Source organism: Cinclus cinclus, chromosome 24 (assembly GCF_963662255.1).
Source record: "Cinclus cinclus chromosome 24, bCinCin1.1, whole genome shotgun sequence".
Taxonomy (NCBI): domain Eukaryota; kingdom Metazoa; phylum Chordata; class Aves; order Passeriformes; family Cinclidae; genus Cinclus; species Cinclus cinclus.
The window spans coordinates 1681272-1817057 of NC_085069.1; the positions used below are offsets into that span (position 1 = coordinate 1681272).

Here is a 135786-nt window from a genome sequence, read left to right on the forward strand (position 1 = left end):
CTTCAGAGGGGGCATTTGTGGCTCCAACATTGTCCCCAGGCCCCAGGTGGCCCCATGAGCTGGTGACCCCTGAGTAACACAGCAGTGCCACTGTGACGGGAGGGACACGCTCAGGCCGCATGGAGCCACTGGGACCCTCGGGCACACGCGCCCGTCACCCCTGCCGCGGCACGGGCGGGACATGGTCCAATTAGAGGTGACAGCGGGTGCCCGGGGCCAGCGGCCGCCTCCGGAGTGGCTGTGGTGGGATCAGAGGACGGGAGCCCTGAGGACACGGAGTAGCCCTGGGGACAGGACGGGGCTGGGTCTCCTCCTGGCTGTATGTGTGTGTCCTAGGGGTGTATGTGTGTCCCCAGGAATGAGTGTTCACGTCCCCAGGTGTGCGTATGTGTGTGTGTGTGCGTATGTGTGTGTGTGTGCGTGTGTGACGGGAGTGTGTGTGTTCAAGATGTGTGTGTTCGAGGTGTGTGTGTTTGTTCCAGGTGCGTGTGTTTGTTCCAGGTGTGTGTGTGTTTCAGGTGTGCTTCCTCTCCCAGCTCTGTTTGCGTCCCAAGCCTCGGCGGGTCCCGGCGTTGTTCCCCAGCACCGATCCCAGCTGGAGGAGCCTGTGGGGCCGGGCTGGATCGCAGCCCCAACCAGAAGGTCCTCGAGAACGGTGTGGTCGAAGCCCATCCCTGATCCCTCGGGACCCCCCAGGACCCGCCGGGACCTTCCAAACCGCACCGCCCGCCGGGGCTCTGAGCTGCTGCTGCTGTCCCGGGAGTCGCCGGCAGGGGGCGCAGGCGGCAGCGAGACTGCAGCTCCCGTGGCGCATCGCGCGCGGCTCGGGACTACAACCCCCATGAGGCATCATGAGAGACGCAGCCAATGGGAGTCGGAAGGCGGCACGGGGCCAATCAGGGAGCAGGGCGGGGCCTCGCGGGCAATCTAAAAGCGGCATGGAGGCGACAACCTGGGAGCGAGCGGGGCCCGGGGCCTTAAGGCCCAAGATAAGTGCAAGCGCAGTGAGGAGGCCGTGGCTTAAGAGAGCGTCGGGTCGTGACGGGCCGAGCAGGCACAAAGTGGGTGGTGTTATCGCTATGGCGTAAATAGTTCCAGGAGCAGTTTGGAGCCGAGGTGCTCTCCCTGCGGACCGCCCCCGATCCCCATCCCGCGGACGCTCCGTGAGCCCAACCAGCATTCCCGAGGGAGCAGCTCCTTCCCGGGGTTTGTGTTCAGCAGTGCGGCCCGGCCAGACACACGGGCAGAGGAGAGATCTGCTGCGGAAGCGCCTCAGAAAGGAATCACTGCTCAGTAAACGCAGTGTCCAGCACACCGTACAGCTCAGCATTGTAAACAGTTTCCCACTGCATCCTGGACTCTGGGCTCGCTCTGTTCCCGCCGTGCCCGGCTCAGACCCTGCTCCCCTGGACCCGCAGCAGGTGCAGGCACAGCCCAGCCCCGTACTAGATCCACTGCGACAACTGCACCAAAATGCTGAACAACGGAGAGACTCAAACCCACTCCTAGAACTGATGTGGAATCTTCTCAGAACATTTTAACCCTCTCCCTTTGTTTCCTCCCTGCTGTGAGGATCCCAGGTGAACTCATCCAGCATCAGCTGTTGGATGTTTGGAGAAGGAAGGTGGGCTGAGGTCCCATATGGGTCAGCAATTGTTCAGGAAAGTTGCTTTCATCCATCCCAGCTCTCCTCTGGCAGTGACATTCCTACTCCTCCAGACTGGCACTGCTGGGACTGAAGTCCTTTTCACAGCACCAGCTCCAGAGTTTCCTCAACAGGAATGCCTCTCTTGATTTTAATGGGGCATTCCTGCTAATATGCTCAAAGGAAAAAGTTTCAAGGGATTCAACACTGCCCTGACACACACTAATATTGCAGGTACCAAACAGATCAAAATTAAGGTCGACAGAGTTGCCATAGGCCAGAAAGAATTATCATTATAAAATCACATAAAAGAGTTAATTGTTCCCTACCTATTGACATACTGGGTCAGTCACCTGGTGCTGGCAGTTGGATGTTTGGAAAAGGAAGGTGGCCCGAGGTCCCATCTGGGTCAGAAACTGATTAGGAAACTTGCTTTTGTCCATCCTGGAGCTGCCCTGGCAGCACCCAAGACTGGCACTGGTGGGGCCAAGATTGTCAGCAGTGCCATGGGGGGCCCCTGTTGGCTCCCCCACACCCCATCCCACAGTTGCTCCTGGTTTTCTTTCCAGCTCAGACCCAGGACTCTCAGAGTGCAGTCCCAGACTCTGGTTCCTTTAAGGAATTTTATCTTGCTGCAGCAGCTCAACAACAGCTTGATCCCTCTGGGGGGGGTCCCCAGCAAACCTCCCAGGCTTCCTTCCCCTCCCGGTCTGTGCACCTGACTGGGGTTTTCCTGCTAAGCCATCATCTCCTGCTGTGTCCGAGTCCAGTTACCTGCTCAGTGCAGCAGGGCCCCAGACCCTTTGGGTCAGTGCCAGGTCCTGGCCACTTGCCAGGGATTCTGGCCATTTTACTCACAGAGCTCACCGTGCAGCTCCCAGGACAGCTGCCCCCCCAAGCTCTCTGCACTGAATGTGGTCCTCAACACGAGGGACCCTCATTACACACCCAAACTGTGACAGAGCAACATCCCCAGACACCCAAATCCACAGCTGCACCCACAGGCTGGAGCTTCCTTCGTTGCCTTTAAGAATGGAGTACACCAGACATGGTCCCACAGGACGTCCTCATCCCTGAACTGGAGGGACACAGGTGTGAGGAGTGGGCTGCTGGGTGGGTGAGGAACTGGCTGGCTGGATGCCAGAGGGTTGTGGGCAGTGGCCCCCATGTCCTGGGGGAGGCCGGTGGCCAGGGGTGTCCCTGAGGGCTCTGCAGTGGCCCTGGGGCTCTGTGAGCCCTTCCTCACTGGCATGGACAGTGCCTCGAGCCCACCCTCAGCATGTTCACAAAGGTGACACAAAGCTGCGGTGCAGGTGACATCCAGGGGAACCTGGACAAGCTCGAGAAGTGGGACCAAGAGAATAGATGAAATTCAATAAAGCCAAGGGCAAGGAGCTGCTTGGGACCATCCCAGGCACCAGCACAGAGTGGGAGAAGAGCTGAGAGCCGCCCTGCAGAGGACTTGGGATTCCACTGGAGGAAAAGCTGCACCTGAGCCAACAGCAAGCACTGGCAGCACCAAACACATCCTGGACTGCAGCAAAAGAGGAGTGGCCAGAGGGGTTGTGAGAGAGGGGATGCTGCCCCTCCGCTCCGGGGTGCTGTAACAAAATCACCTTTTAGGGTCCCGTCCAACCCAAACCCGTCAGTGACCCTGTGGCTGCACGGTAATGAATCCTCGGGGGCTCCGTTGGTCCCAGCACAGCTCCAGCGGCACGAGCGACACCGCTCCGGGGCTGCCGGGCACCGGCGGATCCCTGGGCGCGAGTGCCGAGGGCCGGGCCGGGCTGTGCCGCTCCCGCAGGTCCCGGCTCCGCTCGAGAATGGTCGGAGCCCATTCTCGGTGACTGAGGCTGTGCCCCGTCCCTTGCACGGCGCCGGCACTGCCGACCCCACGCGTGGGTGCTGCTGTCCTCGCTGGGTCAGTTCTGCTGTGCCGGGCTGTGGGAGGGGGCTCTGAGTGGACCAAAGGAGAGGTAAGGTCATGAGAGGGGCAATGGGGGCCAAAAGGCAGGGAGGCTGAGTGGGCTCGAAGCTGTGGGAAGAAGCTGTCTCAAAGGGATTCAGGGTTTTTTGGGGAGGCTGTGGGGGTCCAGGGGAGCAGTAGAAGCATGAAGGAGGTTTTAGGGCCATTTGGGATCCAAGGAGACCCAAAGGGGAGGCCAGGATTTTGGGAGAGGCTGTGGGAGCCTGAAGGGGGACTCACAGGGGGCTCCGAAGGGACGCCAGGTGGGATTGGCGCAGAGAGAGGGGCTCTGAGACCTCGCCCAGCCTGGGGATTTCTCTCCCCCACTGCGCCCTCCAGGTGAACCAACTTCCCCCCAGACCACGTGAGGACCCAGGTCATTGGATCGGGAGCCATGTCCCCCAGCAGCCCCAGGTGCCCTTTGGGGTGCAGAACCCCTCACCCCACGGGAGCTCCGTGACTTTGGTGCTTCGTGTGAGGCCCCCCCCCCCCCCCCTCCCCCAGCCCCCGGGAGCGAGCTGCACCCCCTGTCCTGCACATCCTGAACCAGCACGGGGTGCTGATCAGCCCCAAGAAGCCCGGATGCACTGGTAGCCCCACGCTGCCCGCTTGCAGCCCCACACAAACCTCAAATTTGTGTTCGACCACATTTTTGACAAAGGGGCCACACAGGAGGAGGTGTTCCAGCACACCACACTCCCTCTTCTGGAACCGCTCCTCGCTGGCTACAGCTGCTCTGGTAAGTCCTGGCACACACGTCTGATCCTTGCAGGAGCTCCTGCCCAATCCGCTCCCAGGCTGGGTGGGCTCAGCAGAGCCCTGGATTTAATTTGGAAGCCCCCGTGCATCTTTGGGAACGGAGTAACACGACAGCAACCCACAAACACACAGCCTGAAGCTTATTGGTTCCAGCAGTCCTCGGCACTCTGGGAGACGGGGTGGAGAGGATGGATGTGGGCTTTGGGGTAGAGACGAGGCTGGGCAGGAGCTGTCCAGGCATTTTGAGGAGCAAGGATCAATTGAGCTTGTCTGTCCTGGGTCAGGAAGGATGGAAAGGAGTGTTGTGGATGCATGGGGAAAGAGTCCCTTGGCTCTGCCATCCCTTCCTAGGCTGAATGGCTCTTTAGAGCTGGGTCTGACCGTCCGGGACAGCTCCCACAGCCCCTCGCTTCTGCTGCAGCCCCCGAGCCATTCCCAGCTCTTGGCAGCCATTGGATGTCACGGGCACTCTCCAGGCTCACCCTGCACCCTGCTCGGATCAGGGGATGCTGTTTCAGCTCTCGGTGATTCCTGGCAGCCACTGAAGGGCTGCCCCTATCCCCAGGGCCGAGCACTGAGTGCTGCCCTCGGGAGGAGTGCTGCGGCTCCAGATCAGTGCATTCCAGCCTGATGAGGAGGCTTTAAAGGAGGTGCTGGAAGATGGGGATAAAAGAGGAAGCAGAAATGCCTCATGGGGAGAGGATCGGAGCTGACCTGAGCATGGGAGCGATGCTCATCTGGAGACTCCTTCTGTCCCTGCTGCATTAGAGAGGCTGAAACCAGAGAGAAAAATTGCCATGAGGAGCAGTGGGGAAAGTTATGAGTTTTACCTCCTGTCTTATCTGTGTGGGAAGCTCCTCTGCTCTGCTCTTCTCTCCAGCCAGGACCCAACCTTCTGCTGCACCAGGTGAGTAATGATAGATCATTTCAGCACGCACCCCTCTCCTTCCACTGTTTGACTCCAGTGGCTCGGTAGTCAGGAAAACCCACACCATAGTTGGCTGCAAGGCCAGTCCTGGCATTGTGCACCTGGCCATGGTGGAGCTGTGCAAGAGGCTCAAAGCCATGAAGGACAAGAGCTGTGAGGTCCTCGTCTCCTACCAGAAGGTTTGCTATGGCCCAGCGTGTCCCCTCCTGCCTCAGGGTCCCCAGGGCAGATATTTGAGGTTGATCCAAAACCTGTAGTGCCACACTCAGAGGGTCTGCAGTGCCTGGGGTTTGCAGGGCAGCCTGGCTGGAAGCAGGATCACCCACTCGGTGGAGTGAACTGGAGCTGCTGGTTTCTTCCAGCTGAAGCAGAGGGCTTTTCTCTCCCTTGCTGTGCTCCACAGTGCGGTGAGGGCTTCCTGGCTGGAAGGGCTGGAGAGGAGTGGGGTTGGGGGAACTGCCCAGCAAAGCTCTGGGAGCTGTTCCTGCCTTCTGAGCCCCCACAGCTGCTCCTGGTGGAATGAGGTCCCAGAGGGGGGATCAGGGGGAACCCCCAGCTGTGACAGATCCTGCAGGGGTACCCAGCTCTTCTCCCAGCTCCCTCCCAGAGAATCCAGCTTCAGCCTGACCTCGATTTCCTGCTCCAGGTGTACAAAGAGCATGTCTATGACCTGCTGGAGCCCTGGGGCCCGGTGAACATCTGGGCACAGGGTGTCTCCTTCCACCAGGTCTGGACACAAGAAGGGCACAAGGCTGGGACAGAGCTGCCGGGTGTCTCAGCCTCGGGGTGTCCGGCTGCTGCGTCCAGGTGCTGACCCAGCCCCTGCCCTTTCTCCCCCAGCCCACATCACCAGAGCAGCTCCTGGACATGTTGGCCAAGGGTAACAAAAAGCAGGCACAGTGTCACACCAAGGCCAGTGCCACCTCCTCCGCTCCCACACCATCCTCCAGGTGAGGGCTGCTGGCTCTGGGATTGTTCCCATTGCTGCTGGAAACAGACCTGGAAACCTGTGCCAGGACCAACGTCCCAGGGCTGTCCCCCTGAGCACTGAGCTGGGAATTTTGCTCCCCCTGGGCTCTGTCCATGGGCTCTCGGGTGTCTGGGTGCAAAGCTGCCAGTGGATTTCAATTCCAGCCAGGCCCTCGGCCGAATTCGCAGGGCTGTCATGGCTGCCTGGGCAGACGGAGGCTCTGGCTGTCACTTCAGCCTGAGCCTTGTGCCTCGCCCCTTGCTGCTTGCAGGGGAACAGCCCAGGTGTCTGGATGCTTTTCCAGTCCCTCTGAGGACCTGACCCGCCATACCACTCTCTATCATTGAGTGTGGGAGATGCTGATTGTTCCCATAGCTGTCCCTTCCTGCCAGATCCCTTCCCTGGCTCTGCTCCTTGTGTCATCACCAGGTGTTTGGCTCGTCCTTCTGGTGTGCCAGGTTCCTCTGCTCCTCCTGCCTCATCTCCTCGCAGGGTTCACTGGCTCTTCCCCTGAGAACACAGAGCCCTGTCCCCCAGAGCACCTGTGTGGAGCCACAGTCTCAGCCCCCTCTGTCCTTGCAGATCCAGGAGAATGAGTGAGACCCCGCTGGCAGCCTCGTCGGGGACCTGCGTGTGGTCAAGCTGAGCTTGGGAGCGAGCTTGGGACACCCCGGGCCGGGGAGAGGGGCTGTGGGAGGGCACCAGCATCACCCGCTCGCTGCTGGCCCTCAAAGGCATCGTCCGTGTGCTGGCCAGAGCCAAGGTGAGGCCGTTCCCGGCCAGTCCGCCCGCAGTCGGCTCTCCGCGATGGGTCTGGCCGGGTGCCCCCAGGGCCCGGAGCTGAGCGGAGCCTCCGTGTCTTGGGACAGGGTGGGCAGAGCCGCGTGCTTTTCCAGGACAGCAAACTGCTGAAGGACCCGCTGGGCAGCAGCTGCTGCAGCACCGTGATCGCGGCCGTGAGCCCCGCGGCGCCCGCCGGTCCCGACACTTGAAGCACGCTCCGGTTCGCCAGCTGGGCCAGGCACGTCCTGCTGCCGGTGAGCACCGGGCGGGTCCTGCCGGGACTCGGGAGCTGCTAGCTGGGGGCAGGAGGGTGCGTGGTGGGCTGCATTAGTGGGTGCGTCCCGTACGCTGTAGGAATCTCCCAGCCCGGGGCTGCCGCCGCGGGCCGGAGCTGCCGATGGAACTTCAGCAGCGTCTGCCCGCTGTGCTGCTAAAGCTGCTCAGCCCAGACCCCGCAGAGTTTTTGCCCACGGCAGCAGGTTTCTGAGCACAGATCCACTGCAGCCACTTGGGGACTATGGAGCCTGGAGGAGGCTGAGGAGCTGCCCTGCTCCAGCCCTGGAGATGCGTCCATGCTGCTCCATTGTTTTAACCACTGCCTCATCCCAGTCCCTGCAGCACACCGGGATGTCTCCCTGCAGCCCCAGAGCAGCCTCCCTGTGTGATTTGCAGGTCCAAGCCAGGACACCAAGTCCTATTCTGCAAGACCTGTCTGGGCACCAGGAACAGAAGTGAGTGTCCTCGTGTCCTTCCAATGTCCCACTGCGTCTTCTTGGCCTGGGCAGACTGGGTTGTCCATGGTCTGGATGGATGTGGGACCAGGGCTGTGTTTGGAGATGCTGGCCTGTCCCTGGGTCCCTTGTCACCCACAGGTGCGCACACCTTGCAGCTTAGGCTCCCCAGGAAGGGATTTACAGCTTGGGAATGTCCCATCTTCCATGTTTGACTCTCTTACCCCAAAACTCCACTCACAACCTCTGCCCTGATGAAATAACTGCGAAGACAAAGGAAGTGGAGGTCCTGGCACTGGAGGAAGCTGTAGGGCTGGAGGAAGCTGCACCTCCCTGTAGCCCCACAGAACCCAGTGAGGCTGCCCCAGCCCCAGGAATGCAGTTGAGCTGTGCAGGTGAGGATTTGGGATGGGGACAGGGAGGATTGGCCCCTCTTCTGTGTCTCGATGCTGGAAGAGCCTGCGGTGGGACACAGTTCCCGGCCGCGGTGGGCACGGGGCAGAGGAACGAGTGTGTCACCAGATGTCGCCAAGCGGGTCGTGCCTGATGTGGCTTCGGCCTCACTGTGCAGAGAGAGCAACCCGAGCTCGGCAGCACCTCGGGCAGGAGCTGGCAGCAGCCCTGGGCTCCGGGGGAGCTCAGCTCGTGTGTGTGAGGCAGCTCCCACGGGAGGGATCTCCCTGCCCCAGGATCCCAAAGCAACGGCTCTGAGCTGCGTTTCTCCCGTCCCTGTTACTCCTCCCTGGTTGCCTTGTCCGAGCCAGCCGAGATGGAGCCTTCCAGCCGGCAGCGGGCTCCGAGCAGGGCTGAGCTCTTCCTCCTCATCCTCCGTGCCACGGCACGATCCGGGGAGCGGAGCTGTGATTCTGCAGACCCCGTTTGGCGGCACAGCGCAGACATTGCCCCGGGGCAGTGGCTGTGGTACCAGCCCGGCGCCTGTGCCGGCTCTTTTCCTCGGGGTTGGATGCGCTTTGATGGAACAGCCGCTGGCAAAGGGCTGCTGCGGGGCTGGGAGGGCAGGTCTGCACTGAGCTGGGGGGCACAGGGGGTGCTCCGGGAGTTGGGGGTGCTCCTGAGCTGCAGACAGGAAGGTGACTCTGTTTCTTCTCTGCTCTTTTAGCCGAAGCGCCTGTCACCATGCCAGACCCCGCTGTGCCCAGTACCGACTCGGAATGCTCCCAGGAGCTCTCTCCGTGCTCCATTCCCAGGCCGACATCTCCAGGTTAAGAAGCCTCAGAGACCAATTACCATGTGACATGGGGGTGTTACAAGGGTGGGGTTAGGGCAAAGGGCCAACAGGGAAACAGGGTGGGAGTGACCGAAAGGCTGACGGACAGGGAGAGGGCGCAGGGCTGGCTTTAATTGGGAATGCCTTTCTGGGTCTCCACACGTGTCCACGTTTGTGCCCCTCTGTTGGCTCAGACCCGTTCGTGTGTTTGCAGGTTATGGGTGGGTTTAGGAAGTAAGTTATTGTGTTTTTAATAAATTGCTCTGTTCCAAATCCAAGGGCCAACAAGTGGCTGTTCTCTCCTGCCTCTCCCTCGTGTGGGGGAGCCTGGAAAAGGCTCTTGCTCTGAGGTTGGGCTCCAACCTCCTTCTCCATCATCCCAGGGCCTGTGGGTGCCTCTGCACCCTTTGCTGAGGGGGGCTGGGCCCTCTGCTGTGTACCCCAGAGTGCAGGTGAGGGGTGGGGGGCAGGCACAAGGCCATGGCCTTCCATGACAGCATCCCACTCAGGTGAGCTGTTCCATTGTGCCTCTATCATTGCAGTGGGATCATGGCCCTGCCACTGCACATTTCTAGCTCTTGTTTGTTCCCTATGCTGTGACTGTGTCTAGACATTTGAGAGAGGGGATCAAGAAACTGTGTGGGGTGTGAGAAGTTTCACCACAGCCACAGCACTGATGGGATTTGCCCTGTGATTCTCATCTTGAGCCAAGGAACATAAGGCTCCACGGGCTGGCCTGGTCTCCTCCCCAGGAGGAAGCAATGGCACAAGTATTGCCACTTTGGAACTCACCCCCAAGCTGTTCCATTTAAAGCCCCTCAGACTGGCCAGCCCACAGCTGAAGGTTCTCTTGCCCTCTCTAACAGGTACCAGTAATTAAAGCATGAAAGCCAATACCTTCTCACTGGCACCAGCCAGTGATTTGCACTAGACATCCTCTCTAAGTTCTCACCCAACTAAAACACGATGAGACATTGGGAGTTCCACTGGTCCCAGCACAGCTCCATTGTTGCCAGGCACATAGATGACAACACTCCAGAGATGCAGGCGACAGGCAAGTTCCAGAGTGGGTGACAGAGGCTGGGCTGTTTCAACGCAGGATGCTCCCAGCAGATCCCTGGCTGGGCTGTGTGAGTTCTGTTGGGCCAGAGAGCACCTGGAGTGATGGGGATGAGGTTGCTGGGAGCCACCATACTCCTCTCCCTGGTAGATGTTCTCCATGCCTTTGCCATTGAGAAGAAAGGGGACTTGTTCAAGAAGATGGCGTGCCCTGCCTTCCTGATATTTGAGAACGTCGTGTACATGGCAGAAATGACCTTTGAGCTGCCCTGCAAGTGCAAGCCTGAGGAGGTCTCCTCTGTTGTCTGGTACTTCCAGAAGAACCTGCACAGCCACGAAACCACGGTGCTGACAGACTTCAATGGCACCGTGATTGTGGACTCGAGCCACGTCCGCACGGGCAGTGACCTCCTGAAGCGCTTCAGCATCCGCATGTTCAGCCTGATCGTGTTCCGAGCCCAGGTGAGGGACTCGGGGCATTACCTGTGTGGCACCAAGGAAGGGCTCTTCTTCTATGGCTACGATGTGGACGTGCAGCCTACCAGGCAGATCACTGTGGCTTTCCTGGATAATGACCAGCATGTCCAAGAGGACTACACAGGGAAGGAGTTCACCCTCTTCACCACCTTCTGGGACTGGACCAGCTGTGACCGCTGCGGGGTGCGGGGTGAGCAGCGGCGGATTGGGCTCTGTTACGTGCAGAGTGCCCAGCTGAAGCCCCGGTACCGCACAGCACTGCCCAACGTCACCTCCTGCGGCTCCAGGGCTGTGCCCGCACACTTCCCGCACCTCATCCACCTCCGGAGCCCCGAGGTGGCCATCCGGAGCTGCCTGGCCCCTTGCCCAGAGAAGGAAGTCCCCGAGGAGGGCGTGCAGTCCATCTCCAACATCATTTACAAGCTGGGCAAGAAGCCCCAGCTGCCCCGTGTCCCCATTCAGTACCACAGGCAGCCCCCCAAAAGTGACCTGGTCATCGCATGTCCGGGAGCGCGGCCGGAGCACGCCGTGGCCTGGGACATGGGCTCCGTCCGGCTCTACCGCTCCCGCTACCTCGTGGGGCTCAGGAAGCACATGAGGATCTTCATTGACCACGGGAACCACCTGCACATCCAGCGGGTGCGCAGGAGGGACAAAGCCACCTACTTCTGCTGGCGGGAGGGTGAGCTGGTGGCCGGCTTCCAGCTCAGTGTCACCTACCAGTCCCGGCGCCAGCGGAGCCCCACGGACCCCGAGTCAGTCTTTGTCATGAGGGCTGTGGGCATCAGCTTTGCCATCATCATTGGCATCTTCTTCCTCATCCACATGTCCCAGTACAGGTATCTGCTGTTCAGGGAACCGGCCAAGTTATAGCAGCACCCCCACAGGACACTCAGATCACCCTCACATAGGGAATTTATAATGTGAGGACCATTTTCGTATATTTTGGTTTCAACTTTTTTTTTTTTATATTAGGGAAAATATTTCTTTCAAATTAATCTAGTAATTTTCTTCAGAACTGTCTCTGCTTTTGAGTTGGTTTTAACTCACCCAGCTCAGCACAGAATTAGGGGTCAATATTTGTGCCTGACAGAGTTATCTCACACATCCCCCAAAGGCGGTGGCTTCTCTGCAGGGTTTCAGCAGGGAGCAGGATGTGCCCTCCAGGCTCATCTCCTGTTTGATGATGTGACTTGAGGATTTCAGCATTCCCAAGAGAAATCCTCCTGTGCAGGAGGGCACTGTGGGTCCAAACAATGCTCTGGCACTTGAACCATGTTGATGATGGTGAGCCAAACACCTGGTGATGGCATGAAAAGCAAAGTCAGGGAGGGAGGCAGGAAGGGAGAGAGCTATGGAAAACAATCTGCATCTCCTACACTCAGGGATGGAGCAGGGTACAGCTGGTTGGGTCCTTGAAGGGCAACAAACCCACCCAAAGCCCCAGCATGAGCTGGGGTGGGCTCACACACAGAGGCAGCTCCAGGTCTGACTCTCTCTGGAGACTTTGACACCAAACTCAACCCCCAGACAGAGCCTGACAGTGGAGTGCCAGGGAGGCACCAGCCAGGGCTGTGGGTGCCAAGCCCAGCACTGGTGCAGGACAGGGGGAACACATCTACCAAGACTCACCTGGCAGCACTGCTCTGTTCCTTTCCTTCTGAAACCCTAAAAATCTCCCAGTAGAACACGATGTGCTTCCCCTACTGTCCTGTAAGCTCACCCCCCCCAGGTGCAACTGCTGCAGAAGAAGAGGTGCTAGAAGCTGAGGACTGCTGCTGTATCCTCACCAACCCGTGGTTTGCTTGTTGGGAGGCAGAGATGGCAGCAGGAAGGGCAGATTTCCAGCACAGCTCAGGGATTTGTGCAGGCAGGAATCCAGTACCTACCAACGAGCCCAGCTGGGAGCTGGCTGGAAAAGCATCCAGACACCTGGGCTGTTCCCCTGCAAGCAGCAAGGGGCGAGGCACAAGGCTCAGGCTGAAGTGACAGCCAGAGCCTCTGTCTGCCCAGGCAGCCATGACAGCCCTGCGAATTCGGCCGAGGGCCTGGCTGGAATTGAAATCCACTGGCAGCTTTGCACCCAGACACCCGAGAGCCCATGGACAGAGCCCAGGGGGAGCAAAATTCCCAGCTCAGTGCTCAGGGGGACAGCCCTGGGAAGTTGGTCCTGGCACAGGTTTCCAGGTCTGTTTCCAGCAGCAATGGGAACAATCCCAGAGCCAGCAGCCCTCACCTGGAGGATGGTGTGGGAGCGGAGGAGGTGGCACTGGCCTTGGTGTGACACTGTGCCTGCTTTTTGTTACCCTTGGCCAACATGTCCAGGAGCTGCTCTGGTGATGTGGGCTGGGGGAGAAAGGGCAGGGGCTGGGTCAGCACCTGGATGCAGCAGCCGGACACCCCGAGGCTGAGACACCTGGCAGCTCTGCGGGCTGTGGCAGCTTGAGGCCACGACTGCTCCCAGCCAGGAGGCACTGGGACCTCCACACCCCCGTGTCCCCAGGACTCCCAGCTGCTCTCAGCACCAGTGCAGGCACAGAACACTTTCAGGCTGTGTGTTTTGGGTTTGCTGTTGTGTCTCCCCATTCCTGCAGCTGCTTGGGATAGGGTCACAGAGCTGCTGGAGGACATGGCCCCAGTTCCAGTGGTCTCGGTCCTCATGCCCTCCTTGAGATGGGTGGTTGGTTCAGCTGGAGGGTGCATCAGGGGAGAGAGATCCCCAGGCTGAGAGAGCCTCCCCACCTCAGACACTCCCCTTGGGTTCTGCTTCCTACTCCCTCCCTGTGCCAACCCAGGCCAGTGCCCTCTTAGAGCCCCCTGGAAGCCTGAACCACCTTCAGGCTCCCACAGCCTCCCCTACAACACAACCTGACAGCCCCTAAAACCACAGCTTTGTCAATTATTCTGCACCCCCTTTTGGTTCCTGAAGCCCCTCTCACAGTTCCCCTTTGGGCTCCCACAGGACTCCCCATGCAGGGAGCCGGGGTTCAGGAGCTGGCCTGAAAAAGGTACTCACTCTGGGGTTGGGCTTCATTGTGGCTTCTCTCCATCTCCATCTCCATCTCCATCATCCCAGGGTCCTATGGGTGTCTCTGCACCCTCTTCTAGACCTGGGGATGTCTGGGCACCCTGCTCAGTGTCCCAGAGTGCAGGTGACAGGTGGGGGAGCCACCTGCTCTCCTGGGACCTGACACTGTAGAGTGATAAAGAAAAGGTTTTGTTCTGCATTTCCCCCCTGCTCCAATCCCATCGCTGCCACCTGTGTGACACTCCCACTCCGGCACCCAGGCACCCAGCCCAGGGACTGGTGTTCCCACCATCCCTGTGATCCACTTCCCTGCCGTGCCAGGGCACCTCTGGCACTGAGACATCTGGTTCCCTGCACAGCTCCTCGGTGTGACCGCGTGTGGCAGGAGCAGGGCCGGGATCGGGACGGCTCCGCGTGTGCTGCTGTCCCACGGGGCCGGGGTCACCGGCTCCTCCTGGCTCCTTCCCTGCCCGGCAGCAGCTGATCTCACCTTTGTTTCCTTGAGCCTGGAAGCTTCCAATTAAAGCTCCCAGCCCGCTCCCAGTTCGTTTGTCTCATTAAGGGGGACCAGGGAAGAGGAGGGGGAGCCCAGCTCTGCCTCCCGCCGCTGCCGGCAGTGGCCGCTTCCCATGCTTTGATCCCGCTGCGTGGGAACCGGGAGAGAATCAATCCCTGGGGAGCAGCGGGTGCCCGCACAGGACCCCAAAGCTCCCCAGCCCCCGCTCTGTCCCCCCTCCACCCCTCTGTGCACCCCAGGGAGGGAGGCTCGCTGTCACTAGAGCTGTCACAAAGCAGCATTGTCACACACAGTGTCTTCAGGGGTGCCGTTGTTGTCTGGGGACACAAGAGTCACTGGGGAATGTGTAGATGCCCCAAACCTGGAGTTTCTGTGGGCACAACCCTGGGTGACACCAGCACAGGACAGCCGGGGGAGCAACACAGGGTTGGCTGGAGACAGGGAGCTGCTGGGGATTAAAGAAGGATGTGGGAGCTGTCCCAGTCCCACCAGTCTCACCAGTATGGTCCCTGGTGCCTCTGGGTCTCCCCAGACTGTACCCACAGGGACACAGCCGTTGCCACAGCCCTCCCCACTGCCACTTTTGGTGGGCCAGTGATGGTGGCCGTGGTCCAGCGGGATGTCCCCGTCCCACGGCAGGCAGGAGCCTTTCCCGGCCATCGGCTGCCATCTGCTGCCAGCGGTGGGACCAGTCCCCATTCCCGTCCCCGTCCCCGTCCCCGTCCCCGTCCCTGTCCCTGTCCCTGTCCCCGTCCCCGTCCCCGTCCCTGTCTCTGTCCCTGTCCCTGTCCCTGTCCCTGTCCCCGTCCCCGTCCCCGTCCCTGTCCCTGTCCCTGTCTCTGTCCCTGTCCCTGTCCCTGTCCCTGTGCCCGTCCCCGTCCCCGTCCCCGTCCCTGCAGCAGAGTCCCAGGGACACCCCCGTCCCCCAGTTTCACCCCGGCTGCCTCTCGGGGCACCCACTCTGGTGCACCACGTGTCGCTCATCTTCCCCATGTCCCCAAAACACTCCCATCCTCTCCCCGGGCTGTGCCAAAGACCCATCCATGCCCCAGTTTGTGCCATTATGCTATGACTGGAAGGGACGGGGCTGGCGGCGGCCCCGCGCCCGCCCCTGGATCCAATCCCCCGCATTTCCCGGCAGTGCCGTGCCCTGGCACCAAGGTCCCTCCCGGCTGTGCCACGGCTCTGGCTCCGCACAAAGCCCCTTTCAGCCGCTGCGGAAAGCCCCTGGCAGCCAGTCCTGGCCCCCACCACCCCACGCCATGTGCCACCAGGGGCAAAAGGCCCCCCAAGCTCAGTGCATGTGTGGCCATGCACGCTCAGCTGTGTGGGATAAACACCTGCCCGGGTTTGGGACGGGGACCGAGGGCCACCAGCCGGTGCTTTCACAGACCCGTCGGGATGGGAAGGACTTCGGAGGCTCCAGCCGCTTAACAGCAGATCTTCCTTAGCAGCATCCCATGGCATCGCACCCAGCCCCCACCCACGGGGTGCCCGTGCCCACCGCTCTGCCCCCACCCTGTCGCGTCCCCCAAACCCCGCAGTGCCCTCTGGGGGTGCCGGCGATGGGCAAGGGCTGTGCCGCGGTGCCAGGGCTGGGTGCCAGGGCACAGCCGCCCCGCCGGGCGCCGCAGGCTGGCTCCGTGCCGGCCCGCTGGCTCCTGGCCGGGGCTCCCGGGCTCCATAAAAACCCTCGGCCGGGCACATCGCGCCCACCGCCCGCCATGGAGAGCCGGCGTCTGTCCTACGGCCGCCGCTTCGGCCCCTCTGTGCCCGTGTACCGGGTGCTCCCCGCCAGCCCCCCGGGCCGGCTCCGGGTGTCCCGCAGCCCCCAGCTGAGTCCCCCCGTGGGTCCCCGCCTGGGCTCGGGCAGGGTGGATTTCTCGCTGGCCACGGCGCTCAACTCGGAGTTCAGGCAGACGCGAACCAACGAGAAGGTGGAGATGATGGAGCTCAACGACCGCTTCGCCAGCTACATCGAGAAGGTGCGGCTGCTGGAGCAGCAGAACAAGGTGCTGGTGCTGGAGCTGAACCAGGCGCGGGACCAGGAGCCCTCGCGCACGGCTGACATCTACCAGGAGGAGCTGCGGGACCTGCGGCGCCGCGTGGAGCACTTGGCCAACACCAAGGCCCGCCTGGAGATGGAGAGGGACAATCTGGCCGAGGACCTTGGAAGCCTTCAGCAGAAGTAAGGCACTGTCCAGCTTGGGGTGGCCCTGGGGACCAGGGACACTTGGAATGGGTGTCAGGGTGACTACCAGGTGGCCACTGGAAACACAAGTGTCAGCAGGGACCAGCATGGACACCAGGATGGTGACCAGGATCTTTCTGGTTATAGGAACCATGGTGGTGACAAGGACCAGGTGACCCCTAGAACAAGAATGGAGTCCAGGGTGTACCCAGGGGTCAGAGATAGGAGCAGGAGCTCCTATACCTGGGAAAGGAGCAGGGTAGCCCTGGGGACCAGGGACTGGTGTGCACCAGGATTGTGATGGGATATGTGACCCCTGGGAACAGTGTGGGACAGTGAGGGGATGTGTATGGTGGATGCAAGAGCTGACCTGGGTTTGGGGGGGCTGGTGCTGTGGGGCTGTGTTGGCAGGGAGGTCTGTCCATGGTCTGAGAGTTGCCAGCAATGGTGTTGGACATGTAACTGTGCCTTTGCTCTGGCACAGGCTGCAGGACGAGGTGACCCTGAGACTGGAGGCTGAGAGCAACCTAGCTGCCTACAGGCAGGTGAGGGCACGGGCCAGATCCCAGCTGGGTCTCCCTTGGGAATGGGCAGGGATGGGGTAGGGATGGACAAGGATGCAACAGGGACAGGAAGGGATGCACAGGGAGGTAGCAGGGATGGGCAGGAGCAGGAACTGACGGACTGGTATGTGTTACAATGGGCAGGTAGGGAACAGTAATGGAGCAGGGATGCAAGGGAAGGGCAAGGATGGACAGATACGGAACATGGATGGGAAGGAATGGCAGGAGCAGGCAGTGAGGGACTGGGAAATGCTATGATGGGCAGAGAGAGGCAGGGCTGGGTGGGAGCAGGGGGGAATGGACATGACCAGGCAGCTCAGGACAGAGGAGACCTGGGCGGCCAGTTGGGACAGTCCCTCCTGTGCCCCCATGGTGACAGGACGTGGACAATGCTGCCTTGGCTCGCCTGGACCTGGAGCGGCGCGTGGGGACCCTGCAGGACGAGATTGCCTTCCTCCACAAGGTCCACGAGGAGGTAACCCTGCTCTGGGTCTGGGGTCCTGGGGTTCAGGGGGTTGCTCTGACCCCCCTGTCCCCACAGGAGCTGCGGGAGCTGCAGGAGCAGCTGGCCCGGCAGCGGGTGCACGTCGAGGTGGACGCGAGCAAGCCGGACCTGACGGCCGCCCTGCGTGATATCCGCAGCCAGTACGAGGCCGTGGCCGCCAGCAACGTCCAGGAGACCGAGGAGTGGTACAAGTCCAAGGTGCAGTGGGAGCTGGTTGCCCCACAGAGGGATGAGTGGCTGTCCCCTCCCGGGGTGTCACCATCTCAGGGCTGGGGTTGACCACCCGGGGTTGGGTGGCTCTCAGTGATGTGCGGGGTTCGGGATTTCTGCTATGCCCACTTGTGCCAGGGATGTTTCTCCTTGCCATGTGTTCCTGGGGCCATGTCCCTGCTGTGGAGCAGAGCAGGGTTGTGTTCACAACACTGTGTGCCACCAGAACACATCCCCGCCCTGTGGGCCCATCCCATGGCACACATCTCCCGTCCCAGTTTGCAGATCTGACGGACGCGGCCACCCGACATGCCGAGGCCTTGAGGGTGGCCAAGCAGGAGGCTAACGAGTACCGGCACCAGCTCCAGGCCCTCACCTGTGACCTGGAGGCTTTGCGGGGATCGGTAGGTGACAGCCATGGGGTGCAAGAGGGACACAGCCTCAGGGAGCTGCCACCATCAGGGGGCTCCCTGGCAGGACCGCCACCCAATGCCAGAGGAATGGCTGGTCCCCAAGGGTGGGAGATGGATGGGCACTGGGGCTGCCCCTAGCTCCTGGGAGAAAGTGGCCATGGAGGATGTCACAGCCCCCTGTGGCCCCCCAGAATGAGTCCCTGGAGAGGCAGCTGCGGGAGCTGGAGCAGCGCTATGCCCTGGAGACAGCCAGCTATCAGGACACTGTGGTGCAGCTGGAGGAGAACATCCACAGCCTTAAGGAGCAGATGGCCCAGCACCTGCAGGACTACCAGGACCTGCTCAATGTCAAGCTGGCCCTTGACATCGAGATCGCCACGTACCGCAAGCTGCTGGAGGGCGAGGAGAGCAGGTGACAGCTCCATCCTGTCCATCACCCCACCCCAGCCATGCCCCTAACCAAGCCCAAGTCCTCGTGGTCCCTCTGGGGTGTCCAGATGGACTGGGGACCATCCTCCAGCCCTGCTGCCACAGCCCCAGGCAGGTGGAGCTGGGGGCCAGTAGGACCTCATGCTCTTCCCTGCAGGATCACCATCCCTGTGCAGAGCTTCTCCAACCTGCAAATCCGAGGTGAGGCTGTGCCCCACCTGTGGGAAGGGGGAGTGGGATGGTGGCACGAACAGGGTGGCTTATGGGGGCTCTGTGGCAGGAGAAGCCCCCTTTGCCATCCCTGTTCCATTCAGAGGAATCAGGAGGTTTTTCTCTGAATCTCAGGGAACCAGGACTCCTGGGTGCTCCCATAGTGGGGGGAGGAGGGTGCCATGGCCATATCCCCAAGGCTGAACATGTCCCCAAGGCCGATGATGTCTCCAACACTGATCACATCATCATATCCTCCTCAATGACAATCACATCCCTAAGACCAACTGTGCTCCTCAGTGACAACTGTGTCCTCAAGGACAGCCCTGTCCCCAAGTTCAATCACATCCCAAAGCCACCCATGTCCCTATGGTAAACAACATCTCCAAGGCCAGAAGTGTCCCCAGCTGTCCCCGCAGCCCAACTATGTCCCCAGGATGCATCAGATCCCACAGCCTGCCATATCCCTAAGGCCAACCATATCCCTGAGGCTGGTTGTCCCCCCAGGGGTGCTGTCTCTCATGGTTCAGGGGTTTCCAGCCCAATCAATTTTCTTTGGACTTCTCCTCTTGAGTGTGGCTGGAAGGGCCATACCCTGGGTAGGGTGTCATGCCTTGTCTTTCCCATGTCCCCCAGAGACCAGCCTGGACACCAAATCTGTGTCAGAAGCCCATGTGAAGAGGAGCATCGTAGTCAAAACTGTGGAGACCCGAGATGGAGAGGTGAGAAATCCTCATTTGTGTCAGCCACACTCCATCCCCACCTCCCCACGCAAGTCCCCAAGGGACTTGCACATGGGGCCACCATCCCTGAGCCCCACAAGCAGCCCAGGCAGGAAGCTGGTGATCCCTGAGAGTATGGCATGATCTGCTCTGGGTCATGGTGGAGCTGAGGCTGGCAGCTCATAGACCCTGTCCCTGTCCTTGTCCTCAAGCTCGTTCAGGCCCCAGGCAGGCTCAGCTGGTGGCAGAACCCGATCCCGGGCTGACGGCCCCTCTGCCTCCACCTCCAGGTGCTGAAGGAGTCCAAGCAGGAGCACAAGGAGGTGCCGTAAGGCGGGGGAGCCGCAGCAGCCGCAGGTCCCGCCCGGGACCCCGGGCCGGGCACGGGGCACGGGAGGGACCGGGGGCGCTTCGGTGGGGGCATCTCCGTCCCGTGCACCCTCGGCTCTCCCCCGTGCCCCCGTGCCCAGGGTCCGGTGGCATCCCGTCAGGGGCTGGCAGCCAGCAGAGCACCCGTCGGACCGGGCAGCAGCCGGGGGAGTCCAGCGGATCCCGGCGAGGCCGAGCTCCCCGCCGGGATGCTGCCACATTCCTGCAGCACGGAGTGCCGGGGGTTTGGGGGCCCTTCCTGCCTTATCCTGGGTCTCCAGGGAGAGTCTGTCCTGTTTCGATCTCCGTGCACTGTCAGACAACACGATGGTGCCAAGAGCATCTCCCTGAATCCAATCTCTGGTCTGGGAGACCTTCCCTGGATCTCCCCAGTGCACCCAGACCCTGAGCACCCTTGGGTGAGGGGATGCAGGGTGCGAGGTACCGGCTGGAGAGGGACATTTCCATTTCAAAAAACAGATGAGAGAGGCTCATGGTGAGGGGTGATCTATGGCAGGGGAATCTCATGCAGGTGAAAATGGAGGAGAAGGGTGCAGAGGAGGAGAAGGAAGGTGTCGGGGCACCTGTGAGGGTCTCACAGCACAAGGTGCCACCTGAAACCTTCGCTGCAGCCACTGACCTGAGCAGGACCTGCCTGATGCCACCTGACATAGGAACAATGACCCAGCAGCACTTCCCACGCCCTGTCAGCCTTCAGGATGAGCATACAGCTGCCCTTGGGTGCCATCACCTCGTCCCCTTCGTGGTGGTGTCCAGGGGGGAATGCAGGGGGATGGTGCAGGAACACCACGAGCAGCCTCCCTTGCTACCGAATTAATGCACTAATTACCACCGCTGCAGCTCGGGGTTAGAATAAAGCTAATGAACACACTGAGCTCCCATGGTTGTGCCCGCATCCACCTCTCTGCAGCCAGCGCTGTGGGATTTTGGGATTATCTGGGGTAGTGGGGACCTCTGGGAGCCCAAATCAATCCTAATGTTGCAGGAGGACATGCTCAAGGCTGAGCCCCAGGGCACGGATACACTCCACAAGGGACTGAACAGAGGGGAGGGGTGCAGGGATAACACCCACAGCCAGCAGTGGGGTGGGAGAGATCCCCTTCCCAGGATGGGAATCAGGGATCTGCTGGGGGTTCTTCACCCTTGAACCCAGCTCTTTCCCCACACAGTCCCAGGCTGCAGCTCCTGGGAAGCGCCCAGCTGTCAGCTGTTGGGACTGAGGGTGGATTGGAGATCCTGCACATCATCGACATGGTTCAAGGGCCAGAGCATTGCTGGGACCCTCAGTGCCCTCCTGGACACAGGGATTTTTTTTTTGAATCCTCAAGTCATGTCCTCAGAAAAAGGATATGAGCCTGGATGGCACATCCTGCTCAATGCTGAGGATTAAGTGTCCAACAAAACCTTGCAGAGATGTCACAACCTCTGTGGGATGTTTGAGACAACTTTGTCAGGCACAAACATTGACTCCCAACTGTGCTGAGCTAAAAACACCCCAAAAGCAGCCATTTCTGAAGAAAATCACCAGGTCAGTTTGAAAAATATTTTTCCCTTCACAATTAAAAAAACCAAACCAAAACAAAAATTAAAAAGGTGTGGCTTTGCTCCAGCAGAGGAGCTCAAAAGGAACACTGAAGGGTTTGGGACACACAGTACTCACCATGGAAAACAAGGCAAACAAGGGTGAGAAAAGCAAGTATTAATTGGATTAAAATAGTTTGGTGGATGTTTTTAGCAGCCTCTTAAAGAAACAGCTGTAATAAATCACTGGTGCAGATCAAGAACTCTACAGAGTTTGGCCAGAACATCTTGCACCAGCTCCAAGTATTCTTTTGAAAAGGACTTTACCGAGCTTTAACCCCCACTGCCAACCAGTGGCAGAGCCAGGAACAAATCCCAGCAGTGTGAAATCCCACCAGGAGCAAACCCTGGCACTGTCAAATCCTGCTGGTCCCTACTGAGCTGTGCCAAAACAGGGAGGTTCCCACATCAGTCCTTGCTGTCCCACTCTTGCCCTGAGGGGAGGAGGAATGGGGACTTGGCAGTGTTTGACTGCTGATGGCCAGAACATTGGGAATTTCCAATGGGAGATTGGTCCAGGTGTCCAAGTGCCCCGTGGGGATGATGTTCCAGCCTGGATGCCCTCTTGAGTGCCTGCCAGCAGTGACCCATGTGGGCAAGGATGACGATGACGACACCCATGTTTGCTCCCTATGGACCCTGTCTGGATGCCCAGGTGGGTGAGTATGAAGATGATAATGATGAAGTTCATGTTTACTCCCCACAGACCCCACCTGGCCCCTCAGCTCAGCTCTTGGCAGCTCAGGTCACACCATGAACTGGCTGATCTGGAAAGGCTCCCCGTGGGTTTCACAGCCCCACCCTCTGTCACCACTCACACAATCTCTGCTCCACTGCATTTTTCCTGAGTCTTCCCACTGAACCCCAGGGATTTTGCCTTTCCCAAGAGGTGGGGATGCAGCTTCCAGCCTTGACATCTTCACCCAAGCAGTGTGCCTGTTCCCACCAGAGCTGTGACTGTTGTGCCAGGGCTGTTCTGACATCAAAATCCTCCATCCTGATCTTGAGTAACTCCAGGATCTTCTTTTGTTGAAGTCTCAGCTATCCTCAGGTGTGCAAAGGCAGGAGGAATGGCACCACAGCAGAGTGCAGGGACACACATGTCCCCTCAGGCTGTGCCACAAAGCCCAGTATTCCCATGCCAGGCCTCGGGGATGAACCTGGACCCTGCCATCAGGTGGGGTGGTTTCTCCAGGGCAGGTGGGAATAGGTGGCTCCAGTCTGCTGGGATGATTGCCATTTGCTGCACTGGGTTTGGGAAAAAAATGGATCTGACAGTTGTCATTGTCATCGATTACATCTCCTAAAATCCCTCAGTGACCATGGACAGGAGTGGAAGAGGAGAGAGACTATTGGCATTTAGGTTTCTCCTTAAAAACTACCACCTAATATTTTCTTTCCCTCAGTTTTTATCCTTATCCAAGAGACTCTCCCATATCCATCTGTGAGGACACCCTGCTCAGAGATCATAGCACCACAGCTTGGGAGCTAAACTTTATTCATGCCCTGGGTGATGGCAAAGTCAAGCTTTGAGGTTTTTCTGAGCCTCTTTTACCCTGTTTCTGCTCAATCCTGGTGCTCCTGCTCCCTCAGCTGACCTGGTAACACTTCATCAGCTCCACCACTGTCCTCTCCTCCTCAGTTTCCTTTTCCAAGTGGGTCTCCATGGGATGGGCTTCCCTCCCTGCCTCACAGCTGGCTGGGCTGCTGGGCTGGCCAGCAGCCTGACAATCCCTGCTCTGCAGCTTCTTGAACAAATCCTGGCTGCTCTCCTTCTCTGCCTGGCTCAGGAGAGCCACGTTCAGCCCAAAGCGCTTGGTGCCCGCCAGGCTCTGTAGGATCTGAAGGATGGCAGCTCTGTCTCCAGGACAGATGTTCTCTGCCAGCACTGTCAGGAATTCCCCCAGGAGGCCAAAGCCCACATCAGCCTGGAAGATCCTGCCCAAGGCCTCCCCTCCGAGCTCCAGCAAAAACTGGTATTTCTCTGTCCCACTTTTGAAGCATCTGCGCCAATCTCTGTGAAAGTCTGCAGCGGTCCTGGGCAGCTGATCCAGTTCCTGAAGGAGAAAGGAGACACTCAGTTCCCTTTGTTTTGTTCCCACTTGAAGACTTTGACCCCTCGCTCCGATCAGCCCATGGACCACCAAGATGTTTTTACTAGGGACTTTGTCAGCACAAGGAGCTGCTGAGGGGGAAAAGCAGAAGACAAGGAAATGCCAGGCACCTTTAACCCTGAAAAACCAGGGAACTGTAGGGGCAAAAGGGAAGTGTGGATGAGACGACACCCAGTGTGAACACAGATGGCTGTGGAGAGACCCCAACCACAGTCAGACTCTCTGCTCAGCCTGGATCCACCAGCACTGCCTGGCAAAGGATCTCACAGAGATCAGGGCAGGGCAGGGAACACTCTCAGCACTGAAAGGAAAAACCAGGGAGTGGCAGAGAAAAGGTGGGAGAAGCAAACCCCAGAAAACGTGCTGGTACCAGCCAGCATTGGTGGGTCCATGGCAGAGCAGAGGCTGAAAGCCGAGCTCCAAGTGGCATTCCCAAGTAAAGGAAATTCCATTTCACACCAGCTCTACTTAACTGCTGAGCCCATCCCCGCTGGGTCACCGACACACAGGCAGGAGGAGGCAAATGTGCAGCTTTTCTGCAGCCAGGGAACAAAGCAAAGAGACATCAGCTGGGGCTGAGCACAGAGGGAAAAGCTCTGGAGACCTCAGCCTGGTGCTGATGGGACTGGGAGAAGAATTTGCTTAGGGAGATCATTGCTCAGTCCAAAGAAACACAATTTTTGCTACTCAGGGGAGTTGCAAAAGCTCTTCTAATAAATACAGGTCAATGACATCCAGCATCATAAACAATCCTTGGGATTGTTTATAAGGCAATCCATGAAACTGCCTTATCATGGGAAATATCCATGGTTAACATCCGGTGACCAGAACACTCCAGGGTGGACAGAGCCTGTGGCAGGGGCAGGACTAAGGTGACTCCAATCACAAATGACCTGGACAGAAAATGTCCTGTCCCTGTTTCCCACCACTGTTTCCCACCACTCAGTTTAACCCAATCCAGCCCTTTCCTCTGATCATTAAACCATGGGCAAAGCACCGGCTGTGCTCAGGGAACCTCTGCAGCCAGAGGCTGTTCCAGGGAGGATCCTGGTGCACAGCTCTGGCTCTGGGTCCCGGTGCACAGCCCTGGCTCTGGGTCCCAGGCTGCAGCTGCTGGGAGCTGGGAGCTACTCCCTGCCAGGAGGGACAGCTGCCACAGACTGCTCCTGGCTACCATGGGGGACACTGGGAGCTCTGGGTACAGGGTGGGCAGCCAGGCCTCCATTCCCACAGGGATGGAGCAGACTGCTCCTGTAGGGGCCCAGCCTGACCCCGAGCTGATCCAAACCCCAATATTCCAGGGGCCTGGGAGGGTTGTCTTGCACCCAGGGCGAGTCCTGAGCAACTCTTGCATTCCATTTAACACCCAGGTGAGTCCTGAGTGATTTCCATTTGTGGATGAAGCCCCAGCAGCCCCTCTCTCACCTGTGGGATCTCCACAGTGTGGGCAGGTGCTGCCTGGGCCAGGGCTGCACAGGGATTCCACAGCACATTCCTCCTTTGGCCCAGCCTGTCCTTCTTCTCCAGAGGCTTCAGGTGTGAGGCCAGCACAATCTCCCTAAAGGGAACAGGGACATGAGGGACACGTGGCAAGAGGAAACACTTTGAGGCTTCAAGCTGCTTCTCTGAGCCTATTTCTGACTTTGAACAGTACAGATCACCCAGAGGGGCTGGACAGGCTGGAGGAGTAGGGCCTTACCAATACAAGGATAAACCAAGCTTAAAATTCCTCAGGAATCCCATCATAGGGACTGGCAAGATATTTGGGGGAGAAGCCACTTGAAAGTGTTTTTCTGCCCCTCAGAGATCAGGTGGCATAGGGGAATGAGACAGCTATGAATCCATGAATGGAATTTGATCTAGTCCCAGAATGCCTCCCAAGCGTTGTCAAAGTCTTGCATCTACCTATGGATCCTCGATGTCAATGGACAGGGAGCCCCCAGATGAATCCATAGGGAATCCAGGTGTTTGGAGGGCATTGGGAGTGTCTAACACTGCCCTGTGGAGCAGCCCTGCCACCCCAACCTGCTCACACATCCTGGACAAAGCAATGAGAGGACAGGGAGTAGGAACAGGGGGACACGGTCACCCTCTGCTTCTGCATTCCCAGCATGGCCTGGGGGTGTTGGGAGAGACAGGGGGCTGGGTGTGGGAATGGGAAGAAGTGACAGAAGATGTCCCCTTCTGGGGAAGAGACAGTATTCTGGGGAGGGGACAGTGCCATTCCACTGTTGGCCACAGTCCAGCCACCACAGGGACGAGCCACGGAGCAGGGACAGATCTCAGCCCACACGGGGCCACCTGAGGAGTTTTGGGACAAGCGTCCACGCCTGTGGGCTCTGTCCTCGGGGCTGTTCTGGGTATCCCGAGGCTGCTGCCCCTCGGGTCTCCCACGAGCAGTGCTCGGGCCATCAGCTTCGAGCTCAGACCCCGAGGGGTCCCGGAGCACCCAAAGGAGTTCCCGGCTCCTCCCGGGCCCTGGTGGCCCCGCCGGGCCCCTCGGCTCGGTCCCCGAGTCCCGGACCTGAACTGGCCGTAGTCGGGGACGCCCTGGCGCAGCGCCCGCAGCTTGGCCTCGCCCTCCCGCTGCCGCCGCTCGTCCTCCGCCAGCGCCGCCCGCAGCTCCCGCTCCAGCGCAGGGAGGGCTCCGGCCGGATCCATCCCCGGGGCCGGCCTGGGGGCACAGGGACCTCTCCTGTCGAAACAACCCTGCCTGCGATGGCTTGGAGGACCGAATTCTGTCACAACAGTGCTGCCAGGACTGGCCCAACAACCCCGATCTTATCGTGACAGTCCTGCCTCGCGGTCCCCCACTGTGACAGTCTTAAAGGCCGCGCACGTGGATGGCAACTGGCAACCTCTCCCCCATCGCGAAACCCGGCAGGCCCTGACACACCGCCGGCCCCAGGGCCCCTCGCTCTGTCGTGACAGCCCCGCGGTGTGACGAACACCTCGGCCCCACGGCCGCTCTCTCTATCGCGACACTCCCTCTCCCGCCGCTAGAGCGCCGGGCCGCGCAAGGTCCTCGGGGCTGCCCCGGGCGCGCCTGACAGAACCCGCCCCGCCGCCCCGCTCTGCCCCGCTCGGCCCGCGGCCCCCGAGACGCTCCGGAACCGGCCCCGACCCGGCCCCGGACCCAGCCGGCGCTTCTCCAGTGGGCGCAGCGCTGGCGGCAGGCGCGGGACGCTCTGTCGCGACAGGCGGTGAGGGCAGCCCGGGGGCCTTCGGTAGCGGCGGCGCCGGCGAGAGCAGCGGCGGGAGTGGAGCCGGGGCAGGTGAGGGAGAGGGGGCCGGGGCCTGGGGCTTCGGACAGGGCCGGGCTTGAGGCTGGGTCGAGGCCGGGCCGGGACCCCGGTGCCACGGGCCCTGAGCGGGGTCGCTCAGGTCAGCGGCCCCCGGCCTCTGCGCCCCCACTGACCCTCTTCCCGCTTCCCAGCATGGACACCGATCTGTACGACGAGTTTGGGAACTACATCGGGCCTGAGTTGGACTCGGACGATGACGACGACGAGCTGGGCCGAGAGTCCAAAGACCTGGACGAGGTGAGTGGGGAGGAGGGGCAGCGTCCCCCGAGGCCGGCGGGACTCGTCCTGCCCCAGCCCGTGCAAGGGGACGAGCCCGCGGCTGCTGCTGCCCCGTGCGGGGTCTGAATCCCGAGGGTCGGAGTGGGCCTGGTGTTTAAAGAATTTACAAAATCTGTTCCTGGGGTAAAGAGAAAGAGTTCTTGTTGAGATCGCGGTGGGAGCTGAAAGCTCCTGCGGCTCGGGCTGTGTTTGGCTGGTTTTGGTGTCAGTCCCGTGGAGGGTCCGTGTCTCTTCGGGAGCTGCTCAGGAGGGAGCTGAGGCTGCCGCAGGAGCTGGATCCTCGCCGGGGGAGGCAGAGCAAGACCCCACGGACACGGGGGGAGCAGAGGGGCTGCCCCACGGGGGAAACGAGGGAGCCCCTTCCCATCTCCTGCCCGTCTGTGTGGGCTGGGGGTTGTGTTACCCGGGTGTGGTTCTTGCGTTGTGCTGTGTGTGAGTCGCTGTCTGTGCCGGTGGCCCTGCAAGTCCGGGGCCTGTTCCTGGTCCAGGTGCTGTGGGAAGAGCCATACTGCTCCTCCAGGAGCTGCTCCCTGTGGGTGCTAGGGCTGCGCTGGGAGTGCCTTGCTCGGGGGTGACCCCAGGCTTGTCTCCTCGTGGGGCTCCACAGCAGCTGAGGGTGAGCCTTGGTTGCAGCTGGAGGATGATGATGATGATGATGACATGGGGGAGCACGATGAGGATCACCCCGGGATGGAGGTGGTGCTGCACGAGGACAAGAAATACTACCCCACAGCAGAGGAGGTCTATGGGCCTGAGGTGGAGACCATCGTGCAGGAGGAGGACACACAGCCACTCACTGGTGAGTGGGGAGGGAGCTGTGGGAGTGGGTGGAGGGAGGAGTAGGATCTTAATGGATCCTTGAAAAGGGGAAATATTCCCTTCTGCTCTGCCCCTTTGGAGTCCCCTTATAGCCTCAGGAACTCTGCCTGGTGTGTGCAGATTTGGGAACTTGTGATTTTTGCAAATCCAAACAAAGATAGCTTTGGAAGAACAGGAATCAGCAGAGATGGGAAAGCTATTTAAGGGAAACATAAATGCATTTAAGTGATCTCCTTTGATCCCTATATGCTGGATTGGCTGGAATGGCCCTGCATTGATCATCTCCTGCAGCTTTGACAAACAGCTGAGAGAATCTGTCAGCCTGAAAATGGAGAACTTGTCAGCAAAACTCCCCATTCCTGGAAGCCATTCCTGACCCTGCTGGTTCAGGGGCTCTGGGAGCAGTGTTTTGTTCTTTCTCTTGTTTCAGAGCCCATTATTAAACCTGTGAAAACCAAGAAGTTCTCCCTGATGGAGCAGACACTGCCAGTCACTGTCTACGAGATGGAGTGAGTGTGGGGCTGAGGGAGGCAGATTTGGGGGCTCTGGCTTGATGGCTTACCATGGGGTCTTGTCATGAGCCCAGCACAGACCTGGGAGCAGCCAATTCCCAGGTTCTGAACCCAAAACAAGTGGAAGTACAGGACAAACCATTTCAGACATTCTCCCTCCCTACCAGCAGCGCAGGGTAGGGTTGAACACAAAAGGGGAATCTCACCTCAAGGACTGAGATCAAGTTCCACAGCAACAGCTTGTGGCTCAGGAAACATTCTGGGAATGGTTTGGGTTGCAAGAGGCCTTAAAACCCATCCAGTCCCATACCTGCCATGAGCAGGGACACCTTCCACTATCCCAGGGTGCTCCAAGCCCCAGTGTCCAACCTGACCTTGGACACTTCCAGGGATGGAGCAGCCAGAGCTTCTGTGGCCAACCTGTTAAATATCCACATGGTCACTGTGTTGCATATATCATATTGGGACATTTTGCGTTGATCCCAGTCTCAGATTATGTTCCATCTATTCCTTTGGGAATTTTTATGCTGCTGAGTGCTGCAGGACACTGCAGCTGTGCTGGCTAGGTCTATTGGTTGTGTTCCAAAGCAGCTTCTTGGACACCAGGGCTGGGAGAAAAACTCCTGGAAAAAAAATCCAAATGCATTTATAATTTAAGATGTAATATCTCAAATGAGTTTTCCATGGAATAAGAACCATCGTTTGCTTTTTCTGGTAAAAGTCTGATGTTGGAGCAGTGTCTGCATTGTGGTGGGCAGAGGGTGCATGTCCCTCTGTGCAGTGTGTGTGTGTTGTCCCTCTTTGGGATGAGCAGATGGAGCTGTGGGAGTCTCCTTGGGCTCATCTCTCCACTCACCACTTTGTGGCCTGACAGGGCTTTTCCCAGTTTTAAATGTTCATCTCCAGGTGTAGGTGCCAGAACTGCTGTGCCTGAGCAGCAGCTCCCTGGTGGTGGGCAGTGCCTCTGTCTGGCACCCAGCACCTTGTGTTTTCCAGAGGTGACAGGGTGTTTGTTCCTGGAGCTCCTGTTCACTCAGGGGTCCCTCAGCTGCTCAGGGCTGTGCTTGGCACCTGGGGGAGGGGGGGGGGGGGGCGGTGTTCAGCAGAGCTGGAGCACAGCCCAAGAGCTGCTGGGGCTGGTTTTTCTCAGCCCTTGTTTTGGCTCAGTCCCTGACCTGGGCTCTGCAATATCCACCACTTCCCTGGTCCCTGTATGCTCTGCTCATTCCATTAGTAATTAATTCATTTTACTCCTGTTTGTTGATATAAATGGTTAGGATGGGTCAATTCCTTGTGGGATGTAGCCAGAAACCTGCAAGCATGCTATTGATTTCCCATTTAGCCTTATTTTCAGACCAATTAGGAAGGTTTTAATCGGGGTTAGTATTGATTGCTGTATTTTTTAGCTCTTAATCAAAACGTTTTACATTTTCACTATTGCATCAGTGAAAATTTAATCTGTTTAAAAAGGAAATTATTTGATAGCACTTATTCTCTGCAGGCCTCTGGCAATGACTCCATGTTTTATAGTCTCCCATTATTTTTTAGGGGTGGTAATTATCTTTTGGTCAGCATCCATCCAGAAGTGACCAGCTCATCATTACCCAGCTCAGCTGCTGATTTGAAAAAGATTTAATTCCTTGAGTCCCTGGAATGTCTCGAAAATCAGAATTAATTGTCTGTGGAGCCCCTGGCTGCTTTCAAAACTCCATGGGGTGCTTGTTATCCAGCACCACTATTTACCTGACTGCCTGCCATGGTTTGAGTGCAAGTGCTTTATCATCTGAGTACATGGATGTGATTTTTGCTCCAGTACTGACTAGAAGAGAAGAAAAATATTCAATAATATTCCATTGCTGGCAGCTTTACCAGCTCCGTATCCTCCCACCCACTGCCATCTGTCTGGGACTCCAACTCTCTTGTCCTCCCCATCTGGAAAGTGGGATTCTTCCTCCGCAGGGCATTGGCAGAATAAAAGTTTGGCGAGGATTCAGAGGGCACCTTGGATAGAAAGTGTAGCTAAAAAGCAGCACCTGCTTTTCTTAGACACAGCAGAAGCCTCCAACAGCCTTTTGTGTTTCATTCCTGCAGTTTCCTGGCAGATCTGATGGACAACTCGGAGCTGATCCGGAATGTGACTCTGTGTGGGCACCTGCACCATGGCAAGGTACTGTGAATATCCACAATAATCCCAGGAGTAGTGATGGTGATCTGTCTGGTTGCTTTGCCAGCCCTCCTAGTCCCTGGTTCTCTGCAGCAGCACCTTCTGCTCATGCACTTATTTATAGAATTCCAGAATGGGTTGGGTTGGAAGGACCTCAAAGCCCATCCAGTGCCCCCTGTCACAGGCAGGGACACCTTCTGCTATCCCAGGGTGCTCCAAGTCCAGTCTGGCTTTGGACACTTCCAGGGATCCAGGGGCAGCCACAGGTGCTCTGGGCACCCTGTGCCAGGGCCTCACCACCCTCACAGGGAGGGATTTCTTCCCAATATCCCATCTAACTCTGCCCTCCTCCAGCTTAAGGACCTTGTCCATTCCCCCTTGTTCTGGCACTATATTTCCCTGTGAAATTTGTAGATTTTTCTGTAGGTTGAATTTGTAGGTTTTACAATAACCTGCTCAGCGTGCTCTGTGCTGCTGCTGGAAGGATGGGGTTGTGTTTGTGTCTGTCTGAAGGGAGGCACCTCCTATCTCTGCTCTTTTCCAGACGTGTTTTGTTGACTGCCTGATAGAACAGACACACCCAGAAATCCGGAAGCGCTACGATCAGGATGTGAGTGAGCTGCTGGGGAATTCTTGCCCTGGAGAACACGGGGCTGCTTTTACGCCCTCAAGGAGGGTGACAGTGCATGGGGACAAGGTGTTTCAGTGACTGGAATGTAGGATTGGGACCCCAGAGCTCAGTCCTAATTCTCCTTCTGTCCCTTACTTGTCACCTTAGCGATGTGTCAGAGTTACTGTGTCCTGCGTCAAATTGAATATATGATACCAAAATGTGAGACTCTGATTTTTGTTTTGCCTTTGCAGCTCTGCTACACAGATATATTGTTCACAGAGCAGGAGGTGAGTAGTCTTGTAGTGATTTTATTCAGTCGTCTCATGCTTTATTCACAGTTGTAGGCAGTTTCCTCATCCATTTTAGTGCCTTTCTGTGCCTTCCACATTTTGGTTATTTTCTTTATCAATAAAACAGTCTGCTCCTCTTGTTTGCCTCAGGAAGATTCCTGATCTAACTTCCTTCTCTCATCTCCATGTATGTTTTTATAATCTGTAATGTTAAATCTACAGCAGAGTCACCCCAGTCTGAGGGTAATTCTCACTTTCTTTAAGAAAATAAGGAGGAAGGGGTTTGCAGCAGTGGTAAAAACTTATTTCAAAATAAATACATTTTTCCTTGTTTTCCTTAGCTCTGACTCCATGTGGTCACACATGAGTGGGATTGTTATTTTATCTCATGACCAGAACAGTCCTTTGAAGCATTTTTGTTTTCTCAATGTTCTACTTTGTACTCTATCTGATCAAATCTTGTGCTTTGAAGTATAACTTGGTGGCAGCAGAGGGTAAAAGCACAAACAAACACCCACATTCTGTCTCAGGTATTGCCTGTAGTACCTTCTCAGCTGAAATCAGGTGTGGAGGGTGCAGTGGTGGCTCACCAGTCTGACCAGTACAGATGGGAGAGCTAGGCTGGGTGCTTTGAGATTATTCTCTTCCTGGATGAATGTTTACTTCTTTCCATCTCTCCTATTTTTCCTTGATCTTCTACATGTGTAGATGGTGATCCTTTTGTTTTTTTTTTTTTCTTTACCTGTAATCCTGGTTTCCTGTGTTTCAGAGGGGGGTGGGGATCAAGAGCACCCCAGTGACGATTGTTCTGCCGGACACCAAAGGAAAATCTTTCCTCTTCAACATCATTGACACCCCAGGTGATTCTGCAGTTCTGAAAATCCTGCTGTGGGAAGTACTTAGCTTTGTTTTATACTTTTTGTAGCTGATTCCAGCCTAGTCCTGAGCTTTCAGCTGAGTTCATTCCTGTGAAGTCAGTCCAGCAGTATTGACCCATAATCACCCAGAATGGTTGGGGTGAAGGGGCCTTAAAGTCAATCTAGTTCCAACCCCCTGCCATGTGCAGGGACAAGTCAGGCTCATGTTGTGATTAACTGGCCTGATTGAGGGCTGGTGAGGCTGAAAAGATGTTTCACTCAAGTAGCACAGGTAGAATTTCCCAGGTATTGCATGTGCAGGGGGATCCTGCTTTATTCAAATGCTGTTGCCCCACAGTGAGACTCAGCAAATTCTTTAGGCCTCTGACAGGCTCCTGTAGAGGGAACATAATCACAGATTAACTTGTAAGAAACTGTAGGGAAGAAGGTCTTGGGACACATCTGCTGAGCTACAGCTCAGGATGAGGGAGGTTAGAGTGCAGGAGGAGGCTGGGGGGAGAGGCACCTGTTGTCTTTAAGAAGAAATCTTCCTCCTTTTCCAAAGTACTTGCACAGAGCTGTGAGAAAAACAGTCACAAGTGTGAGGAAAATGCCTGTTAAACAAGTTGTGTGCATTCTTAAAAGACAGCATTAGAGCTGAGGGTAAATCCCCACGGGGAGCTCTGGCAGCCGCTCCTGGGTCCCTGTCTGAGGAGGAACCATCTCTGTTCTGCCTCTCCGGGTACCAGCAACAGAGGAATCTGCGGAGCTCCACGGCTTCCCAGCCTGTGTGCTGCTGCTGCACCAGGGCTCACTGTGATTCTCACTGCCCACCTTTGTGTGGTTTTGAAGGTCATGTGAATTTTTCTGACGAGGTGACAGCCGGCCTTCGCATCTCGGATGGCGTCGTGCTCTTCATCGACGCGGCCGAGGGGGTGAGTGCCACGTTCTCCTGGGGCTTACATCCCTCCCTCTGGAGTCTATGCTCCTGCCTTAGCATGAAGGCCTGGGATTGCTTCAGCTTTCTGGGGTGAAGGGTTTTTAGAGGACAGTTCGGGAAGTGAGGGTGTTTTCCATCTGAACAGGCAGCCAGGCCTCTGGCTGCTGTGTCCAGGATGATGTGATGCTGTGGCCTGTAGGCTGATTGTCTGACTTGTGTGCATCTCTATCCCCATGATACCTAAAACTGAGCAGGTTATTTATATTAGAGATGTACACAGGGTTGGATTCAAGGAATTTGGTTGGGTTAGCACCTATTTCTGAATTTCAGGAGGATTAGCTGATGGCTGGTTGCTGAGCTTGGGCTTTTCTCGAGCCTGGCAGCAGAGTAAGGGTCACTGGTTGTCTCTCATGCCCCAGATAGCATTTTGTGGAGGCTTTCCTGGGGCTCTGAGCTCGCTGCTCCCCACAGGTCATGCTGAACACAGAGAGGCTGATCAAGCACGCGGTGCAGGAGAGGCTGGCAGTGACTGTGTGCATCAACAAGATCGACAGACTCATCCTGGAGCTGAAACTGCCCCCAACAGATGCCTATTACAAACTCAGACACATCGTAGATGAAGTTAATGGTCTGATCAGGTGAGGGTGTTTGGGGTGATGTGTTGTTAGTGTTTGCTGTCCCTGTCCCATGGCTCTCTGTGAGCCTCACGTGTGCCTGAAAACTCAACGGTTTGTCTCTTGATGTGTTGAGGCATAGAAAATGGGCCAGGAAGAACCACTGGAAGTTCATTGCAGCTAATACATTGAATTAAGCAGGATTGGCTCTTCCTGGCAAACTCCAGGGGATTTCATCTTCCCTTCCCCATTCAATTTTTCCTCCATTAAAAAGAAGAGAAAGTGGACATTTGACCAGATCAGGGACTTTGTGCTCCCAAATGTCTCAAATAAACTAAAATGATCCAGGATGTATCCCAAATTGGAGGTTGATGCATCTCAAAGCTTCTAAATACTTGCTACAAAACTAAAAGAGTATTTGCTGTCCCAACTCCTAAGCAAGGATTATGGTACTGACAATCCAATCTCCTTGCCAGCCCTGCTCAGGGAAGGGAGGGACATCTCAGTAGCCATGCATCATTTCTGAGTGTTCTTCTGCATCCAGGGATTTTTTAACAGCATTCTGCCCTTCAAGTGTGTGTGTATTTGCACACAAGTTCTTTTCAGTGTGTGCTGGCATCAGGCAGCTGAGAGCAGGGTAATTCACCCTGCCTAGCACAGCTGTGAACTCATTAAACGTGTTTGGATTAAATTATATCCCTATGTTATCTTTTCCCTTACTTGGTTGACCAACTTGGCTGGTTTTTTAGGGGAAATAAAATTATCCCAGATAAGAAATCTGAAGAATTTATGCTGGTAACTTTTTAGTTCTAGGATCTTTAAATCTTTGCATCAATGCTTTAAAGCTTTGAAGTTTATAGGCAGAAAATCTTCCTGACCCTGAGATTCTGATGGCAAGCAAGCTGGAGCCTGTTTAAAGATGCTTTTTGGCAATGCAGGCTCCTTGCCTGTCATTACTGTAGGGTGTGGGAAGTGGGTTGAAGTGTCTTCTTTGGTTCATAACATTGATTTGGTTTTATTTTTCTCCTCTCAGCATGTATTCCACCGACGAGAACCTCGTGCTGTCTCCCCTTCTGGGGAACGTGTGCTTCTCCAGCTCTCAGTACAGCATCTGCTTCACACTGGGGTCTTTTGCAAAGATTTATGCAGACACATATGGTGAGGATTAGCCAGAAACCTGGTGCACTTCAACATCTCATTTCCCAACCTTTCTTGTGGAGGTTTTCTAAGTTGTTCAGCTTCCCCTGCACATGGCCAGCATTTGTGTTCTGGATGCTGAGAGTTAAGTTATGCTGCAGAGCTGAGCCTTGGGGGTTAAAAAGCAGAAACACAGTTTTAGCAAGATATTTTCTCCTGATAAATGTTTCTTGAGTCAGAAGCCAAGATTTTTTTCATACCCTAAGCAGAAATAACAAGCAGTTGAAGGCAGGTGTGTGTGTGTTGTGCTTTGTCTCCTTGTCAGCAGCTCAGGAGCGAAGCAGTTAAGCTCTTCCTGCCTTTTCCCAAAAGTCCAAGACGCAGCTGCAGCTGGGCACAGGCTTCGCCCACAAGGTTTTGCACTCTTGCCCTCTTTCTTTTTTAAGAAACTGTCTTTTTCTGGCTTGGATTTAATTTTCTGCTCCCCAGGTGCCCACTCAAGGCAGTCTGCCGTGTGTAGCAGTGGGCTCCATGCTGGCATTAGCAGCTGCACAGCCCAGGTTTTTGAAGTCCCCCACTGGGGAATTTGGGGATCTGTAGGAGCCAAGAGCAGGGGAAGAAGGAAACTGTAAAGCAGCTGGGCCAGCTTATGTAGAGAGCTTGGCCTGAGGGAGGATGAAGTTGTAGAGGTCAGGGACTGATGGTGTCAGGACTGTCACGTGTCCTGAGAGTTTGGAGCAATAAATGAGCTCCCTGAGTGTCACAGCATTAACTCAGAGCCTGCTGGGGTGAGACCCCTCCTTGGGGGGTGAGGACAGCACAGTTGGCAGGAGATGCCAACCAGGTGGAGAAGGCGGGAGCTGAATAGGTGCTTTGAGTTGGGAATAGTGGATTCTGGTCACCAGGAATTGTATGTGCAGCCACCACATGTCAGCTAAGAGGAGTTAGAGCAGCATCAGTGTCCAGACTGCAGCCACCAAGAAGTTTCTTGTGCTTACACATCTGCCCACAGCAAACGCTTGCTTGGAACCTGCTGTAGGTTCTCACCCTGTTTTGGATTTGTAAATTCACCATGATAGCTACTGGACCTTCAGCACTGGGTGTTTGGCTGTGTGCTCCCAGAGAAAGAGAAAGGAGCCTGGTGATGTTCAGCAGGGGAGAAAATGCTGGTGCAGAGCCTGCAGGGCTGAGGGGTGGAGGCCCCATTCCAGCGCTTTGGCACTGCAGCAGCAGTCACAGCATTCCTGTTTGGAAGTGCAGCAGATGTGGTTGGGCTCCTGCAGCACTCCTGAGCTCTGACCCTGTGGGTAGCAGAGAGCTGGAGTGTTCCTGGGAAGCCAGTCTGTGAACTGCAGTGTCCCTGGGCTGCTGGGGACATCCCCAGTGGACTCTTCCTGCTCATCACTGCCTGGTCTCCCCAGGACAGTGCTTAGTCTTTCACTCAGAATTGGGATGAGGCATTCATTCATCAGCATCAGTTCATTAAATTGAATCCTCAGGCTTGTTTTAAAATTCAAAAAAAAAAACCAAAAAAAAAATTCTAAGCTACGAGAGAAGCAATGACATCTGAGGGACTTCTTAATTTGCTTTTTCCTTTAGGAGACATAAATTACCAGGAATTTGCGAAGCGACTTTGGGGTGACATCTACTTCAATCCGAAGACGTAAGAACCCTGTTTAAATGTTTCAGTGTTCCCTTATTCCTGGGTTTTTCCCTCCTTTCCCTGTAAAATGTGGACTAGCTGACCACCCTAGGTCACTGCTGATCCTGTGATCCTGTGGTGGAGCAGTATCTGGGAAGGGTTGAGTCAGGCCTCCTGCCTAATGCAAATCCACATGGTCCTCCTGAATCCCGCAAGCAGGAGCAGAGCGGCTCCTCCGGCCTTCATTTGGAGTAAACTTCACCCATGTGTCTCTGACTGCTTCCCAGGGGATTGGGAGGGAGAAGAGGAGAAGCTGGGAGGAGCAGAGGCTGTGTAGGGGTGCTGGCAGGCTGCAGTTCTTGCTCCTCACCTCTCTGGTCTCCAACAGCCGCAAGTTCACCAAGAAGGCCCCGACAAGCAGCTCCCAGCGCAGCTTCGTGGAGTTCATTCTGGAGCCCCTGTACAAGATCTTGGCTCAGGTTTGTGATGGGTCATTCTCCCTCCCACAGCTCCAGGCAGGAGCAGCTGGATCTGGGCACTGGGTGGTGGCTGGTGGGTCTGGTCCTGTTCCACTCTGCAGTGGATCTGCACAGGGTGGGATTGGGGGTGCAGAGCAATCGTTATTTCTTGCAAATGCAGCACTGCATTTGCAGTGAATAGAACAGTCCTTACTCTTGAGTACATTCCTTGTGTGCTCTGATAGCAGCTAAGTGACAGTGCTTGGACTTGGAGCAAAGACTTGGAGTACAAGTCAGATGAGGAGTTGAGGGGGCTCAACCTGGAGAAAAGGAGGCTCAGGGGGACCTTCTTGCTTTCTACAACTACCTGATAGGAGGGGGCATCTGGAGGGGGTCAGGCTCTGCTCCCAGGGAACAGTGACAAGACAAGAGGAAATGGCCTCAGGTTGTGCAGGGTGAGGTTTAGATGGGAGATCAGGGAAAATATCATCCCCCACAGGGAATTGCCCAGGGCAGTTGTGCAGTCACCATGCCTGGATGGACTTAAAAGCCATGTAAATGTGGCACTTGGAGACTAACATGATTTAGTGGTAGCTTTGGCAGTGCTGGGGGAATGATTGGACTCAATGATCTTAGAGAGCCTTTCCAGCCTTAACAGTTCCACAGTTCTGTGATTTGACCCATCTCGTGTGAGCTCTAAAGCAGTGCAGGTCCAGAGCCCTGTAGGTGGTGGCTGATGTGTGGTGCTGCACTGGGGAGTTACTGACTGGGACCCCCACAATGAACCTGAGAGTGGAACTTGTCTTGCAGGTGGTGGGGGATGTGGACACGACCCTGCCCAGGACTCTGGATGAACTTGGCATCCACCTGACCAAAGAGGAATTGAAACTGAACATCCGGCCCCTCCTGCGGCTCGTCTGCAAGAAGTTCTTTGGGGAGTTCACAGGTACAAGCTGTTTTGTCTTCCCCTCCACAATCCTCCCTCTATCCCCAGTACCTCACACCAAGAGTTGAGGGTTATATTTTGGCCAAGGAGTGCTAGCCTGCACAGATCCAACTCAATTTCCCAATTCTAAACTGTGACACCACTTGCCCACAGGACAGCCTAAGACACTGCTCGCCTCTGCTGCTGCTGTGGGTGCTGCAGTCACTGTGGCTTTACCTTGTGTTTATGGAGTCCATTTCTTTCTTCCACACTGGTTAACCCTGTCCTCACCAAGTGTTCCTGTTCCAGGCTTTGTGGACATGTGTGTGCAGCACATTCCCTCCCCGAAAGTGGGGGCCAAGACAAAAATTGAGCACACCTACACTGGCGGCGTCGACTCTGACCTGGGGGAGGCCATGAGCGAGTGCGACCCTGACGTAAGGAAACTCCTGTGTTTGCTCTGAGTGTGCAAAACCATGGCCAGCAGGCTCTGCTGCCCCTGCCTTGCCAGGGCAGCTGCCTCCCAGCCAGCTATCTGCACAGATTTGACTTGCAGCACTCTGAAACCTCTCATCCGACACTGGAACAAATCTCTTCACTCCAAGGAGCTTCAGCTGCCTGCCAGGGCAGCCCTGGAGAGAAGAAATTGTTTCACAGTGTTCAGAGAAGAACAGGACTAGGTCAGGACTCCAGAGCATGTGGGAGCTGCAGGGTGGTTTTGTGTCCTTTTACAGTCTTTTTGTCTCTTTTCCTTGAAGTTTGATTCTCTCTCCAAACTCTAAAACTGCATGGTGCTGATAAAAATAAGCCTGTGTTAGTTAGTCAGCACCTTTCCTCTCCCAGCCCTGTAAACCCTTCCTCCTCCAACAGCTTGCACTGAGCTGTCATTTGGAGTTGTCTGGAGCCACCAACGCCAGCAGCTGAGTGAGAAATTTGCCTGTGACTTTTGATCTGATGTCTGCAGAGAAAAATAATCTCTCTTTTTAATGAGTTGTGATCATCTACATAAAACTCCACAGTGGTGACTGTTATCACATCACCAGTTTGGGGTGACCTTGTGGCACTGGAAGCTGTGATCTTGGGGGGCTCAGGTGCTCTGCCCTGAGCAGGTTTGCAGGCCAGCAGGTGGACATTTTTCCTCATGGCTTTGTCCCAGCCACCATTTGCTGCTCTACAAGAGTAAGGACAGAAGCTCCAGAACAGCCAACAGTAATTCCAGGGCTTTCCATACCGGGCAGGGAGATGCAGGGCACAGAGTGGCAGGAGCTGAAGGACTTGGCAAATCAAAACAATTATTTCTAAATTCCAGCCCATTAATCCCTTTTATCCACAAGTCATAGAATATGCTGAGTTGGAAGAGATCCACAGGGATCATCAAAGTCCAGTCCTGGCAGGTCTGTGTCTATTTCTTGACTGTGCTTTGAAAGAAGCTCATTTCTTTCTCTCTGTGTCACGGGAAGGGTCCCTTGATGTGTCACACAACCAAAATGTACAGCACTGATGATGGTGTCCAGTTCCACGCCTTTGGCAGGGTGCTCAGTGGCACCATCCATGCTGGGCAGCCCGTGAAGGTCCTTGGGGAGAACTACACCCTGGAAGATGAGGAGGATTCCCAGATCTGCACCGTTGGACGCCTCTGGATCTCAGTTGCAAGGTACAGAAAGCTCTGGCCATGTGCTCATTGGGAGAGGAGTCACCTGGAGTCAGGTGAGGGTGTGGGAAGGAGGGAGAGCTGCCAGAGAGAGGGAGGAGGAAGGTGCTGGAAGGTCTGAGGCTGCAGTGGTGCTCTTCTGCCTTTCAGGTATCACATTGAGGTGAACAGGGTTCCTGCTGGCAACTGGGTGCTGATCGAGGGCGTGGACCAGCCCATAGTGAAGACAGCGACTGTGACAGAGCCTCGGGGCAATGAGGAGGTACCGAGCCTGGCTGGCATTGCTCAGCCTTCCAGGGAGGCAAGGTGATGGGCTACAGCCCAAAAGCTCCCCTGGTGGGGTTAAAAAATTGCTGTCTGCTCCCATGGTGAGGCTAAAGAATCTGACATGGTGCCAGGGAACAAGAGCCACTGAGGGAAAGAGCAGAGTTTTCCCTGCTGTGTCTTACCCTGAGGACATGTAGGGATGCAGTTTCAGCTCTTTGTCCTCTCTGTTTCCAGGCTCAGATCTTCCGTCCCTTGAAGTTCAACACCACGTCTGTTATCAAAATAGCTGTGGAGCCAGTCAACCCCTCAGAGCTCCCCAAAATGTTGGATGGTCTCCGCAAAGTCAACAAGAGCTACCCCTCACTTACAACTAAGGTACTGCTGGGGGCATTTGGATTAGATGATTTCCAGAGGTCCCTTCCAGCCTTAACTATTCTGTGTGTGTGGCTGTTTCCAACCAGTGCTAAGGGCAGCCTCTGGGCTAATCTTCAAAACAGTCAGGTTTTTTACCATAGGTTGTTATGTTTGTGGTGGCTTTTTTTCATACTGTTTCAGTCAATCTCATAAATTATGTAGAAATAGCAGAAAAGTGTAAATCCAGCAGAAAAATACACACCCTGCTATGCCAGGGAAGCAGCTTTCTGCAGAGCCCAGCAGCACTTCCTCCTGGAAAAGGCTGTGGGAGCTTTCCTTGGGGTGTTCTGACTCTAACACGTGTATTTAAGGCTGATCCTTCCTCAGGCTTGAGTAGGAGCCTAGAAGGCAGGAGCTGTGAGCAGGGGGGCTGCCAGCTGAATCCTTCTGTTCTCTTCCAGGTGGAAGAGTCTGGGGAGCACGTGATCCTGGGAACAGGAGAGCTGTACCTGGACTGTGTGATGCACGATCTGCGGAAGATGTATTCCGAGATTGACATCAAGGTGAGGGAATGAGGGAGGGATTTTCCAACTGGGAACTCTGGACAGGGTTTTGGTCCCCTGTGTCAGTAGGATGAGAAAAAGAACCTACCTGAACATACAGCATGGATTTTGTCACATTCCTGTAAAAGTTAAAAGAAGTACAAAAAATGGCTGTTAGGATGTAAAAGGGCCTCTTGGGCCTGACTGTCACACCAATGGGACTGAAAGACTGCACATTGGCTTCGAGAGGGATTTTCCATATTCCATCCTTCCCCTGTGCTTCAGCCATTGCCTGGCTAGCATCAAATAAATAAATTGAGCAGAATTTTTCATACCTGGGATTGGATTTAAATTTTCCCTGTGTCATTTGAATGCCTTTGTGCTTCATACACGGCCCTGATTAAAACACTGCCAGTTGAACCTGTTTTTCCTTGTAGGTGTTCAGAGGTTTCAAACAGACTTTTCACAAACAAAAAAGTACTGGAAACCTTACAAACGTTTTGTTCTTTTAGGTGGCTGATCCAGTGGTGACATTCTGTGAGACAGTTGTGGAAACATCCTCCCTGAAGTGCTTTGCTGAGACACCCAACAAGAAGTAAGAGGCCTGGGCAAGCTGGGCATGGGAGGGGGCAGAGAGAGGGTCCATCCCATCCAAGGGGGCTGTTCCCACTGCCTGTTGTCCACCAAATGACACATGCCTGATTGAGCAATGTCCCATTGACCTGAACTCCTCAGGAACACACCAGAGTCCCAGGGATGTTCTGTGCTGTGTAGGAGCTCTGAGAATGGAGGAAATAAAGACATCCACATCCTCCTTTTTCCCTAAGTGTTGCACCTTCTCAGCAGTTCTGAGAAGTGTTCTAGGATCTTGGAACAGGAGCCAAGGAGCCCAGTGCTACCTTCAGTAATTACCCCAATAATTTCATGAGCAAGAGTTAGGTCTGCTATCATCCGTATGTAATCTTGGATTTGTTCTTCCTGGTGATGCCCTGGAGCCTTGCAGCTGCTCTCATCTCCTTCCTCCAGCACCTCACAGTGCATGTGATTGGAAGAGGGAGGCCTGGGACAGAACATGGGGGAGATCTCTGTGTGCAGGATGTTCTCATACCTGAATTTTCAGAGAAATTGTGATCTGCTGAAGTTAGCTCTCCTGAATTCCCCTGTGGTTTTTGGTTCTCCTTGCCTTTCTTTATTCTGAGACAGTTTTGCCATGTTTGGCAGCCTTATTTCGGGGAACAGAGAGGTTTCAGTCTTCATGGAATCACAGGATGGTTTGGGTTGGAAGCAACCTTAAAGACCATCCAGTTCCAAGTCCTCCTGTGGGCAGGGGTGGTTTGCACCAGACCAGGTTGGTCCCAGTCTTAGGTCAGGCTTTGACCTTCTGGGCACATGGGATGACCTGTGCTGGGGGTAGGTTTCAGGCTTTGGGGCGTTCTCTGAGGCAGCATCTGGTGTGTCAGACACAGCTCCCAGAGGCACTTTGCCCAGCCCATGGGCTCCCTCCTGCAGCCTTGGACAGGGCCTGGACGTGGGACAGGAGGGCTGGAGCCACGCTGTCCCTCAGCTGTTTCCTTCTGGGGCTGAACAGGCTTTGGGGAGCAGTAGCTGAGCACTTGGGCTACATTCACAAGGACGCAGGAACAGTAGTGGATGCAGGTGGCATCGTCAACCCAACTGCATCCAAGCTGGGTGCAGTCAGAGAATCACAGAATCATGGATTTATTAAGGTTGGAAAAGACCCTAAATGAAGTCCAGCTGTCAACCCCATACCACCATCATTTTCACCACTAAACCATGTCTACAAGTGCCACATCCACGTGTTTTTTGAACGGTTCCAGGGATGGTGACTTCACCACTGCCCTGGGCAGCTGTACCAGACCTTTACAACTTTTTCTGTGTAGAAATTTTCCCTAATATCTCACCTAAACCTTCTCTGGCTCAATTTGAGGCCGCTTCCTCTCATCCTGTCTTTTGTTCCCTAGGAGCAGAGTCTGACCCCCACCCTGGCTGCACCCTCCTGTCAGGGAGTTATGGGGAGGCACAAGGTCTCCCTTGAGCCTCCTTTTCTCCAGGCTGATTCCCCCAGCTCCCTCAGCTGCTCCTGGTGCTCCAGACCCTTCTCTATCTCTTTTCCCTGCCCTAGACACACCCCAGCCCCTCCATGTCTTTTTTGCAGTGCAGGGCTGCCAGTCCCTGTGGTCTTTACTCCCATTTCCATCACTGTGGCTGATGGTGACTGTCTCTCCTCAGGAACAAGATCACAATGATTGCTGAGCCCCTGGAGAAGGGTCTGGCAGAGGACATTGAAAACGAAGTGGTGCAGATAACATGGAACAGGTATGAGTGATCTGGGAGTGCAGGAATCCAGCTGAAAGGAAGTAACTGGGGCAGAAGGGAATGCTGGAATCTGCAGGGTGCACAGTATCAGGCAGCAGTCTCTAGGCAAGGATCCTGGTTTGGTTTTCCTGCCAGCCAGTCTGTGAGCATCTCTGGCTGAGACTGTTTTGTGCCTGAAGGGAACGGGGTTGTAAATACATCGTGAGTGCAGGTGAGATTGTTGTTTCATAAAGCTTCTTCCCTTTCTCTCTATTAGAAAGAAGCTGGGTGAATTCTTCCAGACCAAATATGACTGGGATTTGCTGGCTGCCCGTTCCATCTGGGCCTTTGGGCCAGATGCCACTGGCCCAAACATCCTGGTAGATGACACACTGCCCTCTGAGGTGAGGAGTGGGGGGCCACTCTTCAGTGAGATCTTTGTCCCATGGTGCCAGGAGGTGCCCACTCCTCCCAGGATTTTCAGCAAGGCCCTGGTGCCTTTGAGGTGCTCATTGTTTGCCACAGTTCAGACCTGCTGCACTTTCCCTACCATGATCCTACACTGGTTATCAGGGCACCTGTTATTTTTCAGGTTTTGCTGTTTGGGCCAATGTCCTCAACTGCCAAAATTTGGAACTAAGGGCCTTGCCTTTCAGGATCACCAAAACATGGACTCTCAGTTTGTAGTGCTCTGGAAATTATATAGTGCTGATGCTCTTCAGCTGTGAGAGGGACGGGTGGACATTGGGGGCAAAGGGGGACAATACTGCTCTTTTGGAAACTGGCTTTTTAACACTGGGTGTTACTGGCTGTGTGATGAGGTATGGTCTCTGAAGCTGTCTTGTCTGTCTGTCTGTCTCTAGGTGGACAAGTCTCTGCTGGGCTCAGTGAAAGACAGTATCGTGCAGGGCTTCCAGTGGGGGACCAGGGAAGGGCCCCTCTGTGATGAATGTAAGTGGGACCCATGGAGAAATTGAGATGATGAGATTGGTTAAATTCTCTAAGCATTCAGGTGTTGCAGGCTAGGCAGATCTTGGAGCAGCCTGGTCTAGTGGAAGGTGTCCCTACCCATGGCAAGGAGTTGGACTAGATCAGCTTTAAGGTTCCTTCCAGCCCGAATCACTCTATGATTCTGTGATCTGCAGGGTTATGACGTGGTCATGCATTCCCTGCTGGAATTAAATTTAGTAGGAGAACTGCTGGTGGCTCTGGGCGTTTGGGCATTTGGGGACATGGTTGATACTGGCAGAGAACATCCCCTGGGGTCACTGGCTGTCATTTCTCCCTTCGCAGTGATCCGCAATGTGAAGTTCAAGATCCTGGATGCGGTGATTGCTCAGGAGCCCTTGCACCGGGGTGGAGGGCAGATCATCCCCACAGCCCGCAGGGTCGTGTACTCTGCCTTCCTCATGGTGAGGGTTTGCCCCGGGGTGTGGGTGTGCACTGACTCATTCTTCACCCAGCAATGTCTGCAGCGTCCTTGTGGGCTGGCACACGTGTCCTACAGGCCTGTGTTCCAGCCTGGGTGGAAACTGCTCGGCATCTGCTCACTCTCCCCTTCTTGCTCCTGCTGGGTTTGCTGGGAAGGGTGGGTATAGGGGAAAGGGAGGCATGTGACTCATGCCCACAGGGAGAAAAAGTCCTTTCAGTGTTCGTGGTGTTGGTTTGGGCAGCCATGGGGCAGCAGGAACCCTGTCATCTCCTCATGTGCTGGGTTTGACCAGAGAACTTGAGCTGTGCTGGTGCTGTGGGAGGCTCAGTGGCTCATGTCCCTGTCCCCTCACAGGCCACCCCTCGCCTGATGGAGCCCTACTACTTCGTGGAGGTCCAGGCTCCTGCCGACTGCGTGTCTGCCGTGTACACAGTGCTGGCCCGGCGCAGGTGAGCTGCTCCCACTGCCAGCAGTGAGGGTTGGCAAAGCAGCAGTGTTGGGATCTGGGCTGTTGGAGAACTCCCCACTCCTGGCACTGGTGCAGAGTGTGAACTCTGCATAAAGTGACAGTTGGAAGCTTCCTGACTGGTCCCCAGGTAGTGTGGGGAGGTATGTTCAGGATCACACAGAGCCTTTGGGTTCTGCCTGGTTCTTCCTCAGTGTCAGAGAGGAGAATGTACAAAGCACTGTGCTCGGCCCTGGGGTCCCAGCACAGGAAGGACTTGGACCTCCTTCAGTGGCTCCAGACAAGGCCGGGAAGATGCTCAGGGGGCTGCAGCCACATCCCTGTTAAAACAGGTTGGGAGATCTGGGTTGGTTCAACCTGGAGAAGGCTTCAGGGAAGCCTTAGAGCCTCTTCTAGTGCCTGAAGGGTCTCCAAGAGAGCTAGACAAGGGCCTGGAGTACCAGGACAAGGGGGAATGGCTTCCCGCTGCCAAGAACAGGGACACAGTAAGGCTGATCCTTTGACACATTTGCAGAGGCCACGTGACACAGGATGCTCCAATCCCAGGCTCTCCCCTCTACACCATCAAAGCCTTCATCCCAGCCATTGATTCCTTTGGGTTTGAGACAGACTTGAGGACCCACACGCAGGGACAAGCCTTCTCACTCTCTGTCTTCCACCACTGGCAGGTGAGTCCATGCCCTGGGGAGATGGGGAAGAGGGACAGGTAGGATCAAGCACCAGGTAGGCGCTCTCAGTGCCACAGCTCCAACAGAGCAGGAAAGCTCTGGAGAACGTGCTCGGAGGATCTTGGGAAGGCTTTGTGCGCCAGCTGTTCCATGTCTGCCAGGGCTTTGTTCCAAGTACCATCACTCTCAGTCCTAGTGAGGGAGCCCTGAAAGCTGCTGCTGCCTGAGTGTCAGGGTCCTGCAGTGCCTGGGAGAGGCCATCCCCCTTGGGAGGAGGGAAACTGTTTGTTTGGGTCCACTTCATGCTCTGCAGCCTGGGCAGCAGAAGTGTTGGAGTGGGGCTTGGACTGATTTGCCACTCACACTGATCTGCCATAGAAGTTGGATCCGTGCCACACTTCTGATTTGCCTCTCAAAGGTGGTGTTTTAAACCTGTTGGAAACAAAGTTTGGTACAAAACACTGTTCTCTGGCCACTTCTGTTTCTGGGGCAGATCAGGTCCTGTGGGAGCCACAGCTATGAGGTGCACAGTGGTCTGGGGTACAGCTCCATGAGAGCAGCAGCTGCAGTCTGAGCCCTGGCCTCTAAAGGTTGATGTATCAAAGCCCAAGGCTCAGCTCTGAAATAATTGGCATACCTGGTGTGTAAAGGGGGTTGTGCTGACTAGAATTTGCAGGGGTTGCTCTGTTAGGAGGTGTTTAGGGATCTTGCAGTACTCCCTGGGGAAGAGACATGTCCTTGGCTCAAGTTTCCAGCACTGTATTATTAATTTCTCACAGGCATTATCACCAGCAGTGACATGAGTTTGTGCACCAGGAGAGCAGATGGGGTGTTGGGGTGTCTGTGGGACCCAGGGATGTTTCCTGTTGCAGTTGGGGTCTCCAGGAGGTTGCACCTGCTCCAACATCACACTCACATCCTGGTTCTGTGTTTCAGATTGTGCCTGGTGACCCCTTGGACAAGAGCATCGTCATCCGGCCGCTGGAGCCACAGCCAGCCCCACACCTGGCCAGGGAGTTCATGATAAAGACCAGGCGTAGGAAGGTACATCTGGGACAAATCCTTGTAGTGTCCCTCTGTCCCAGCAGCTGGGCTGTTGCAGTGCTGTCCCTTGGGTGTGCCACATCCCCTCTGTGTTCCTAGAGTGATCTGATGTCCTTTGTGCCCCAGAACTTCCTCTGTGCTGCCTGTCAGAGCCTGTCAGTCCCATCAGTGACTCCAGCCAAAAACAGGATCCTGTGGCCTCTGCTGGGCCCCACTCTCTCCCCTGCCCCTCTGACCCCTCAGTGGCCTGGTGTAGCCCCTTTGTCCAGCAGAAACAGCAGGAACTGGTTTCTGTGCTGGTTTAGTGAGCTGAGCTGAGGGACTGCAGAGGGAGCAGAGAGAATCAAGCTCCCCTGTGGGGGGCAGTGAGCTGGTAGATGTGCTCAGCAGCAGGAACGGTGTGTGCAGGTTCCTGAGGGGTGTTAGATGCCTTCAGGCATATGAAATTTATCTTACTGTGGGACACAAGGTCTCTTCAGTGGGCTCCCTGGGCAGTAGCTGTAGGGGGAATAACCCTGGCTTTGTGTTACCCTGCAGGGCCTGAGTGAGGATGTGAGTATCAGCAAGTTCTTCGACGACCCCATGTTGCTGGAACTGGCCAAGCAAGACGTCGTTCTCAACTACCCCATGTGAATCTGCTGCCCTGGCATGGGGGCTGACCTGAGCCCTGGCCAGCACCTGCTGGTCCTTCTCCATCCCTGCTTGACCAGCCCTGGCTCCTGGAGGCTCAGGGCAGGCAGGGAGCTGCTCCTCAGGTCACTTGGAAGTCTCTATGGACCAATTGTGGGCATTCTCCATACGGGGAGAAACCCAGACCCAGAACCCTGATCCATTTTGTATTGTTAGTCTCCAGCTGCTGTTGCCTTCAGCAAGGTTTTCCCTTTGGATAGGCTCCTCCAGCACATGGAGCTGAGGAGTGTCAATATGGATTCCTGAGGACGGGTTCAACAATGTGTCAAGGATTTCAGGCAGCTGAGAAAGGGGGGGTGCTGGGGGTGGGCAGTGCTTTACCAGCCTCCCCAAGTGGAGAGATGAGTGTGGCTTTGACCTTTTTTGTATCCCTTTTTTGAGCCCTTGTAAACGTTTAGTACAAATTTCCAGCCTGGGCTTAGTCTGATTGTACCCAGGCACGGCAGTGCTGGGGGAGGCTCTGCTTTCCCAGTGATTTCAGGATTTCTCCCATCCTCAGCCCCTGGCCTCAGCACTGTACCACTCACTCCCAAGGACTCCCTGTCTCCCAGCTATCCCACTCCTGCCTGTGGAAGTGAATGGACCAGCCAGCCCAGGCCTATTTTTATCTTTTCTCTCAATCTTGCCAAGTTTTCAGGGATTTTGTCAGCTGCTCATCCTCTGATAGGTTTTTGGTTCTCCACTCCCCTGCTCTCTCTCTATCTTTCATTCTGAACTCTGCTCCAGTTCTGTCCCAGAGCTGATTTACATCTCCTGGGGACATTCCTGCCCTCCCTGTCCCCTGGCTGCTCCCACCCTGAGCTGGCCAGCCCTGCCCTGATGCTGCCCTGCCTTTGGCCCTGGGAGCCTTGTTCATCCCAGTGGCACCCATGGGAACCTGTCCCAGAGCATCCCTGTGCTTGGAGGGGCTTGAGATGGCCCTGGGGCACCAGCACAGGGGGAGCAGAGGGCAAAGCTGAGGACAACCTCCCCCCGTGCTCCCTAAACTTCCGAGCCGCTTGTGGAAACTGGGAAGCACTGGGCTGTCATAAGCATGGGGTAGGAAGCATCCATGGGAAAGCACATCCAGCCATCCCACCAGGTGCTGGGTCTCTGTGGAAACTGGATGTTGTGGGGGATAATTCAGGGCAGTGGAGCCTCAAAAACGAGGGTGGGGAAGGATTTCCTGTCAGCCGGTTCCCCCACCCCATCACCCAGCAGGAAGGGAGGTGCACCATGCCGGGCTCCGACCCTATCACCAGGCCAGCTTTTCCAGGGATGCAGTCCTGGGGCTCCAGCCCTATCACCAGGCTCAGCCTTTCCTGCCGGCAGTGCCAGCAGGGTCTTCCTCACCTCCCACACCTGCCCTGGCACTGTGGCCTCACTGATGGCATGTTCCCCCTCTGTCCTGGGGGACAGTGGGGCTTAATCCTGGCTTGATGCAAGCAGAATACAACCCTAGCACACCCCTGGCACCACTGGGGGTGCTTGTCACCTCCCAGTAAAGCCCAGCACCAAACCGGGCCCCCAGGGACCAGGCTAGGCGTCTCCTGGAGCAAACCCCGGGACGCTCCTGCCAGGGCTGCAGCAGCATCAGTGTCCGGGGCTTGGCGGTGCTCGGTGCTGCATTGCACGTCCCAGGGCCGGGGGATGGCCCCGGAGCCGGGTGCTCAGCTGCTCTGGGCTGGTTTGTCGTAGGGAGAAGACATCCATCATCCCAACCTCGTGCTCTCCAGGATAACGGGGCCAGACGGGGCCCTGGGCACACCCCTGGGTGGGCATCGGTGCCGCTTGCACCTGCCTTCAGAGGGCAGAAGCCGAGGCGGCAATGCCCAGTGGATCCCTGCGGATGCGGGCGGCGGGACGCGGCCGGGCAGGCGTGGGAAGGAGCCGGTTCTCACGCAGGCTCTTCCCAGCCGCTGGAAAACGCTGACCCGCTGCGGGGCCGCTGCTGCAAACCTGGCCCTGCGCACGTGAGCTGGGGATTTTCCGAGGAAACTGCTTTGCCCTGGGAGTGGGGGCTTTGCGACTGGACCCTGACCCCAGCCCCTGCCACGTGGCTGGAATTTCCCCACACAAAGGATCTATGCGGATGCAGGACGCCCCAAGGGATGTGCCTTGCCGGCCGTGGCGCAGGTAAACTGAGGCACGTGGAACCACGCACTGGGGAAACCAACTCGTGTCATCTGTGACACGAGTTGGTCAGGGCTCAGCTCTGGGACATACCCCGGGGATGTGTCCCCACCCATAGCAGGACCAACAGCAATTAGTGACCCTGTGTTGACCATCTCCCAGTTGTCCCCATCCCTGGGAACTTGGGAGGTCCCCACAGGACATGGTACCTTGAGCAGCCATCTCCTTGTGGGATGAGCCGTGTCCCGGTCTCCACCCTGCTCCCAGGGACCCTGACTGGAGTCCTGCTTCTACTGTCCTCATGCCTGTCTTGCTCCCAGTGCCTCCACCCTGGTCCTGGTGTCCAGCCCCATTCCCACTGTCCCCACCTGCTCCCTTTGCCCTTGTGCCTATCCTGCTCCTGATTTGCCATCCCACTCTGCTTTGGTCTCCCATCCTACCCCAGTCCCTGTTCTGCTTCTCGGTGTCCCTGTCCCCACCCTGTTTCTGCTCTCTCCACTTCCTTCTTGCTCTCATTGTCCCTATCACCCATTCTGCTCCCAGTGCCTCCATAATTTTCCTACATGTCCCAAGCCCTGGTCCTAGTGTCCTTGTCCCCTTCTTAGTTCCATTGCCCCCGTCCTCCTCCTGTTCATCCTGTTTCCACTGTCCTCATCACTGTCCTGCTCCCTGTATCCCTGACCTCATCCTGCTTGCAGTGCCTGTATCACTGCTTCTGATTTCCCCATCCCATCCTTCTCCTGTCCCTATACTGCTCTCAATGTCCCTGCTTTCCAACCTTCTCCTGATATCTGCATCCCCATCCTGCTCCTGGTGTACCTGTCCTGCTGCCTGTGTCCCTGTTCCCATCCTGCTCATCCTGTCCCTTCCTGATAGTGTCCTTGTCCCTGTCTCACACCTCCACCCTGCTCTTGGTGTCCCTTTTCCCCACCCTGCTCCTGTCCTGTGCTCAGTGTCCCTGTTCCCACCCTGCTCCTGATGCCCTCATTCCTATTCTGCTCCAGATGTCCCCATCCCTACACCTGTCCCAGTGTCCCCATTCTTGTCCTGCTCCCCCATGTGTCTGTACCTATCCTGCTCCCTATTCCTTGTCCCTGACATGCTTCTGATTCCCCATCTCAGCTTTCCCAACGTCTCTGGTCCCCACCATGCCCCTGATACCCTCATCTTCATCCTGGTGTCCCTGTCCACAGCCCTGCTCCCAGTGTCCCCATTCTTGTCCTGCCCTCCATGTCTCTGTCCCTATCCTTCCTGTGTCCTCATGCCCCATCTGCTCCTGATGTCCCCATCCCATCCTGCCCCAGTCCGTGTCCAGCTCCCTATGTCCCTATCCTCATCCTGCTCTCCCCATTCCCATCTTGCTCTCAGTGTCCCCATCACCCATTTTGCTCCCAGTGCCTCCATATTTGTCCTGCTATGACCCCATCCCCCTCCCAGCATCTTTGTTGCCTTCTTGCTCCCAATGCCTCCATCCTGCTCCTGGTCTCCCTCCTCAGCCCTGTTCCCACTGTCCTACTCCCTGTGTCCTCGTCCCTCCCAATGTCTGCTCCCAATGCCCCCATTCCACCCTGTTTTGGTCTCCACATCCCTACCCTGCCCCAGGCCCTGTACAGCTCCCTATGTCCCTGTCTTCATCCTACTCTTGCAATCCCCAACCCCATTCCCATCTTGCTCTCAGTGTCCCCATTCTACTCTGCTCCTGTCCCTATTCTGCTCCCAGTGTCCCTGTCCCACCCTGTTTGCAGTGTCCTTGCCCACAGCCCTGCTCCAGTATTCCTCCCTATTCTTCAGTGTTCCTCCTCCAGCTTCTCGTGTTCTGTCCTGCTCCGTGTCCTTGTCCCTATCCCCTGCGGTGTCCCCACATTGACCCTAGTCCTTGTCCCTGTGTCCCCGCCCTGACCCAGTCCCAATCCCGGTCCCGGTCCCTGTCCCGCTCCGGACGCTCCCGCCCGCCCAGGTCCCTCCGTCCCCGCCCGGCCCGGCCCGCGCGCGCTGAGGGGGCTCCGCGCATGCGCCCCGCGCCCCCCGCCCGGGCTCGGCGGCCGAGGGGCCCCGGCGCCGCCACGGGCCGGACCCGGTGAGTGGGGGCTGAGGGCGCGGCGGGACCGGGCCGGGTCGGGCGGGTGCCTGAGGGCACCGAGCGGCTCCCCCCGAGGGGCCGGAGCCACTGGAGACGGCGGGAGGCTGAGGGGACCGGGCGGCCGTTCCGGGGGCACCGGGAGGAGCCCGAGCGCAGCCACGGCCCCGAGGGGACGGAGCCGCGGCGGGCTGAGGGAGGCGGGAGCCCGGAGGGACCGAGCCGGGCTCTCCGGGGGAATCCGGAGGCGCCGGGATGAGGCGGGCGCCCTCCGCCGCTGGTGCCGAGGCGAGGGGCCGGTGTCACCCCCCGGGTCCCCGCGTCCTCGCCCTTCCCCGCTGCCTTCCGCGCTCCGGGACGGGCCTCTCCGGGCTGTTCATCCCGAGGGAAGTGATGCCTGAAGGGCTTTCCCGGGCGGAGCTCCGGGTGCCGTCCCGCGGCTGCAGCTCGGTGATGAGCAGAGCGCTCCCCGCGCTGCCGGGCGCGGGAACGGAGCGATCGCACCGGGAGACGCCACCTGTGTCACCCCGTGCCCACCTCCCCACCTGTGTCACCCCCGTGCCCACCTCCCCGCCTGTGTCACCCCCGTGCCCACCTCCCCGCCTGTGTCATCCCTGTGCTCACCTCCCCTCCGGTGTCACCCCGTGCCCCTCATGGCTCCAGCCAGGACGGGGCTCACGGATCCCCAGTGTAGGCTGCTGCAGCCCCAGAATAGTCAAGGGAAGCAGCAGTTCCTGCTCAGAATTCCTTGCCCGGATAAACCTTCATAACGCTGCTGGCAGCCGAGCCAGCCTTGCCTCGAGCTGACAGGCCACAGCCGTGCGGTTTGGCTTTGCTCGAGGAAATACTTCTCCAGCTCCAGGAGTGTTTGGACAAAGCTCTCAGGCACGTACATGGTGGGATTGTTGGGGGTGTCCTGTGTTGGGCTTGATGACCTTGTGTGTCCCTTCTCACTGAGGACATTCCGTGATTCTCTTTGCTTGACTTAAATGCAGAGCACGATGTAAAGAATCCTGTTCTTGTAGCAGATGAGAGTTTTGTCCTCCGTTGGGCCTAACTTTCACCCAGCATCATAAAATTTCACAAGAATGACATTTGTGCAGCTATTTTTACTGGCCTTTTAAAGCCAATTCTCATTGCTGTTAGTAGGAATTACTCCTGACACTTTCTGGTCAGTGTGACCTTGCTTCCCAGTGAAGTGCTGATTTTGTTCCACAGTCAAATTATTTGTAAATAAGAGATAGTTCATAGGGATTAATTAGGGCATGGATGTACCGTATGGATTCTGAAGCAACAGTTGGTACCAATGGGTTCTGATTTTTCATTGGGTGTTTGGTTGGTATGTAGAAATGAGAGGGAGAACAGAACCCTTCTATCTGACAGACCGTTGATTGTTGTTATTATTTCCATGTCTCCTGCCTGCTCTAAGTCAAGGATAATTGGTTAAGAAAAACCCCAAACTGTCCATTCCTGTTAGAAATCTATGTCCCGGGGATGTTCAATGAACGAACTGTCAGTGCAGTTACCAAACCCTCTGTTCTTCAGGTCATTTAAGGGAAAAAGTTGTTTTCTGTCAAGGCTCGTGTTTAGGAAAATGCAGGGTGCCCTCCTCTGTATTTTTGGTGCTTTCCAAGTCTGTTCCAAAGTTGTGCTTGTGCTTTCCTGAGGGAACAGGTCAGCTCAGTGCTGCGAAGTGGGGTGGGTAGGGAGTTTAAAAGGGAATATGAGCCTTGCTGTGCCGTTTGACTCCGAGGGAAAGTCCTGGATTTGCAGCAGTGCTTGCGTTAACTCCGGCACTTGCGCAGCTCTGGGGAGCAGCAGGGACGGAGCTCTGTGGTCACTGCTGGCCCGGCGGGGCTCAGTGGGAGTGGGCTGGGCTGTCACTCGTTTTGGTGTCTGGCGAATGCACCGAGAGCTGCAGCGAGGGGCTGGTCCTCAGCGACACCGAGGTGCAGCAGTCGGAGCGCTGGGCTCTCCCCGTGGCAGCCGGGGCTGGCCGCGGCTCTGACCATGACTGAGGGCGTGGAGGCAGCCAGGTAAGAGCTGAGGGGCTGGGCTGAGTGCGGGGTCTGCCTTTTGAGCCTTTCTCTGGCTCCTTCGATGAGAAGAGCCCTTTACAGGGTATTTCTCCAGAATCAGAAACTTGTCTGACATTTCCAAATTGAAATGCCGGCGCATGGGACAATGCAGGAGCACGCTGACACTTCCCTTTGGAGGTTTCACATCACATGAAACTTGTTTTGCAAGAGTGTCTCTGTTTTTTGAACTGGGTTGGAAACATGACCAGCTGCTCCTTGGGTTTGTCACCCAGCACCTCTTGTCCTTTTGAAGTGGGTTTTTCAAGGTTTAGTTTAGTTTGAGTGATGAAAAGTTATTAAAAATATTTTGCTGACTGCCTTTAGTGCTTTTAGACTAGATTTTTTTTGTCCTTCCATTGATGGAGGTGACTATTGAGTTATTGCTAATAAAAGCATTTCCTTTTACAAATCTAAGTGTTTTCTTAATTTATACAATATTAAAATATTGTTTTGTTTTAAATTTTTTTTTAAAGCAACTCACAGGTTTGAGTACAGGATTCTAGACAAGGAATTGTCATGAGATACCTCTTTTCTAGATGTGCTCCATCCTTAGCCCTTTGTTAGGGACTATTTTTTGCCCCTCACTTCAAAGCAAACAGCCAACTCATCACAGATAATGTGCGAGTGATGCAAATACTGCTTAATAACTGGAAAATTTGTGTCAAGGACTGAGAGCACAGTGCTTGCTTTGAACAAGGCAGAGAGGAGCCCCAAGACATTTGGGAATGTATGGGAGGTGAGGAATTCCAGGGGTCCCAGCCCTCAGTAGGGGGAAAATTATAACCCAGATGGTGAGCAAATTGAGATCATTTTTAAGAATTTAGCAAAGATTTTGGTACACCCCAGAGAGTTTTAATTACAGGCACAGGCTTTCTAAAGAATTCTGTGGTTCTAAAGGTAGTTGGTGTGGAAATTATATTGCTTAGGTGAAACTTCATCTTAAAAAGTCTTTTCTGGGTTTGGATGGTTCTAGAGTTTACAAGAACAAATTTTTTATAAGCTGTGAAATCTAATCACTGATTGAGAGTTTGTGATAAATTTTAATACCTAAATTTGTTGATTTAGTAATTTTCTGACTGCCAGCAACTTCTGTGAGTCAAAAAAATCCCCAAACTTTCCTCATCCACCACTTTTGTCAAGGAAAGGATGAGATCCAGTGCCTGAGGTGTACCTAGGTGTGATCCAGCTACTTAGGACCAACAGAACAGCCTAGGAACACCCAGTTAGGAGTTGGATAACCCAGAAGGTGCCTGCCTTGGATGTGTTATGGGTTGGGTCACTGAAAATCCAGTGCCTTGGTGCTTCTCTGGGTACCTGAAACTGGGGAATCTGGAGCCACAAGAGCTCGTTCCTGACTTGGCTGCGGTGCTGGAGAGCCAGCAGTCCTTATGGAGTAGTGAGCTTCCCATGGAGAGCTGCTGGAACACCACAGGTCGTGTGAGCCCAGGCAGACCCTGCTTGCTGGGGAGAATTTTGGTGATTTGTGCTCTCTGGCACCTCCAAGGGGTCGCTGGCTGAGGAAAGAAGTGATGGAATCAGGAGTGTGACTTGGGTGATCCTTGTGGGTCTTTCCCAGCTCAGGATATTCTGTGATTCTCAGAAATCAGGCTGCAGTCTCACCACCAGCCTGGAGCTGGGAAGAGGGACTGATCTTGTGGCTCTTTCCTTACACCACTTCAGATATTCAGCACTTTTTTTTAAAACATGGAAATCACAAGGAGCATTGCCTTGTACAAGGTACCTCTTTCGTGCCTCACCCTTCCTGCTCGGACGGGATTCTCTGAACCCCAGCAGGAGCTCGGACAAGGGTAGCGATCATTAAACATTTGGAGTTAAACCCTGTGGATAATGGACCCCTTTGTTGTCAGTCCCGGGGGATGGGCGCTGCTGCCTCATTAGGGGGAAGGTGATCCTTTGCTCCCACCCTGCTTCCAGCCTTTGTGTTCTTGTGCTGCCACTCCAGAGTTGACTTGTGCTCCACATTTATGTATTTTTAATCTGCTTAATAGGAAGCAAATTATTGCCATTGAAAAAGTTCCATTATTATTCCCTGATTTTTATGGTGGCTCTGCTTTATCCCCTGCTGACCTGTGCAGGGAAGCACGTTCCTTCCCAGCAGGATGGGAGACTCCTTGAGTTACAGATGGTCCCTGGAGCCCGCTGCCAGCCCCTCACGGGTGGCTGCACGGCCACCTCTGTGTGCCCTGCTGTGGAAGGGAGTGAAGGTTTTATTGCAGAAGCCCCTGGCATTTATCAGTGTTTCCAGCTGGTTTCGGCACTTCCCGCGAGCAGCAGGAGAGCAATTCCACTGTCCCGTGCTTGTGCCATGGAATAACAGGCTGTGCTTTTTATTGGCTCAAGTTATGGTTAATAATGGTCAAATTGTTTTAAATCACATTTCATTTGCTGAGTTCAGTATTGCTCAATATGTAAATCCCGCTCTTGAAAGACTCCATGTTTTTAAAATGTTGAAGTCACCAAATCTCCCATTCACTGCCCATTCTTGGTCTTGGTTTTGGGAGGTTCGTTGCTTCCATTAGAAGCTACAAAAAGGAATTTATCTTCAAAATGCTTCTTGGAGGGAAAAGGGCAATGTTAGCATTTCCTTTTCTGACCTCCTCATACCATAAATAGGAATTTTTATCACTGGTCAGGTAGTGACACACAGCTCTCCCCAAATTCAGGACTGCTGGAAGATATGGTTTGGGTTTTTAAAAACTTGACTTTGTTTTGGTGTAAAATGCAGATTTAAGGTGAAAGTTCCCAGATATGGTGTGGGATAATTGACATACACAATGTGTGGCTGGACAGTTGTGATCTTACTGCTGATTCCTGGTGAAGGAAATACTGAGAATGCCAAATACTGGAGCAAAAGGAAATTCCTTTTACTTCTGCAAACACAAAACTTGGTTTCATACCTCAGTACTGGGCAGTAATTCCTCAATGATTCTGGTTCAGGGAATAATATTGTTCTGTTTCAAAGCAGAACCCAGGGCTTTAAGCAATAACACAAGTTACAGGGTTTTCTGACTATAAATAAAAATCTATATTTGGAAAAAACAAATAGTGTATTTATGGACAAAACTGTATTAAAGGAAATGTGATGGAAAAATTGAGTCAGATGAGCTGATGTATGAGGCATTTCCCTCTGGAGTCACTGGGCTGAAAAATGTTTTATATGCCTAAACTTGAACAGATGCTTCAGCACACACACACACAGTCCTCCCCCGGTTCATATTAGCAGTTCTGCTCATACCACTGTGATTAATTCCCAGACCAGCCTAGTTTAGGCTCTTTTCTGGGGGTATTTCCAGATCATCCAGGTACTTAAGCCATGCCTAGCTGTAAATAAGCAAGCAGCCTGGATTATTAGCAGGATTTGTTTCAAGCTTTGCATTAGGCATGTGCTTAAATGACTCACTGAGCTGGGATTTACATTTTTACATGAGAGTGAAGGATTTTTCTCTATTACCTTGCCTAGATGGAAATTGGTGGAGTCAGCCAGCATTTTTGCCTAAATAAATCCATGAAACCAGCCTTGGGCTCTCACAGTTATTAGTTCCAGCTTTTTAGTTACAAATTTGTCAGAAAACGAGTCTTGAATGTGCATGCCTGACTTCGATTGAGATATTGAGGAGGATTGAAGGAGGGAGGGAGCCATCCATATGGATGACCAGCAGACTGTGCCTCACGTCCTTTCCAGTCCAAATGTCGCAGTCGGTGGCGCTGGAGGAGGCTGACAAGTGCATTTGATTATTTTCCATTGAGCCCCTGCTCTGGTATCCCATTAATCTGCTGTCCTGGGGTGCAGTGTTTGCCTTGTAGGTGGCTGTGCACAGCATTCACTCTCCTCTGAACATGCCCAAAGTCTTCCCAAAAAGTGCCACATCTTGGGGGTGCTTCTGTTCACTCTGCTTTTCTGATGAAGGAATGTAGAAAAATGACTTCTGGGTCTGAACATGGGTCCGGCTGTGATGTGCCTCGGGAATGCAGCTCCTACAGGATGAGGGATGATGCTGGTGGTGGCAGCATGGGATGGAACTCCTGCCCGTGGTGACATCCCAGCATGAGTGGTGCAGCCCTGCCAGACGAACCCATCGCCTGGGAAGTTCTGTATCTCTCTCTTGCTTAAAATAGTCAAGAGCCTGGAAGGGTAATTGTATGTCTTGTGTGTGCCCATGTTCCCCCGAGGGGGAGTTTTGACTCCTTGTTAACTCCTGGAAGCCTGGCTCTGCTGTGGATTCAGGGACAGAGATGACACCCGGTGCTGCACAGTCCTGAGGTTAGAGCTGGGTCTGTAGGCAGGCAAGGGGCTGGGTGTAGGTTGTGCTCATGAGGCTGGCTTGGGTGTCAGTACATTTTTTAATGGCATAAAATTAAAATAGTTAAAGTTCCTAATGTGTCTTGCAGGTGTGCTGCCCTGCATGCAGCATGTCATCCTAAAAATCTAAAAATCTCCTTATTCTCGTGGTAAACATTGAAGTAGTTGAGAAATGAGTGAATTTTACTTGCAGCAGATTTATTCACAGCAGTAACTCAGCTGCTGCTCAGATACGGAGTTAAACTATTTTGAAATGAGAAGAATTTTCATGGTGGAAACTGTGATTCCTGAGATATTATGAAGCAAAATAAAATTAAAGTGTTTGGGAGGAAGCACACGGCGGTCTTCCACGGAGCCATATGGAAATTATCTTTATTCCTTGGTTCGTGTGAAGTCTCTGCTCCTTCTGGAGCTGCCTTGGAGCCTTCTCCTCAGTGCCATCCCCAGCTTGGTTTGTATTCCTTACTTGCTCTTGCTCTCTTTGCAATCTGTGACCAAACCATATTGATCCGGGTGTCTGCAGAATCCGATTCCCTGCAGGGTTGTGCTGGAGAGCCATGGACAGAAATAAATCGCTGCCCTTCAGGTGTTCTGATTGCCTGGGATCGTCTGGCACATACAGAATTCCAAGGGGCTGGAACTGAGCAGTGATTAACAGCTCCATGTGTCAATTCTGTTCCCTTTGGCGTCTGCTGGTGCCTCTCTTTCAGATGCTTTGTGGAGGGGCTTTTTCCCCAACACCTGGAGCCACTTGTTAGCTCCTTTGGAACATACACATGGATCAGATGGAATCTTGCCTGCTCCAGAGTCCTGTTTCTGACCTGTCCCATGCCGGGGGGGCTGCAGCAGAGCATGGGAGAAGCTCTGGACTCTCTCAACGTGTGACTGCTTTGTGCCTACAGACTTACCCTTGCCTGAGGCACTGCTCTGGCTTGCAGTTTTTGAGGGGTTTTCCTTCTCCAGGCTACTCCAGATGTCACAGCTCACTGCCTGTTTCCCCTTCAGCCTTCTTGCATTTTTTCACCATCCTTCCCCCACCAGCCACTCCATACCTCTTCCCCAAGCTCCTTCTGTTCTCTGTTCCCATGACAGGAGCTGGCCAGAGTGACCAGAGCCGCACCCCATGGGTGTGCCGTGGGCACTCGGGGACACGGCGGTGTGTGCTGGGTGTGCTTGTGCCCTGACATTGGTGAAATGCTGTTCTGGAACTATGCTGATCAGTGCCAGAACATTCACAGAGCAGCCTAACAGCCCCAAGATCTGCTTGCTGAGGCCATCTCAGGGCATATCTATTTTTAGGTGAAATTGAGATTTATTTGTTTTATTCAATGTATGCATCATTTTATCCATGTGGAATTCCATCTGCCATTTTATTTCCAGGTTGCATAGACTCATATGGTCCCTGTGCTGCTCTTCATGGTTGCTTATCCACTTCTCCTTGAATATTTCCATCAGGATCCTGGGTCACATCCAGACAGTGTCCTACTCTGGCACAGGTCCCAGCCACTCCCAGTGACCCCTGCTCTGACTTCCCTCCCTTGCAGGAAATTACTGTTTACTCCTACTCCTACTCCCTTGTCTCCCACCCAGTTGTCTCCGTACAGGGACAGTCCCTTTTCCAGTGGCCTTTTGGGGTCCCCACAGGAAGCCTCAGATGAGAGAGACTTGCAGAGGTTAAAACCCAGAAGATCTGGAGCCCTCTGTGGGGCTGGAAGAGGCAGAAGCCACACTCACTTTTCCCCTGGTTTATTTGTACAGATAATCAATGCCCACTAATTTGGCTCTGTATCATTAGTCCTGTGTGAATGTTGGGTTTGGAGAACTACACTTTGCCAGGATTTTCTTCACAACTCCTGTCTTGCAGTTGCTTCCCTGTCCCAAGACAGTTTTAGGAATGGTTGTAGCCAGGCTGCTCCCTTAACCAATCCAGCCCTCCCTGCTGGGACTCCTCAGTTTGTCTCTTTGCTCTCTAACCTTCCCTCCAGTCCCTGCAGTGGGAAGCAGTTTCCCAGTGGGTCCCAGGGGAAAGAGCTGGCAAGGAGCCTGGAGCTGTTCCTGGTGCTGTGAGTGGTGTGTAAAGGAGTCACATAATTTTTCCTGGATGGGTTTGTCATCTCTTTTAGTGCCGTTAAAGCTCAGCCTGTTCCTGATGGTGGCTTTCTGCAAGGAGACTCTGTCAAGATGCAGGTGGGAATCTGAAGTGGGGATGGTCTGAGGGCTGCTCTGGAGATGAGCTGGGGATGTTCAGCTGGAGAACAGAAGGCTCTGAGGAGACTTTAATGTGGCCTTTCAGCTTATAAAGGGACTTAGAATAAAAATGGGGACTTTTTACCAGGGCCTGTAGTGACAGGACAAGGGACAACACTTTTAAACTGAGAGATTGCAGGGTTAGATGGGACATCAAAATGAAATATTTTACCATGATAGTGGTAAGGCCCTGGCACAGGTTGCCCAGAGGAGCTGTGGCTGCCCCTGGATCCCTGGAAGTGCCCAAGGCCAGGTTGGACACTGGGCTTGGAGCAGCCTGGGACAGTGGAAGGTGTCCCTGCCCATGGCAGGAGGAGGAACAAGATGGGCTTTAAAGTCCCTTCCAACCCAAACCAGTCTGAGACTGTGTTTGGCAGAGTGGGTGTGATTGCCTTAATGAGACAATCCTCCAAACAGCCAGTGGTTACTTATCAGGAGAGATCTTATCTGCAGCTAATTCCCCTTTGTGAGAGTGAACAGCAGGTGCTCAATTACCCTTTGTACTAATAACGTTTTTGCAAGCAGAAGTTCTGGGCTCTGTTAGGAAGGGGCCCAGCTCTTGTGCATTCCCGGGTGTGCCAAATGGAGGTGATCTGCTGGCTCCTGCTTGGAGCTTGAAGAGAACATTGCAAAACAAGCATGAAGTTCACTCAGTGACTAAGAAGATATCGCCAGCCTCCTAAAATCTTGGAAGTTTGGAAATAAGCTGTGGAAAGCTTGGCACTGGCGCCCTGACCATAGTTGTGGCTGCAGTGTCCCAGTGGCTTTTTCCTACCTCCAGCAGCCCCACCGCACACTACACACCATCCCCTGGTCCCTTTGGTGCTCTCCTGGCATGTCTCCTGACTTAAGCATTGGGGAGACTGATCTGCCTTCAGTTTGCTGCTAATTGTCCCAATCTGTGTCGATAATAAGTCAGATAAAATCCTTGGCCATGGAAGGCAATCAGGTGGAAAAACTGACCCGCCTGCCACTGTGTGCTTGGTGCAGCGTGTCTGTCACTGGGAAAAGAGCTTCTGGCCTCCTTTCATAAAATAGGAGTTATTTCCAGCTGTTCTCAGGGGGAAAAGCCCCAGTTGGTGTGTGTGTTTCCCAGCTGGAGCAATGGAGCATAGAGAGTTCATCAGTGCTTCAGGTCTCTTCCCAAGGGAGTCTCAAAGTATTCAAGTCTTTCAGAAAAGGCCAGTTTTATGTTTCTTATTTCATTACAGGATTTTTTTTTTCCAACAAATAAGTCAGTGAATCTATGTGCATATTTATATTCTAAATTTTATCTTTGGCAAAATAAAACTGTTAAGACTCCTGTTGAACTCAAGCTGGAGTAACATTTTAATGCCAGTATGGCAATCTGCTGCCTTACTCTGCTCCTTGTCTCAGAATAAACTGTGTAAAACCAACTTTATTGAAACAAAATTCTTCAGTTGTTTCTGTGGTTTAGCAGCACTTGGGAGAAGTTGAAGCAGCAGTAGAGTGGGTGAAGTGCTGGCTTGTTGTGGACCTGTTCTCTGGCAAGGTACTGTCCTTGGCTGTCCATCCCAACACCATCCTAATGGATTGTTGTGCCATTTGGCACAGCTGGCCACTGTCCTGCTCAGCTTGGTGTTTTCCACGTGGGGAGATGCAAAGTTGGGTGAAGTCACAGGGGGCTGCAAGGCTCTCTGCTCCTCTGTGTCCCAGCACAGGAACAATCCAGGCCCAGTTTAGCAGTGATGTTCCAAGCACTGGATGGCCTGAAAACACCAGCATGGTGGGGAAGGTTTGGTTTGCAGTGTCCTCCTCTGCCTCTGAACATCCTTCCCTCTCTGCAGAGCTGCTGTTGTAGAAAACGTGATGTGCATTTGGTGGAGTTGTAGGCTGAGGCGGTGGCTCCCACTAGACCAGATAGAGCTGGGGAATAAAACTCCTTTTTTTTGAATGTGGGTCACAGAGAAGCAGCTGCTGTGTTGCAGGATGGGTGACTGGGGACGTTGTGGCAGACTGTGTTGGGGTGCGTGGTATCTGTTTCATTTACAAGCTGTTCATTGTAGTTTTTGAGGCTTATCTATGAAGCAAACACTGTCGTGGTTTCTCTTGACTGTCATAAGATGGTGGTGGGAGCATTAGGTGTTCATCCCTATCCAATTGCCTCCCGCTCAGCCAAGTGAGAGCCTTTGATTTTGATGTACTGGAGCCGACAGAATTGCTCTCTTTTGGCTTCTCTCTCCTTTCCCGAAATGGCCGTGAGAGTGATATTTGGGTCAGCTGCTTCCAGTGTGTCATTTTCTTTTGACACTCATCCCTCTGAGCGCAGAGGAGGAGCCCGGTGGGGAAATGCTGTGGAGCTGTTGGCTGCAGTGGAATTGGGTGTAGTTAAAGGGGTGTTGTGGTTATTTGAATTGCTAATCACATCAAGGCAGGGAAGTCTCTGTGATGCCTGACTGGAATGGTATGGGAGTGAGGATGGCCTTCCCCAGGCCTCGCTGCCAGAGAGCTGGAGGGATCCAGGTAAGCACATGGATGCTGCAGCCTGTCCAAAGGCTCCTGCTCCCCAGCAGTTCTTGTCCCTCAGTGCTTCCTGGGGATGCAATGCCCAGAGGTTCTGTGTGTTCTGTGTGTTCTTCCCTTGGGACCCTGGTGGGTCTGTCCAGGGAAACGGGGTTGTTCTTTCTTGCTCCGCTGTAGTGCTTGGGGTTGCGTTCTGAGGTTTTGGGTGGGCCCAGGTGCTGCTGTTCCTTGAGTGTCACAGGTGGGTTTGCATTGTCTGGGCTCTGCTAAACCCTGCGTGTCCCCTGGTTCAGCCCTGAGGGGCAGCGCTGGTGCTGGGCCTGCCTGCACAGGCAGAGTTCAGCAGGATTTCCTTTCCTTTCCTTTCCTTTCCTTTCCTTTCCTTTCCTTTCCTTTCCTTTCCTTTCCTTTCCTTTCCTTTCCTTTCCTTGCCTTGCCTTGCCTTGCCTTGCCTTGCCTTGCCTTGCCTTGCCTTGCCTTGCCTTGCCTTGCCTTGCCTTGCCTTGCCTTGCCTTGCCTTGCCTTGCCTTGCCTTGCCTTGCCTTGCCTTCCCTTCCCTTCCCTTCCCTTCCCTTCCCTTCCCTTCCCTTCCCTTCCCTTCCCTTCCCTTCCCTTCCCTTCCCTTCCCTTCCCTTCCCTTCCCTTCCCTTCCCTTCCCTTCCCTTCCCTTCCCTTCCCTTCCCTTCCCTTCCCTTCCCTTCCCTTCCCTTCCCTTCCCTTCCCTTCCCTTCCCTTCCCTTCCCTTCCCTTCCCTTCCCTTTTCTCTCCTTCCCTTCCCTTCCCTTTTCTCTCCTTCTCTTTCTCTCCTTCTCTTTTTCCTTCTGCTGTTCCTAGGCAGAGTTTTCAGCAGGACACTCTCTGCCCTTTCTTTCTTTCTTTCTTTCTTTCTTTTCTTTCTTTTCTTTCTTTTCTTTCTTTTCTTTCTTTTCTTTCTTTCTTTTCTTTCTTTTCTTTCTTTCTTTCTCTCTGCTGTTCCTAGACTGGTGAGTGTGTCCTGAGAGGAGCTGAATCCCTGAGATTCATTGGCAGGTGTGTGCAGGACCCCAGCCCCGATCCATCACACTCTCGCTTGAATTGCTGCTGGCCACTCAGGACCTGCCTTTTGTCATTCTCCCCACTGCCATTTTTCCATCTTTACCCTTCCATTTGCCGTATTTGTTAAAATAACTGCTGGAAACACAGTTCCCAATAGGCAGCAGTGCAATATTTTTAATATTTTAATAGTGCATTGTGTTATATCATGTCAGTACGAGTAGCACTGTGTGGCAGTTGTTCTGTACTGGCAGGGGGAAGGATCTCAGGTCACAGTTTCACTTGCGTGTGTGGCTCAAGTCCCTGCAATTTGTGTCCTCTCTATTATGTTCATTCTTACAGGAAAAATTGCTAAATTGCTTTGCACCTGTTGCTGTTGCCCAGACTGTTCTCCATGGTCCCCAGGGAATGGTGATGCAAAATTGATACACAGAAAATTCCACTTATACATAAGAAAAGCTTTTCTTACTGTGCACATGGTCAGATGTAGGATCACACTGCCCAATCTGACTTTTCAATGCTTCTGTCTCTGGAGGTGTTTAATAGGATCAGGCTGCCAAGAGAGCGTGTGGTGTCTCTAGCCTCAGAAGTATTTAAAACCTGGTTTGACATGGGCCTTCCAACCTGCTCTGGTTGACCTTGCTTGGTGATGTGATGGTTTAAACTACCAGTTATCAGAACAATGCACATTTCTGAAAGTGATGCATTTGGTACAAGGGAACTTAGGGTTTAAGCAGCTTCAGAAGTGCCTAAAGTAAAGCTCTGTCACGTACCAAGGGACTGTCACAGCCTCAGACCAGTCAGTGTTGGGGTGTTTGGTCTCATGTTTTGCCAAAGAGGTAGCACATTATGTGTCTGAGCCAGGATTTAGTAGCCCTGAGCTGAGGAGCACATGGTGCTTCATCAGGTGGATGCCTGGTCCAGGAGCTGCTCCTAGGAAGGAGAACTCTGGTGTTTGTGAGATGAGTGCTGCAGGATCCCCGTGGTAGGGAGAATGGGAATTGACAGCTCACACTCAGGAGTGCACCTGAGGCCACCCACGTTCACCCAGTCTGATGGTCATTTCAGCTGGTAGGAGCAGTCCTCTCAAGGATACCCTCCCAGATCTTTGGATTTTAAGGTTGTCAGTCCCCAGCCCCGTTGTCTGCAGACAGCTTGGGCTGGCAATCCAAGAGCTCAGGATTTGGTTAAACACTTGGTCTTGATCTCAGAACAGCAGAGTGTTTTCTCTCGTGCGGCTTGAATTTCAGATTCAAATTCTTAAAAAAAAAAAGTCTTTTACCTACCCTGTAATCCCTTGCTTTCAACATCTAACTGAATTACACAGGGAAAGCTTTCCTGTGCTTCCCTGGCTCCTCTGCATGGAGGAACAAGCGCAGCAGCACCAGGGCCAAGAGCAGGCAGGGCCTGGTGGGTCATGCTGGACCTGCCAGTGCTGCAGGGGCCCAGTTCCTACAGAAGCTGCTCAAACTGTCAGGGCTCAGTGGGGTTAAACTGTGGTGGAGAAGAGCTGCGACATCTGTGAGGCTGGAGGAGAGGTGGGGTGCTGGTGGAGTAAACACTGGGTTGGTTCTGAGCTCCAGTAGCTGTTCCTTGCTGGATTATTCCTCATCTGCCAGCAGGTTGTGAAGGAGGGGATCTGTTCCTGCTGCAGGCTCCAGTCCCTTCACTGTGCTGGTACCCCAGGGTTTGGTGTTGGTGTGGCCGGGGCTGCACGAGGGGTTTCACTGTGGACTGAAGAAGCACACAAGTCTCTGACCACTTTGTTCCTCCTTGATCACATTTCACATCACCACTGTTATAAATACATATCATGGTATTGGCTTTTCACAAATACTAGGCTGGATACTGTATGTGTGGTGGTGAAATGGTTTTTAAGATGTAGTTTTCTTTAGGAGTAACATAGGCTAATAAAGTGTCTTTGTAGTAAGTGAGCTACCTTGGTTGGGTAACACTCAGTGAACACATCTACTACTGATAGACCAGCTACCAGAACCAACCGTCTGTAAAAATTGAAGACCACAGCCCAAATTAAGACTAATAAGAAAAAGAAATTAAAACCATAGCCAAGAAACACACATGCTCTGAAAAGGCAAACTCAAAGAGTAGCCATGTGAAACAGTTCCTGGAATACGGAAAATAGTCTATAAAAAAGTTTAAAAATGTGTAATAGGTCTATGAATATGCAAGGGGCTGATGAATTTGTGGGGTGTCTCCAAACCAGCAGGAGTGCTCTTGGCTGAATGCCAAGCACTCCGCCATTAGAGCCTTTTACTTTATGGTTTGTCTCTTACTGTCTTTTTGTAAACCTTTTAAAACTACCAAAAAAGTGAACCTCGTTTTTCACAACCACAGTGCTGGCACTTCTGCCTCCTGATACCTGGCATGTGCAGGCTAGGTGTGAGTAGCAGCCTCAGGCTGGTGTTAGGCTATAAGAAGTGCCAAACTGGGAGCTCATTCTCGAAGTCTCTGGGCTGAAAATCCCTTTATTCCGAAGGGATGCCGGTTGCTGAGCGTGTGTGAAGGGATTCAGGGTGACACAGACCTCCACAGCAGGCCTCCGAAAATTTCATGAGGTGACAAGAGACTCTGCAGCCCAGCCTCCATTTTCCATTTAGCCTGTTGTCACCGCAGCCTCCTGCTCTCAGACGAACTCGAGTCAGCTCAGCTCGTGCTGTCCTCGTGCTGCTCGGGCTCCTCCATGCTGGGATCTGCGCGTTCCGGGGCGCCTGCCCTGCACACGCTGCTTCTGCAGCAGCACGCTGGCTGGAGGTGCAGTAGAAGCTGGTTTGGGCCAGCACAAAACACGTTGTGATTTCATTTGAATTTTGTCACTGCAGGGGAGTGTTGCTAAAATTGTCACTTGGCTTCCCATGTTAGCAGTACCTAGAGGGCACGCTGAGGCGACCGGAGGTTCATGTCTTAGCTGCAAATTCCAGTTTATCTGTAAGCTCAGTGCTTGGGTGGGTATATGTTGATTTTCAAAGAGATACGTACTTGACATCTTTATTTTTTTGACAGCACAAGAATCTTATTATATCCCTACCTCTTACCCATATTTTCCTGTTCTATTTATATTCCACGTAGGATCTGTGGCCTCATAATTCAACGTGGGGTTTTTTAGACTCGGAGGATTGGTCTGGGAATGAGCAGAGCCTTGTTAGCATGCCTGGGATTGGAAGGCACCATTCAGAAATGGTTTCCAAATTGACAGTGACATCGTGGCTTTTTCCAAACCATTCTCTGTTGTTGCCACGTGAGCCCTGCCAGATGACAGAGGAATTTATTTGAAAGAGCACTGTGTGCTCTTCAAAAAGTCCCAGCCTTCCCAAGTATTCTCTAAGATTAAAAATAAAATTCAGTGTACTTTTCTTATTCCTTTTCATCTTTATTGCTGAAAATAGGAGTAAAATTGGTGGTGATTGAACCCACTTCCTTCCCAGAGGATAGGGTGATAGCTGTGAGTTGTCTTATCCCAGGGATATCCCCACATCCTTGCCCTTGTGTCACTCAGGACGCTGGACACTGGAATTGCTGCTCAGGGGATGCAGGTGACATCAGCACAAAGCTCAGCAGATTTGGGGTGCATTGGCACCATTCCAGTGCTGGGTCTGGCCACGGCTCTCTGCTTTCTTAGGCAGTTAAATCTTAATCATTTTCCAAGTCAAAAAAAAACAAACAAAGGAACCCCTCTGCTTCCTCAAAAGTACTTATAAATCATGTAGTTTCTTACTTTTCAGTGTAAATGAGATCCAAATGAATAATGCTAATTATTCATTCATCCTAATTCAAATACTGTTTTAATTACCCTGTGGGCCCAAATTCACTTTCATGCAGCATGAAACCTCTTTTGATTAACAACAGAATTGCTATGCATTTCTTCTTCTTCTTTCCTGCTCAGCACATGTCTTTTTAAACTGCTTAAAAACAAAACAAAACAAATAAATCATTAATAAAATAATCAAATTTCATTAGCATGACCTGGGAAGACATAATTTAGGGAGGAAAAACGTCTTCTGGAAATATATTAATTTTCCTTAACAACTGCCTCTAGGCTACAAAGCCTGCAGAGAGGCTGTGTCTGAGGAGGTGCTGGTGAAATACGGAAATTTAGAGACCTTCCACCAATCCCTGCTATCAATGAGCAGGGACACCTTCCACTAGATCAAGCTCCATCCAACCTGACCTTGGACACTTCCAGGGATCCAGGGGCAGCCACTGCTGCTCTGGGTACCTTGTGCCACAGCCTCCCCAGCCCTCATGGTAAAATGTCTCTAATGTCCAATCTAACCCTGCCTGCTCATAGTTTAAAAGCATTGTCCCTTGTCCTGTCACTACAGGCCTTGATAAAATGTCCCCATTTTTTTACAAGCTCCATTTAAACTGAAAGGCCACAAGATGGTCTCCCCACCTTTCCTTCTCCATGGTGAACAACCCCTATTGTCCCAGCCTGTCTCCATAGCAGAGGTGCTCCAACCCTTGGATCATCTGTCTGGACTCCCTCCAACAGGTCCATGTTTGTCCCATGCTGGGGGCTCCAGAGAATTCCCTCCTTACCTGCTGCCTGCACTGCTTTGGATGCAGCCCAGGGGACACTTGGATTTCTGGACTGTTGCTGGTTCACATCCTGTTCATCTTCCAGTGTCCCCAAGTCCTTCCCTGCAGGGTTGCTCTCCCTCCCCTCACCCCCAGTCTGTGCTGCTGTTGGGGATTGCCCCAGCCCAGATCCAGAACCCTCCAGCTGGCCTTGTTGAACTTCACGAGGTTCCCATGCTGTCAGGATCCCTGGGAATGGCATCCCTTCCCTGCAGGGTATCATCTGTGGCCCTCAGCTTGGTGCCATCCTTGGACATGCTGAGGCTGTGCCCAGCCCCACTTCTGTCACTGGTGGAATGACATGGAATGAGTCCTGGGACCACAGAAACATCACAGAAGAGCTTGGATGGGATCCACATGGATCTTCCACTCGAGCTCCGTGGTCCTCACAGGTTGCCTAATGCCAAACCAAACCAGCACTCCCTGCACCCTTGTGCTCAGGTGCTTTGGGCTGTAGCTGCCAGTTAGTACCAGGCTGAAGCCAAGGCACTCCAGTTTGTACTGGGCTGGGCCCAGTCTGTGCTGAGACAAGGCCAGGAGATGGTTCTGGAGGTGTTTAGGATTCGACAGCCTGTAATGAGGCTGCCTTGACACCCACCTGTTGCTGGCTGTCCTGCCCTCCTGTTCCATCTTGGGGAAATGGAGACCCTGCTGGAACATTGCAGCTTCTTCCTGCCCCACTGCTGCCCCTGCCACACCTCAGCTGTGCCATCCAAGGGCAGGATTTTGAGCATTTTACAGTAACTGCTGCTCCATGGGGCAGTTCTTTCGACCCTGAGCGGAGGGAAGTCGTTGCTGTTTGAGGAGAAAGCTGAAAGGAGGTGAAATTTTAAATGTTAAAATGTTTAAATTACAGCCAACCCCCCGTGGGCTTGGTAGAGGAGGGGGCATGCCTGAGGGGCCATTCCCTGGCTGTATGTGAACAGCAGTGTTAATTCCAGAAATTCTTCACCTGAAGCTGATTTCTTTTTTTCCCATGTACCTGCTCCAAATTCTTCATTCTCTCTGGATGTCAGCACCTGCAAAGCTTTAATTCAGGAGCCAGCCCGCTGTCAGAGATAAGCCTCCTGATATTTCATCATGGATCCTGCCTGCTCCAGCGAGCCTCCTCCGCTGGAAGTGCTGAAATGAACTTATGACAAATACAAGGAATGAAAGTCTCTCTCAAATGCACTTTCTGGCATGACTTAAATTAGCTGAAATTGCTGACATTCTGTCTTTCTCAGATGTGTGTCAGTGTCCATAGACTTTTCTTTCAAACATTGGAAAATCATTGAGTTAAATGTTGCCAGAAACAACAGATACAGGAGCTTGGGTGCATGTTGGGTGAAGGTTACTCTGCTGTGTCTGGGTGCTGCAGCACATGATGGAGAAGCAGAACATGCCCCTCTGACCTTGGCTGATCCCACAGAACGGAAGGACACTCCCGGAATTCCGCTTGGAAGTTCTTGGGTTTGTATTTCATTTAATGTGGATGGGCTGAACCTTGCCAAGATTTAATGGCTGGTCAATTTGCTTGAACCAAAACATTTGCTTAAAGACCAGGAAGTTCTCTGCCTGCTCGTGGGTCCTCCTGTGTTTGTCCCAGCAGGTCTGCTCAGGACTAGGACTAAATGAACAAAGTGACACTTTCTTGGCAAAGAGAATCAGCTCTTGGGCAGCTTCAGAACTCCACAGCCAGGACACGCTGGTTGGCAGGTCCTGGTTGTTAACCACAGGTTGGGTAAATCCTCCTGCATCCCAGGGCTGTGGGGGCCTCAGCACATGTCTGTATGTAGGTCTGGCACTCTGTGCATTGATACAACTGGTGGAATTTGGGTTGGGAATCACAGGAATGATTCCTGTGTTGTTGCTACCTGTCTGCAGGTAGAAAATGCACCATGAAAAACTGGCATGTACCTTGAAGAAGTTTGTTAGATGGGAGGTAGCAGCTGTCTGAAAGTAAAGATTCTCTTACCGAAATCTGCACTCATTTCAAACTTCCCTGTCCTTAACTGCTGAGGAATGTGACAGTATATGAAAATTTAAAGGCTGCTTCCTGCTGTTACTCCAAATTTACATTGGCAACAGTGTTTAATTAATTTCAAATTTACTTAGTAGTTTACTTTCAGTGAAAAGTGTAGCCCTGGCATTCTCAGGGAATAGGAATTAACCTCTTAAACTCCTTTGGGTTTTGTCTCTTCTTTAGCTGATGAATCACAAGGTGTCACTGGGGATGTATCTGTCCTGTCGGTGCCCAGGGTGATGAGATGTGCAGAGCAGTGTGGTGGGAGCTGGGTTTTGGGGCTCCTCCCCTCTGTTAACCTCCCATTCCACATGTGGGGTTCACCTGCCTTTGCTGCCTGTTGCAGACTTCTGAGGCACATGCAGGACCCCCAGACTCACTGTGCCCCTCATCTGGAATCTGAGTGGGAAATGCTGAGTGTGGGGTGTCTGAAGCACTTCTCATCCACTGACACAGAACTCGGGTGGCAGAGCTGCACTTGGGTGCCTTTTTGGAATGGAGGTGCCGAGCTCCTGCTGCAGGAAGGGGCTGCACTGGGACTGGAACCTCTGGTCTTTTTGTCTGTTAAAAACATGTTATTTCAGCCAGTGCTCTATGGAATGATGGCACCAAGGTTGTGTTGAAGAGAAGCTTCGATAGAAGCCTTGGGAGGACTGCATGCACCTCTAATAGCTGTTACCTGGGGAACACATCTGATTTAAACGTGCTCTTCTTCAGGGCTGAGTGCAGGTGGCCTGTCCACCTGAGTGAGAGATTTTTGTCCTAATTGGTAATTTTGATGACACATCATGATTCTGACTCGTTGCTATTGGGATTCGCTTTCATTTTCCTCCTATGTTTCCTAAGTAAACAAACTGATCTGTCTAAATCACTCACTTCTAGGCATCTTCCCCATCCCTCAGCTGGTTTTGAGCCTCCTGTATCCACTCTCTGATGCTGGAGCAAGTGCTGAAGGATGCAGCCGCAGGCGCCCAGGGCTGTCTCGCTAACAAGGAGGTAAGATCACCCCCCTGGCTCTTGACTGCAGGTGACACAGCCAGGGCTCACATCCATCACCTGCACTGCATTAGCAGCTCTCCTTGAGACCCTGATCCTTCAGGGACCTCATTCCCTTCCCTGACACCCACAGCAACCTCTCCCCCCGTTACAAAACCCTGCTCTGCTGGTCCTGAGCTGCATTGAGTGTGGTTCAGGCAGTGGGGCTGTTCCAGGGGGCTCAGTCTCCCCAGCAATCTGTGTTTTCCTGTACCACTGGTAACTCTCATCTCCAGTTCTCAGCCTGCAAACTCATGTCCTGTGGGCCCATTTTGTCAGCAGCCGCTCCCCAGTTGCTCTTGGGAAGATCCAGCCTGGCTGCCAGCGATTTTCAGAACTGCTCTAATTATGGAACTGATCTTGGACCTAATGTGGAAATAATTTGTCAAGACTTTTGTTATTTCTGATCACTTAATATGGCCCTTTTTAATACTCTCCTGTGCTATTTTTTTCTCTCACTGTCATGAGTGATAAATCAAATGTTTAAATGATAAGTCACAGCCCATCCACACCATATCCCTGCTCTTGGCTTTTCAGTGAATCACTGAGTTCCACCAGAGGGAGATCACATTTATAGCCTTTAATTCTGCATTGCTTGCATTTCATTATTTGCCTGTAAACAACTCTATAGTTACATGGAAAAAAGTTTAATAGTTCCAAGTACTAGCTTTCTTCCAGTCTCCTGGAATTTCTCCAGGTTAGGAATAAATCCCTTTTAAGATCAGAGTGCTGGAGATTTATCCAGTTCTGGGTTCAGGATCTGTCACCAAATATTGCTCTGATGTAATAATTGCTTTTAATAATCTTTAACAAATTGATATTTGACATCATCAAAGGTCTGAGGGATGCCTCATCCCCTGTTGCTCTAACAGCGTCCAACAATTGTTCCTGTGTTCTACCAGTTGCACTCCTTGGAGCTCCAGGAGGGCCTGCAGTGTTGCTGGGGTTTGTTCCAAGTGTTGCCCGACAGGAGTTTCCAGGGATGGGATTTTTACTGTTAGGATTGCAAATTTATCCTTGAGTCATGGAATGCTTTGGGTTGGAAGGGACCTTGCAGCCCACCCAGTGCCACCCCCTGCCATGGGCAGGGACACCTTCCACTGTCCCAGCCTGCTCCAAGTCCCGTCCAACCTTGAACACTTGAACACTTCCAGGGATCCAGGGGCAGCCACAGCTTCTCTGGGCAACCTGGAATCTGCAGCCATTGGAATTTGGCAGAGTTGCCTGTGGCACGCTGTGCCAGGCCCGCTTGGGAGCGTGGCCAGGCCCGGCAGTTCCGGCTCAGCTCAGCTCAGCTCCTGCCAGCGCTGTCCCTTCTCCCCTCACCCACCCACCACTCACTTCTGTGGAGTAGCTCTTCTAAAAGTTTTGGCAGGTAACTCTTTCTAACCAGGTTTTCACACCAAAATCCACACCAAAATCTTTTCTGAACCTGGCAGGAAGGTTTTGAGCCTCTCAGATGGACCCAAATCTATCCACAGGACGGTTCAAGAAGTTCCTTGGCCTAGCCCTGTCCATAGGCTGGCCCTGCAGAGTGACACTGCTCAGGCCACCAGGTTGTCCTGCCTTTGCATCACAGGTGGGATAGGCCATCCCTTACTGAATTAAGACAGCTGGTACTGCCCTTGGACACAACAGTGTCTCCTGTGCGTTGTGGCTGAGACCATGATCACCAGCCCAGGTGTTAACAAATTAAAATAAATCCCCTTGTCAGTGGTGGAATGTGGCCAACAGCACCCAAAAATCTCATGGGCACTTGTTTTCTCATCCACTGTGTTTTGGAGTCCTCAGCTTCCACTTTAAATGTTTTTATCAACCTGTGACGTACAGAGCAGCCATGTCTCTCTCTTGGACTGGGGAGTAGCTTTGGGAGCACATTTTTAATGAAATTATACTGAACTGCTACTTTTTCTTACAGCAGATTCCTCAAAAGCCTGCGGAGGAGACGTAGGATCTTCAAGCAAATTCTGGCAGCTGGATCCCGATAGCAGGTGGTGGTCACAAACATGGATGGGTGCTGGGTGTAAAAGTCTGGAGCTTTCGGACTCTCTTGGTTGCATTTGAACCATTTAGGCTCGAGCTGATAAACTCATAAATATTTGGGGGTTCTGTTTGTTTTTTTAGATAAACTCATTTGACCACCATGAGTTGGAGTTTTCTGACCCGCCTGTTAGAGGAGATCCAGAACCACTCAACCTTTGTTGGCAAAATCTGGCTGACAGTGTTGATTGTGTTTCGGATTGTCCTAATTGCTGTGGGAGGAGAATCCATTTATTATGACGAACAAAGCAAGTTTGTGTGCAACACGGAGCAGCCTGGCTGTGAGAATGTCTGCTACGACTCCTTCGCTCCTCTCTCACATGTCAGGTTCTGGGTGTTCCAGATCATTCTCGTGGCCACTCCCTCAGTGCTGTACTTAGGCTACGCCATCCATAAAATTGCCCGGATGGTGGAGCACAGCGAAGCCAGCAGGAGAGCCAGGAGGAGGAGCTTGCCCATCCGCTGGAAGCAGCACCGGGGCTTGGAAGAAGCTGAGGGTGACCACGAGGAAGACCCCATGATGTACCCAGAGACGGAGGTGGAGAGCGTGCGGGAGAGTAAAGAGAAGCAGAGCCCTGCCAAAGCCAAGCACGACGGCCGGCGGCAGATCCGGGAGGATGGGCTCATGAGGATTTATGTCCTGCAGCTCCTGGCCAGGGCCCTGTTTGAGGTTGGCTTCCTGGTGGGGCAGTATTTCCTGTATGGCTTCCAGGTGAGCCCCGTGTTCGTGTGCAGCAGGAAGCCCTGCCCGCACAACGTCGATTGTTTCATTTCCAGGCCGACCGAAAAGACCATTTTCCTGCTGATAATGTACGGGGTGAGCTGCATGTGTCTGCTCCTGAATGTCTGGGAGATGCTGCACTTGGGGTTTGGCACCATCCGGGACACGCTGAATGCCAAGAAGAAGGAGCTGGTTGACTCTGGGACCTTCAACTACCCCTTCACCTGGAACACACCCTCGGCTCCCCCAGGATACAACATCGCGCTGAAGCCGGAGCAGATGCAGTGCACAGAGCTGTCAAACGCCAAGATGGCCTACAAGCAGAACAAAGCCAACATAGCTCAGGAACAGCAGTATGGCAGCAACGAAGGGAACATTCCCACTGACCTGGAGATCCTGCAGAGGGAAATCAAAGTGGCTCAGGACCGCCTGGACCTTGCTATCCAGGCTTACAACAACCAAAACAACCCCAGCAGTTCCAGAGGGAAGAAATCCAAAGCGGGCTCAAACAAAAGCAGTGCCAGTAGCAAGTCAGGAGATGGGAAGAATTCGGTCTGGATTTAAGGTTGGCTTGGTTGATATACTGTGTTTTTTTCTCCTAGTTTATCATAACCAGCAGTCCCATGAATAATTTCCATTAAGGCAATATTTGACTCGGCTGATTTTCAGGGATACCGTTGGCTCATGATTCAGCCCCTGGAAAGGGTTTATACACTGACTCTAGGACTTTAGAACTTTATTCTTTTGTCTCCCAAGTCAGGAGACAAATAGGTATATTTAATTCATTCTCATTGAACGGTTTATGCTGTATGTACAGTACTATAGTACATTTATTATGCACAATTTTTTTTGTATTTGTACACTGGATCTGAGGTTACACTTTTTATATCAACAAGGACAAAGCAATGGATAGCCATTAGCATTTTGTTAATTTTATTATTGTTGTCTGCAGTTATGTCATTGTTCTTTCTTGTTTTCCAAGTAAAACTTTTTATAAAACTTTTCTATGCTGCGTTTCCAAAGTGCCTTGAACATGCAGAAGTGGAGTCTCTGGGCAGCTCATGAATGTGAATCATGAGCAGGGAAAGATTTGGGGAACCTCTGTCGATGGTGCTCCTGACTCTGTCCTTTACTAAATTAATGTGCTGCTTGCAACCTGGAAATGTCATCCCATAAGCTCCTGTGTCCTACAGGCTCTTTCCTCCATGGAAGATGACTTACAGGAAAAGTATGTGTGTGTGCAGGGAGAGCAGGAGTGGGAGAGTCAGTTGTGGGGCAGAGGGGGCTCAGGGCTCCCCCACACACCTTGTGCAACAGGAGGGAGGAGACACTTCAAACTCCTGCAAAACATCCGGAAAAAACTGAATGGGAATGACTGGATTCAGTAACTGTGTGTGTCTCTGTGAGAGAGCGATGGGAAGAGAAATTTGTGAGGCTTCCTGTTGTGTAACACCCCATGCCCAAGGGCAGGCAGTGGTACCTTCTGGGGAGGATTCCTGTGCTTTCCGAAGGAATCGGGTCGGATGGAGCCATGGGAACTCTGTGTGGCTGTGGAATCCCCTCCCTCCGCTGCAGCCAGCACACGCGAGCTGTCTGCAGGAGTCTCAGAGCACTCTCCAAATATCAATGATTCTGCCTTATTCCAGACCCCTCTTCCTTCAGTTCTGTCCAAGGAATTTAGTTCAGACAGAGCAATATGTATAATTTAGCTTTCTGCTTGAGAGACTAGTCTGATCTGGCATTCTGTGGGTTTGGCATTAAACTTGAATTTACAATTAGCAGAAGGGGAGTGAGGGACTGATGCCTTTGGCTCTGTCTTTCTGGCAAGGAGCCGGCTCAGCTTGGAGAGACACTGATAAATGTCTCTGCTTTCTGCTGCTATTTATAAGGGATTCGGGACCTTGCTCTGCTCCCTTTATTTTTTCAGGTTTCCATACATTTTAATATCTTTTGGGAGTCTGTTTCAAGCAGGACTGTTCGTTCTCTTTCAAGGCTACCTCAGTCCCTCGTCAGAGCTGGGTCAGGAGTAGGATTCACAGAATCATTGAATCCCAGAATGATTTGGGTGGGAAGGGACCTGAAAGACCATCCCATTCCATGCCCTGCCAAGGGCAAGGTTGCCTTCCACTACCCCAGGTTGCTCCAAGCCCTGTCCAGCCTGGCCTTGAACACTTCCAGGGATCCAGGGGCAACCACAGCTGATCTGGGCACCCGGGGAGGAGTGAGGGATGGGGAGTGAGGCTCCGTGGAAGATGCAGATAAATCCCTGCCCTATTCCTGTCCCTCAGAGCAGCCAGGTACAGTCTGCACATCAAATTCGCTCCAAGGGGACATGAGCATGTCCTTGCTGTTCCTCTCTGCCTGAGCAATTCCTGTAAATGGGTGTTGTGCTGAGTTGTTTTGGTCTGTTTTCCCTCTGGGACACCCGGCAGGCCAGGCATGGGTCCAGACTATCCCTGAGCAACCCGGAGAGTCCCTGCTGTGCCCAGAGCCAGCACAGCCCCGTGTGAGCCCCTCTGGAGCTGTGGGGACTCTGGGAAGGGAATTGCCCCTCTGGCCTTTGGCACTGACCGCTGGCTGCTCCGGGAGCAGATGGAGGAGTGCCAGGGTGGTGTCTAAGGAAGTGAGAGTGACCCAGGACGTGTGCAGCAAGTGGATGTGGGCAGGGATGGCCCGGTGAGCTGGGACTGGCTGTGTGGTCCAGGGGCAGTTCAGCATTAGTGCTCCTCTAATGAAACAGTGGCCTGAAGAAAGTCACAGCCATGGGCAAAGGCTCTGCCAGAGCGAGCTGAGTGTGGTTGGGAAGCTGGGTGGAAAACATATCTGAAAGTATCAGGGAGAGACATTTGGAGGCTGGAGCTAAACAGGGCTGGTGGCCACAGTCCTCTCATCACCCCCTGCACTTCGGTTGCTCTGTTCAGTGTTCCAAATGGGTGACATTTAACCCTGTGTGGTGCTTGGGGAACAACCTTTCCCCCGTGAAAGCAGGGAAAATCCTTCTCCTGACTGCTCTCTTCCCAAACTATAGCAAATTCCTATTAAGGACTTAAACCAGGCTCCCACCTGTTGCTCCCTGGTTTTGTGTTACTTCCCAGTGAATGACCTGGATGGAGCTGCTGCTTCAGGGCAGTCCTTTCGGCTTCTGCCCACCCAATAAATCCCTGTTAATGAGCACAGTGTCCACAATATTCCAACCCCAGTACTGGATTCATTCTGAAAATCCCAGGTAATGGAGCTTTTTCTGTTACTGCTTTTTATTTTCACTTTCATTGCGTACAAAGTACACATTTGGGTTGAAGCTGAGCATGTGTTGCTGGTTGTGGGGTCTGTCCCAGCTCTGTTCTGGCTGTGGCTGTGGCCAGTTTTGTAATACCAGACTTCATTTTTCCTTTTGAAGAAACAATACCTGCATTGCTTTAAAATGCTTTTGTTTTGGCCTAATGTAGACCATTTTTAAATAAACATCCAGGAGAGACTTTGGGACAAAATATGATGGATGGAATTTGGATTTGTGGTGACATTCTCTGGGTTTGGAAAAAAAAAAAAAGTATTAAATCCAGTGGATTACTCCAGTCTGAGTGAGATGGTTTCTTTTTTCCAGCAATAGAATATGGAGGGGAGGGAGAGGAATATTTAATGATTTGTCTTAGAGCCGCAATTTGGAGTTTTTATACGTGTGACCTTGTTTAGGTCAATAAAGAATCGGCTCGGAATTGGCTGTGCCTTTGGGTGGGAATCGCTGCGCAGGGACGACAACAATCACATTAGAAGAGGGAAAACCCACCAGGTTGGGAAGTCAGACCTTGTAAAGGGTGGAGAAGAGGGAAATCTGCGCTGATGCATATGGATGAGCGGGCGGGCAGTGCCCAGTGAGCTGTGCAGGATTCGCTGTCCCAGTCGAGCCGCGGTTCGGGCGCTGGCGCAGGGCACGGCCGGGCGGCTGTGGCTGTCACAGGGTGGCTCCGCTGAGTGTCCCTGCTGTCCCCTCGCTGCCAGGCTGACCTCGGGCTGCGGAAGGAGGCGTGGAGTGTTTGTCCTGCGTGCAGCTGGCAGGGAGCTGGGAGGGAGCTGGGTTCTGCTCGGGGGGTTGGAACAAGGGCTGTTTGCCCGGAGGGGGGGAAAGCGGTCGCGGCGCTGCCCTGCTGCCGGGCTGGTGGGGCAGGAGGGGTGGCGGTCACCCAGGCCAGCTCCAGCACTAACAACTTCTCTTTTCTCCACTGCCAGGGCGCCCGAGCAGCCCACAGACTCCACAGCCTGGGAGAAGAGCATGGGACAGGGAATACCTCTGCCAGCTCCATGCCTGGGAAGGGAAGCACCAGCCTGAGCCACACCACTGGTTCCAGTACAGGGATACCTGGGAGCAGGGCTCCTGCTGCTCCCAGACCCTTAACCCCCTGCAATCTTTACACACGTGGTTATCCCTGTGTGAGCCCCTGCAGGCAGTCACAGGCCCCCAGCTCAGCCTGTGCCCTGGTAGGTTTAGGTACAGAAGCCTCTGTTGAACAGGGAATTCACAGTCAGCAGGTCTGAAATTATTTTAACCGCAGCTGAAGAAGTGGATACAGCCCCGTTACTCTGCCCTGGTGACACATTTGTGGGGCAACGGTCTGGTAGAGACCCATTCTGTGATGGTTGTGTGGTAGAAGCCCATTCTGTGATGGTTGTGTTTGATCCTGTGCTCAGGAGAAGAGCCAGAGGTCAAAGCTGGGATCACACACAGCCACTGCAGGTTCAGCTCAGCTGCCCTGGGCAGATGTGCAGAGCTGCTGGAGGTGCCCCTGGGTGTTTGTGTGGCCTCCAGCTGCTGCTCCAGGAGGGAGCAGAGAGGGAACAAAGCAGCTCCCAGGGGTCCCTGTCACATCTGCCAGCCCCGGGCGGATGCCTCGGGTGCCTGAGGACCTCTCCCAGCACCACACGTCTAGACGTGATCCCAGCGGAGGCTTTGTGGTGCCTGCTGACAGCTCCATCTCCTTTTCTTCTGCTATGCAATGAAGGTAAGGGTATTGCCAGTATGAGATCCTCTCTGCAGAGTGATTTTCCCTTTGGAAGCATGGGTTGGGTGTTAAATATTGTTAACGTTAAATGTTCCTTCCTGTAGTTCAGCTACAGTTTTGTAGCAGCTTGTATGGAAGTGTGTTACATTCCTGTAGCTTGATTTGTTAATAATTCAAGAATTCCTGGTCCCAGGCACACAATTTGCTGCTGTGAGGTTCCATCCAAAGGAGCTGTTCATTGAGATGTGCTCAGTGTCTGATCCCTGTGAACGGGATATGTTCAGCTCAGTTACTGTGGGACAGTTCCTGAAGGGCAGATCTGTTTGCATGAGTTAAATGATGTTCTGTTAATCCAGAACTCGGTGTAATCCACCCTCCAAAGCAGCAGAGGAAGGAGCTCAGGGGCTTCTGCTCCCAGGGAAGTTGTCATTCGTTTTCTCTGTATCAGAGGAGGCTCCAAATACCAGTTCATCATTGCTTGGGAAATGACATTTTGTTTTCTGCAGCATGACATTATCGCTGCTGTGTAAATTCCATGTTGATAGCTGGGGGAAATGCCTTGGAAGGAGGATTTAAAGGCATCTGATCAGTGTTTTTGGGACTTGGGAGCCATTTTTGTGCAGGACACGTTTTGCTGTCCTCTTCCCTTGTATTTTTATTGAACAGGATGTTCTGGTGACTCTGACAGAGGATCCCAGGAGCGGAACTGCAGCCCCGGGGAGGGACACACTGAGCCTTTCTCCCGTGCCTGAGATGTGACAGTGGCTGCCCTGAGGCCTGGATTCCCTCTGTGGGGTGAAGCGTGGCCAAGCAGGAGCAGAACAGAAGCTGAGACCCCACTTTTCCACTGGCAGAGGTGGGTGAGGCTCTGGAGTGAAGTGATGCACATCAGGCTGTTGTCTGGAATGTGCTGGACCAGGAGGGTCCTCTGGGGCTTCCCATGGCAGTCAGGACCCCAGGCCCTGCTGATGGATGGGATTCCTTCAGCCAGCAAACTGGTGTGGTTTCATTCTGCTGGGAGTGTTGGGAAGCATCAGAGCAGATCTTCAGCTCTTGCCTTGCCCTCATTTAAAGGTGTGTAATGATTGGAGTTACTTCCTTTTTTTCCCCCTGATTGTTTTTTATCCCTAGAAAATTGATATTCCCATTTATAAGTGTTTGCGAGGCATTTCCAAACTTTTTCAATAAAATGAAAATCAACTGAAAAACCATGATCACCAAACTTTCTAAAAAGCCTGTTCTGCACTGAAAACAGCTTTGGTTACACACCAGGGCCCTTGTGAGAAGGGCCTGGAGTGGCAGGGCAAGGGGCAATGGCTTCTCACTACCAGAGGGTAAGGTTAGATGGGATATTGGGAAGGAATTCTTCCCTGTGCGGGTGGGCAGGCCCTGGCACAGGGTGCCCAGAGCAGCAGTGGCTGCCCCTGGATCCCTGGAAGTGTCCCAGGCCAGGCTGGACAGGGCTGGGAGCAACCTGGGATAGTGGAAGATGTCCCTGCCATGGCAGGGAGTGGCAATGGATGTTCTTTAAGAAGGTCTTTTCAACCCAAACCAGTCAGGGATTTTTATGGTCTTATATATCTCATATTTATATAATATGCATAATATAATAATCTCCAGCTCTCCTGCAGGTGTTACTGTCTTCCAGAGAGTTAATGGGAAGTTTGGGACCCTTCCAGTGCCAGGAAAAGATGGTGACCAGAAATGCTGCTGCTGCAGACAGGTAAGAACAGGTGTGAGTGAAGAATTTGGGAGTGGGGCTGAGCAGGTGTCAGGGGACACACATGGACAGGAGCCTGGCAAGAGAGACCCTTCTGTACTACAAACCCAGATGTGACTGTGTGTCAGAGAAAGTGAATTTATTGAGTGAAATGCAGGGAGAGAGGAGCAGAGAGAGGAGGAGAGGATGAGCCCAGCACAGTGATGCTGAGCAGTGTCTCCCCACCTGATGCAAGTTCTTGCTGCCAGGAGCTCATGCTGCTGGGCAGGCTGGGAACAGGATGCTCTGCAGGTATAAAATAACCTTCTCACCCTAAAGGATGGGAGTTTGTGGTGAGAGACAGAGCAAGTGGGAGACCCTTATCCCTCAGCTCTCCCAGAATGTGGGATTTCCAAGGTGCCCCACAGTTTCCTTTGGCAGTGTGTCCAAGGGGTCACACTGTCCCTGGGATTTGTCCCCTGTGCAGAGGAGGGGGCACAGTCTATGGCTGGGAGTGGTGAGCTCAGCAGGGTGTGATTTAATGACTGGATGTGGCACACAGTGCTCTGGCCTGGGTGACAAGGGGGTGGTGGGCCCAAGGTTGGACTTTTGATGGTCTCAGAGCTGTTTTCCAGCCTTAATGATTCTGTGGTTCTGTGAAATGAAATTCTGGCTTAATTGTTGGCTCTGAAATTTGGTTTCTTTTTCCCTCTTGCCTTCCCTTGCTGACCAGTTGGATGGAGCAGCATAAGGAGCCTGCTGGCTTTTTAACAAAACAGTACATTAGGATACTCTGCAGTGCTCAAATTTAGTCTCATTTTGAGTACTTTGTGAGGGAAGGGGAGGATCCTAGTGAAGAAAGGAGATGGCAGAGAAAGTGTCATAGCCAGAGCAGAGTGAGGAGAGAGTTACATAAACTTCTCTGACCTGGAGGCTGTGGCACCTCCGATATCCCAGAGAGGAGAGCCAGGACCTTGAGAGACCTCAAACCTGATTTAACAAACTGCCCATTCTAGCTGCGAATTTAAATTCTCAGGGACTAGGAGGAAAAGCTCAGGAAATGGGAAAACAAACCTTCCCTTTGTCAGCTGCCAGTTTAACCTCTGCCCTCGGCCGGGGCCGTGCCGGGCTGGGCCAGGGCCGGGAGCTGCCAGGGTGGAACTGGGATCCCAGTGGGGCCCACCGGGACTGCACGGAGCTGCGATGACCTGGATTTGAACTGTGACAGGCTGCACCTCTCCCGTGTGAGCAGCCAGCCCCGGGCTCGGGGTCACGCCGGCTCGGCCGCGGCCGCGCAGGGGTTAAAGCGGAGCTGGAGTGACACGGGCTGTGAGCTGGAAAAGACCGACGAGGGATGCGGGCAGCGCCTGGCAGCAGGAGATCGGTCCTTAAAGGGCACGGGGAAATGTTGTTCCGTCTAGCCGTAGCACACTCCGGGAATTGGGTTTTCCCCGTTTCCCCCGGGATATCTGCGCTCTCCCTCCGGAGCAAAGTTAAAGGACACCAAAGCCTTCAGTCCTGTTTCCAGGCCATCGGCCGATGAAAATCCTCCCCTTCCCCGGCTCATCTGGGCTCTACCAGGCCCTGCTGTGACTGCACTTTGGCCCTGAGCTCCGCGCGTCTCCGGCGTGTGTCCGCCTGCAGCGGCTCCGTGCGATTCCCCCTGGGACTCGCCCGGTGTCCCTGGTGCCGTGGGGCTGTTCCTGACTGCTCTGCAGTCGCTGAGCTGGCCTCAGGACTCAGCTCCTCTTCCTCTTCTCTTTCCCCCCAACACTGAGTGTTCAGTGCTCTGGGAGGGGGGACACTCCATCCCCAGTGCCGGTCCCTCCCCCTGAGCTCCTTAAGCCTTTAAGGATTCTTAAAAGTGATTTGGGGTTTGACCTGATTCTGTTTTGTTGACAGCCTTGGGAAACCCGAGTTATTATTCTCTGCTGTTGAGGGATCCCCTCTGCTGGTACAAATCGGGTCAGGGGTCACTCAAACTGCTCGGCAAAAAGTTTCAGCTCAGGTATCTTTAACTAGAAGCTGAACAATCCCAGCTCTCCCCTGCAAATTCTTTGAACACTTGGTAACTCTGGATGTGTTATCCAGGACTTTCAGCACTTAAGGGGATAAGAGGATGGGGACAAACTCTCAGTGGTGCCTGTTGTGACAGGACGAGGGGTGATGTTTTATACTGAAGGAAGGTTGATTCAGATTAAGAAAGAAGGGTTTTATTAAGGGCTGGTAAGGCACAGCCTTACAGGCTGTCCAGAGCAGCTGTGGCTGCCCCATCCCTGGTCCAAGACCAGGCTGGATGGAGCTCTGAGCAGCCTGGGACAGTGGAAGTTGTCCCTGCCCCTGGCAGGGGGCTGGAGTGAGATGAGCTTTCAGATGATCTCAATCTTCTGTGATTCTCTGATCAGCCCGAATTGCTCAGCAGCACAAACAGCACAGAGAAGCCTGGGAGGTCAGTACAGTCACCACAACCTGTTGGGTTTGCCAGGCTGCCACAAGCCCTTGCTAAAGCTCCTGTGATCTTTCTTCCTCATCCATTCCAGTACAGCCTGCCAGGCTCCTCCTGGTCCACCCAGAGGTGGAGTCACCTCCACTGTGGATGTGCTGTGCTGTGCAGAGCCTTGGCAGCTTGGTGCTGACTCTCTCCTTTCCCCCATGCCTGGTTTCTGGAATGCCCTGTGGGATGTCAGCTCCATGTAAGGTGTGTGTTTTCCCCAGATGGCCTCTTTCCCATGCATGGGCTTGTTTCTTGTTTCCATCTGGAGCCTAAAGAGCAAAATTCCCATTGTGGGCGAGACAGAGCTGGGATCTGCTTCCACCTGAGGTGTGCATACTCCTCCTGCTGAGCTTCTCCATGGTGACAAACCTGTCCATTTCCCTGAATTTTCCATGTATCGAATAAAGGCATCGACTTGGAGAGGCAAGGCGAAGATGGTCCCTCACAGGGCCCACTGTGCTGGGACTCTGGGAGAGAGCCAGAGTGACCTCTCCTCTCCTCTCCTCTCCTCTCCTCTCCTCTCCTCTCCTCTCCTCTCCTCTCCTCTCCTCTCCTCTCCTCTCCTCTCCTCTCCTCTCCTCTCCTCTCCTCTCCTCTCCTCTCCTCTCCTCTCCTCTCCTCTCCTCTCCTCTCCTCTCCTCTCCTCTCCTCTCCTCTCCTCTCCTCTCCTCTCCTCTCCTCTCCTCTCCTCTCCTCTCCTCTCCTCTCCTCTCCTCTCCTCTCCTCTCCTCTCCTCTCCTCTCCTCTCCTCTCCTCTCCTCTCCTCCTTTGCACCAGGAGCAGAGGTGGCACAGCTGGATGAAGTCCCAGTCTTCCAGCCTCATTCCTGGAGCAGGAAAAACCCTTTACTCCAGGTGTAGGTGTGTGACTGGAGTGCTGTGACCAAGGGACAGCTTCTTGTACCAGGCAGGTGCCAGCCTTGGGAGGCTTTCTCAGCTGGAATCCCATTTTCCTGGTCTGTGGTCAGAGTTCAGTTCAGGTTCTTTTATTTGCATGGCAAATCAGACATGGTTGTGAAACTGCTTTTGGGGTTTCTTTCCCTCACCTGGAAGATAACCCCATGGATCTATGGATGTCCCCTTGTGGCTCACACCGTTCAAGACACATCACTCCACACTGCAGAGGTGCTTTCTGACCATCTCATGTGTCCTCTGCTCCCAAGGTGCCCCAAACATCGCAGCTCTGTGATGAGGGAGCAGCCTGAGGCCCCTCTGCTCTCCCAAGCTCCCCTCTGCTCTCTCTCACGTGGAGCCCCCTCACCACCCCCAGCCTGGGCCACGACACCTTCCTGGGGAATCCTCGAGGGCTTTCGTCCTTGTGCTCACCCCAAAAGCAGTGTCTGCCTCGTTAGATTAGAGTTGGAAAATCATGGCCAGATGGTCGATCATCAGCTTCAACAACCAGAGGAGCAGGGATATTTTAGGTTTGAGGGTTTCCCATTATGCAATGGCACAGACACAGCGCGGGGGATGCGTTGGGTTCTTCTTTCTTTGAGTTTATTAATAATGAGGGATTTGTTTGGCTTTTTTTTCTCTTAAGTTCAGGGTCTGGAGCAGGAGTCTGATGAGGAGCAGCTGAGGGAGCTGGGGGGGGGGGCTTAGCTTGGAGAAAAGGAGACTCAGAGGGGACCTTCTGTCTCCCCACAACTCCCTGACAGGAGGGGGCAGCTGGGTGAGGGTCAGGCTCTGCTTCCAGAGAATGGGGACAGAACAAGAGGAAATGACCTCGAATTGTGCCAGGGAAAGTTTAGGTTGGATATTGGGAAAACTGCTTCTTGGAAAGGTGGTCAGGCATTGGCACACCTGCCCAGAGCAGTGGTGGAGTCGTTGTCCCTGGGGGTGTTTAAAAGCCTGTGGACGTGGCACTTGGGGACATGGGTCAGTGGTGGCCTTGGCAGTGCTGGGGAATGGTTGAACTCAATGATCTTAGAGGGCTTTTCCAACCAAACAATTCCTTGATTCTCTGATCTCAGCATGGAAACAGGAGACTGTGGCTTCTCCCATGGGTTGCTGTGGTTGACCTTTGGCAGGTTTAGTGAAAGCAGTGGGTGAGGAGTGGAGATCAGAGCTGAGCACAGGGACTGCCCCTGGCAGAACCAGTGAATTAGGAGAAAGAAGGAGCTTGAGGACAGGCAGGAAAGCTCTGTGCCTGGGGTAGCCTGGGGTGTTGGGTGTCTCTGGGCACCAGACCTGCTGCCTCCTGCAGCTTTTGTAGTCCTGGGCAGTTGGCCAAGGACCATCTCCCTTCTTCCAGGCACATCTGACACATTGTGGTGTCCTTGTGCCTCAGCCCCTGGCAGAGGAACCCTGCCCTGATCAAGAGCTGGGGGTGTTGTGTGACCCTGCAGGGCAGCAGGCTCAGCTGGGCACACTTGAATTCGTATTTTTTGCCCTCCTGACCCTGAAGATTTTGAATAACTCAAGAATCAGAAGCAGCCAGTGCATCTGGAATATTTCTGACTCACTCATCGCACTGGTATCTTGACACCAGCCCAAAATAAATTTGTGCTGAGGCACAGCTCTGCTGCGGATGGAGCAAAACTGCGCCAAACCCCTCACAGGGTGCAAAGATGCCAGGGGGGGAACAGCCCCATTTGCTGCCAGCCTTGGCCTGGTCAGGAGGACACAGGGGTGAGGGGGTCCTGGTGCAGGCCCCCTGGTCACTGCCATGGCCAGAGGCACCTCCAGCCTCTTCCTCACTCCTCACCCCATCGTGCCACAGGGGCAGAGCAAGAGGCTGAGGGTGACCACATTTAATAAAGAGCCAGAGAGAGGCCTCTGCCTGGGGCTGGGTGTCCTGCCCAGGAAGGAGCACCCCGAGGTGCTCAGGCACCCCCAGCACCCCAGGCTGGAGCTCAGCGTCCTGTCCTCAGGGAGCTGGGGCCGGTGTGTTCTCCTGTTCTCCTGCCACGCACCGGGGACACCAGAGCGAGTCCCTTCAGGGCTCCACGGGGAGAGCGGCACCTCCAGCCGCGCGTCTGGGGGCTCTGGGGGAGGTGGTCAGTGCAGGAATTGTCCTGAGTCCCGCCCCTTGTCCCCGGCGGGCAGAGAGGGGCTCTCCCAGGGGAGTGACACAGGTGTGGTGACCCCTGCCCAGCCCAGGACCCCGAGCAGGGGGTGCTGTGCTGTGCTGCCCTCCCTCCCGGGGGCCGGCACCGCGGGGACACGCGTGGCCATGGGAGCAGCTCCTGCATGGGCTGTGCGGGAGAGCCCTCTCCTGGTCGGTGTGCGAGGGGAGCGGCTGTGCCGGGGACACGAGCCCGGCGTGCCCGAGCCCGGCTGTCCCTGCGGGCCCGGCCGCGCCGCTCAGTGTGACTGCGCCGAGCTTTGGGACCAGCCCCATCTTCCGTGGGGAGATGCTCCATCCTCGTGGGTCCCTCTGGGAGCTGGGGACCTGTCCCCCTGTCCCCTTCTGCCAGGGGTCGCTGCCAGGACCCTGCAGGCTGCTCGCTCAGCTGAGGGTGTCCCTGGGATGGAGCGGTGTCCTTGCGCAGGGTCTGTGATGGGAAGGGGAGCAGCCACGTGTCCCCACAGTGGGACAGGGTCCCCAGCCAGGCAAAAGCTGGGAGGGAGGGAAGGAGGGAGCATGGTGACACTCCCCATGTGCCATCATCTCCATACTGGGGACCATACTGCTTGCGCCTCCTGACTTTGACACGGAAATTGTGAGGGACCGGCCAGGGTGGAATGTGGGATATGGGAAAGACATCAGTGGGATGAGCTGGAGGGATGCAAGGACCGGAGCATCCTCACAGATGAGATCTGGGGAGCCTCCCGCCTCCCTGGCGCCGTGCCGCCCTTCCCCACGCGGGTGAGAGGCGGAGCCCCATCATTTTCCAAATCTTTATTGTAAATAAATTCTGCGACATTGCAGGAGGCGGCCGAGGCCGGAGCCAGGGCCGGGCCCGGAGCGGTGGCTCCGGCGGCTCCCAGCACGTGCAAAGCGGGAGCTCGAGGCCGGGGGCGCGGGGGTCCCGCGGGGGTCCCGCCCGGCCCGGCGGTAGCGGAGCAGGCGGTGCGGGGTGGCTGCGGTGCGGCGAGGGTGGGACGGGGACCCCGCCCCGCTGTGCTCGTCCCCGGGACGGGCCGGGCCCGTGCGAGCAGCGGGGGCTGGGGGGACTTTGTTCTCTTGGCTCTGGAAGCACCGGGTGCCCCCTACCCCCCACCGCGGGCCCTCCCGCCCTGACAGCGTTAAAATCATTAAGAAAAATTCCAGTATTTATATATATATATATGTATATATATATATATATATATATTAATTAATGTCCCCAAACCCAGTGACAGTGGTGGTTTCTCACTCTGAACCAGGGTGTGTCCCCTTGCTGCGGGGACCACCCCAGCACTGTGGCTGTGGCAGCTGTGGGGACACTGTGGTGACAGTGATAGAGATGGGGGGTTGATCCCAGGCCCCTGATGCCCGCGGTGCTCCCAGGTCCTCACATCTCCCACCCTAGTGCTGATATGTCACAGCACCCAAGCCCAGCCAGGGGATGTCCATCCACCCCCCTGCTGCTGTCACCTCCCACCCTGTCCCCTGGGGTGCCACCACAGCCACGGCACCCGTGGGTGCCCAGTGGGGCTGTCACACCAGGCTGGGTGCCACCACACACTTTGGCCATGGCTGGGCTTGGGGACACTCTTGGTCCCTCTCTGTCTCCATGGCAAAGGGGCCCGGTGATGGGCAGGGACACTGAGCAAGGAGGGGACAGAGAGGGGACACCCCCACAGCACCATGGACGATGGATATCATCCCCTATTGTCCCCATGCTGAGTGTCCCCAAGAGTGTCCCCACACACACCGGGTTGTGTCACCAAATGTCACTACGGATGTCCCGCCTCCATGCTGAGTGTCACCAGTGGTTGAAGGAACCAGTGTGGCCCCCAGTGCTCCGTGGTGCTGTAACTTGGGTAGCTCTATAGAGCTACCCCATGCAGGGTGACATTTGTCATGTGCCACAGGGAGAGTGGTGCCTCCCCCCAACCTGCCATGGGGTGGGGGACACCCAGTCTGTGGTAACAGGTGCCACAAGGCTGCCCTGGGGCTGGGGTCACAAGGGCCACCCAGCAAGCAGCCCTAGGTGTCCCCAGCCCAGGGCTCACGCTGGTCCCTCGGGGGTGCCCTTCTGTCCCCCACAACCCCAGTGTCACCAGTCCAGGGTTCACCCGCTGAGCTGGGGAAGTGGGGAAGCCTTGAGGGAGAGCTGTTACCCGTGGGTGACTGTTCCACCACTGGTGACTTCGGGGTCCCATGGCTTGGGGGTGCAGCCATGAGATGGGGGATCCGGGAATTTGAGGGGACAAACCCCACATGGGGGCTGCTGAGCTGCTTTGGGGGGGCAGGGAGGCACATCTGGGGGTGCAGGACTTGGCCCCCTTGGGACCCAGCCCAGACACCGGGGGAAGGGGATGGGGAGAGTGGGACACGACTCCAGGCCCTGAACTGGGAAGGGGCACTGGCCTGGTACTGGGGAATACTGGCCTTGTCCTGGGGTACACGGGCCTGCCTTTTGGGGTTCCAGGCCCCCTGGCTGGAAGATGCTGCTGGAGGGCAGAGGGGGCTGTGGGGCCGGGGCTCCCCGCTGGCCCCACAGGTTCATTCATTCATTCATTCATTCATCAATTCATTCATTCATCCATTCATTCATCCAGTGCTGAGTGCTGCCAGCCCGGGGGAGCCGGGGGTCCCCGTACATTCGTGGCGGTGCGGGGGGGCCGGGGAGCGGTCCCGGGTGCCCCCCCCCACTTTCCTCCTCGGCTGGACCCTCGGCAGCGCCGCCCCATTTAATTGCTGTTAATGAGGTGCTGGGGGGGTTGGGTCAGAGCGGCCCCGCTCAGGCCCCCCCGGACCTGCAACACAGAAGTGGGGTGCGTTTAGTGGGGGGCTGTGACAGGAAGGTGACACATGGGGGGACACTGAGCTGAAATGAGCCAGCACCGGGGGGGGGGCTGCTGCCAAGCCCCCCCAGCCGCTGCTCCCCTTCAGCCGTGGGGGCACAGAGATGGAGACAGCACGGCCGGACACACAGCACACGGACAGACGGGCCCGGGGGCTCCCACGCCGTCAGGCTGCCGGACGGTGACGGTGACAGGGACGGTGACGAGACGATGGGGGGACACGGTTACACTCCCTGCTGCGCCGGATCGTACCTTCCTCGGCGGATGTTCCTTGTGGGGGTGGCAGGGGGAGAGGAGAGGAGCATTAGTGCCACCCCCGTGTCCCTCCTGTCCCCACTGGTGCTGTCCCCCCCCCACCCCAGTGTCCCTGGTCCCACAGGCAGCAGCAGTGTCCCAGTGCCAGGCAGGAGCACACACGGGGGGCCACCGACACAGCCCCAGCACCCCATGCTTTGGGACAGACACGGCCACGGGGTCCGGGTGACGGTGACAGTGACATCCCAATGCCACATGCAGGCAGGGCAGGCAGGACCAGGGGTCAGGCAGGGGCTGGGACAAGGGACCAGGCAGGGTCAGGGGACCAGGCAGGGCCAAGGGGACCAGAGGCTACATCGCAGGGGATGCCCAGCTGGGGGGACTGGCAGTGCCTCATCAGGGCACAGCCTGGCCCTGGCATGGTGACGGTGTGCAGAGGGGACGTGGCCGGTGACAGCGGCAGAGGGGAAGAGCCATGCGGTGGCTGCTTACTTAAATCCCCAGCCTGTCCCCCCTAGGACGATGGCAGCCACCAGCACGGCCCCCGCGATGGAGCCGATAATGATATTGGTGCCACTGGGACCTGTGACAGACGGGACAGGGAGGAGGGGACAGGGTCACACGTCAATGGGAAGGGGACATGGGGACATAGCCCCAGGGATGCCCCGGTGCCATGGGGACTCGGGAAGGGGACAAACCCAGCCATAAGGAACATGTCAGTGGGGAGGGGACACGAGGACACCAGGACACGGCCCCAGGGCAGTCCCAGTGCTGTGGGGACCTGGGAGGGAGGCAAACCCAGCCATAGGGACACACCTCAGTGGGGACGGGATGCGGGGACATGGGGACACCGTCCCAGGGATGACCCAGAGCTGTGGGGACTTGGGAGAGGAGGGCAAACCCAGCTATGCCCAGCTGAGCTGCGGCACGAGGGTGGGGGGGACACTCCGGAGCCCCGGGTGGCTGGGGACAGAGCGGGACAGCCCAGCCCGGGTGCCTGCGGACAGCAGGGAACCCGTGTCCCCCGCGGGCACACGGACCCTTGTATCGCTCCGTCTCCCCCGTCGGCTTCGGCTCAGGAATGGGGTCGTAGACGCTGCAGTCCTTCCCCGTCCACTCCGCCCGGCAGATGCACTTCCCCTCGTTGCTGCAAACCTGTGAGAGGACGGCGTCACCCCCCGCGACCGCGACACTCCCCGGGTGTCCCCCTGTCCCCGCCGCGCCCTCACCCCGTGGTCGAAGCAGATCTTCCCGTCCCAGCTGCCAGGACAGGAGCTGAAGTTAAAGGCGGTGGCTGGAAGGCATTTGCGGTCGAGACAGAGCATTCCGGGCCCGCAGGGCGTCCCGTCCTCCACGTAGCTCAGGTCCGAGCCGTCCACCAGCTGCACGTGGCCGCCCCTGTGCCAGGACAGCCCCAGCGGGTGACACCGGCACCCCTGGGACCTGGAGCCACGGCGGTGCCCACGGTGGCACCGTTACCTGCAGTCCACGTAGCGGTTCTGGTGGTAGAAGGTGGTGGTGGCGATCTCCCCGCTGAGCTCCCCCAGGCGCGGCGACCCCGAGATGTTGGCGCAGAGGAGGAAGCCACACAGGACGTCCCTTCAAGGCAGCGATGGTGTCACCAGGATGACAGGTGGCACCGGGAGGGGCCGCGGGGACAGGGGTCACTCACTGCTTGTTGCACTGCAGCCAGCCCAGGCCTTCGCGCCCGCAGTTCCCCCGCTCCGTTCCCTCCACGTTCAGCTTCTCGTAGCAGAAGCGCTCGGCCGAGCCTGGCAGAGAGCGAGTGTCACCTGCTCGTCACCCCCTGCGTCCCCCCCCACCTAGGCCAGCACTCACTGCGGCCCCACAGCGCGTTGCACTGACGGTCCCGAGTTTTGCAGCGCCCGCCGTAGCATCGTCCCTGCAGGGAGGGGAGAGGGGTCAGGGGACTGGGGAGGGTCAGGGGACTGGGGAGGGGTGATGAGGCTGGAGAGGGGCTCACAAACATGCGCTACAGGGAGGTGCTTTAGGGACAATGAGCCCCCCCCACCTCCCTCCCCATGCCTGGTCCCAGGACCACTGCCCCAGTTCATGTGGTGCAGGGATCTGAAGCCACATATGTGCACAGCCACGGGCCAGCTTTGGGGTTCAGGCCCCCTGCTCACCCCAAAACCCACACCCCTGTGTGTGTGGCTCAGTTGTGGCTGCAATTGCTGACAAAACGTCACAAACTGGTTTGGGTTGGAAGGGACCTTAAAACCCGTCCAGTTCCATCCCTTGCCATGGGCAGGGACACCTTCCACCAGACCAGGCTGTTCCAAGCCCTATCCAGTGGGGCCTTGGACAGTCCCAAATGCACTTACAACATGCACAAGCCCCAGTGCTGGAGCCTGTGGGGATTTGCCCATCCCCAGGACCATGTCCAGTCAAGCTGGGCACGGTGGGACTCACCTGCTCGTTCTCACAGAAGTATCCATCCAGCTTGTGGAGGTTGGGGGGACACTGTGGGGACAGGGTAAAAAGGTTGGGTGATGCCACAAGGCCCCACAACCTGTCCCACCATGCACCCCTGGCTCCACTCACCTGGCTGGAATCCCCGGTGCAGGTCTCAGGGATGTCACACTCGTTCACAGCCTCTCGGCAGGACACCCCACGTGGCTCGTACTGCCCAGGACACAAACCCAACTCATCAGGAATGGGACAGGACCACACTGGATCCACATCTGGACCCTGGCCCCCCTGAGCCCCCCCTGGATTCTCCCAGCCCCGCACCTTGCAGCCCTTGCAGCAGAGCCCATCACTGCACATGGCGTCGTGGGTCAGGGTGCACTTCTTGCAGCAATTTCCCCCACTCCTCGCACACTCCTGCCAGGACAGCAGCCGGAATCATGGCCATCAGCCCCCTGGCAGCCCCCCAGAACGGGGGGAGCAGCCCTCTGACCCTGCTCACCGCCAGCGAGCCGCAGTCGCACTCCTCGCCTGCCTCCACGAAGCCATTGCCACACTCCGGAGGGTCCAGGAGCTGCCGGATCGAGGGGATAACATCACACACACACATGAGAGCTGCTGGGGACCCCTGAGCCTGCTGCTGCTATGAGCCCCCCGAAAAGGGCATCGCATTCCCGGGGAATGGCAGCACCCCCAAACTGCTGCCAGGCACGAGGCTCCTGCCCCCTGGGAGTTCAGTACCAGCACTTTGGCCATTGCAGGGGCTGGGGACACTACGAGGGACTCCGGAAGCCATGTCCAGAGCCTCGCTCCCCACTGTCAGCCCCAGAGGGGCCGGGGGGGGACCGGTACCTTCAGGGGTTTGTTGAAGAGGCAGCTGCCGCCACCGTCCTGCAGGAACTGGTTGTACTCATCAATGCTGCAGCGGGAGAACTTCCGTGGGAGGTAGTACCTGTGGCATGGGGGTCACCGTCACACTGTCACACTCTGCCCTTGCCCGGACGCACTGCCAGACAGCCGAACCCGGGCTGCACCCTCGGCGATGTCCCCGCAGCGGTGACAAGAGGTGTGGCAGGGGATGTGGCAGTGCCACCCCGAGCGGGCACCCACCCTGTGTCCTCCATGATACAGCCCAGCCACGAGTCCGGACAGCGGCAGTCCCCTGAGAGGAGAGGAGAGGGCTGGGGGTGCTGACTGTCCCTCTGTCAGCCTGGTGGCACCGCGGCGTGTCCCCATCGTCCCCATGGCCCCGCGGGAGGTGGGTACCTGCGGCCGTGCGGTGCTTGTTCCACATCATGCCCACGTTCTGCCCCAGTGTCTGTGCCAGTGTCACTGCCATGGCCGCCACGTTGCCGTACTGTGCGGGAGGGACGCGGTGTCACCCCAGGGACCCCCGGCCCTGTCCCCAGCCCGCCCTCCCGGGGCTCTCTCCGCACCCACCTCGTTGACGCCGCCGGCGCGGGCAGAGGAGCAGATGCCCCCGACAAAGGCGGTGCCGCTGCGACTGCTCTGAAACGTCCGACCCCTGCGAGGAAGAGGATGGTGGGGACGGGGGACCTGGTCCCCGGCCCCGGGGGGGACACGTGGCCACAACGCTCACGAGAAGAGGTGCACGGTGTCACTGTGCTCTGCCAGCCCCTCCCGCCGGTACTTCACAAACTCGTTCAGGGTCTCCAGGGAGTCTTGCCCCATCCGGATCCGGTCCTCGGCCGCCCATGTCTCCATGGCCACCAGCACGATGCGGGTGTTGAGCTGCTCCTTGTAGATCTGTGGGGACAAAGGGATGGTGTTGGGGACGCGACCCCTCCCAGGGACAAACCCACCAACTACTGGGAATAAAAAGCCCTGTGGACAACTTCAGGGGCTGGGCACACACACACATCAGTCACCAGGGACAATACCCCAAGGACAAAGCTCTGGTGGAAGAAACCCACCAGGTGGCAAAGAAAAAAAACAAGAGTGGGACGAACTCCCTGGGACCAAAGTCACAAGGGACCAACCCAGCAGGTGCTGAGGACCAACCCCCCAGGATAAACCACCAGGAGCTAGGGACAAACTCCCTGGGAACAAATCCAGCTGCTGGGAATAGTCCCCTCAGGGATAACCCCCTCAGGGACAAACCTACCAGGATGGGGAATAAACCCTCCCTCCAGGAATAAGCCCACTGGGGGTAAATCTCTTGGGAATTAAGTCCCCAAGGGACAAACCCATCAGATGCCAGGGATTAACACCCCCCCTACCCCCCCAAGGACAAATTCCTTCCAGGGACACCCCTCACCATGTCAGCCAGGTTGACCACGGACTTGGCGAAGTTGCTGGTGAGAACTACAGACTTGCGGAGCTGCAGGAACTGGGGGCACACCAGGGGCCAGGTGGGGTTGGGGGGGCCAGCCCGACCCCTCACCGCCCCCACCAGCCCCGGGAACCCCCCCGCTCACCAGCTGATGGTCATTCACCACGGCCAGCTCGATGTACTTGGTCTCGCTGTGCACCGTGTGCTGGGCTCGGCGGACCTGCAGTGGGGACCCGCGGCTGAGCTGGCACCGGTACCCGATGGGGCTTCTGACCCCTCCAGGGATGTTTGGGATACGGGGAGCGGGGAGAGCCACCGGGTGGTCTTGGGATGCAGCCCCACCAGTTTTCCAGTGGATCCCTTGGACATCCCCGAGCCCAGGCAGGAGCAGCACTCTGCAAACATGACCCTCGCACCCACGGCTGCACCCGCAGCCAACCGGCAGAAATCAACCAGGGTCAAGCACACTTGTTCCCTGCCCACGTCCTCTGCCCCCTGCCCCGTGTAGCCCATCGTCCCCACTAACCTGCCGCCTCCGCCGCAGCTTTGGTATCCCACCCGGGACACGCTGGCTCAGCGCAGGGAAGAGGCAGCCTGGAGGGAAGGGACAGAGGTGGTGGGACACCAGGACACCGGGCCGCTGAGGCCAGCGCCACAAACCCCTAAAACAACTTTGTGAGGCTCACCCAGTCTGGGGCAGCTGGGGACGCGCTGCACGACGTGCGGTCGAAGGCCCTGGCACGGGGAGAGGTGTGTCACTGCCACGCGTGGGAGGGGAGGACTGCCACGTCCTCGTGTCCCCATGGCTGTCCCCAGGCCACAGCCAGACCCGTAGATCTGCCGTGGGGTACTCAGACAGGCACATGGCAGTGCCACCGCTCACCTGCCCGTGCTCGGCGCCCGCCTGGGGCTCGATCAGATACGTGGCTCGGCCGTCCGAGAAGACCCCGCTGCAAACAGAGGTGGGCTTGTCGGGGTGCAGAGGGGTGCAGCCCCCCGGCCCCCCTGTGGGCAGCGGGAGTACTCACCGCAGGCCCTGGCAGCTGGAGAGAGCGGCGAAGGAGCGGGGCTGCCCCCGGATCCGGCCCTGGTAGTAGCAGTGCTCCCCCGCGCCCTGCGGAGAGGGAACGGGAGCTGAACCTCGGGTCCCGCCCTGCCCCGCACCCCCAGGGGCCGCACCCAGGCTCAGGGCTCTGGGGTTCACTGCCAGGCAGCCTCAGGGTGTGCCTGGTGCCCACAGCACGCAGGGATGCGCCGCTCAAGGAGCATCCCCCAGCACCGCGGCAGCTCCCCGCCAGGCAGGGGCTGGGCAGCCAGGGGCAGCGGGTGGGGGGGATGCTGAGCTGTTGGGGACCATTCCTGGGCTTTTGTGGGATTTATGAACTGGCCACTACAACCTGGTACAGCATGGCACAGCATGGCATGGCACAATTGGCACTGCACGGCACAGCGTGGTTTGGCACAGCATGGTTTGGCACAGCATGACACGCATCTTACCGTGCTCTGGCTGCTGTTGATGCCCGCGCCGACGTGCCGCTCCACGTAGTGAGAGGCGAGGAGGTGGCTGCCGGGAGCAGGTGGGGGGTGAGAGACCGTGGGGTGGAGAGGAAGAGGAGGAAGAGGAGGAAGAGGAAGACGACAGAAGCGATCCATGTGCAGGGCAGCACCCCGGTGTGGGAGACCACCCACCACCCATATACAAAGAATCACCCCATCATGGGACCCTCCCCGTCCCACTTTGGGAAGGTGTTGGCATCCCACGGGTCCCTCTCCCCTCTGCTCCACCCCTGGGCTCAGTCCCCCACTGCTGGGATGGCTCTGCACAACCCCCCCATCCCCGAGCACCCCCAACTCCTCCCCGGGGGCACCAGCAGCCGCATGGTGTCTCCCCTGCCAGGACCCCCGTGTCACTCACTGGTTCAGCCGGAGATCGAGGGTGAAGGCTGAGCCGAAGGCACGCACCACGAAGCTCACCTGTGCCAGGTGCAGCCCCTGCAGGACAGCCACAGCCGTCAGCCCCCCAAAAAATTCATACCTAAAATAATAATTAAAACCCCAACCCAAATAGGCAGACTGTGAATATGCACTTTTTTTTTTTCTTAGACCGAAAAATTCAGCGTAAATAAAAACGTGTTTTTTTTTTTTTTTTTTCCTTAAACCCATCACCCCTGGAGCACTGGGATGGCACCTGCGTCCCATCGCCCCCTCCGCGGGCGCCATGCAGGGGCGGGGGTGCCGGAGGGTGCCCCCGGGGCTGGGCCCAGCCCGGCCGCGGCAGCTGAGCCGCCGCTTCTCCCGCCCTGCGGCGCCGCCGCTCCTGACCTAATTCCTGCCGCCGGCAGCGGGAGCCGAGCGCTGCGGCGCGGCCTCAGACCCCGCAAACTCGGCGCACGGGCGAGAGCCCGGCACCGGCTGCGGGTCCCTCCGGTGCTTCACACGGGGAAACGGCAGAGAAACCAAACCCATCCTGTCCCCTTGCTGGGAACCCGGCGGAGCTCGGGATGAGGACACAGGGACCAGGAGCCGTCTGTCATCACAGGGAGGGGATATCCCGGGCCCCGACCGCATCCCTGGGGTCCGGCAGGGCTGCCGGAGAGGACTCTGCCGTCGGGCCCAGCCCCGAACTCCCCAGGATCTCCGCTGCTCCCTCCCGCCGCGACACCGTAGTTTAACACCTCCCTGCCCCCCCCGCCAGCGCGGCGGCTGCCGGCGCTCCCCGGCGTCCGGCGGTTTCACTCGACGCCGGGTGTAAATCACCTCTGCGGCGAGAGCAGCTCCTCATCTCGCCTTTATCCGGCGCGGACGGGGATCGATGGGCGCCGGCCACCGCGGCTGCCAACACCGCAACTCCCCCGTGCCGGATGGGGCGCGTGTGCTGCTCCCCGAAACGCTGGGACAGCCAGAGATGGGGTGAAGGTCACTGCCCAGTGCCCGAGCCGGGGGTGCTCTGGGGAGCAGCACTGGGGGGACAGGGGAGCCTCTCCCGCGCGGCCCGAATCCGTCCTTGCCGGATGCACGAGTCTGTTCCTGCGGGAGCCCTGCTCGCCACCTGCCCTCTCCCGTTTCATCTCTCCCAACACCCGAGCGCCACCGGTTCCCGCATTCAATGGGATTTTTCGGCGCAAGTCAGTGTCCCTCCGGGGAGGACGGCAGCGGGATGGTCCCTGGGAGGACGAGGGCTCCAGTTCGGGTTGCCAGCACCCGCGCACACGCTGGGGTGTGGCTGGGCCAGCGACGGCGGCTGCCTGGGGACCTGGACCTGCCACCTGCCAGAGACCCCGGAAAGGGGGCGGACTGAGGGCTGTCATTCACTTACGGGTCCTCCACCTCCTCCTCCTCCTCCTCCGGGCTCATGCCTGACCCTGGTGTCCAACTGATGCTTTGGGACTTCTCCGCCTGAGCTCCGCCCCACCAGCCGGCTGGGGTGGGTGATTTGGGAGACCACCCGCCCTTCTTGCCATGCGGCCCGTGGGAGCCTCCGCGGCAGAGCTCCGGCCTGCGTGGCAGGACCTGCGGGAGACGGGACAGGGTCGTGGCCACCCTGGGAGGGCTGGGGGCACGGGGGCCTGGGGAGGAAAAGGGATGGACCTGGGGATGGACCTGGGACACAAGGACCTGGGGACGAGGGGACGTGAAGGGCTGGGGATGAGGAGGGGCAGGGAGATGAGAACACGCAGCGGTGGGAACACAAGGGGACAGAGTTGGTGAACGTGCTCAGGGGGTGACCCAAGTGTGGCACTGCACCCAGAAGAGGACACTCGTGTCCTGGATGGGATGCCCAGGGAACATGGAGGGTCGGTACAGGGATTGTCCCAGGATGTGCAGCTGGGGAACATCCAGGTATGCTGGCATGCCCAGGAGGAGACACCCAGCAAGCACGGGCTGGGAGGGTGCCCGGGGGATGGGGGTGACCAGTAGGGAAATACATCTGGGTGGGGAAGCTCAAGAGGTCTCAGATACAGTGGCATGTCCTGGAGGGGACACACAGGGGACATGGGTGGCTGATAAAGCGATGCATCCCAGAGCAGGGCATGCAGGGGAGAGGGGGCTCAGAAATGCCATCACACCTGGAGGAAAGGTTGGGGGGGAGGGGACAGCATATCCTGGAGGGGACATGCAGGGAAAAGGGGGGGCTAGAATGGGGACACATCTCAGAGGGGACACCCAGGGGACAGAAAGGGCCGGGATAGGGACACCACCGAATGGAAGATGGAAGACTGGTATGGGGACACCCCCCTAGAGGGGACAACGAGGGGACAGCAAGACTGGTGCAGGGACACCTTTGGAGGTGACAGCCAGGGGACACGGTGGCAGCTGCTATGGGGACACAACCCGAGGGGACGTGGAGGGCTGCTATGAGGACATCTATGGGACATGCAGGGAACGGGGGAACCGAGATGGGGACACATCCTGAAGGGGACATGGGGGGCTGCTATGCGGCCACCTCCGGAGAGGAAACACGGCGGGGCCGCTGCAGGGACAGCGCGGTGGAGGGCGCGGGGCCGGGACCGGGGAGGGGAGGACGACGCGGGGCTAAGGGGCCGGTGCGGAGCCGGGGCTGAGGGGCCGGGGCCCGGCAGGTGCGGGGGGATCGCGGGCCCGGCCCCTCCCGGGGCTCTGCGGGGCGGCGCTGCGGAAAAATGTGTCGATGCAGCGAAAAAGCCGCAGCGGCGGCGGCGGGGCCGGGAGCGGAGCGGGGCGATGCGGGGCCGGGAGCGCGGCGGGCGCGATGCGGGGCCGGGAGCGGGGACGGTACCGGCGCGATGACGGAGCGGGAGCGGGTCCGGACCTACCTGCCCGCGGGGCGAGCGAGAGCAGCGCGGCCAGCAGCCACCCCCGCAGCGGGCTCATGGCTCCCTCATGCTCCGCCAGCGGCCGCGCCGGGCCCGCCGCGCCGGGGACCGTCACCGTCCCGTCCGGCCCCCCCGCCCCGGGCCGGGCCGGCAGCGCCGCCCCCGCCCCGCCCGCACGCGGCCCCGGGCCCGCCGGACCGGACCGGCACCGGCACCGGCAGCGCCGGCAGCGGCACCGGCAGCGCCGCCCCGGGCCCGCCCCGCCCCGCCCGGCCCCGCCGCCCCCGGTACCGGCCCCTTCCACCCTCCCCGCCCCGGCTGCCGCAGCGCCGCTGGCACCCGCGGCACTGCAGCACCGGAGCCCCGCTGGCATCACCCCCGGGCCGGCAGCACCCCCGGCCGATACCGGAGCTCCCGGCCGCATCATCCCCCGGAATGATACCGGAGCCCCGGGCCGGTGCGGGGCACCCCGCACCAGCAGGGACTGGAGTGGAGCAGCCAGTGCCAGATCCCTCCTAGCCAGGATCAGACCCCCCCGCACCCACCCAGGACAAGAACACCAGTACAAGAACTTCTCAGTCAATATTGGCCTCCCGAGGTCTGGAACCTCGAGACAGAATCAAGCCCCCCTCAGCCACTGCTGTCCCCCCACCCCCCGAGCCGGTGCAGGACCCCCACATCAGTAGCAGCCCCTCCAGGCAGTCCCAACAGCAGTACTAGGCTCCCCAGCAAGTACAGGGCCTCCAGCTGGGATTGGAGGCCCCCAGCCTGTACCATGTTCCCCATAGCTGGTACCGAGTCCCTGACTAGCTCCCAGTCCCCAGGTGGTTCCCAGCCAGTCCCAGAGATCCTAGAGATTGTCCTGGTGCTTCCAACCAGTACCAGGACCCACACCATAATCAGAGCCCCCCAGCTGGCACTGAAGCCCCCAACCAGCACTACCCTTGCAGCTGGAACTGAGTCCCTGCCTGGTGCCAGGGCTGGTGTTGGCTGTGGGAGCCTGGCTGTAGATGGAGCTGGGGGTTCCAAGGGGATAGTGCTGAAACCAGGTAGTGCTGGTGCTCACAGCACAGGGGACATGGGGTGGTTCTGGAGCATCCCCAGTGGGTGATGTCACCCTCGGGTTCTGTGGGTCCCCACCCTCAGGAAGCAACAGAACCAGGAGTCCCTCTCTGCTCTGATTTTGGGGGAGCTGCAAGGCTGCGTTCCCCCTTGGTGGTAACAGAACAATTTTAGGGAGACAACCCCCAGTAAATTCCCGATTGTTTTGTTACAGTGGGACCAGAGGGGAGCAGCATGGAGGGTGACACAGCTCATGGAGGAGGCAGCACAGCACAGGCACCCCCAGGAGGGGCTCTCCTGGAGGGCACAGAGGCTCCAGCCTCAGGTGATGGATGAACCAACCATCACGGAGTGGGGATTATTCCCTCAGGACTGAGGGTGGGACACAGACCTGGAGACCACCAGCCTCAGCTCTTCCTTCTGGGGATGCCTGGGGCCATCCCTGGGCAGGTGCTCAGGCTCCCCGTGGAGGGCAATAGGCAACTTCTGCCTGTGTCTGAGGGGGACAGGGGCTCAGCTGAGTCACCACGTATTCCAGACAGGGGAGGATACAGGCGCTTCAGTGGCCCCAGAACATCCCAAAAGTCAGCTGCCTTGGGAAGGGCCTGGAGCTCCCCCAAAAGAGCAAGCTGGGGCCCCTGAACTTCCAGTTCATCCTCCTCCAGGACAACCTTTTTGGAACTTTTTGGCCCATTTTGTGTTACCACTCCAACAAGTCCGTCTGCAGCTCAGTCCATTATCCCCAGCACTGGCAGAGCTGTCAGGAACTGAAACCTGAAAGGCAGCTGCATCTCAGCCTGGTTTGAGCAGAGGATGTGCTGAGGGTCATGCTCAGACTCGGGGGGCTCAAAGTCCCCCCACGCCATGTGATGGGGCTGGCACTCACACACAGGGACAGGCTCCAGAAGCACCTTCTCAGCCACTCTCAGGGGGTTCCCGGCTGGAAATGGTCCTTTTGAGGCAGATCAGCATGGGGCAGGCAGGGCTTCCAAACTGGGACCTGCAGCCCTTGGACCTTCCTCTTCCTCCATGCAACAAAGGGAGGAGCTGCCAAACCATTCCAAGATTCAGTCTCTCCAGTCTGAACACCTGATCCAAAGCCTACAGGGCCCCCAAGGGGCCAGGAAGCAGCTGCTTTAGTCTCCCAGACCAGGGGCTCCATGGGGTAAGGCACTGGTCAGCACCAGGAGGGGGCAGGGGGTCCCTCTCCCCTCCCTGGAAGGGCCAGGCCTGGTGAAAGACAACTGCTAATTCCCAAGTCAGCTCACTACCATGAGGTATCCCAGTCCCACGGGGGTCACCCTGGGGCTCTGGTCACACAGGCCAAGGGCCTGGAGAGGCCATTCCTCTGTCCCCAGGGCACCCTCTTTGCTGTCTGCGGGGTACAGTACTGCTCACTCCCTCCAGGAGGCCGAGCACACCAGGACAGCGGCTGGTTGGTGCTCCAAGCCCCTCTGTCCCTCTCTTCCAGGGATCACCTTCCTGCTGGAGCAGCCTGTGGCTGCAGGGCCATCTCCCTGGCAGAACCCCAAGCCCAGTGGGGTTCAGCTCATGTCCCAGTTTTGATCAGCCCTTTATTACAGGGGCTGCAGCAGGTAAAGAACTGGAGTTTGGCTGTTGCACTGGAGAAGGATTTAGCTCAGGAGGAACCTCTGAAACCTCGTGTGTCCAAAGTCCCTGCTCCCACTACATGATCCCACTTCAAGCCCTCTCTTCGAGCCTGGAATGCAGGAGGGAGTGCTGTCCTTTACTCAATGACTGAGCATCTCCCAGAACAGACAGACCCCACTCCTCTGGGTGCCTGGCTCAGGGCTGTCCCACCCTCCTGAGCCATTTCTTTTCCTAACCTGCACCTGGGAGAAGCTCGACACCTGGCACCACAGAAAAGTTGGCTTTATTCTGCTTGGAACTGCCCTACAAGAAGCCACAGGCTGCTTTTGGACACTCCAGGACATCTTAACCAGCCCAACCCATCACTGCCCTCCATCCCTTGGCCCCATGATCAGGAGACGTCAACAGGTTCCTACCAACTGCTCTCCAGTCTCTCCACACCCCTCTTTGCTGGGCACCACCCCTGCGCTGGGTATACGACAACTTCCCAGTACCTGCTGACCCCACTCCTCAGCCAAACCCCAGGCAGGGCGATGTTCTGGGGCTGGACAAACTGCTGTGCCCCCTTCATTGTGGCACCCACTGCCCACAGATACCTTCCAGCAAAGCTTCCTTCACCCAACCCCTGCTGCTCTTCTGCTCCCAGACACATTCCATCTACAGTAAGGCAGAGCAGGATCTCATCCCTCCATTTTATTTCAAAATTCAAAAGTTTGTAAAAAAAAATAAAAACCCAAAGCAATTTAAAAGTACCTGAAAATACTCAAAGACAATCCCCAGACCACACAAAGAACACCAATCTCATCCCCACAACCCACCTCTCCTAAGTCTTTGCAGCTCTGGGGACCATGTGAGAGGAGGAGCAGGCTCTGCTCTCTCTCTGGAAGGGCAAAGAACACATTGCCATTGGAGAGAGACTTCCAGAGGCACCACTGTGTCAGCAGCTTGTGAACAGTTAGAGGAAGCTGCTGGCTCTAGATGCGGCCAGCAGAGAATAGGGAAGATCATGGCCAAAGACAGCAAAGCCACTGCATCTCCATTCATTCCCAACAGAAGAGCTGCTGTCCTTACTCCTGGATATGCCTCCTGGTGCTGACACAGAGGGTGCCTTGGTAAATCCCTTCCCAGCCCCTTCTCAGCTCCCACCAAAGCTCCAGAGAGCAGCCTCGAGGTGGTTTTAGCTGCCAAACAATGTCCCAAATATGGGCAAAGAGGCTCCTCTGTTATCTGTGCAGCATTTCCTGCAGTTCTTGTCCTCTTGGCCTGCCCAGGCCAGCTCTGATTCCTTCAGCACTAAGCAGAGCTGAGACTCGTACCCGCTGTCCCTCACAGTGATGTGTGTCTGCTGGAGCAAGCTCCTGTCCACAGCTGGAATCCTGTGGCCCTGGACACCTGCATGGCTGGGGAGCAGCTGCACATCCCAGTCTGACTCCAAGGAGCTCCTCCTGCTGAAGCTGTGAGCAGCCTCTGGGCTCTGGGGAGCAGGCGGGAGGAGGCTCTGTGCCTGCTCTGTGCCCTGCCTGGAGATGGCAGGAGCTCCAGGGGCTGCTTCTTCTGCTGCCCTGACACAGAGTGCACAGCAACATCTGGCTTCAGCCCCAGGCAGTGAGGCAGAGGGCAGGCAGCCAGCAGGGCAGCTGGTCCTGCTGGCTGTGCTCTCCAGACCAGGTGGGTTCCCATTCCTAGGTGTGCTGTCACTGTCCCCTCCTCGCTGCTTCCCTTTGGATCTGTCCCTGCTCCAGCCATGCTCGCTGCTGGTGACAACCCCAGCATTAAAACCTGCAGCCACAGCTTCCAGGGATCCCGGCTGGCATACAGGGTCTCCAGGGTTCTCACACAGGCACAGAGCCAATGCAAGGGATCTGTGAGGGCTGTTGGAGATCTCTGTGCCCAGGGGCAGGCCTGGCTCAGACACCTGCCCTGCACCCTGTGCCCCCATCCCACCACCCAGCAGCTCCGTCTGCTCACCCACAGGGGAGAGGCCAAAACTCAGCTCCAGCCTTGGCCTCTTTCCCACCTGGGAGCTCTGTCCAGAGCACAGCTGGCGCTTCCTGGAGGCAGGCTGTGCTTGGGGAGGGTGGCTGACAGACCCAGGCTGTGCATGAGGTTCAAATGAAGAAGCCATTGCCTCCCTGACAGGAGTGGGTGTTGCACGAGGCCCCTGGCCCAGCTCAGGAGCCAAGCCTAAATCTGAAGCCCCTAGCCCAGGCTCCCCCACGGTGCCATGGGCAGCACAGATCCCTCTGCTGAGCCCTGCTCCCCTGGGCAGCTGCACGGAGCTGTGCTTTGACAAGCTCCCTCCTCCTCTGGGATCTCTGACCCTGTCCCTGGGCAGGAAGGGGGAACATCCCTTGGTTTTCAGGCTATGATCCAGCTCTGTATCTTTTCCCAGTTCCACAGCATTCTGCTCAGGCTGCTCCCCTTCCTTTCCCAGCCCTGCTGGCAGCAGCTTGATTCCTCCAGTGCTGTGTGCTTGAGGCACTACATGTTCATCTGCCAGGCAAGACCAGGGCACCCTGAAAGGAACCATCAGTTAATGCTCACCCAGCCCCAGTAACACCCCCTCCCCAGGGAGACAGTGCCTCTCCTGCAGTGCAGGGTGTTTGCAACCCTTGTTCAGGAACAGGGAAGCACTTTCAGCCTGGTGAGGCTCAGAATGTCTCTGCTCCTGGCAGAGATGGGAAGCACAAGGGGTCTCAGCCTCCTCAGCCCAGTGCCCAGGCACAGGGGGGCTACAGAGCAGCAGGGTTTGAGTCAGACACAGGAACAAAAGAGGTGGGCTCAGCTGCCCTTTCTAGTTTAGGAGGCACTAGGAGTCCGTGGGGAGTTCCTGAAGGAGAAAACCCATGGAAATGCAGGAGCATCTCCCACAGTTTGTCTAAGCTTTGCCTGGCAGGTGCCAAGTTGGTTCTGCTTCAGCCTCTGACTCCCAGGCACAGGGACCCATTCCATGAACGTGCCATGCAGCACCCTGCTGCCTTTGGGCTCCAGGAGTTCCCAGATTCCCAGACTTACCTGGCTGACCACTCCTCAAAGCTGCTGGTGAGCTGGGAGATGACACGATCCACAGGGATGTACTGGGAGCTGTCCCGGGCAAAGCGCTGGTGCTGGGGGCTCTGGAGATGCTGGAAGGTGGCAGAGGCCCTTTAACAACACCTCGAGCTTTGCCAGGAGGGGAATTTGCAATAACAGGCACTTCCCACAGCCTAACAGACCAGAGCGCAAAGGCACAGAGCCAATGACTGGCAGGTTTGGGAACACACAGAGTGCCCTGATCCCTGCTCCTGCTGATGAGGAGGCTGTGTCTGGATCCAAGAGCAACCACAGCCTCCCCAGCAGCAGGAAATAGACTCCACCACCACTGTCTGGCACTAACAGCTGTAAGCCCCCTTGCTTGGCACCTTCCAGGCAATAAAAACACCTCCTCCCACCTTTTCAATCCTCCTGTGCCCCATGGCTGCCATGGAGCAGCCTCTTCACCTTATGGATCATGTAATAGGATGATCCTTGAGGCTCTTGCATCCCAAGAGAGGAGCATGTTGTGTGCCGACCTTCAGGCCCACCGTGCTCTGACCTGGCATGGGCACACAGATATGCCATACTCCCATCTCAGAGGCAGACCCTGATGGATACAGCAACTCCTCCCAAAGGAGCTTGTAGTGCTAACATGACGTGATTAACAAAGCCTCTGAGTGCCCCCCGTAAGTCTTGCAAGGAACCAGGTCCCAGGGGAACCTTTACCTTCTGCAGCTCTTCAAAGGTCTCTTGGCAGCACTCACAAAACCCTCTCCTTTTCCTGGGCACGGTGATGTGTGTGGAGCGGGGACTCTTCCCCATGGCACTGTGCAGGGCACAGCCCTCAGCACCCCTGCAAGGGACAGCATGGGGGTCACCCTGCCTGGCAGCACCAGCAGGGACCCAGCACAGGGCTCCTTGTGCCCACAGCTAAAGGCAGGTCGTTCCCAGATCCCAGGAACCATCAGAGAGCAGGAGTGGGGTTAAACACTTTGACAGAAGGAGCTACAGCCTACCTGGCTTGGCAGGAATTGGAGAGGCTTTTCAGAGGCTCAAATGGGCTGGAGCTTTTGGGTGCCAAGAAGTTGAGGTCAGGAAAGCTTTGGAACTGGTGATGGAAGGGCCGGAATTGCCTGAAAACAGCAGATCAGATCATCAGATTCATGGCAGTGCTGGCAAGGCTTCAGAGCTATCCCTTAGTAGCCTGGAAGGGCTCAAGGTGCCACCTCATTTATGATGAGATGCTGCTCAGTACTCTCCCACTGTTGTACCAGAATTCCAGCTCACTCAAAGTGTTAAACTCAGCTCCCAGTAACAGCCCCAATGGGGAATTTTTTGGACAGAAGGAGTTTGCCTGCTCAGCCCAAATTCCACCTTTTGCCCCAGGGCAGAGCAGTGCAGTATTTCCAGCTACCCCACACAGCACAGGAGGTTTTTGATTCCCAGGCCACATCTCTCCCTTCACATTTCATTGCATCCAACATGCATACCCCAATATTTGACTCTTAATTGAGATGCCTTAAATGTTGCTTTGGAATAATTAACTGGCCCTGTGGATGCTGGTAGAGTTACAGACTCCTCAGAAACACCACAGGGATCAGGTCCCCTGTGCCCAAGGCTATCATCAAGTTACAGGCCCTGACCTCCTGTGCTTCAATCTCACTCCTCACTTCCGAGGGCTTGGGTGGATTAAGTGACCTGCTGAGGATCACACACGGAATCTGAGCAAGGAGGCAAACTGCTGTCAAGTCTCATTTAACACCTTTTTTCTCCCTGACACATAAGACACCTGGATTGTTTCTCTAAACTCCATCTGCCTCCCTCTAGGAGGGAGTCAACTTCCCAGTGTGGAACAGGGTCTGCACAGAAGCCAGACTCTGCCTCATGGGCAGAACAGTCCCTTGGAATTAAACCAGTGAAGGAGAGACCCCAGGGTTTTAGGGTGGGATATTTAGAATTTACCTGCTCTGGTCTTCAACTTTCAGAAAAGGGGGCTTCAGTTTTCCTGCCAGAGAGAAACCTGGTTAGTTTTCCTGGCCAAATTCCCTACTTAATCACTCATTCCCCAGTAGAACTGGGCTCCAGAGCTGAGTGCATCAGAACTTTTGGCATTGGTGAATGCCAAGTGGTGGCCAAGCACAGCTGAAACTGCTCTCTAGGTGATCTTCAACAGCCCTGGCCCCAAGTGTGCAGCAGGGTGACCAAACCCCAGGCAGCTCAACCATGGGACACGTTCACCTTTTAAAGAATATTCAGCTATCTCCTCATATCTTTAATACCTTCTCAGTCTTAAAGCCACTGGCCTAACCCCGAGCCTTCTGACTCCAATCCCAAAAATTGTCACACAACCCCCCCACAATGTGCCAATAAATATGAGAGGTGAACTCAGGAACTGCAGTGGCTGCTGCACTGGCTCAGAGCTCTGCAACAACTTCCAGCACCTTTTCCTCCATTCACCCTGCCTCAAGTGCAGAACCTGGCTCTTCACCCTGGCTCAGGCCAGGATGCTGATGTCAAAGCAGCAAGAGATGCTGGAGACAAACCAAGGTGCTGCCCAGCCAAGCCTGGCATCAGGACACTACTCGAGAGCAGTATCTGGCCTCTGCTCAGTTCCTGAGGAGGGCAAACAGCAGCTTTGCTTCCTACAGAGGCATGAAAGAGATGAAGAGAGCAAAAGAGTCTCAGCAGTGCATTGAGGGAAAAGGCTTTCAGAGCCAGGATGGGAGGAGAGGTTCCAAGGTCCCTTCTGTCCTGCAGGTACATTCCACTCACATTCCACTCACCTTGGAAACCAGAGTCCTGATCTGGCTAAAAAACAAATAAACACCAAGGTGTTCCCACAGAGTATCTGCCTGACCCTGAAACCAAGCCTCTCCTGCCTCCCTCATGGCCTCTGAAGGGCAAGGAGTTTTGTTTTCTTGTGATCCTAGCACTCAGTGCTTTTTTTCCAAAGATATTTCACCCTCCTTCCCCAGAAAAGCTGAGCCCACCTGTCCTCACCAGCCTCACCCTCTGCTTGCCTCAAATATGCTGCTACGTCACTGAAGCTGCTATTTCAGTACAGGATTAAGTTTTTCCCATGTAAACACTGCCAAATGCTCAGCACTTCTGAGACAGAGGCCACGTGCAAGCCCCAGATCCACCTCAGATGGGTGTGTTCTGAGCAGTCCTGCCAGTGACAAATAGCTCCGATGGCACTGTGAGACCCCGGGCCAGGCTCAGAGTGTGCCCAGCACAGATCTCAGAGCTTGCAGGCACAATCTGCCACATACAGCAGCTTCATGAGCACCTTCCCCCACCCCAGTTTGGGAAATAACTCCCAAGTGTCTTGTACACAATCCAGGTCAGCATCTGCACCAAACCATTCCCGAGCATTCGCTCTCCGATGTTGGAGTCAAACAAGTCGCAGATCAACCGACGTCACCAGTGCCAATTTCAGCAGCACAATTGGCTCCTGTCTAATTGCAGATGAGAACCTGGCTGCTCCCCCTCCCTCCTCCCTGGGAAGTGCCATCCCCAGATCGGTGTCTCAGCAGCACATCTCAGCCCAACAGAAGTGAGTGGGCTGGGAGGAACACGCTCTTCTCTGCAGGATGCATTTATTCCTCAAAACCTCCTTTAAGCTGCTGGATTCAATGTGCACCAGCACTGCTCTCAGGTGCCTTGGGATTCTGGGAGCTGGCAGTAAAGGGTTTTAGGATTTTTAAACACAGTGTGAAATCAGAGGTCCTCAGCTGTCCTGGGAGGTTGCAGTCAGACTCCAACAAGGAGTAACAGAACCCATTCAAGGGGAACTTGCCTAAAGAGTTGGACTATTTTGGGATTGCCAAAGGTTTTGATGTATTTCAAATTCTAAATGAGGTTTCTCCAAGCAGCTCCACATCTGAGCAAAAACAGCAGCACAACTTCCAGGCCTACCTTTATGAATTTTGGATCTGGAGGCAGGGCATTTCACCTAGAGGAAAAAAAGGGACATATTCAGCATGGGAGCAGCACAACCAGAGCTGCAGTTACTGATCCTAGAGCAGCAGCAGCCCCATCCACCACTTCAGAGCTCCTGTACCAACTAGAGTACCTCCCCTCATTTTATCTCCCAAGTTCCCCAGGGTTAGCTGAAATACAACCTAGCCTAAAGGCTGCCATGCCCTGTCCTTACATCCCACCTTCCCCCAAACTCTCCAATGCATTAACCAACCCTTTGGTGAGCTAGTGTACCAGCCACATCATCGTCATGTTGCTTTGGTTTCCCTACTAAATAATCTTTATCTCAGTTCACGAGCTTTCTCACTTTTTCTCTCTCAGTTCTCTCCCCACCCCAGGGGCATCCTAGAGGGTGGCTATATGGGGCTGAGTTACCATCTGGGGCATGGCAACTTAAGCCATGACCCTTAGCCCCTTATGGTCCAAGTCAGCATTAGCTGTGCTATGGATGACTCATTCTGATCTGTATTTACCCTCAGCTTTATAAAAGGAAAAATTATTTGAATTTCCTTAATCTCCATCACTAACACAAGCACAAGATTGGATCCAGCACCCCCTTGATTGGCCCACTGGCACTGAAGTTGCTACAAGAACTGTTCAAAGCTGCCCAGGAATCCTGAACTCCTGAACTTGGCTGCAGTTAAGTTGTTACCTCTGTCTTCTGGCACTGCTTCCTTGCTCCTGAGATGGCTCGCAGCAGCTGCTGGGCATAGGACAACATTTCTGTGCAGGTGGGATGTCAAAGAGCCAAAGCTCATGCAGGGAAGGGAGCTGCTCCCCTCAGACTGCAGCACACCCCCCATAGCACCAGGAAAAGCTGGAGCCTGCAGCCCCTGGCAGAGCATCTCCCCCAGGGAATGGTCCAGGGTGAAGCCAAGAGAACATTTTGAGGGACAACCCCCCCCCCAGTTTCCTCTCTAGCAGAGCTGGAGGCTGCTGGAGCTCTGCAGGAAGGAGACACTGGCAGGAGCTCGACAGCACACAGAGCAGAGCCTGAGCTCTGGCAGCCCCAGAGATCCAGACAGGCTCAGCCACAGCTGTATGTCACTGTCATCAGACACTCAGAACCTTTTACTCCAGACCTATTATTAGTATCAGAGTTCCTCCATTTGTCTTTCCTATCACCCCCTCCCCATCCATCATGGGGATGGGAGGTGCCTTCCAGAACAGGTCCTCAAACACCAGTGCTTCCTCATTAAACCTGACCAAATTCTGCCCTTATCACAATTAAACTTCTAAGTTAATTAGTAAAAACGGTCTTTTTGGAACAAATTGATGTACTGACCAAGATATTGACATTTCCTAATGTTCCACCTTCAGTACATTACAATGTGCCCTGTGTTTGCAGCTGCAAATGTGACAGTAGCACGTTCTGTACACACAAATCTGGAGTTTGAGGGCAGACCTGGCCTCGGCCAGGATGGCATCACTCCAGGATATTTGCTTGCAATTTCTTCCTTCTGTTCTACTCTCCTTACATCATTTCTGTTCCACCTGTCTCCAAAATGCCTCATTACCAGCAGCCTCCTTGCAGCCCACAGAGAAGGATACCATCCACATGCAGGATCTGGACTCCCCACAGGCGAGCGTTGGCGAGGATGCTGCTGCCACTGCAGGTGTCCTGTACAGAGAGGTTTGGCAAAGCACAGCTCAAAGCACGGCCACGTGCAGGTCTAAACTGAGCTCAGGGCCCTTCCTGCTGCCCAACTGACAGAGCACTGCATGGCTTGTTATTAAAATCAGGGCACAGCAGTAAAAGATCCAACTCCTGCTTTATCCATCCCAAATAAACAGCAGCATCTCAGGCAAACGCTTAATCCCTGCTACAGCATGAGCTTCTAAGTGAGCATTGAGATTTATCTGGCTACTTGTGACCTCAGGGAAAGGACTGCAGGGGAGCCTTTTGCCCCAGCTAAACTGCTTTATTTCTTCTTAGGCTGAAAATCCATCTAACAACAGGCCTTGTGTTAATAATTCTCTTGTACTGAGCAGTCAGATGGCTGGGACAGGCCTTAGAGGTACAACACTGGATGACATGGCTCCATAAAGAGCAGGAGCACTACACAACATTCTGCAGGCCACAAACAACTGCTTTGTGCCTTTCCCAGTCCCAGGATCTGCTCTGTCAGCAGGGCAGGGGCTCTGCAGGAAGGCTGGCACTGGTTCTGCTCTGCTTAGCAGAACTCTGAGCACACCCAGCCCCAGCAGAGCCCATCCAAGGCTGCTCACCTGGTTCTTCATGGCCTTGTGCAGCAGCTCCTTCCCCCGGCTCAGCAGTGCCTGTGGAGAGAGGAGACATGAGCAGCTCATGGCAAAGAGCTGGAGAGTAACAATACCTGGGGATCCCCACACTCTGCTGGGCTCATCTCTGCCGGAGGAGAGAGCCTGTCCAGGGAATGCAAACTGCAGAGAGGACCACTCAACTGCACCAGCAGCACCAGCCAAGGCTTGGAATTATTGACCAGCAGGAAAATGAAAGCTCCAGAGTGAGCCAAGAGGAAGCAGCAATTTAGCTTAGAAACTGCCTGCTGTATCATGGAATTGTTCAGGCTAAAAAAGCCCTGTAAGGGCATCAAGCCCAACCCTTCTCCAGCATGGCCAAGGTCACCACTGACCCATGCCTTCAAGTGCCACATCCACACAGGTTTTTAAATCCCTCCAGGGATGGGGACTCCACCACTACCCTGGGCAGCTATGCCATGGCTGGACAACCCTTTCCATGAAGGAGCTTTCCCTAACATCCAATCTAAACCTGCCTAGCACAACTTGAGGCTGTTTTCTCTTGTCCTGTCACTTGTTACCCAGGAGAAGTGACCGAGCCCCATCTGTCAGGGAATTGTCAGACAGATCAGGTCCCCCTGAGCCTCCTGTTCTCCAGGCATCCCAACATGCTGGCCAGGGTTTGGAACATCCTGGGAATGAAGCCTTATTTTCAAGCCAATGGTCTCAGCAGATTGGTTCAGCTCTTTGTAAGACAAGGGGCAATGCTGGGAGCCAGGACAGGGGACAAAAACTGGGACAAACCTCTGCAGCTCAGGTTTCCCACTGCAGGTGATTCAGCTCCAGCTGGCAGATTCCCCAGACCCCAACTGGGGCAGCTGCCTTTCCCCAGTCGCAGCTTCCAGCAGACACTGCATTCAAGGTGGGATGTTGAAGTTTGGCCACAAGCATCTGTGAGCAGAAAGCCCAGCTTCAACAGGTAAATGGGACCAGGAGAAGCCCCTTCCCACAGGAGGCCCTCATGGATCTCCTCCCAGGGTACAGGAGCCTTGCCCTGTGTGTGTGAATACCCAAAGAGTGCAGTGGTTTTCTCTGGTCTACATTTCCCCAGCTTTTCTCACCACACCTCTGCCTGTTCCCTCAGGAAGCCAGCCAAGGCCTCCAGCTCTTCTGCCATTCCAGCAGATTTCCTTGATTACAGCCCAAAGCTGTGACATGCATATTTGAGTAGACAATGATGGCACACACAAGGAACAAGAGTATGAATAGGAACATCCAGGGAAACAGGAATAGAGCAGGGAAAAAAAACCACACAGAACATTTGCTCAGAACAGGAACAACTTCACCTTCCAAAACTGGCTCCAGATTCTACCCTACAGACCCTGTGGGCTAAAACCTCTGTAGCTCTTACAGTGTATGGTGGCTTCTGGCGAGGTCTGGTTGAGTTCCCTTTGGGGGCAGCAGGCACTGAGCTCGTGGTCTTTGTGCCTTCTGCAGTTGGGCTGCTCTGCTTCTCCTCCCAAGTCCTGGCCTGGCCCCGCTTGGCCTCTCTGTTGCTGGACACCACACAGGTGATTTCTTTGCTGAGGAAGCTTTCTGTCACCTGCAGTGAGACAGAACAGAGCAGCTCTGCAAGTGTCTGACCCTGAGCTGACAGAGCCCTGCTAAACAGAACTACTGCCCCTGGCTCAACCCCCACACAGTGAGGGGTTGCTAGAAGCAGTCATACTACTCCTTTCATTCCACACTGCCTCTCCAAAAGGAGGACATCCTGTGATGCCCCAGAGATTCACTGCAAATAGGCACCAGAACTTCAGATCCAGACATCTACGACTCTGTCATCACCACCTACTCCTCACACAGTGCTTTCAAAAAAACTCCAGCATCTGAGGAAAAGGCCCTGGACATCATGGATCAGCCTGGAGGAGCTCTGTCCTCAGGAGAACATAACAAGTTTTAAGAAAATAAAGGAGAAAGCAAATAACTGGGCAAGCAGTTCCACTGAGAACAGGGCAGGATGAGACCAGAGAGGAAACACACCTTTGCACAGGAGCTATCAGGCCAAGAAAGAGATGGAAACCCAGAAGTTGGGACACTATGGTACTGTAAGCCAATAATGACTTGGCTTCACAGAATCTGTGCAGGAGGCAGAGGGTCACAGGGCTCAGGTGTGAAGCCCTCAGGAAGATACAGATCTGGGCAGCCCAAAATCGAAGCTGCTGAACCAGCTGGCTCTGCACCTGTAGGTGGAGATTCACAAACCATGAAGTGGGTGTGAAGTACCACAAGAGTCACTGCAGGCTGTCCTGCAAGCACAGAAGAGAGGAAATCACAACCTCCCCATCCAAATAACACTCCGGAGTGTCACCAGCCCCATGCCAAGTTCAAGATGCTACATGGAAGCCCAAGGCCACAGGATGGCATTACCTGTGTCCTGAACTACACACAGAACCTGGGCTTGGATATTGCTGCCATTATAGACAGTGGCTGTGGTGTAGCTCAGTATCTCTACAGAAGCAAGAGCAATGAGAGCTCCACTGCCAGTGGACCTCATTTTAGAGAGAGAGCCAGGATGGTGTTTGATAGAAACCAGAAGGACAGTCAAAGTCTAAAATTATTTCCAAGAAACACAACAGCTGTGTAGAGAAGCAACTGTTGTCTGCTGGGAGCATGGGGCTCTCAGACTTGAGGATACACAGTGGAAAGAGATGTCCCAAGTGTGGGTGGCACATTGAGGGGAGGGCAGAGAGAAACCAGCAAGTTTAGGACAAAGGTCCTGAAAGGGAAAACAGTGCAAGACATCTTCCCCACATGTCTGTGCAGCCAACACCTGATCAGGGCTGAAGGGATACAGCATTAGCAAGAATTAAAAGATTCTACACCTGTGTGTATATTGTAGGATTTAAGTTTTGAGGTTACATGAGATGACCACTGCAGAGAGATTAAAGAGCTTGAAAACTAATAGTAACAACTGTTAGAACCAAACTGTGCAAGAGTAATAAGGAGACTGATAGACGAATAACCAAGCACAACCCCAAACTCAGCTCCAGCTTGAGGGACTGGGGTGATACTACTTTTTGAAGGGTTTTGTGACAAGATATAAGGAATTGATGAGGAATGTCAAGGAATATCAGCAAGGAAGCCTGGAGGTCATGAAGAATGATACAGGGATCCACCCAAATGCTAGCCTTGCAAGGAAAAAGGTCCAGATGGTTTTTCTGGGAAAACCATGAGAAAAAGCACACAGCTGTATGATAAGAACCTTGGCTGGCATCCCCCTTCTTTACTTTATGGCGAATTCCCTTTGGAAGCCCCACAACTTCCCTAAAAAAAATTAAACTTCCACAGGCTGCTGTCAGCGGTGAGGGGGAAACCACACGCGAATCACAACCACCTGGAAAACGCGCCCCTGGCCAGAAAACCATTTGTCACTGTGTGATGGGGCACAAGCAGTTCTCACCTCTGGGAGGTGCCCCTGTGAGTGGCAGCCAGCTCCCACCCCTGGGAAGCGCTGCCAGGACAAAGTGACCACCAGCCCTGACTGGAAGCGCCTCCATGGCCGGGGTCCGCTCCCGTGGTGATCACCAGCGCTGCCGGACCACGCAGCCTGGAACGCAGGGAAGCACCAGGAACGATGGAGGGAAAGGCTGGGCCCGAGCCGGGCGGGGCTGGGAGGGACCCCCAGGGGCCGGAGCGCGGGGATGGGGGCAGCCTCCACCAGCGCCCAGAGCTCCGGCTGCCGGGAGACCCGGGCAGGGACCCGGCTCACCGGAAAAGCAGGAGCATCGGGAAACATTTAAAAACAAGCAGAGGGAGGAGAGGGAGGAAAGGGAGGAAAGGGACGAGAGCCCCCCCCCCAAGACCCCTCCACCGGCAGTGACCCCGCAGTCCCGACGCCTCCGCCTCCCTCAGGCCCCGGCCGCGCTCACCCCACCGAGCCGCCCGATGGCCTCCACCAGCTCTCGGGCGCTGCGGCCGCTCGGCAGGTCCAGGTAGAAGGACTGTCCGCGGAGGGGCCGAGGGTAGGCCGTGCCGGCCATAGCCCTGCTCGGAGCCGCCGGGAGCCCGCCGCTTGTCCGTGTTTAAATTCCGCCGCCCGCCCCGCCCCGCACGGCGGCCGCGCAGGGACGCGCGGCTCCCCGCGTAAACCACTCTCCGGGGAAGGAGAAGCTCTGCCAAGGGCGCAGGTGGCAGAGGGGGCGCACAGGGCGCACCGAGCACACCGGGCCGCCCGCCCGCCCGGTCCCTCCGCTACCGTCCGGCCACGGCCGCACCGACCCCGACCGCTCCGGCTGCTCCCGCCAGCGCCACAAGTTTGTCCCGCCGCGGCCGCCGTCCCCCATCTCTGAAGGCCCAAGATGGCGGCGCCCGGCGGGGCAGGCGCAGCCCCGATGCCGGCTCCCATGCTGGTCCCGGATCCGCCGCCCTTCCCGGCCTGGCTCGCAGAGCGGCTGGACGCGCTGGGACTGGACCGCGCCGTGTACGGCGCCTACATCGAGGGGCTGCTGCGCGAGGAGGAGAGCGACGAGGAGCGGCTGGAGGCGCTGCGGGCCGTCCTGGCCGCCTGCCTGGTGAGGGGCGAGGGTCCCTCCGCGGCCCCGGACGAGCGGGGTCTCGCCGTCCGCCCCGCGCCGATGAGCACCGTACTCCCGCCGGGGCTCCCCTGCAGGCCACAATGCGGCGGGGGGCGCGGCCTCCGTGGGCCGGAAGGCTCCGTGAGTCCGGCGGGGAGGACAGGCGGGGCGGCTCCGCGGAGCCCGGGGTTCATCGCCCCCTTCCCGGAGTGGGTTACCCTGTCACTGGGAGGACACCCACCCTCAACCCTTGCGGGGTTCCCGGTGCTTGTTGTGGGTGTTGTTGGCTGGGGAGGGGTTTTGTGTCAGGCACGGGGCAGATGGAAGCTGTGGCCCGTGCTGTGGAAGGGGCTGTTCGTGGGGAGCACGGGGGTCCGCTTTGTTTGTGTGCAGTGCTCAGGGGTCACGGCGGGCTGGGCTGCCTGGCGGCGCCAGCTGGGATGCGGGAGGTGACTTTTAATGGAAAATGCTCTGGCAGGAGTGTGCTGGGCGGTGCTCTCGTGCCTCACACGCGCCTTGTCTGTCAGGAATCAGATCCGGCTGGGACGGACAGGAACAGCCGTGGGTGAGCTTGGAGGGTGCGCAGGGCTTGCTTCTGCTCCTGCCAGATTCCTGGGAGCCAGGAGAGTGCAGGGGGGGATTTCTCTTGGATAATCCTCGGATGAATTTTGCAGTGTCTGTGTCCTGGGATTTTTCATAAATGGATGTTTTGTAGTGTAAAATGTTAAATCATGAGTAGTGCTGGTGTTTGGAACCGTCTGCCCAGTGGCTGTCACTGATTTCCTTCCAAAATATCAGTGTGGGAGCACAAAGCCCACAAGGACTGGGTGGATACAATCAGCGTTTTCTTACCACAGGTATGACACCATTCCTTCTGTACAATGATTGTTCCATTTCAAATGGGTTTCCTAAAAGTCAGAGCACCCTCCCCTGCCGTCACTGTCCCCTCCCCACCCTGGGGCACAGCACTGAGCTGGTTCAACTGTGGCAGTGCAGCTTTGAGCCTAAAAGAGCTGGAGAAGCAAACGGTGCATCCTGAGGGATGGAGCCAGATGTCTTTGCAAAGTGCTGCTCTGCAGTAGCTGAGGTTAACGAACCTCCCTGTAATTACCAGACTTCATTCCATCCCCATCCCTGTGCTTGGCCTTCTCCAGGCCTGGAAAGTGTGTCCTGTCTGAGCAGTGCTGGCTGGCCCTGCCACTGATATCCCCCTTTCCTGATATTCAGGTTTTCTGCTGTTTCTCCTTTTCTGCTCAGTGCTGAGTTCCCTTCTGTGATGCTGCTGCCAGGACTGAGCGGCTGTGGGGCTCCCATGTCCCTCAAGTCACTACCCCAGTCACACCACAGCCTTTTCCTTCTCTGCCACAGACACAGCTGAGTTGAGCCTTGTTTGCAGTTTCTGACTCTGCTTGATTTTTCTGCCATTCCTGTAAAACATTTTTGTCTCTTGAACCCTCAGACTTTCTAATTAGTCTTTGTAGTCTGCTCTTTTTTAGTTTCTTCTTTTTTTCCTTTATTTTTAGACTCTGTGATTATTTCTGTATTGACTTTTGAAGCAGTGATTTATTTGGTGAATTTGGGGGTTTTCTTGCCAAGTCTCTTCTCCTAGTTCCATACATAAGTTACAGGGGACTTTTTGCTCACTTGTTTGTATTTCACAAACCTTATTTTAATAAGGTGACATCTGCTCTCATGTCCATAGTTCCTCAGTCCTGTTCATGTTTTGCACTAGTGAGTTTATTCAGTGGTCACCATTTCTAATCAAGAAACTTAAAACTGAGTTCTATTTCTGTCCCGTTCTTTTCTTTAAACCACACAGAATCTGCCTCACTTGTATTTTCCATGGTTGATTTTTCTCTGTATTTACTGAACGCCAAACCACCATCATTTCTTGTTTGTTTGGAAATATTTGGTGGTGGCCCCTGAGCTCTGTGACCGCTCATCAATGGTGTTTGGCTCTCCCATATTCCATGGAGCAAATGCCACTTGGCTCCAAGACATTCAGCACCTTTTGGTAACGAATTTAAGCAGGGAAAAAAGCCACCTGCAGGAGCACAGCTGAAGAGAGGAGTGAGAAGCAGTGAGAGGAACAGCTCTGCAGGGTCAGTGCTGAGGAGGGGCAGGAGCTGCTCCAGGCACCATGGCTGAGATTCCGCTGAGATTCTGTGGGGAAGACCATGGTGAGGCAGCAGTGCCCCTGCAGCCCCTGGAGATCCACACTGGAGCAGAGATTCACCTGCAGCCCCTGCAGGAGCCCCACATGGAGATGTGTCCCACTGGCACTTCTAAGTCGTGCTTATTGTTCCAGGCAGGTCAAGGGGGACCAGGCTGTCCCTGCTGGTGGGAGGTGATGGTCTGTCAGTACCACCACACTGGTTTCAGTTTTCAGTTTCTGCACTGCCCTGACCTATGATTTATCCCATGTCATTTATTCCCTTTAGTGAGCTTGGCATGGAGGTGGCACTGAGATACATCTCTGTGGCCTTGGCTCGGGAAGAGAGAGGATGCAGGGCGGGAGGCTCTGGGAGCAAAGATCCCCAATGGCCCCCTGGTTGTGGGCAGGGCTGTGGCACATGCACAGGCACCCTTGTGAAACCCACGTGTGTCAGAGCACAGGGAGCACACACGGTGTGATTGTGTCATCCCAGGGATACCAGAGTGCTGTGTGTGTTTAACAGGCACATTTGGGGTGAGAAGCTGTGTTCCTGAGCTGGCTGCTGGGCATGCAGATCCTTTGTAGCTGCTGCTTTTCCTGTCTGACTGGTGCTTGTTTAAAGCAGCCAACTCTGCTCTAAGTCTGAGATGTCTCTTTTCCCTTCCTAGGAAGAAGATCTCTTGACTGATGTGTGCAGGGAGGTTGTGGAACGGTGGTCTGACTCCCAGGTCATTGATGCCAAAGAGGAGAAAGAAGGTAGAGTGCTGTGCCTTGGGGTGCTGTGCCCTGGTCCTCAGTGTGGTGTGACCTGCAATGGGATCTGTGTGTTTGACCTGGTTGGACTTAAACTAGTGCTGCCCCATGGGGGCAGGTCTGACCTCCCTCTCATTCCATTGCTGCTCAGTTACTCTTTTACCTGGCATGGGGATGAGCAGCTTCACTTTGGGCTGCCCCAGCATTTGCTGCTCTTTGGGTTCATCATCCTGAAGGGGAAAGGTGGGTTTTTGTTTTTTTTTTTGTTTTGTTTTCTTGTTTGTGGGGTTTTTGACCTTCTGTTGGTTTTTTGGCATTGGGTTTTTTGTGGTGGTTGTTTGGTTGTTTTTTGGTTTTTTTTTCCATTTCTGTTGGATTTTTTGTTGTTTTTTTGTTTGGTTTCGTGTGTGTGTGTGTGGTTCTTTTTTTCTGTATGATTATTTTTTCTGATGAGGTGGTCATTAAGGCCTAGCCCAAACCACTCTGTGGTTTTTTCAGAAACCTCCTTTCCCAGCATATCCAGGGCTGTCTCTGTTTAGTGCTGGCACTGCAGCTGTTACAGTATAGAAACCTGTGCTGCTTCTGTCTGTCCCAGTCTGGAAAGCAGCTGCTTTGTACAACTGCAGCTGCCCCTCTGGAGAGCTGGGCTGTCCCTCCTACTGCTGCTCACCCCGCTCACGTGTCTGGATTTCCTCTTCCAACATTTTCCCTTACAACTCTCCTTTTTTCCTATAAATGCTTATTGGAGGAAGCTCTGTGAGGCTGCTGATGAATTCAGTGCTCCTTCCCCAGCCCCATACAGCCCAACTGTCCCAGTGTAACCTCCCTGAATCCATCCCTTGTCCTCAGCTGGGAGCCAAGACCTCACCTTGTCCTTGTTCACTGGAGAGGTTTGTCTCTAAAGGTGGAACTTACACTACTTAATTAGTGGCTTGTCTGCAGTTTCTTCTGTTTTCACTCAGAGCCAGGATTAAAAACACAAAGGAGATGAATTTCTCGTGTTTGGACTTGGTTGTTTATTAAATCTTATCTAAAGCACAGAGAGTTCTGCAACACCTCTAGCTACCAGCTAAAAGTGAGCAAAATGGAGAGTGATCCTAGCTAGTTCAAGGTCTTTTAAAGCTAAACAGTCCAATAACTAACACCTATATTATTTATACTTTTGACCCAATAACCAAACTCCTGTGACCCACAGTGCAGCACTAACTGTCCAACCAGTAACTACTATCTGAAACCATGAAGAAGAAGGAAGAGGAGCACTGAAAGGAGACAACACCCCAAATCCTCCCATCTTGTCCCATACCTATTGCTATATTGTAAAAACCTCAGATTTAAAACCTTTCACCATGTGGAATCACACACTTCTATTTAACTACACACCCGTAACTCCATCACTCAAATTTGGAAACCCTCTCCAAGGCCTCAGGTCAAAAGCAGTGTTCTCCAGGGGGTCAGTGGCAGAAAGCACAAGAAAGCTCAAAAATCCCAGGTTTCTGGGATCCAACATTTGTCCTGTTCCCTGTGCAGGCTCTGGATGCACTGGAGCCATGTGCTGGGAGGGTTTGTGGTTCAGGCACGGACCAGTGCCGGTGCAGTGGCACAGACATGACAGGAGACAACAGTGGAACGTCCCTTTGGTCTAAATCCTGCTTTTTGTTTGCTTTGCATTTTCTTGTTGCCTCTGATTGCAAACAGCATATTGTCAGTGCCTGGTGTCACCCAGGAATGGCTCTGGCAGCAAGTCCCTCATCACTGCATCAGCCCCAGCTCCCCCTCTCCCTCACCACCTGCATGGACACAGTAGCTCCACCATGCAGCAGCTCAATGGCTTTCCCCAAAAATCCTAGAAGTCTGTTCTTGGCCTGACCTTGCCTTTGGCTGGAAAGAGGGAGAAGTTAATGCTGTTCCATGCATTAAATAAAATAAATTCCTCTTGGGGATAAGTGACTGGGATTGCTGGAGCTGCTGCTGGGCTCCTCCTGCTCCTGCCAGTGCTCATCCACAGGGATTTTTCTTGTTATAAAAAGGCAGCACAGTGTGTCTGGGTTCATGGAATTCCAGGGTGAAATTATTTCACTGGGGTTCTATGAAAGGATAAATCCCCACTGAAGCGTGTATCCACTAAGAATAACAGAGGATAAGTCTGAGCATAAGTGATTAACAGACTAAAAAAAATTGGTGTCAAAACCCAGATGTCATTTTAGGAAACGGGCAGTGGAATTTCAGTGCTAAAAGGTAAATCAGCTGTTGGTTTTCTCGTGGTTGGAAAGAAAGGGAGAGAGAGCATGAACTGATCCCTTACTTCAGGTTTTCAGAATTTCTCTTTGATGGGGGTTAAATACATAAACAAACTTACTAAGCTGCTTTGGAGTAGAAGAGAATGTGATTTGGAGTCAAATGGATTTTCATTAGCCAGAGCCTGACCGATTCCAGTTTCATTGTGCAACTTCCCTAACTCCAGGAATGACAGAGTCTGGTGGTGGCTGGGTGCAGCAGAGGGAATTCCCTCTCCAAGGGAGAAGCTGGTTTCAGTCAGGGTGTCAGCCCCGTGCTGGCTCCTCAGCAGCTCCATCTCTCCCAGATCCCAGCTAGAATTCCCCAAAGCAGCTTTGACAGCCCCTCTGGTGCCCTTGGGAATAGCCTGGGGGATGTTTTTGGGTGAGACATTTCTCTTTGGGTGGGTGCATTGTCCCAGGACAGTGTCCCTGCAGGACACAGGTGGGTGGGGCTGCAGAGGGGGAGGCAGTGAGTGACACCGGGGGCTCCTGTCTGGCCTAGGCTGACACTGTCACTCCTCTCCTGCCAGATGAGGTCCAGGCCATCACCAGCATGATGGAGAAGCAGGCCAGGATAGTGGTGAAGCCCCGGGAGGTGTCCCAGGAGGAGAAGCAGAGGAAGGCTGCACTCCTGGCCCAGTATGCCAACGTGACCGATGAGGAGGAATATCCTTTTCTGCACTGCTTGGGGCTGTGAGGGACAGCACCTGCTCTAAACCTCAAACAACAACGCCCTCTCAGCTCTGCCAGGTCTGGTGGGGAGAGCTGGGGAACCTTTGCAGTCTTCCTTCAGGATAAAATAACTGCCACGGACAAAGCATGGAAGCTTCTCATTTGTGGAGTGCAGAGCAGATGCTCCTGGGAGAGTGTTTGTCCCCACCAGCATGTGGCTGTGACAATTTGCCCAGCCCAAGTGTGTGGCAGGAGAACAGTCAATGCCCCCATCCCTCAGCTGCTGGTGCTGAGTTTCTCTTGCTTTCTCAGGAGAAATCTGCTGAAATAATCCTTTACAGAGAGAGTGTGTGGAGTGGGAGGGTTAGAAGTTAACTCTTTGTGGTGCTGAAGAACAAGCTCTTTCCTGCCCAGCTGAATGAATTGTAGGCAACCACATCTGGCCCTGGAGCAGCAGGAGCTGAGGGTGGGAGCTGTGCATACTTGGTCTGTGAGAGTCCAGCTGCTTCTTCCTGGCTTTATAAGGCTGTTATTTGAGTGAAGTGTGGCTGTAGAGAGGCACAAGTTCATTACTGATGTCTGTGTTTCCTTAATTCTCTCACTGGTGGGGATGAACAGGATGGATTGACGACAGCAGTAAATATTGGATCAGAAAAATGTATCCTTTGAATTCCTGGTGACTCAGGCTGTTTGTCAGGCAGGCTGCCTCCATGGTGAGTTTCCCATCCTTCTCTGCCTGTGCTGGCCTCCCTGTTTCTTTAGGGCCACCTTTTAAGCTTGGGGATTGTTTTTTCTCTCTGTGTACCCTGACCTTGCTCACAGTGACAGTGACGTGTCTGTCTGCTTGGTGTGTAGCGCTCACACCAGCCCTGCCATTCATTTTCTTCTCCTCCCCTCTTTCCCTCTTCCACCTTCTTGCAGCTTCACAGAACGTGCTTATTGATAAGGACAATGCTCTCAGAATATCAGGTTAATGTTAACTGGTGTCCAGACAGGGAAATCGTGTCAGGAATGAAGCTTGGCAGGCCGTGGTGCAGCTGAACACTCAGGGTGGGCAGGACCAAGGGGCCTGTGTCTGTCTCAGGATTGTTACCATCCTTGAGCTCCCAGCTGGCAAATTCAAGATGGAAGCAGGTTTTATCCCGTAATTAAATATGAAACATAGATTATTCTTGTCCCTACATTAGGGACATGTGTGTACCTGTCTGTCTGCACATACACACATGTATGTACGTGTATGTATGTGTTCAGACACATCACAGCTGCAGTGAACCCACTCTAGGCTGTACCCTGTGTGTTTGCTTCCTTTCAGGTTTGAAGAGGTTTAACACGTGTTTTTACACACCAGTCTTAAGAACCAGTAGGCAACCTCATTTTTCTAGGGAAAAAAACATAGAATCACTAAAGTTGGAAAAGCCCTCTGAGATTGAGTCCAACCATTCCCCCATCACTGCCAAGGTTACCCTGACCCCTGTCCCCAAGTGCCACATCTGCACAGCTTTTAAATCCTTCAGGGATGGAACTCCACCACTGCCCTGGGTAGCCTGTGCCAATGCTTGACCACCCTTTCCATTAAGTAGTTTTTCCAGTATCCAACCTAAACGTCTCCTAGCATAACTTGAGGCTGTTTCCTCTTGTCCTGTCCCTGTTCCCTGGAAGGAAAGACTCCCACCTGGCTGCCCCCTCCTGCCACTCATCAGACTCCTGCTTCAGACCCTTCCTTCTCTAGGAGTGGGTGTTTTTTCAACCTGACTTTTCTTTCTGGAAAAGCAATGAGAGATTCCTTCTCCTTTTTGCATTCCTCATTCCCCAGTTCCTTACCTGCCAGGTAAAGAAGTAGGGAGTCAGAAGGTGAGAGGGGAGGTAGAACAAACTTCCCATGTGCCACAGGCACTGTCTCACGTGGCCTCAGCCAGAGTGTTGTCAGCCCTTAGCCCACCCCAGCACTGTTCCGAAACACCAACGTGGAAGATGTCCTGAATGCCAGGAAACTGGAGAGGGAGCTGCTGCGAGATGAGTTCCAGAAGAAGAAAGAGCAGGATAAACTGCAGAGGGAGAAGGACAAGCTGGCCAAGCAGGAGCGGAAGGAGAAGGAGAAGAAACGAACACAGAAAGGCGAGCGGAAGCGGTAGCTGGTGATTTCCAGTTGGACTCTCAAAGGATAAAATTAATTCTGAATACGGTGTGTGTTTTAAAAGCAGCAAGAATTCCAGGCACTTGGCTGGGAGCAGCTCTTGGGAAATGTTGCCTTTTTTTTTCTTTTTTTGTTTGTTTTGTTCCATAGCAGAACAGAATCTCTGAGCAGCTCCTGGACTCAGTGTGCCCTGTGCTTGTGATGTCAGTGTCCCAGTCAGTGCTCGTGGCCAGTGTCTGTACCAAAGAAGGATGAAGTGATTATGTCCATGTTGTTAAATTGATCCATTTTTACTTCTCACCACCTGGCAGCAGAGCATGGTGTAGAAGCAGCCCCTGCACTGGCCATGGTGTGAATTAAGCCCATCTTGCCAGAAGCCAGGACACCAGGGACTGCCGGGAGCTGCCCTGGGGCACACATGGGTTCATTTACACAAACCTGGAAAGACGTCTTTGCAAATCCCTGTGTTTGCACTGCTGAGGCCAGTGCTCAGGCTGGGCTGGGGGAGCAGGATTGCAGCTGAGCTCAGCACAGGGCAGTGCTGGGCTGCAGCAGAGGAGTGAGATGTGTGAAATGGAGATGAGCTGCAGTGATGTGACTGCATCACTGTGAGTGAGGGAAACACGGCTCGGGCAGGAGCATTGGCCTCAAGCAGCAGCAAACCACATCCCTAATGCAGTTTTAAGACTCCAGATAGCTGTGAAATGGCACTCTGCAATATTCTCTGGAGTGAACATGGACTGATGTGTCCATGGCTGTTGGCAGGGTGAAGCCCTAAGGCTGCTTTGGCACAAGCAGGAGGAGCTAGGGCTGCACTGGGGTCGCTGCCCACTGGGCACTGCTGCCATCAGGAACTGCAGTGATCCTCCTGAAAGCTTCTCCTTCCCCCCAAGGGCTCATCCCTGCTGCTCCAGCCTTTCTTGTGGTAGTGTTGCCCACTGGGGAAGGAGAACACTAAACCTTGTGAGCTGAGGGGGAAGGAGGTGCTATGAGAGGAGCGGGTGTCTGGGCTCTGTGCTGCAGCATGCTCTGGGTGCCTGTTTGCTGCGAGGTGACCTGGGCTGAGCTCCCGTGCTCCTGCACTCCCCCCAGTGCCTGACCCAGTGCCACTTTCAGCCCTGCTCCGACTCCGGGGCCAGGCCTCCCCTTCAAGCCGCTGCTGTGCGTGTGAGTCTCCAGCTGCTTTGTCTTTGGACTTGAATAATAAATCTTGATTGGCCAGGAAGTGGGCTCCTCTGAATGATGTTGCCATGCATGATGGCAGTGCCAGTGGCCTGGCCTGTGTCCTTGCTGGCCCCGTGCCCAGCAGCAGGAATTCTGAAGGCTTGCCTGTTGCTGCCTTGGTGCAGATTCAATTTCCTTCATGCCTTGTTTCTCAGGGCTGTGGTGCCCTTCTTCCTGGAAGCTGACCCAGCTGTGCTACTCCCCAGGGTGCTCTTCCCAGCCGGGCCTGGTGCACTGTGGCAGTTCCTGGTTGGTGTTTCAGGTGGCTCTGGCAGCTGCCAGGATGTGGGACTGCAGTGGAACAGGGCAGGGATAGCTCTTGAGGGAGGAAGGTGTCACTCAGCCGCAGCACCACGGGCCAGCTCTCACTTCCTCCAGCGCCCTGGAGTCCTGGGCACCAGCCCTGGCCACCCAGGAGGGCTGGCAGCTGGGGTGGTGTCACCTCCTGCTGGCATCCCAACTTGCTCTGGCAGCAGCTGCTGCCCATCCTTGTCTGACAAAGTGCCTTTTCCCAGAGCTCTGTGACCTGGCACAGCCCTGCCCAGCCCTCGGCATCAAAGGAAAACGCGAGCCGAGGGCTGGAGCTGCCCACAGAGCCTGCACGGGCTCCTGAGGCCTTGGGTTGAGAGGGTCCAGGGTAGGGCAGCGTTCACCTCCTCGGGAGAGGAGCCCTGAGCCCGCTCTGCCCACAGCTGTGCTCCAGAGCCTGTCCAGGAACACAGGAACACACCGTGTGTGCACATCCAGGAGTATACATGGGTGGATGCAAGAAGGGCACAGTCACATACACACGGTGGGAACTGGCTCCACAGCCCTGCAGATCCCTCTGCAGGTACCACTGCCCCTGCACTCCCAGCCAGGCTAGGGCTAGGCCAGGCTGATGTGTGTGTCTGGCCAAACCTCGCTCTGCCATTGGGAAAGGCTCTATCAGGGACAGGGATCAGGAGCAAGGGCAAGTCCAGCCCTTTGGCTTCCAGCAGCTGTCCTGGGGCAGAGTGGGACTGTAGCCAGGAGCAGCACCCACAGCAGCAGCCAGTGGTGTTGGAAACCCCCAGTGGTGTTGGAAACTCAAAGTGAGCTGATGCTTCCCAGCCTGTGAGGCTGCAGGGCTGCCCTCACCCCACAGTCCTGCCCCTGCTCCTCAGGACTGTGGGCCCAGCCCTTCCCATGCCAGCACTTTGTGCCATGGATCAGGTGCCCAGGCAGGCAGCAACTCGGCCTCTGGAGTTCCAAGCACGGCTGCTCCATTCGGGACAGGCAGCAGTGCACTGCTGGCACTGACAGCAGGAGTTCTGTTTATAGAGCAGGAATACTCTGGACTCACCTCTAAGATTCTGAGTGCAGATGACAGAATTGCTGCATCAGCCTTCCCTGGCAGCGCAGAGCTTGGAGCTGAGACATTTGCAGGCGAGAAGCTTTCCCTACTCTGGCTGCTTTGGCATGTCTGATGCTATGGTCATGGCTCTCTCCATAGAGGGATTTCAGCATCCCCTTTGCTTTATCCTGAACACAGTTCCATGACAGACTGAATGCTTCCCCCAGTACTGGCTCTGGCTCGAGGAGCCCAGCCTGGAAACACATTTGCAGAACAAAAGCTTTTCAACAAAAATGAATTTATTTCTTAGAGACAACTCCAGTCAGCACAGTCAGATTTGCTTTAACATCAACACAGCCTGGGTCAAACTGAACCACCCCCAGTGCAGTGACTTTTAGGAAGCTGTGCTTATTCTGCCCCACTCACCCTGCAGCACTTCTGTCTTTACCGTGATCACACCCCACCTTCTGCTGAGCCTTTCTCAGTCCTTTCTGCACATCGTCTATTGACAATTTATCTGATTCTGCATGTCAGCATTCCCAGCAGCAGGAAGAACAGAGCCATGTCGGTACCAGGCTGTGCAGGCATGGTCAACTCAGTAACTTTAACCCACTGCTTGTGGGTTTCCCAGGGCTGCTCTGTCCCAAGCACCAGTGTTGGGTGCTGGTGAATCTATCACTCCTGCTCCTTAAGACAGAGAGCTGCAAGCAAACACCAGTGCTGGGAGCTGCCCAAATGCAGAAGGGAACTAGGAAGTCTAGAAGTTGACAAATTTTAAACCAAACTAGTAACTTTAAGAAAATCCAAATTTCAGAACTTGGTGCGACCTTTTCTGAAGTTAAATTAAAAACAACGCTCATTATTGAAGCTCCTTCACACTCTGCAGGACAATCCTGTCTGCCTCGTAGTTTGATTATGCTTAAATATTTTACAACAGTAGTTCATCTGTTCCCAAGAGCATTCCAAATATCTCAACACATTCACTGAATTCATGGTTTCACACAGCAATTCTGCTCTACTGGTAATTTAGTGGAACCTGGTGCATACTGCCCTTCCCAATTGTAGACTTTAAAATCTCAAATCATAAATATTTGTATTTTAAATATCTAGTTTTACATGAATATTGGGTATTCCTAGACTTTTTTCTTTCTGTTTCCAGGTTTTAGTTCAGTAAGGAAACCATTTTACATCACAATCTGATCTGACACCAACCTCACACCTCGTCACACCATAGTCTTTAAGAATCATTATTTAAAAACCAATTTCCTAAAGCAAAACTAAAAAGAGTTATGGGGAGAGTTGGACACCAGGCTTCACCTGCAGGAGTTGAATAATGGCTGTTAATGAATTAGTCTGATTATTTTTTTTAACTTAACATTCACCAGTTTGGCTTTACAACATTCTGATCCTGCCCATCATGTTAACAGCTTAACCTGAGAGCCCTTTAGGCAAATCCCACTTCTCATCAAGATATGCTTTAAATATGAACTTTAGCAGTTGAAACTTTGAAGTAACTAAAAAGAACCAAAAATTACGAGGAATTCACGTCTCCTCTCTCGTACACACTGCGGAGCAGGTCTGTGCACGGCCCCGGGGCTTCCTCTGCACCCCCTTCCCTGGGCCCTCGCGGGGCCGCAGCCGCGGGCGTCTCCGCTCCTTTCTCTTCGGGCGCTGCCCCCTCCTGGGGAAGTCTGTCCCGAGCACGTTTGCCGGCGGAGTGTTTGGGCAGCGTCATCTGGAAGGCACACCAGAGCACGGTGCGGACCTTGAGCGTGGCCAGGCACAGGGCCCGGAGCGCCGCGGCCAGAGCGAGCACCACTGCGGATAGAGGAGAGAGGAGAGGGCGCTTTAGTCCTGCAGCGCTGCCCTCGCCCCAGCCTTCGCTCCCTTTCGTGTCTGACCTTGTCTGTCCCTTTACAGGTTTATAAAAGCTGCATCTGAACTTCTCTGCCCTCACACAGCCAGACAGGTGTGTGGCTTTTAGGTTCTGAGTTTGTTCCAGCACCTTCCTGCTGCAGCTGCACCCCGGGCTGGGCTGCTCCGTGTGCACACACACTGATGGCACCCGGGCCCTCCCCTTCTGGGTCACAGCAGGATCCCTCACCTGTCCTGCCAAGAAATCCTTACCATGGGTGAAGGAACAGCTCGTTTGGGGCCTTGGATCAAAGCACACAGGTCATGTTCTGTGAATGGGTGTTGAACCACAGAGCTGTAAAGGGTCACTTGAGCTGTGCTCCCATTATTCTGGCACAGGACACCCAGAGTGGCAGTGGCTGCCCCTGCATCCCTGGCTGGACAGGGCTTGCAGCAGCCTGGGACAGTGGGAGGTGTCCCTGCCCCCACGGCAGGAGGAGGAACAAGAAGGGCTTTAAGGACTCTTCCCACCCAAACTATCCTGGGATTCTGTAATAGATGCTTCATATCAGATCAGATGGAATAGAAAGGTGCTGTGGAAACAAGCCTGGACAAGACCTGCTCCTGAACAAACCAGAACAGCTTCAGGCCTTTCCCTCAAGGTTTTGCCTGACAGAAATACAGTTACTGCATCCAATAATTTACTCTTCTAAAAAATCTTCCACAACTGCTGCTCCAGGCTCAACACCCCAAGATAGCAATGGGAGGCAGAGGACCAAGCACCACCCCTCCAGGTAAGTAATCACATCCCATTGTACAGCTGCACCAAGGAGCTGGATCTCCATGTCTGACAACTCCTTCCCAGACCACTCTCTTCCAAAGAGCTCACAGATCTGGTAGTGCCAGGTAAAGCCAATTATTTTCATGGGCTTCAACACCCAAAAAAACATCCCTTTCACCTTAACAAGTCCCATAATCTTCAGTCAAGGTAAAGAGAAACAGGAATGATGGGGAACAGGTAAAAAGAAAGATTGGTGCAGTGTCTTCTGAGGTAAACTTCAGAATACAGAACCGCATTGATGGGACACCCCAAAGAAGTAAAATAATTCCTGTAATTCAAATGTAGAAAGAACAGCAGAAGAGATCAGAAGAGTCAGAAACGTAAGACAGCTTCTGACACAAGGTAGGAGGTCAGAGTGTCACAGGGAGCAGGAATTTACCCTGACTACCATCTCAGAGACAAGGGAACCTGCCGTTCTGCCTGTGCACTGGTGAAAGACAAAGCTGAACATTTGAATATTTTTATGGGACACCATTAAGAATGAAAACATTCTGCCCATTGTATTTTTGTGCATTCATCCAAAATATGATTTGTAATTATGCCAGTCTGTAATAGGAGATGTTTGAAGAAGAATTCCATCTGTAACCCAAGGCCATCTCAGCCACTTTGGGCAGATTTAGGACAGATACACCAAGGAAGTTCTAGACAAAGACAGAGCTGGAGGGTTCATAGGAAGAGGAATATGAGGGATAGGGAGAAGCAAGAGGCAATAGCTTAGTAACATCTCTAATACCTGAATGTGTTATCAAAAACCCCACTAATTTTTATTCCTTGCTACTTTATTAATTGAATAACCACCTCCAAATTGATTTAACCTATTTATCTCTATAATCCAGTTTTAGTGTCTCCTCAAATCTTCATCCAAAACCACGCAGTCTGTCTTTGACAAAGCTCTAATACTGAAAGTTAAACTAAAACTTGAATTAGAATCCCCCCTCACTTATTTTTGCAAGACTTTGCAAGTGTTCAACTCCCCAGCTACCTTACAAATGCGTGTAAGCACAGCTGTACCTCTCTCGTCCTGGCAGCGGGGCGGGCCGTGCCGCTGCCGGCTGGAAGCACTGACAATTTCATCCTTCCTGCGAGCCTGCACCACGTGGATGGACTCCAGCTGTTTATCCAGGGCAGTGGAGATGTTGGCGTGGAGCGGGGAACTGCGCAGGCGCTCCATCTTCCCCAGTAAAGTCACCACCTAATGAACAATTCACATCTTACAGGGGTTCATGCTCTACTCATCCACACTTACAGGGAGAACAGATTAATGATAATCATTACTTTCTCTTGCGAACAGTTCATGAAGTTGCAGCTGAAGCAATTTTAAGTTCTCACAGCTGGGTGTGCAAAGCACAACAGCAAAAAGCTACAACACCCCAGTAAGGACCCCAGCTTCCTGATTAATACCAGATCTGTACAGCTTTGAGACATCCATGAACAAAAGGTGGTATCAACACAACGTGTACTTCCATGAATTCAGAGCACTGGGGTCCTCCCTTCTCCCAGCACTGCTGCAGTTCTGGGTGAAAACCTAGATGGGCCCTTGTGCGGTACAGGGCAGCCTGGGCCAGCAGCAGTCCCAGCTGCACTGGAAAGGGAAGGCTGCTGTGGAACCATGTGTGGGCTGACTTTGGGATGAACACTGAACACTAAGGGAGCTGAGAACAAATATTCAGAAATAATCCAGGTTTGTTTAGTCCACTGAAAATGTGCATCTTCGTTGTCCTATCTTACACCAGTCACATCACTTATGGGTTTGCCTGTGGTGAGTGACGACTCAGCCTCAGTCACATAATGCTGAGAACTTGGTTACTGGTCTGCAGAAAAAGAGAAGCTAAAAATCCCCAAATCGGGATGTTCCTCAGGCCATGGCTACACTTAATGTCCTAAAGGAATGCATATGACTGTCAAGAGGGTTTAACTGGATGCTCCAACAATGAAGAGTTAATCCCAGATTCAGCCAACCCAGTTTCCACTCAAACCTTTGTACCAGGGTTCCTCTCTGGCCGTCACCAAGCTTTCTGATGTTAGAATCCAGGTTTAACAGCCCCACTCTGCTGCTGAGCATCCTTAAAACTACCTAACAAGGGTTTGAAGTTTGGTTCCTCAAATGGCTAGAGAGGCTTAAGCCTTGTTTTGGAGGCAGTTTTAAAGCACCAGAACAAGGGCAGGCAAGTCTTCTAAACATGGAAACTAAGGCTGTTCTTTTGGAATTCATAGAGCAGAAGTTTAAAAAGAGTACACTGAGCCCATCCATGTCTTTCAGTCCATCCCTCAGCTGGATGAGCAGCAGCAGGCAGGTCCTGCAGGCAAGTGAGAAGACACAGCTCACACAGCTCCTCCTGCGTGAGGCGGGTAGGACAGGCTGCTGTTCCCCCCCTGCTGCCCAGTGGCTGGCCCAGCACTGCTGCTGCCTCCAAACCCAACACTTCCCAGAACCCTTTCACCCCACAGCCCATGACAGAGGGGACAGGTTGGTTTCTGCTTCTCCTTGCCTGCAGTACCAGCACCATGGCTCTGGTGTCTGGGCCTCAGGAGGGCCACAGTAGCCCTTCACCATTCTGATGGCAGAGTTTGTGCTCCCTCCTCCCCCAGCTGTCACCTGGACCCTGGGGCTGTCACCAGCACTGTGGTTTGCCCAAAGAGCTCAGCAGAGGCACCAGTCTCCCTGGCCCTACTAGTTTATATATATATATATATATATATATATATATATATATATATATATATATGTCAGCATCTTCCAAACAGTAAGTAAACCTGTTTTTCTCCCCACAAATACCTCCTCCATCACAGTGTCTCCAAATCCACAGTGAGCATTTCCCTGCTGAGCTGCTCTGAATGGAGCATCCCTGAGAGCTGTGCACAGGCTCCAGTACTGGATGCTGCACCATGTGCACCTGCACCAGGAACCATGTCCTCCTGGCACATGGGGATGTAACTGTGAGCCTCAGCCCCTCTGTGGTTCCCTGGAAACAGCACCCTGGCGCTGCAGAAGCTCTAACAGGGACTGCTGAAATGTTATTCCCTGCACTGCATTGAAGAACAAAGCTATTTTGGGAAAAGCTGCTCTGATCATCTTACCTCTCTCACTCTGTACTCTAAGTTCTGTGGGATAAGTTCAATAGATTTTTTATTTTTTTTTAGTCCTACAACTCACTCTGGCTTGTTCCCGTAGCTGATCCACAATTAAGCGATCAACCCTTGATGGATTTGATGTCAGCCTTGGAACTGGAATGTTGTTAGTACTGGAAACCTTCTTCCCTTGGAAATTCTTCGCAAGAGCTGATTCAGTCTGCAGGAAAACAAAAGAACAGCTCCCTCAGAATGTACATGCAGAGTGTGCTTCATTACAGAAACAAGAAAAAAATATCAGATTCAATTTCTTCCCATCAGGGTTTTGGAGTTTTTAAAAGGAGACAATGAGGATTCAGGCATTTGGGATTTAACCCTCTGGTGAGACAATCACCTGCTTTAAGTGAACAACTGCTTTACTCAAAGCAGTTCAACTAAAGCAGTCGTGCCAACACACCGTGTTCCAGCAGTGCTATGTCTGCTCACTCTGACTACAGCCTGTACTGGTTTTGCCTGGAAATAAAATGGAGGCAAGTCAGAATTACAGGGAAGGAAAAAAAAAAAGACCAAACAGATGTGGATCTCACACATAAAATTTAAATAAAAATGTTTCCATCAGCAATTAACCTAATTTTTGTACAGATTAAACTACAGAAATATTTTTTTCCTAAGCACCCTGGTCTAGTGGAAGATGCTCTTGCCTATGGCAGGTGGGTGGGGCTGGATGGTCCTTAATGACCCTTCCAAACCTAATCATTCCGGGAATCTATACTTCATTTAGTCATCAGAAAACTATTTTGAAAACTGTTTGCAAGATGCCACGTTTTCATCTCTCTCATCCCCTTGTTATGTCACTCTGAAACACCCATAACAATATGGAATTAGCTGAATCTGATTTAAAACTGCAATTCTTGGATGGTTTCATAGTGGTGCACTATTAACAAGAGCACGGTGTGCCAAGATGAGGGGGAATGGCTTCACACAGAGAGAGCAGCTTTAGACTCGATATTAGAAATAAACTGTGATGGTGGTGAGGCCCTGGCACAGGGTGCCCAGAGCAGCAGTGGCTGCCCCTGGATCCCTGGAAGTTCCCATGGTAAGGCTGGATGGGGCTTGGAACAACCTGGGATGGTGGAAGGTGTACCTGCCCACAGCAGGGGTGCCACTCGGGGAGCTTTAAGGTCCTTTCCAACCCAAACCATTCTGGGATTCTGGGATAAACTTCAATTTCTCCCACCATGGCCCCCAGCCATGCACATACAAGCTTTTTCTTTCCTGTACTCTCCATGCACCCCAGACACCACATCCCCCTCTTTAAGCTGGGCTCACTCTTCCTCAACCCCTCTATTCAAAGCAACCACTGCCTTTTGTCCAGAAACACAGTTCAGAAAATCCCCATGTTATATCTTCCTGGAATTGGTTTCTTTGTGGGGGCTGCCACAGGAAAACTCCCAAAGGTCCCACTATTGCCAGGTGACATTTGGCCCAGCTTCCCCCACAGACAATCCCAGGTATTGAAATTCAAACCCCATCTCAGCTGGTGAAATGAAGACAGGTTTTCCTGCAGACCAGAAAAGGCAACTGCTTGTAGTAGGGCTTCACATTACCTGAGCCTTTTACTACAAGGGTTTGAAATAAATTACCCTTCTCTCAGCCTCTATTTCTGGGGGGAAAAAAAAGAACCTCTTCAAATACACCTTAGGTTTAAACCTTCAGGAAAACAGGAGGTGTAGCTCCTAAAAATATGAGTTGAAAGAATTAAAGTTTAGTTTCAATTCAAAACATATTTAGTGGATTTTCAAAGTTCCAGAGGCACAGTATTTACTGTATTAATTAAAAAGGTATAGCACATCTTTGTTCCTCTCAAACACACCTTCCTCAGCCCTGGGACTGGAAAAGCCCCTGCATTCCTGCTTTTAGTGCAACGTTCCATACAGTATTAGCTATGCTTCCAGCCAGGCTACAGATCTCCACACCTTTCACTTTCTGTCCCAAAACACACAGAGAAAAAAACTTGTAACTTTGAAGTCCCATCAAGCATTTTAACTTTTAACAGGAGAAATATCCATGACCTGTGACTGCACTGAGCAGGATGAGATCTAAATCAAATCTGTGATATTATTCCAGTTTGGTTTTCTTACCTTCTTTCTTTCTTTCTCCAAAGCTCTCCACTGTTCATAACACTCTTCCAGTCTCACATGCAACTCACTGGCAGGCCCACTGCGACTTTTAACTTGCTTTTGAAATCCAAATGCTGACATGAAACCAGAGAGGGCACTGTCGCTGTACATCTTCTCTGTGAAGCAGGGGTAGAGGCGTTTGAGATCATTCTGGGAGAACAAGGTGTGAGGCTCCATCAGAGGCACCACAGAACGGCCCAAGAGGCGGGCAGATCTCATGGGGAAGGCGCTGGGGCCCAGCTGCCGCTTCTGCCTGAAGTCACCCACCATGCAGTTGGGAATGCCGGGAGCCTGCGGGCAGCTCCCAGCACCGATGGCACTGGTGTCCCCATTCCCTGCCCTGAGATGCAGCTGCCCCTGAGACTCCAGTAACTCCTGGTACATGTCCTGAAACACCCCATCTGCCTGGTTCTGCCCTTCCAGATCGCAGTGCTCGCTCTGCGGCTTCAGCTGGAAACGCTGCTTGTTCAGACTGTCAGTGATCCCCAACTGCTGAGCCACGTAACTGTCACAGAATCCATTTGGCTGCTTCAACTTCTTCTCACTGAGGTACTCGATGAGGTTCTCTTCCCCAGCCCTAACTAGAGCTTCCATGCATGCAGCTACCCGAGCTCGCTCTGCAGTGCTGTAGCCAAAGTCAAGGCTGGAGAGGAATGGGTTGTCTTGACAGTACTTGTGAAGTAAATTACTATTTAAAGGCAAATTTGAAGATGGCAACTGAAAAGCATCATTAGAATGACGAGAGCCTTTTGGAAATGCAGGTGACTGATTATTCAGCGTCAACAAAGGACTTGGATTCTGGAAGGGGCTGGAAGCCGTGGGTTTGGTTTGGATGAACATCCACCCTGGCCTGGCGCTAGAGCCTGCTGAGGGGACTGCTGCACTGGGCAACAGGGAGAGTGATTTGTAGAATTCAGGATTCTGAATATCGGCCCTGGAAAACTGCTGCTTTTCCACACCATTATTCCCTGGACAAGCTGCAAAAGATTTTAGTCCATACTCAAATTTTTGCCCAAAATCAGTGCCGAAGGAAGATTCTTGTGCAAATTGTTTTTCTGATACAAGTCCTACAGACTTGGGAAATGTAAAGTCGTGCTGATCTGAAATTGTATCTTCAAAATTTTTCTGAGTTCCTGATTTAACTTGAAATAATTTAGCATAGGACTCTGCATCTAGAGATGGTGCCTCAGGGGTTCCATTTACCAGCTTTCTATTTTCTTGAAGGCTACAACCGGTGCCCTTGTTGGGCTTTGCTTTACCAGCATGAGAATATTCAGTGTACCTGGTATAATCTGTGTTTTCATTGTATCTGTGACACTGTGGAAGGAATGCTTCTGCCTGCTTTGAGTGAACCTGTGCATCTGCTCCTTTGGGACACACCTTCTCCCTCCCATAAGAATAAGCATCAGCTCCCAAGTCTTTGATTGCTTCTGAGTATCCAGCCTGGGCTGCAAAGGTGTTTTTCAGGTAGGGGTAGTTCTGATACATAGGTGCTGTCTTCGTACTCTCACTGGCTGGCAAGTTGCAGCCACTGGCACAATCACTCCTGGAGTACAAGCTTTGCTCTTCCAGGTCCACGCCAGCAAAGCCACGGTAACAATCATCTGCTTTCTGCTGTGCCACCAGAGTGGGACTCTGCAGGAACTGCTTGTCAGCAGCAGGGATAGACTCACTGCCATAGAAACCCTGCTGGGGCACTGTTCCAACAACTGCCCTCCCAGCTTCTGGCAACAGGTCATGGTGCTCCATTCTGGTCGTGTTCACTGGCCACACTGACTTCAGGGTGGGAGGACAACTCCTTGAAAAACAAGAAACACATGGTTAGACACTGATCTGCTGCTCT

The 135786-nt window shown here is 54.6% G+C and overlaps 10 protein-coding genes across 12 annotated transcripts in view; 6 read left to right on the plus strand and 4 right to left on the minus strand.

Annotated features, from left to right (window-relative positions):
* Window positions 1-2693: 2693 nt before the first annotated feature.
* On the plus strand, window positions 2694-10084 carry KIF18B (kinesin family member 18B). The gene is given in 19 exon segments (XM_062508442.1): window positions 2694-2739; window positions 3346-3543; window positions 3971-4012; window positions 4015-4094; window positions 4096-4228; window positions 4231-4350; window positions 5323-5477; window positions 5945-6025; window positions 6139-6223; window positions 6226-6248; window positions 6851-6918; window positions 6920-7031; window positions 7138-7305; window positions 7661-7780; window positions 8024-8177; window positions 8903-9004; window positions 9225-9231; window positions 9763-9876; window positions 10027-10084. Coding segments are annotated over 19 exon segments (1866 nt in total).
* A 90-nt stretch (window positions 10085-10174) lies between these two features.
* FAM187A (family with sequence similarity 187 member A) lies at window positions 10175-11419 on the plus strand. The gene has a single exon (XM_062508443.1). The coding sequence runs from the start codon at window positions 10175-10177 to the stop codon at window positions 11417-11419; it is 1245 nt and encodes a 414-aa protein (XP_062364427.1).
* A 4396-nt stretch (window positions 11420-15815) lies between these two features.
* GFAP (glial fibrillary acidic protein) lies at window positions 15816-19666 on the plus strand. The gene is made up of 9 exons (XM_062507904.1): window positions 15816-16279; window positions 16767-16827; window positions 17225-17320; window positions 17387-17548; window positions 17839-17964; window positions 18165-18385; window positions 18560-18603; window positions 19249-19334; window positions 19625-19666. The coding sequence occupies exons 1-9, from the start codon at window positions 15816-15818 to the stop codon at window positions 19664-19666; spliced, it is 1302 nt and encodes a 433-aa protein (XP_062363888.1).
* Window positions 19667-22876: 3210 nt separating this feature from the next.
* On the minus strand, window positions 22877-26080 carry CCDC103 (coiled-coil domain containing 103). The gene is made up of 3 exons (XM_062508146.1): window positions 25944-26080; window positions 24845-24977; window positions 22877-23362 (listed from the first exon to the last, which is right to left on the minus strand). The coding sequence occupies exons 1-3, from the start codon at window positions 26078-26080 to the stop codon at window positions 22895-22897; spliced, it is 738 nt and encodes a 245-aa protein (XP_062364130.1). The 3' UTR covers window positions 22877-22894.
* A 585-nt stretch (window positions 26081-26665) lies between these two features.
* On the plus strand, window positions 26666-47799 carry EFTUD2 (elongation factor Tu GTP binding domain containing 2). The gene is made up of 28 exons (XM_062507952.1): window positions 26666-26694; window positions 26856-26961; window positions 27637-27802; window positions 28253-28331; window positions 30426-30501; window positions 31043-31108; window positions 31363-31398; window positions 32171-32261; window positions 33111-33193; window positions 33670-33836; window positions 34846-34970; window positions 36549-36612; window positions 36980-37070; window positions 37860-37995; window positions 38284-38411; window positions 39435-39628; window positions 39776-39887; window positions 40127-40267; window positions 40708-40809; window positions 41301-41383; window positions 43039-43125; window positions 43382-43508; window positions 43968-44055; window positions 44398-44516; window positions 44891-44985; window positions 45517-45670; window positions 46607-46714; window positions 47252-47799. Exons 2-28 carry the CDS (start codon window positions 26857-26859, stop codon window positions 47345-47347), a joined length of 2919 nt encoding a protein of 972 aa, XP_062363936.1. The 5' UTR covers window positions 26666-26694; window position 26856; the 3' UTR covers window positions 47348-47799.
* A 25732-nt stretch (window positions 47800-73531) lies between these two features.
* On the plus strand, window positions 73532-74716 carry GJC1 (gap junction protein gamma 1). The gene has a single exon (XM_062507996.1). The coding sequence runs from the start codon at window positions 73535-73537 to the stop codon at window positions 74714-74716; it is 1182 nt and encodes a 393-aa protein (XP_062363980.1). The 5' UTR covers window positions 73532-73534.
* A 14744-nt stretch (window positions 74717-89460) lies between these two features.
* Window positions 89461-99065, minus strand: ADAM11 (ADAM metallopeptidase domain 11). Its single transcript, XM_062507826.1, has 26 exons — window positions 99008-99065; window positions 97531-97724; window positions 96130-96206; window positions 95712-95778; window positions 95243-95328; window positions 95098-95164; window positions 94901-94949; window positions 94741-94808; window positions 94360-94434; window positions 94200-94271; window positions 93522-93688; window positions 93362-93446; window positions 93188-93278; window positions 93032-93083; window positions 92774-92873; window positions 92424-92495; window positions 92246-92338; window positions 92057-92137; window positions 91925-91975; window positions 91331-91394; window positions 91164-91263; window positions 90971-91090; window positions 90721-90889; window positions 90532-90646; window positions 89984-90074; window positions 89461-89506 (listed from the first exon to the last, which is right to left on the minus strand). The coding sequence occupies exons 1-26, from the start codon at window positions 99063-99065 to the stop codon at window positions 89461-89463; spliced, it is 2310 nt and encodes a 769-aa protein (XP_062363810.1).
* Window positions 99066-102802: 3737 nt separating this feature from the next.
* Window positions 102803-114936, minus strand: DBF4B (DBF4B-CDC7 kinase regulatory subunit). Its single transcript, XM_062507832.1, has 11 exons — window positions 114826-114936; window positions 112308-112499; window positions 110906-110956; window positions 110228-110297; window positions 109329-109399; window positions 108614-108650; window positions 106658-106700; window positions 105712-105828; window positions 105422-105548; window positions 104696-104805; window positions 102803-104196 (listed from the first exon to the last, which is right to left on the minus strand). Exons 1-11 carry the CDS (start codon window positions 114934-114936, stop codon window positions 102858-102860), a joined length of 2268 nt encoding a protein of 755 aa, XP_062363816.1. The 3' UTR covers window positions 102803-102857.
* Window positions 114937-115072: 136 nt separating this feature from the next.
* Window positions 115073-124674, plus strand: CCDC43 (coiled-coil domain containing 43). 3 transcript variants are annotated; one of them, XM_062508209.1, is made up of 5 exons: window positions 115073-115467; window positions 118294-118381; window positions 121185-121320; window positions 121929-121984; window positions 123271-124674. In XM_062508209.1, exons 1-5 carry the CDS (start codon window positions 115255-115257, stop codon window positions 123456-123458), a joined length of 681 nt encoding a protein of 226 aa, XP_062364193.1. In that variant the 5' UTR covers window positions 115073-115254; the 3' UTR covers window positions 123459-124674. The 3 variants fall into 3 exon arrangements, with proteins under 3 accessions (XP_062364193.1, XP_062364194.1, XP_062364192.1); XM_062508210.1 differs by lacking the exon at window positions 121929-121984 and having other exon boundaries at window positions 123271-123443; XM_062508208.1 differs by lacking the exons at window positions 121185-121320; window positions 121929-121984; window positions 123271-124674 and having other exon boundaries at window positions 118294-119339.
* Window positions 124675-127530: 2856 nt separating this feature from the next.
* MEIOC (meiosis specific with coiled-coil domain) overlaps window positions 127531-135786 on the minus strand; it is a 15357-nt gene continuing 7101 nt past the window's right edge. Inside the window, exons 5-8 of the mRNA XM_062508444.1 lie at window positions 133905-135741; window positions 131849-131983; window positions 129706-129886; window positions 127531-127817 (exon numbers count right to left, since the gene is read on the minus strand). Coding sequence (XP_062364428.1) covers window positions 127531-127817; window positions 129706-129886; window positions 131849-131983; window positions 133905-135741 — 2440 coding nt within the window. The remainder of the gene's footprint in view (window positions 127818-129705; window positions 129887-131848; window positions 131984-133904; window positions 135742-135786) is intronic.

What these genes read in the sequence shown, in the direction of transcription:
- CCDC43 (XM_062508208.1), top strand. Translation starts at nt 115,255, where the DNA reads ATGGCGGCGCCCGGCGGGGCAGGCGCAGCCCCGATGCCGGCTCCCATG. An exon ending in CCGTCCTGGCCGCCTGCCTG is followed by an intron (nt 115,468 to 118,293) that starts GTGAGGGGCGAG and finishes TTCCCTTCCTAG; the next exon opens with GAAGAAGATCTCTTGACTGA.
- FAM187A (XM_062508443.1), top strand. Translation starts at nt 10,175, where the DNA reads ATGGGGATGAGGTTGCTGGGAGCCACCATACTCCTCTCCCTGGTAGAT.
- GFAP (XM_062507904.1), top strand. Translation starts at nt 15,816, where the DNA reads ATGGAGAGCCGGCGTCTGTCCTACGGCCGCCGCTTCGGCCCCTCTGTG. An exon ending in CTTGGAAGCCTTCAGCAGAA is followed by an intron (nt 16,280 to 16,766) that starts GTAAGGCACTGT and finishes GCTCTGGCACAG; the next exon opens with GCTGCAGGACGAGGTGACCC. An exon ending in ACCTAGCTGCCTACAGGCAG is followed by an intron (nt 16,828 to 17,224) that starts GTGAGGGCACGG and finishes CCATGGTGACAG; the next exon opens with GACGTGGACAATGCTGCCTT.
- GJC1 (XM_062507996.1), top strand. Translation starts at nt 73,535, where the DNA reads ATGAGTTGGAGTTTTCTGACCCGCCTGTTAGAGGAGATCCAGAACCAC.
- DBF4B (XM_062507832.1), bottom strand. Translation starts at nt 114,936, where the DNA reads ATGGCCGGCACGGCCTACCCTCGGCCCCTCCGCGGACAGTCCTTCTAC. An exon ending in GCCAGAAGCCACCATACACT is followed by an intron (nt 110,957 to 112,307) that starts GTAAGAGCTACA and finishes CTCTCTCCACAG; the next exon opens with GCACTGCTGAGCCGGGGGAA. An exon ending in TTTGAGGAGTGGTCAGCCAG is followed by an intron (nt 104,197 to 104,695) that starts GTAAGTCTGGGA and finishes GGTTCCTTTCAG; the next exon opens with GGTGCCCTGGTCTTGCCTGG.
- ADAM11 (XM_062507826.1), bottom strand. Translation starts at nt 99,065, where the DNA reads ATGAGCCCGCTGCGGGGGTGGCTGCTGGCCGCGCTGCTCTCGCTCGCC. An exon ending in TCCAGCTGCCAGGGCCTGCG is followed by an intron (nt 95,165 to 95,242) that starts GTGAGTACTCCC and finishes CTCTGTTTGCAG; the next exon opens with CGGGGTCTTCTCGGACGGCC. An exon ending in CAAGCACCGCACGGCCGCAG is followed by an intron (nt 93,084 to 93,187) that starts GTACCCACCTCC and finishes CTCTCCTCTCAG; the next exon opens with GGGACTGCCGCTGTCCGGAC.
- EFTUD2 (XM_062507952.1), top strand. Translation starts at nt 26,857, where the DNA reads ATGGACACCGATCTGTACGACGAGTTTGGGAACTACATCGGGCCTGAG. An exon ending in ACCCCTCACTTACAACTAAG is followed by an intron (nt 40,268 to 40,707) that starts GTACTGCTGGGG and finishes GTTCTCTTCCAG; the next exon opens with GTGGAAGAGTCTGGGGAGCA. An exon ending in AGGGCCCCTCTGTGATGAAT is followed by an intron (nt 44,056 to 44,397) that starts GTAAGTGGGACC and finishes CTCCCTTCGCAG; the next exon opens with TGATCCGCAATGTGAAGTTC.
- CCDC103 (XM_062508146.1), bottom strand. Translation starts at nt 26,080, where the DNA reads ATGGATCCGGCCGGAGCCCTCCCTGCGCTGGAGCGGGAGCTGCGGGCG. An exon ending in CCCGACTACGGCCAGTTCAG is followed by an intron (nt 24,978 to 25,943) that starts GTCCGGGACTCG and finishes TGTTCCCTTTAG; the next exon opens with GGAGATTGTGCTGGCCTCAC. An exon ending in ACACTGTGGAGATCCCACAG is followed by an intron (nt 23,363 to 24,844) that starts GTGAGAGAGGGG and finishes TTTCTCCTTCAG; the next exon opens with GAACTGGATCAGCTGCCCAG.